At 37.3% G+C, this 114126-nt stretch overlaps 3 protein-coding genes across 9 annotated transcripts in view; 1 reads left to right on the top strand and 2 right to left on the bottom strand.

Moving 5' to 3' along the window:
- arhgap24 (Rho GTPase activating protein 24) overlaps positions 1 to 37097 on the bottom strand; it is a 122792-nt gene extending 85695 nt beyond the window's left edge. The window contains exons 1-3 of one of the 3 annotated variants that reach the window (XM_079584977.1): positions 36813 to 37096; positions 29704 to 29875; positions 3744 to 3952 (exon numbers count right to left, since the gene is read on the bottom strand). In XM_079584977.1, the coding sequence (XP_079441103.1) occupies positions 3744 to 3932 (189 nt within the window). In that variant the 5' untranslated portion in view covers positions 3933 to 3952; positions 29704 to 29875; positions 36813 to 37096. Of the gene's footprint in view, positions 1 to 3743; positions 3953 to 26129; positions 26541 to 29703; positions 29876 to 36812 lie in introns of those variants that run through there. The other 2 variants (XM_079584975.1, XM_079584976.1) reach the window with 2 other exon arrangements.
- A 5116-nt stretch (positions 37098 to 42213) lies between these two features.
- On the bottom strand, positions 42214 to 45878 carry esm1 (endothelial cell-specific molecule 1). The gene is made up of 4 exons (XM_079585949.1): positions 45715 to 45878; positions 44158 to 44777; positions 42682 to 42825; positions 42214 to 42558 (listed from the first exon to the last, which is right to left on the bottom strand). Exons 2-4 carry the CDS (start codon positions 44561 to 44563, stop codon positions 42476 to 42478), a joined length of 633 nt encoding a protein of 210 aa, XP_079442075.1. The 5' UTR covers positions 44564 to 44777; positions 45715 to 45878; the 3' UTR covers positions 42214 to 42475.
- A 2510-nt stretch (positions 45879 to 48388) lies between these two features.
- LOC306984621 (putative E3 ubiquitin-protein ligase HERC1) lies at positions 48389 to 113532 on the top strand. Of its 5 annotated transcripts, none has more exons than XM_079586130.1 (78): positions 48389 to 48710; positions 54723 to 55689; positions 56982 to 57077; positions 57236 to 57421; positions 58278 to 58589; positions 58883 to 58979; positions 59379 to 59522; positions 60576 to 60703; positions 60815 to 60959; positions 61773 to 61944; positions 62311 to 62445; positions 64000 to 64165; positions 65374 to 65499; positions 65714 to 65935; positions 66997 to 67149; positions 67351 to 67483; positions 67690 to 67881; positions 68073 to 68285; positions 68391 to 68564; positions 69149 to 69260; positions 69647 to 69773; positions 70553 to 70709; positions 72051 to 72348; positions 72435 to 72513; positions 72631 to 72679; positions 73750 to 73988; positions 74123 to 74320; positions 74550 to 74670; positions 75678 to 75918; positions 76229 to 76383; positions 78765 to 79024; positions 79106 to 79210; positions 79307 to 79474; positions 79553 to 79792; positions 80118 to 80201; positions 80361 to 80577; positions 81137 to 81446; positions 82098 to 82873; positions 83492 to 83693; positions 84799 to 84956; positions 85870 to 85953; positions 86870 to 87080; positions 87974 to 88101; positions 88401 to 88609; positions 89031 to 89299; positions 89382 to 89434; positions 89990 to 90187; positions 90299 to 90473; positions 91129 to 91387; positions 91582 to 91798; positions 92660 to 92922; positions 93569 to 93696; positions 93856 to 93980; positions 94763 to 94978; positions 95076 to 95203; positions 95961 to 96160; positions 96798 to 96912; positions 97075 to 97206; positions 97296 to 97397; positions 97502 to 97675; positions 99301 to 99606; positions 101327 to 101392; positions 102538 to 102663; positions 102749 to 102887; positions 102985 to 103166; positions 103248 to 103403; positions 103503 to 103625; positions 104108 to 104210; positions 104371 to 104540; positions 104636 to 104774; positions 105895 to 106061; positions 106325 to 106494; positions 107420 to 107585; positions 107666 to 107742; positions 109436 to 109688; positions 109788 to 109940; positions 111191 to 111496; positions 112011 to 113532. In XM_079586130.1, exons 2-78 carry the CDS (start codon positions 54757 to 54759, stop codon positions 112194 to 112196), a joined length of 14397 nt encoding a protein of 4798 aa, XP_079442256.1. In that variant the 5' UTR covers positions 48389 to 48710; positions 54723 to 54756; the 3' UTR covers positions 112197 to 113532. The 5 variants fall into 5 exon arrangements, with proteins under 5 accessions (XP_079442256.1, XP_079442255.1, XP_079442254.1 ...); XM_079586129.1 differs by having other exon boundaries at positions 48419 to 48710; positions 70553 to 70724; positions 81140 to 81446; XM_079586128.1 differs by having other exon boundaries at positions 48419 to 48710; positions 70553 to 70724; positions 82122 to 82873.
- The last annotated feature ends 594 nt before the right edge of the window (positions 113533 to 114126 follow it).

Genomic DNA, 114126 nt, shown 5'->3' with positions numbered 1-114126 from the left:
CAGAAGTTAGATGACTGCACTCTTTCAGCATCATAGGACATTGTGGTTTCTTCTTATGTTTTAAAGAGCGATCTTGGGAAACACTTTTTGCATTATAAGCATTTTCAAATAGAAGCATTTTCAAATATAAGCATTTTCAAAGCAATAAAATACAACCTATAATCCATGTCTTTTCGGAAATAATTGAAAACACATTTAAAGAGTAAAATGCATTACAAAACATAATAAAACCCATTAAAATTGGGTGTTGATCATCATGTGTTTAACCTTTAAATGTGAAAATGTCTAAGTAGGCATGATAGATGGAATGATGGACAGACAGACAAACAGACAGACAGACAGACAGACAGACAGACAGACAGACAGACAGACAGATAGACAGATAGACAGATAGACAGATAGACAGATAGACAGATAGACAGATAGATAGACAGATAGATAGATAGATAGATAGATAGATAGATAGATAGATAGATAGATAGATAGATAGATAGATAGATAGATAGACAGATAGATAGATAGATAGATAGATAGATAGATAGATAGATAGACAGACAGACAGACAGATAGACAGATAGATAGATAGATAGATAGATAGATAGATAGATAGATAGATAGATAGATAGATAAAAAGACAGACAGACAGATAGATAGATAGATAGATAGATAGATAGATAGATAGATAGATAGATAGATAGATAGATAGATAGATAGATAGATAGATAGATAGATAGATAAAAAGACAGACAGATAGATAGATAGATAGATAGACAGATAGATAGATAGATAAAAAGACAGACAGATAGATAGATAGATAGATAGATAGACAGATAGATAGATAGATAGATAGATAGATAGATAGATAGACAGACAGATAGACAGATAGATAGACAGATAGATAGATAGATAGATAGATAGATAGATAGATAGATAGATAGATAGATAGATAGATAGATAGATAGATAGATAGATAGATAGATAGATAGATAGATAGATAGATAGATAGATAGATAGATAGATAGATAGATAGATAGATAGATAGATAGATAGATAGATAGATAGATAGATAGATAGATAGATAGATAGATAGATAGATAAAAAGACAGACAGACAGATAGATAGATAGATAGATAGATAGATAGATAGATAGATAGATAGATAGATAGATAGATAGATAGATAGATAGATAGATAGATAGATAGATAGATAGATAGATAGATAGATAGATAAAAAGACAGACAGACAGATAGATAGATAGATAGATAGATAGATAGATAGATAGATAGATAGATAGATAGATAGATAGATAGATAGATAGATAGATAGATAGATAGATAGATAAAAAGACAGACAGACAGACAGATAGATAGACGGTCTGTTTCTTATTCGAGTGCAGAATAGCAGATCTTCTTCTCTCTGCCTCAAAACATGATCTGAATCTTCTGTCTGGAGTGGTGTCAGTGGTTTTTCCTGTCGCACCGTTGCCATAGAGACCTCTGAGACCAGCACACATATGTGGAACTATTTTGACTACCGTAGTTCTAGTTCTGCACATATGGAATAGTTCATGGCAATGATTAAACAATATGCAAAGAAAAGACAAACGCTGCTCTTTCATGGTTGAATGTCTGGTTATCGTGTCAACAACAGCCTGTCATAACAGTCACTGACTCATGTCTGCCTTTCCATTTACTCTTCAAATACTCAGCAGTGGCTCTGAGGGGGAAAGCAGATCAAAAGCACGAGTGTATCCTGAGTTCTGATGTTACCAGGTCATCAGAGGTCTTAGAAAGCAGTTTTGCACATAGTCCACCTGGGTTTGATTCATATTGTGGTGATTCGCATTAATGCACTTACTTTGTTGTGGCAAAGCATGTCTGAGCTCACATTGCTTTCTCGTTCATACACACAGACGTAAACACTGACACACACTTCACGCTCAGAAAGCACTAGTCTAGACACAGAGAGGGATTAACCCACAGAAAACTCATGAATAGCATTCAATCACTAATTTAACTAATTTGACAGAAATATTTGTACACTTGACCCACAAACCGCTTTGGGAACTTTGAAAGACGGCTTATTTACAATGAATTATCGTACAAATAGATTACAGACAAACAAGTTCACAAGTTCATTCACACAAAACACTGTTCACGGAAATTGTTCAAAAATATATTACAGAGGGATTTATTTATTATAATATTTATGATGTAATATTAGACAAATAAATGTCATAATGAAAATATTATAATAATAAAGGAAATATGATTAGAATAATTAGAATAGTAATACATAATTTATTTATTTATTTATTAAATTTACTACATAACATTATAAAGTTATACATTAAATATTATTATAAAATAAAAGTAAATATTATAAAATGTTTACTTTATGAAAGTATAAACTAAATATGATAAATGTAGAAGTAAATGTTATGATAATAAACTTTATACTAACAGTAAAGTGTTATTAATATTAAAGTGTATTAAAGTAAATGTTGCACTGCAAATATTACAATTATAAAGCAAATATGATGATTGTAACAAAGGTTATATAAGATGTTATTAATGCATATTAAATATTTTTTAGAAAATAAAATAAAATATTATAAAATGCTTACTTTAAACAATTACGTATAAATTATGATAAATCAAAATATTATGATAAATCTTTATGCCACAGAAAAATATTAATAATACCAAAGTATATTAAAGTAAATAGTTTGATGCACATAATTATAAAGTACATGATTACCATAATAAAGACCATAATAATAAATAAGTTATAGATATTATATTTGCTTCCTAATATTATAACATTACACAGAACATTATAGTAAACATTAGAAAAAATATGATGATAAATAAATAACTTACTGAATATTGACTTACTGCACTATTTGTACGAAAACATGGGCAAAAAAAATGTCATTGCGAGGTTTATTTTCAACAGAACTCCTCAAAGTAAAACCCGCCTTAGTATTTTGATTAAAGACTTTCTCATATTTGTGTAAATATTTGCCAGTGGATTCTAGAAGAGCTTCACAGCGTCGATCCTTTCTTAAGTATTTTAACAATGTCAAACATGCTGAAGAACTTCAAAGACTCTGGATTCTTTTAAAAGGCGTATTCAGTGTCCTTTGATAGCTTTGTCAACCAAACCCTGAATGAAGATGCTAGCGTGCCTACCCTTGAAATCCAATATCTGACTGCTCACGAAACCTGCGACAAGCTCCACCAGAGCATTAAACATCAAAATTAAAGCAGAACATGGGACTTCAAAGATAGAGAGGGGAGACGAACCTTAAAATGCAGACGTGGAGGTATAAATCTTTAATATTCCTGTGGGCAAAGAGCCTGTCTTCCTCTCTGTGGAGGCACGGGACGGGACGGTTTTAAGGGAGATTTATGGAACCTTCTCAAATTCCCGCCTGATTCCAGAGCAAACACTTTTGTCCACCTACTCAAGACCAGCTGCATGACCTCGAGGATAAAAATCTCCATTGTTGGACGAGGAACCGTGACAGGCCATCATTCAGGAGAGGTTGACGAGAGGTAAAAAGCAGGCCACTCTTTCCTCACCTCTCTTGTTTGGGCCTTGGCATGAGATTTGAACTTGGAGGATTGTCGTGATATTTGTGTGTGAAGGAACTGGCTGAAATGCGTGGAGTGTAAACAACGTAATCTGCACATCTGCGTGTGTTTCGCATGTAAAAGGCGTGAAAAGAATGTTCTCACCAAAGCCTTGGTCTCGTCCTCGTCCTTGTAGTAGTGCAGCTGGTCTCCTCGGAGGACGAACCAACGCGTGTGCCAGGTCTTCACGAAACCGCCTTGCTTCCGGAGCCAACCGCATCGCAGGACGTCCTGCCTGGCCGACCCGCGCCCGTGCTGAGGGCTGTTGCCCGCGCTGCCAGCCTGCTCTTCCATCAGCGATCCGGGAAAGCTCTCTGTACCCGGGACAGAAGGAGAGACGGTAATGTTTTAGCAGATGATGCAGATGAAAGGCACACGACTAACCTCTCAAGCGGGTGTTTTGGTATTAACACAGAGGAAGGGCGGTGTCGTTGCCCTGTGACACCATACTGCATACATGCGGCATTTGCATTTGTCAAGATAAGCAAATTCTCACAAAACATTAGTTTGGCTTCTAAGGTACAGTCGTGCTCGTTTATTGCGGCCAACAAACATTTGTTCAGATATAAGGGATATCAAAATTTCAGATATAAAAATGAAATGGTCTCTACTTCATAATAGTATAAAGTTACATGTATGTCTATATATATATATATATATATATATATATATATATATATATATATATATATATATATATATACTGTATATATATATTACAATATAGTAAAGTATTAAAACTAAAGCAAATATAATAAATTAAATATTATAATTATAAAAAGATATAATTAATATTATAAGAAAATATGATACTAATAAAAATTATTATAATAACCCATTGATATGCATTTATTAGCTATATTTACTTAATATAATATTTACTTCAGCATTTGGCAGACGCTTTTATCCAAAGCAACTTACAACATTATACATAGTAAATATTATTAAAAATTAAAGTGAATATTATATTATTCTCAACACAGCTGCATTTATTTGACAAAAAAAATACAGTAAAAATTTGTGGAATATTATTACAATTCAACTTTTACAACTTTCTATTTTAATATATTTTAAAACGTTACCTAATCATGTGATGGTAAAGCTGAATTCTCACCAGATATTACCGTGATAGATTGTTTTCAGAATTATTTGATGAATACAGGAGAAAGTTCAACATAAAAGCATTTATTTAAAACAGAAATCTTTTGTAACATAATAAATGTCATAAAAAAAAAACAATTTTATGCATCCTTGCAGAATAAAAGCAAAATAACAAAAGAAAATCTTACTGACTCCAAACTTTTGAATGTTAGTCAATGTGTGTGTGACAAACATTCCATGCATGTATATGTGTGTGTATATGTACAGGTGAAACTCGAAAAACTAGAATATCCTGTACAAGATCATTTATTTCAGTAATTCAACTTAAAAGGTGAAACTAATATATTATCTAGACCCATTACATGCAAAGTGAGATATTTCAAGCCTTTTTTTGTTATAATTTTGATGCTTATGGCTTACAGCTTAAGAAAACCATTTCACAATATCCTAATTTTGAATTTGGGGGTTTCATAATCTGTGAGCCATAATCATCAAAATTATAACAAATAAAGGCTTGAAATATCTCACTTCGCATGTAATGAGTCTATATAATATATTAGTTTCACCTTTTAAGTAGAATTACTGAAATAAATAAACTTTAGCACGATATTCAAATTTTTCGAGTTTCACGTATATATTATTTATTTTTCCCAAAATGTTCAAAATTTAAATTTTTCAGGTAGCGATGAATATAAATCAAAAGCTCAGCAAATGGTCACCAGAGAGGAAGTGACCTCCAGTGCATTTGAACTGTTCTCCTCCACCACTCACTCCCCTATCTCTCCCCTTTCTCTCTCACCTTGCCAAAAGAAAACTCATATGCTGGAATAAGACTGTGTTTTCATGAGTCTACGAGATCTCCAGACCTTCCACAACAACATTCTGCTCAAGAGATTAAAATCGGGGCCGCACACAGAGCCAGGAGACGCCGTCCAGGAACAAAGCATTAAAAATTCAACATCTAAACAGTTGCTGCTTTTGCTGGGAGCTGGAGTTATACGTGTGTATCTGTCCACCACAAGTGCGTCAGCAAAGAGAGACAAGACTGGGAATCACATATCTGCCAAACGGGGCAGTCGGCCAAACACCTGACGTTCATTTAACTGACTGTCTGACAGCCAGACATGAAGGCATGAAATCATAAAAGCTTGTTTTATCTGAGTGTTTATGATTTTAGATGAAATATTTCAGAGAAGGACGGGTGGAAGGTTCTGCCAAGCTAGAATCTTCATGCTAGTGCCCATCGAGACATCAAGATCATGTCACGCGTGTCAGTGTAGATTTGTTACTCACTGCCTCAGCACGTGTGTGTGATGTTTGCTGTTTGTGCGTGTGCTAGTGTGTGTGGGAAACCATTTCCTTTGAGTAAGTTTGTATTTTCTCCCATTCGAATCAAAGAGTGGCACTGGACTTTCAACTGAGGAGACATTCATCACATTAGGTTTTTTTCCCTCAGTACGACCTCATTCTTGTAGAGCAGAACAGAGTCTGTCTGCAGCTTTCAAATCTCTGTGGTGGTGTTGTTGTTGTTGTACCAGACACAAATTTTCCTGTCTTCCTAGAAAGCATGAGCGTCGTAGGTGCTCTTGACTATTCAAAACATTACGCAGTAAAACTGTGCTGAACAAGACAAACTATGCAACAAAAAAATACAGGATTGTCTAGAACTGGTATACAGTAAACATGATAAAATGTGTTAAAGTACACTGACAAAAAAATTCACACAGTATTTACATGTAGTTTGTAAGTTTTGTGTTTTTTAGAGTACCAAAACGTTAGCTTAGCAACATGCTAAAGTTAGAATCAAGTCTGTGTGTTACGTAGAAAATTAACATAAAAGTCTGTTTGTATAGGAGTGTGTGTGTGTGTGTGTGTGTGTGTGTGTGTGTGTGTGTGTGTGTGTGTGTGTGTGTGTGTGTGGTATATTATATAAACACACACTTTTATGTTAGATACGTTTATTCACGATTAATCGATTTGACATCACTTCCATTCATAACTTTGTTTTTGAAAAACAGTCTCTAATACTTAACAAGGCTGCAGTTATTTGATCAAAAGTAAAAACAGAAACATTGTTTACATTTTAATGCATTTAAATTATTCCTGTGATCGAAGCTGAATTTTCAGCATCATTACTCCAGTCTTCAGTGTCAAATGATCCTTCAGAAATCATTCTAATATGCTGATTTGCTGCTCAACATTATTATCAATGTTGTTATGCTGTTTAAAACATCTATGGATTTTGTAAAAATTTCAAAAGAGCAGCATAAAAAAAAAATAGAAATCATTTGTGAAATTATAAATGTCTTAACTCTTACTTTTGATCAATTTAATGCATCATTGTTAAATTAAAGCATTAATTTATTTCTTTAAAAAAAATACAAATCTTACTAACATTTGAACAGTAGCATAGTTAAGATTCAGATTCAGAATCAAGATGCTAACTATTGGAATCATAATTTTCACTATGAACCTTCAATTTTTAGAAGCCTAATCTTGTCCTTATCCTTCATTACCCTGAGAAGATTACTTCAGGATTTATTATCTGATTTTGAGGTGAACATGCCATATCTGCTGAAGAACCGCTACGCTTCATGCAGAGAAAAATAGATAACACATGCAGAGGAAAAAAGTGTAAAGAAGTAATCCTCTTGTTCGTGTCACATTTAGAGGTCAAGGCTTATTTTCTCTTGCGCTGGGCCTCATTAATGATTCAGACAGTGGCAGAGCCAGAACATGTTGAGCCCCAGACAGGCTTTTGAAATACCACCCCTGCATCTAATTTCCTCAAACAGCTTCGGAAATGAACTCAGATGATGGTGTTTCTCAATGCTGACGGCACCGGAGACCCAAAATAAGGTTCAAACGGGGACATGCACACACTGTTTCCCCTTTTTTCTGAAATGATGTAAGTATCAATTGCCAACAGAGCTGACCACATGTGTAAATTTTAACATTTTTTCACATCGGGCCAAAAAATGGCTTCTTTTAAAACAAACATGTTTACATAATGTATTGTAATTGATATATATGTGAGATTGTATTTGTAAATCTTGTGGAATGAATGAAGGGTGTGATCATTGTTGTGCTAAATGTATTATTAACATGTGTATTTAATTTCATTTACTTTTTGTTTTGTTTTTTTTGTTGTAAAACTGTTGACATCAGCCTGCCCAGGGACTACAGGTGAAAATTAGCACAAGTGCTACAACCTGGTAAAATGCATCTCTCCTTTTTAAGGTTAATGTATATTTTGCATTGTCCCTGTTTAAATAAAGTTAATAATAATAATAATATCAATACTTAAGAACTCAACAACTATAAGTAAGCAATTCATATGTTTTATCCCAGAAACCACTGCTCTGTTCATTCACTCTTAAAATTAAAGGTTACAAAAAGGGGGTTTCACAGCAAGAACATAGAAGGACTATTTTGGGTTGAACAAACAACAGTTCACTGAAAAGATAAAAAAATATATTCTTAGTGTGAAGAACTTATTAATAACATAAAGACCCTTTTGTCCAGTGGAAAGGACAGATGTTAAATATTCTTCATGGAACCATAGATGCCAATAAAACTTTTAAGTGCCCTTAAATTAGGCTTTTTTGAATATTACCTAAGAGTTATATTCATAGCTAGAGTAGAGCTATGTAACAATGTAATAAATTTGCATAATGTCCGCCTAAAGTCTCCATTGGCTGCCTGCGAACAATGTCTACTTTGACCGGCCCTTAAACACTAGTTGTAGGCCTGGAAGAGTCTGGTCCGTGTTGTGGACATGTAGAGAAATCCACTTTGCATCCACAGCACTTCAAAAGGATGAAGACTCGCGCTGGAATTGATACATAAAAACCGACACCATTGTTCGTATTACTGAGTATCAAGTACTGAGGAAGACTCCAGAGCTTAAATTCAGACATGGTAATGGCCGTTTCATGCATCACAACAGACGGGGCCATCTGACCAATCAGAGCAGAGAAGATCAATCACAACAGACTGTGCCATCTGACCAATCAGAGTAGAGTAGAACAATCACAACAGACTAGGCCATCTGACCAATCAGAGCAGAGTAGATCAATCACAACAGACTGGGCCATCTGACCAATCAGAGTAGAGTAGAGCAATCACAACAGACTGAGACATCTGACCAATCAGAGCAGAGTAGATCAATCACAACAGACTGGGCCATCTGACCAATCAGAGTAGAGTAGAACAATCATAACAGACTGGGCCATCTGACCAATCAGAGCAGAGTAGATCAATCACAACAGACTGGGCCATCTGACCAATCAGAGTAGAGTAGAACAATCATAACAGACTGGGCCATCTGACCAATCAGAGTAGAGTAGAGCAATCACAACAGACTGAGACATCTGACCAATCAGAGCAGAGTAGATCAATCACAACAGACTGGGCCATCTGACCAATCAGAGTAGAGTAGAGCAATCACAACAGACTGAGACATCTGACCAATCAGAGCAGAGTAGATCAATCACAACAGACTGGGCCATCTGACCAATCAGAGTAGAGTAGAACAATCATAACAGACTGGGCCATCTGACCAATCAGAGCAGAGTAGATTAATCACAACAGACTAGGCCATCTGACCAATCAGAGCAGAGTAGATCAATCACAACAGACTGGACCATCTGACCAATCAGAGCAGAGTAGATTAATCACAACAGACTAGGCCATCTGACCAATCAGAGCAGAGTAGATCAATCACAACAGACTGGGCCATCTGACCAATCAGAGCAGAGTAGATCAATCACAACAGACTGGGCCATCTGACCAATCAGAGCAGAGTAGATTAATCACAACAGACTAGGCCATCTGACCAATCAGAGTAGAGTAGATCAATCACAACAGACTGGGCCATCTGACCAATCAGAGTAGAGTAGGCTCGCAGAAAGGAGGGGTTTAGAGAGACTGAATCTTCAAACGAACCATTTTGCAATGTACAGAATGTGCAATGTATATTATGAGAAAATGCAAGTTTTTTTGACCTTGGAAGGATGCATGTAAACCTATTGTAGGAGATCTCCAAAACAACATTAGGAAACTTTAAAGGGGTGGTTGATTATGATTTCACTTTTCTAACTTAGTTATTAGTGTGTGATGTTGCTGTTTGAGTATAAACAACATCTGCAAAGTTACAACGCTCAAAGTTCAAAGCTAAGGAAGATATTTGCTTTTAAAGAAATAGTTTTTTAAGGACTACAACAAACGGCTGGTAGGGACGACACGACATTCCTCCAGGCTTAGTGAAATCACCAACGCGATTTATAGATTGTCATGCCAGAATATGCTAATCAACGACTAGAAGATAGTTAACTCAACATCAGCTACATAAATTCATCTACTAACCATTCACCTACTAACTCATTTGCATTTAAAGGGACAGACACAAAATGAGGCGTTTTTGCTCACCCTCAAAAATGGACAATTTTAACATGCTATATAAAAATATCTGTGGGGTATTTTGAGCTAAAACTTCACACACACACACACTCAGGGGACATCAAAGACTTATTTTACATCTTGTGAAAAGGGCATTATACCCCCCCTTTAAAATAGAATAAAAGTGTTTGACCAAAATTGGCATACATTTTACCGATAACAACTTTTTTGTACTCTCTCAGAAGTCAGATTCATTCTGAATTGGTTCATTGAGATGGTTCATGTACATGAACTGATTCAAATAATGATTCAAGTCACTCCACAGAATTTTAGGAATATTTAGTTAAATGCTGATGCGATGAGTTTTTTAGTTGTATTTTGTGTACATTTATCTTGTGGGAAAGTAGCTGGACTTTATAGTTATAATGCTGTATAGTGTTGTTTCCTGCAGTAAAAGTAATTTCACAGTGAGAAAAGCAGCACTGCCACGTTATCATCTCCACAGAGGTGGCGGTGTGTGTAAGTGTGTGGGTTACGATGAACTCCAGATGTGCTGCCTTAGCAGTCTGTTCGACTACCGTAGCGTGCTTAGCAAGTGCAGGGCTGCGGAGCGGAGAGAGACCCTGCTGATGGCTCTGATGTACTGCCATCACACACACTAAAGCTATGTTTGGAATCGCATACTGTCACACTACTCTTATTATTTCTGCAGCATTCAGTATGTAAATTGTGGGCAGTATGCAAATTTTCAATATGCATGGAATATCCAGATGACACTAAATTTGCCAAAGTACACAGCATACAGCTTGAGCACACATTGCATGGAATACTGTATGCCAGATTGTAATGTACAATTGACTTTACATTTCCAAAAGTGAACCCACAGCCACAATATTTTCTTGAATTATTATCTAATCTGACTGCCCAGAGTTTAGGTCAACAACATGAACTCAAAATTGACCCCATTTACTTCCATAATCTTTTTTTCATTTGTGTCTATTATTCCAAAAACAACACATGAACTTTAGTGATAGGACACATGAACTTTAGTGAACACGAACCGATAGTGGATTTTACCGATAACGATAAGTAGGTTGGCCCACACTGGCCGATAACAGGGATTCTGAATGAAAAACAAAACAAAAACATAAAACATAAAATAGTGCTGAACTTTATTACAAAAATTGAAAAACAATTCTGAACCATGAAAATGTACTGTACTTTTTAAATATAAAAAAATATTAATTTATTAATAATACCTTGATCATTATTTATGTTAGTTCATAGTGCATTAACTAAAGTTACAAGACACAACAGGGGTGGTATAATGCCCTTTTCACAAGATGTAAAATAAATCTCTGATGTCCCCAGAGTGTGTGTGTGAAGTTTTAGCACAAAATACCCCACGGATATTTTTATAAAGCATGTTAAAGTTGTCACTTTTTTGAGAGTTTGCAAAAATGCACCGTTTTGTGCCTGGCCCTTTAAATGCAAATGAGCTGCTGCAGAAGGCGGGGTTTCAAGAGCTCATGTGTGTTAGCAGCTGCGATTACCTCACGCAGACACACTAAAATGACAGTTCTGTTCTCTCTTAAATGTTAAAACGGAGTCAGACAATAGGAGGAATGGTATCAAACATGTTGTCTACTCCAGACCTCCACCAACTCCCAACAGTGGAGAGAATTTAATTGGAAGTGTTTTATGAGGTTTTTTTATCACTCCTTATCTAAAGAGAAAACAACTTGGGATACCTCAAGACTGTTGGAGGGACTGTGGTAGTACAGACGCAAACCACGCCCACATCTTCTGGACATGTCCTAAAATTCAACCATTTTGGACTGTCGTTAACAATACTTTACAGAAGGTGCTGGGGTACAATATCCCAAAGGAATGTAAAGTTATGTTTCTCGGAAACATCACAGAAAGTGTGCGGAAGGAGGACCTGTATTTATCCAAGATTTTATTATCCGCGGCCCAAAAGGGTATTACTAGATTTTGGCTCCAATCGAACATCCCAGATCTACAGCAATGGACAAGTTTAATTCAAAGCATTTTTATAATGGAAAAATTAACCTACACTATAAGGTTAAGAGAATCATCATTTAAGGAAAAATTGAGAAAATGGACCCATATTCTGGCCCTATATTGTTCTACCAAATACAACTGTATACTGTATGTTAATTTTGTGAGATTCTAATGATTGGGTTTCTGGGAAGCTTGTGCAAAAGATGGTATATAAGGTTTATATATAAGGTTTATTGAAAAGTGATTCCGATGTTTACAACTAGACTTTTTGTTTCAATTGTACTAGGTAACTCCTCCTTGGCCTCCTTTGATTTTGTTCAATGTATGTTTTTCTTTTTTCTTTTCCTTTTTTTGTTGTTGTTGTTGTCATAAAAGTGTTATCTGTCATAAAAATGAAAGTAAAAAAAAAAAAAAGATTTAAGTCAGACAAAGATGGAGAGATTTAAGAAGTGACAACATGTGAATGCAACAGGACGTCTCTGAATGGTTAGTTGATGTATTTATGTTGCTGATGTGGTCTGCTTATGTGATCTTCAAACAGAATATTCTGTCATGGTAATCTATAAATCGCTCGTATATGAACTGTGGTGAGATGCACACAGAGTGACTTTCTATTGCACGTGAAAAGACGGATGCTGAAGTTTGAGCTGACTCACAAATGTACTCGACTACAACAACTCTTCCTCTTCTCAACATGGCGTGTTCCCGGGGGCAGGGCTTATGTCCATTTTAGGGTTGCTGATGTCACTAACCCGGGAGGAATGTCGTGTAGTCCCTACCAGCCGTTTGTTGTAGTAGTCCTTTTCTTTAAAAGCAAATCTCTTCCTTTGCTTTGAACTTTGAGCATTGTAACTTTGCAGATGTTGTTTATGCTCAAACAGCAACATACACACTAACTAAAGTTAGAAAAGTGAAATCAAAATCAACCACCCCTTTAACAATGAACAATACTTTTACTCACCTTAGTTAATGTTACAAGTGGAATCTTATTGTAAAGTGTTGCCATTTTTTAGTGTTGTAGTACTCGAGACCGGTCTTTCTCGAGTGATGGTCTCGGTCTCGTCTCGGACTCGACCGCATTTGTACTTGGTCTTGTCACGGTCTCGGACATTGAGGACTCGGGATTTTTTTTCAAGACCAGTCGAGACCATAACTGTGGAAATATCACTAAATTGCCAGTATTTGTCTCATTTTTTTTTTAACATCCTTGCTTTTATTGGATGTAAAACGAAAAAAGGTAAGCTAACGTTATGTCTAAGTGATGTTAGCAAAGCTGGCTAGCTAACGTTAGCAATCCAAAGCAAATTTTTGTCCCGCCATAGTCTTATTTCATATGTGAGTAGGCTAATGTAGACGAACTGCTGCGCGTGTGACAGGGCGCAACTGAAGAACGAGCAGAGAGAGAGAGAGAGAGAGAGAGAGCCTCGGTCGCGCGCGCGGGCACTTTCTCTTCGGAGCCAGGCGAAAGTATAAACAAGGCTTCACCGTCTCCTAAGCGCTGTCTTGCTCTCTCTCCCTGGCACATATTAAGCAAGTTTCTGAGCATCTACATTTTACATAGACTTACTGTATTCATATTCAGCTTTACAAACCCCTGGGTGAATGTTTAGATGTTGCTGTATAGATTGACTTTAAAGTTAATGTTTTAAAGTAAGTAATAACTCAAAACAACCATTGAATATGTATCTTGGGCATTTTTGCACACTGTTTAAGATGCTGGATATAATTTACTGTTTTTATAGCTTTTGTGGTGTTGTGCAACTAATCATCTATGCGTTTATCCATTGCAGTGAGCTTAAATTTATGAAGAGTGTTTTGCCACTGCAGTTTGATAAGGTTTAGCATATGATGAAACTGCTCCCAATAAAAATCAATTTCGTACTTTTATAAATCACATGCAGTTAGGCCACTGACTTTCTGACCTCTTTGTATTAGATATCTTTTGTTGCTTTGATTACACATAAAAGCTATAAAAGACTCTTACTTACAATAGTTGTTCCTAAACATCAACATTTCACATAGAATTACTGTATTCATTACAATACACAGCTTTTCTGCATTTTAAATGTTGAATGTTTGGCTTTTTTTTTTTTTTTACACATTTAGCTAGGCTATAAGGTTACAAAAAAAAAAAAGGATTGTAGTGGTTTAAAAACAACATAACTTTATGTATTGTTTCGAAAAGGCGGAGAAAAGTGAAGACTTTAGTGATGAACAATGAATAATTGTTTTACATTCTGTACTAAATGATGGAAGTCACCCAGGAGTATTGAATAAAGATGGTTAAGTTTATTTCAGCTTTGAGTGTTTAATATCTAGGTGTTTTTATGGGAATGTGGATCTTTCAGATCAATTTGAGAAGCTCTTTTGATCATGTTTCACATTTTATTGTGTCATGTAGTGTGGGGCGCTGGTCTTGGTCTTGACTCGGTCTCGCCCTCCCTCGGTCTTGGTCTCGACTTGGTCTCAGCCCCTAAAAGTCTTGGTCTTGTCTCGGTCTCGATACACTCTGGTCTTGGTCTTGTCTTGGTCTCGGGTTAGGTGGTCTTGACTACAACACTACCATTTTTATATAAATCTACACAGCTTACAGACTCCCATAAACATCTACACAAAGGCCATAGCACTAAAATTGTAAGTATACTCTCTCACTTCTATTTTAGAACACTTGATTATCTATTCAAAATAGCAAAATATGTGTCACAGTGTCAATAAAAAAAGAACTGAAATCAAATGCGTTTCTAATTTGTTTACATGTGTCTGTCTCGGCATATCACTTGCTTTTTTCACTGCATAACTAAAGCAACCAGCTCGATATAAACTAATGCAAATAGGTGACAACAATCGTGACATTAAACACTTGGGTCAGACTTGTGTGTATTTTTTTCAGTTTTAACCGCTTGAGGTAGGCTACTAATGTTAGCGTCATATTGACAATACCATATGAGATTATGTGACAACAATGTCGCATACTACAGCTTGAAAAGTCATATCTTTGACAATGTGTACTGTTTCACATACTATTTTTTTAAGTATCCAGTCAGGATTTAATTCAGAAAATATCCTTACACAAATATATAAATAAACCAACTGTTTTAATTACCTGTCTCCAATACAATAGAGCCAGTCTACATAGATGCCATTAATGTTTAGAGATTTGACTGGTTTGAATGAGTCTATGAATACAGCGCAGCGGAGTAAAACACTGACAATATGCCAAGTCTAAGGCTCTGTGATATATTAGTGCTGTCTGCTGTCTGTGTGGGGCGTCACTGAAGTTTCCCATCTATAAACTCCTCTCTGAAGACCCAACAGCTGCGACAGGGACGCTGGGAATGCTAAAACCATCAAACACAGACTCTTACCACAATAATCAGAGACAAAAACTCTATTACATATTACAGAAACAACTTTTTATCTCTCTCTCAAATAAAAAAAACGGCCTGGATGCGTTGGAGATGCCGAATATAATTTATAAAATATTTGATTGTTGTTCTTATTAGTGATGCTTGGTGAATAACCACCTAACAAACATTTATAACACCCTAGCAACCGCAAAACAACATCTCGGCAACCACTCACAACACACTAGCCACTTTGCAGCGGGTTTAGCTTGTTTAAGCACCACTCACATTTTCCACAGAAAATGTAAAACATAGTTTTCGGTTTGCTTTGTACAAAAACAACATGAGGCTACATAACACATCCTCATGCGTTTAATCATGGAAACACACATATTAGAGAGGTGAATGAAATCTAATGTCTTTGCTAGTCGAGCGACACTCAATTTTCCTGTTTGCATAATTTCCTTTTGTACAATTTAGTAAAGCCCTGTTCTTTTCCTCAATTATCATGTCAAACAACTGATGAGGCTAATGGGATAACAAGATAATAGCGGAGGTGACAAGATGGGCGTTGAGTGGGGCGCTTGTCTACAGTATGAATGAGTGAGTGAGTGTGTGTGTGTGTTTGTGTGTACTTATGTGGGCAGATGATTGGACTTCTGATGACGGAGACAGACGTGTCCTCCCGCACAGCCTCTCTGTCTGGCATAAAGGAGTTTATTGATGAGCTTCATGAATTAAATATCCCCTGCAGTCTGCTAAATAGAAGTGCATTATTAATACTCATCTTTATCAGATCTCCAGTTTTTTTTCTAGTTTAAAAGTTCAGAAAGCAAAACAATGAGGAATGGATATGAATTAATAAAGGAATACATACTTACGCAAACATGCATGCATACATATTTGTATAACATACATATTTATCACATTACATATCAATGCAGACATGCCATTTTGGTCAAGTCAAGACATAATTTCATTAAGGATGAACGATATACCATAGTGGTTTTTATTTTATTTTATCATTATCAGCCAATAGACACAATATTGTCCAAACACTTTTTTTTCTTCTTTTTTTATAATCACTAATATTGGCTTATTGTGTATGACTATTTTTATATTTAGATGAGCCCTACAATCCTCTAGCACTGCACTTAAATGTCTAAAATATACATTTATTATATGTAAAACATGTATTTTATTGAAAAACATTGTTACATTTTGAAATGTTTAACACAGTTAATTATAATGTGATGCCTAAATTACCCTGTAGAATTTAAAACAACTGATTTTAGTTTTTAATGTTCTTATTCAAATGTGTATGTTTATCGGTTAATTATCGGTTAATTATCGGAGTGTCATATTGGAAAAATTGATATGTCATGCATACCTACATTTCAATAATAATATATTTCAAATCAGCAATACAATCTGACAACAATGATATCATGCTTTTTGGTTCTTTAGCTCAATATATGCTAAAGAAGAAAAAATAAATAATAATAATGTATAATGTTCTCCCTTACACTGACCTTATACAGCAGTCTACAGTTGTTTATTTTTTATTCACAATTCTGAAATCCTACACTGAATATCTCACACTCTTTGACCTTGGGACTGTGTATGTGTGTTTGTCTGAGTCTGGTGTGGGAATATGAGAACAATGTCCATTAACAGGAACATGCATGCAAGAAAATCTCCAGAGGGAACAAAATCCCATGTTTATGGAAAGGAGAAGATGGTTAGACACACAAGACTGCGGCTCTGACCGGGACACACTGATCTAAAACCTAATGAAAATTCATAGTTCGTTTAACAGTGTTATTTGTACTTCAGACTATATGGTAACCAAACAATACACCAACGGCTCCTCATTAACAAGATTACATTCATAAATATGGTTACTTTACAGCTAACTATGGTAATTTTGTTATGAAAAAACAGTAGAGTAAATACAAAAATCCCTCACTCCCTCGCTTCCTTAAATTATTATAATTATTGAGGGAATCTATAACATTTCCACCAAAATAGCATATTGTGAGTGATTTGCATGCAAAATGCAAATGCCTAACATGTAAATATTCAGAAATTTTCTCAAAACCTGCGTACCATCTGCAAGGTCCAAGATTATCATGTACAACCTCCAAGACCAAACTTCTGAAACCCCACAAGTCTTTTCTTATTTTTAACAGCCAACAATTTAAATTTAGCTTATTTTTTCAGAGACATTGACACTTTTTCATCTTAGTCTCTGAATTCTGCAAATGAAGAAAACCAACAGCTTCAAATAAAAGCCCCGGCTAAACCATGACTTACATTCACAATGACGTTCTATGACCAGGACATCTGTGTGTTTGCTAAGAAGCGTTCTCTGCAGAAACTGCAGCATGCCTGTGAAAGTGTAACATTAACATGCAGATCCAGTCATTCACTGCGGTGAATCCTCAGCCAGTGACTCCACACACTTTATTAATCGCTCCTGATCAATCTCAAAGAACAAATAAACATTTTAAGCCATCCATTTGGAACAAGTAAACAATGCACTCAGAGACCACTGGCTTTCATTACAATTAAATGGACAGAAAACGACATGTGTGTATGTCTGCCAACATCAATCAATGAAGAACACAAAGATCCCATGGGATGTTATGTTCCGATGTGGTATTATGTCTAATAGAGGATTTTAAATGCATGTCAATGTTTGGCTTGTGTTCCCTGGCACACGAATAAAGAAAACATCCCGTTTAGTTTTCTGTAACATACATCTCAATCAGATATAATGGATTACTTGACGAGACTTTTCGTGCGAGAACTTGGAAACTAAAGCAGACAGGACAAGTTTTCCCTGAGGATGTCAGGTAAATGTGTGTCTCGCAAACATGGATTTTGTGATTTCAGTCCCAATAACCTATTGTGTTATGGGCAAACTTGGGCATCCTGCGACAAATTTGATCCCGCCTGGACAAAAACCTCTTTATACTCTTCATTTATTTTAACCTCCTTTGAAACTAAAGGTCTTTTTTGTGTGTGCGTGAATCTTCTGACTACATGTTCATTGATATACTTTCCAACATGCTGAGTAAATAAGCAAGATGTGTCATTATTTATTTGTCCAGCAATAAATATTTCAACGAATTAATTTGCTCAGCGAGATCCTAAAAAACATCACCACCTGTAGAAGAAAAGTTCATCCTAATGTATATATGCGATGTATCATGCTTATGAATTGTGATCTGACACATTTTGGACTCATTTGAGATCTGGCTCTTGTAGCATCTGCTCACGCTTAGAACTCTTTTGCTTGCTAAGCATGTTTGCTCTGCACATGGGAATGTGACAGGGTTGAGCACACAGAGCAGGCCTCGGTGTTTGACACGGCTTTGTTTGGCCCTTTTATTACTGGGAACCACTTTCTCCAGCTCATGAGAGAGAGAAGAAAAGAAAGAGAGAGAGAGATCTGGCCACCTGGACTATAGTTTTAGGCATTATAAGCATATACTGGAAGACTATGAGATATCTGAACTATCTGAGATATCTGGCTAAATTCTAAGGCAGCATCTCGTGTATCTTATGCAGATTTCAGAATGCACTGCAATGAGAACTATGAAAATGTTTAGCCAAGATGGTTAATGGATGCAAAATGTATTAGTACAACGTAAAATATCAAATGTAGTTTAAATGGCAATCAACAATTATTTGTGTTGTATCATTTCACACACACACACACACACACACACAACCTTAACCGTCTTTCAATGATAAAAAAATAAATAAAAAATTATACTTTTATGCAACAAGAATGCCTTAAATTGTTCAATAATTTAAAAAAAGCCAAGTTTCAGCCTATATCGGCCTTGCCCTTGGCTATATATCGGTCATAGATTCCACAAAAACATTAACCAGCACAAATGTTTTCAAAATGGATTTTTATAACAAATGCATATTAAAGGGCATGCAAAATTCACTTTTACATGGTGTTTGAACATAAATGTGTGTTGGCAGTGTGTGTACACAACCACCCTATAATGATAAAAATCCAACCAGTGTTTTTTTTTTTAAATCCCCATAAATCATAAGTACTCTCTCAGAACGAGCTGTTCTCAGAATCAATGCAATGTGACGAAGAATTGCACAAGCCCCGCCCACGACTGTTGATTGACACTGCAGTTTGAGCATAGACCCGCCCTGAGTGAGCTGGACACAGTCCGCCATTGTTTTGCCGCTAGAGCAGCAGTAGAACGTCTCCGAAAGCGATTGAGGGGTTTTGTTTTTTGGATGTTAGAATAAACATAGCAGTCTTAATTTACTCTCGTTGTTACTCGAGGATTGATCAGTACAACTGCTCTCGTGATCCAGCTTACAGTCTCCGGAGCGACAGGACTAACGTTACTGATCACGGCAGAAATGAAAGTGAGAGCGAGCACTTTATGACAGCTCGAGCTCATCAAGTCGTTTTACAGATATAGAGTTTACCAGTTTATAAAGCACCCACTGAAAAGGTGTGTATATATTTGTTTACTGTTAGTTGTAACAAGTGTTTTGAGTTTATGGTTAAGACTTAATGCGCACTTCTTATACTGTGTTTATTCTTCCAGTGATTTTCTGCAGTAAAACTAACGCTTCATCTTTTGTGTGATGTACAATAAACTTAATTGAACTCATCAGTATATTTTGGTCATCATTCAGACAGGGTTAACTACAGCAGGCTTGTATTTATAGTGGAGCAGATGGCATATATAAGTTATAAACGTAATTAAAATAAACATGTTCTATCTCTATTCAGCATATATTCTCTAGCTCTGTGGGCATTATTGTCCGACTCGAACACTGTTACTGTGAGTTTCTGTTTTGATATTATCATCTTTCTGTGAGATGAGATTGTCCTGGCTCTGAGGCGAGCTGGTAGGCTCCGCCCTCATTCACTTTTAAAGGAGACACTAAAACGGAGTGTTTTTCTCAGCCCCCCAAAAATTAAAATTAAAACATGCTGTAAAAAAAATTCTGTGGGGTATTTTGAGCTGAAACTTCACATACACACTCTGGGGACATCGGAGACTTTCTTTACATCTTGTGAAAAGGGGAATAATAGGTGCCCTTTAAAATAATTTCTAAAGGATCTTGTGACACTGAGGACTGGGGTAATGATGCTGAAAATTCACATTTGGTATTACAGGAACAAAAAGGAAAAAAATAGAATCCAAAATATGATTTTAATTTGTAATAATATTTCACAATTTTACCAGTACATTACTATTTTTGATCAAATAAATGCAGCATAAGAGACTTTCAACAACGTCAAAAATATAGCAAGCCCAAATGTTTGAACAGTAGTGTATAAAAGGAAGTGTATTATAGATACTATCAACTAAAAAAACCACTAGCAACCTCGTACCCATTGGTCTTAGCGAAAAGTTCAGTGCATCTGCACCAGATTCATCAACTAGTGCTTTCATTTAAACAGCCATTGCTTGTGCTAAACCAGAACCACTGACAAAAAACCCCACAAAACATTGCTTATTAAAGGGGCGTTAAGATGGCCATTAATCTGCCATTTTCAGTTGCCCCAAAGGGCAGTAAATCCCTTGTGTGGTCATGCATTCTTTATATCAGCCAGATCTTTGTGTGTCTATAAGTGAGTGGTCTAAAACAGGCACGTCGTGGGCTTTATCTCAGCCATCTGTCCGTCTGTCTGCCTGTCTGTGCTTCAGTCTGACAGCTGCTGGTCACTTCTGTCTACTGCTCCTGACAGCTAATGCTGCCTGCTAATGCTGACGGCCACATTCAGCCCAATTGACCGTGAAACACAAAGCCCTGGTACCCAGACCAGAGAGCATTAGAGATATTGATGTCTGAAAAGACACACAGAAAGTAGAGAGGAGAAAGAATTATGCATTTTAGCCACGTTATGACCTTGCGTGTAAGGTTGCGTAACAAGATTTTAGCACAGAAAATAGAAGGAAAGACATTCAATGCATGTATCCTTTATGAATCAATCCCAGAATGCATTGCAATGGGCTCAGTGAAAAAAAAGCATTAATTCAGTGTTAAAAGACATAGAAAAAAACAGTGACATTTATTAAAAGATAATTTCTTTTGATATTATTAACTGACATAAGGATATCAGAATATAAGAATATGTGTCTGCTGAAGAATCCTCATATTTAGAGGGTTTCTGGCACTGATGGATAAGTGTGTTGATATGGAGAGAACCTGCCAAAACCACAGAGTGCTGCGAGATACGTCTTTCTGGAAGTGTGGTCAGGGTTTGACTGACACATGCATGTGGCATAGGAATCAAGTGAGTATGATGTCATAAGGGCATGCTGCTTCCTTTCACCTATTTTAGAAGATTTAGCAAAAGTAGGGTTCCACTTCCTGTTTCTATTTTAACTACATCTACATTTCAATAGTCATTTAAAGAGATTTTAGATTATGTTTTTTTTAATATGTCAGGAGTTGCACTACCATTCAAATGTGCAAGATCAGTTCGATTTTATTTTTAATTTTTTAAAGAAATTAGTGGTTTTATTCAGCAAGGGATCAAAAGTGACAGTAAAAACGTTTTATATTTATTACAAAAGATACACATTCCAAATAAATGCTGTTCTTTTGAACTTTCTTTTCACCGTAAAATCCTGGGAAAAATTATCTGTTTCCACAAAAATGAAAGTGGATGGAGACTGGAGCTGTTAAGCTCCAAAAAGGACACAAAACTATCATACAATGCAAGTACCGTCAGTATGGCTAATTCAACTAACAGTTGTAAGATACTTATATATTTTTTAAAGTATTTTAGGAACTGGTGGTCATTCTGCATAACTTTTGTGTTCCACAGAGTAGATTAAACATTCTAATGTTTTAATCGTTACATCGAGAACATGATGACAGAATTTTCAAGATTGGTGAACTTTAATGAGAAATTAAAAAAGGTCATATATAAATATCTTTCACATTGCCACAAGTCATGTTCTAAATAGCACAATGCCATATGGTTATTAAAATAAACTCCCCTAGAGGAATCCTTCTTACATCTGTGCAAAACCACACATCTAGGCATATGACTGTCTGAGTCATTTGGGGAAGTTTTAGCAGAAGTGGTTGGTAAGTCGATGGGTGTTGGCCTCGGAAGAAACCCACTGGCTTTTTTCATACAACAAGGGGAAAAAAGACTTGCTAAAAAAAGAAATTCTGGAAAACTATATTGTTACGAATCGTGATGATGATGATGATGATGATACTGCAGCCACTTTCAGATTGGGATGGGTTTGGCTTTGATTTTGGCGGTTCAATGGGACTGCCTCTTTTTTTGAGGTTCAGACGGTTTAGACAAGTTAGACCATATTCTTAGTCCCTAGACCTTTACTGCTTTCACAACTAGGTGAGAAACTTTAGTCAAACCTAGAACTTTGCAAACCACAATTCAAGACTTCAAACTATAAAGATATCATTCAACAAAATTCACAAGCTGTGTTGTTTTAGCATCTGATTCAGTAAAGAATTTATAGCAAAAGCACAGCATTGGCTCCTAAAGAGTCAGTTCACCCTAAAATGAAAATTCTGTCATTAATTATGACGTTCCAAACTCATAAGACTTTTTTCATCTTCGGAACACAAATCAAGATATTCTTAAAGGAATCTGAGAGATTTCAATCCCTCGATTGAAAGTCTATAAAAAGAAACATGGAGGTGGAGCTAGGGAAGAGGGAGGGTTCGGAAAGTGAGCTTCATAATGTTAACAGCAAACAATGCCAAGTATTTGAATGTTTGAGCAGAAAGCTCATTGGCCGCTGATGCAACAGCAACCAATCAGCTGTGCTATATAACGACATGATTGCTCTACCAATAAGTTAAAGACCTATTAGCCATCACCATTCAGAGTTTCATGCCAGAACTATGTAATTCTTTATATTTAAAAGCCGGTAACAAATATATTGGCCTATAAATTTAAATCCAAATTTGTGGGTAAACCAACCCTTTAAAAATGGCAGATGTGTGCTACATACAACACTATTCTCCATCATTTCATCACTAATCAATGAATTACTGCAGCCAGTATTGCTAGCAAATCTACACTAACATTTTTAAATAATATAGTTAGTGAATAAGTGAAAAAGCTCAAATATAGCTGCAAAAGTGACGCAATGAATTTGCCTGTCTGACTTTGAATGCTCCCAAACAGCAGATGAGATGGTTTACAGTCCGCGAGCTGCACGCAATGCCTGAACGAGACATAGACAGACAAGCCCGCATCACAAACAATCACAGCGTTGGGTCATGCAGGGTTTGGTGGGGAAAATGAAAGGAGATCACTCCTCTAAACAGCTACGGTTATGTCGCTCTCCCCTTACTGGCAAATAACGCTCTTCCATCAACGTTAAAGCACCATAATGTGTCGTAATAAGGTTAGAAGATTGGAAGAGGGTACCTCCAGCACAGTATGTTTTGTATGTCACCCATAGAAAAGAAAAATCACAAATGAGATGTCTTTAAAATCCATCTCAGTTTCATAACCAAATGAAATAATTAAGCACTCAGATCTGATCAGCATGACCCATTCGGTTTCTGAATTACTGTTGAACTGTGTGCTTCCTTCTCTTCCAGATATCATCATCTCCTACAGTGTCAGAGAGCTGACAGATTGTTGTTCATTCCTGCCTCTTCCTTTCATTAGTTTCTATCTGCATCTCCATCTACCTCTCCCCCTCTCCTCCACACCTCCTCTAACTCAACATGAGCCTCAAACTGACGCAAGCTGAATTTATTACTACACAAAATGAGAGATTATTCTCTGTCCATAAAAAAATAAATACGACAATTGAGAGCTCTTTAATATCTCAATTGTTGTAGATAGCAATGAGAATAAATGAAGAGTAGCCAACAGCTTAAAGAGTTAGTTAGCCCAAATATTCTGTCATTAATTACTCACGCTCATGTCGTTCCAAGACCTTCGTTCATCTTCAGAATACAAATGAATATATTTTTTATTAAACCCGAGAGTTTCTGACCCCGACTGCAATGTCATAACACTTCCAATGCCCAGAAAGGTAGCAAATACATAGTTTGAATAGTCCATGTGACTCCAGTGGTTCAACCTTAGGGTTATGAAGTGACGAGAATACTTTTTGTGCGCAAAAACAAAACAAAAATAACAACTTTATTCAACAATTTCTTCTCTTCTGTGTCAGTCTCTGATGCTGTGATGCGTGTGCTGCTGACGCAGGATCCGGCCAATACTGAGCCGGAGTTCTTACGTAGAACCCAGAAGCGCTGCAGTGTGTTTACTAGCTACGTGAACAGCGTCAGAGACTGACATGGAATAGAAGAAATTGTTGAATAAATTCGTTATGTTTTTCTGTGTACAAAAAGTATTCTTGTCGCTTCAAAATTAAGGTCGAACCACTAGTCACATGGACTATTTCAACAATGTATTTAATACCTTTCTGGGGTCTTGAAAGTTTCAATTGACCGTTCGCAAAGACCCGCCCCCCTTAGTAACTGTCGCTATGTCCGACAAGCCACGCCGCTCTTACGCCACACCATGTCAATTAGCCTACGTTGCAGTCTATGGGGGTCAGAAAGCGCTCGGATTTCATTAAATATCTTAATTTGTGTTCAAAAGATGAACAAATGCCTTACGGGATTGGAGGGTGAATGACAAAATTTTTATTTTTGGGTGAACTTACCCTTTAAATGCCCTTTTCTCCTGAGAAACCCCCCCCCCAATAATCTCATACGTGTCTCCTCTAGTTTTAGAAAATATATTTTCAATATATTCTTAGATTTGCCAAAGTCTGCATTCAAATCTTCCAAGCCAAAATTACCCACACTAATGCTTTTCACACTCCCCCCCCCCCCCCCTACTGTTACTGTACGTAAAGTCTATTTTTATTTCTCCTCAAGAATTTTAGGAGAAACGTCTGAGACAAGGAATGTAAAACGGAGAACTCTAACCCATGGATGCCCAACACAAGTGTTTCAGACAAAACTCAAATCTAAATGCAGGGAAAGGAGAACATCTGAGCTATTTTAACAATTCTTCCTAAAATTGTCAAATCATGCAGACAACAGCTGTAGAAATTTGAATATAGCTTTGTTAAACAATGATATATGGAACTTATTAAGGCTTGCATAAACATGGGTAGTTGACAAATAACATGCATTAACTTTTTTCACATCAAGATTGAAGATTAATATATAGGCTAGCATGTCATTCAAGCCTATACAAATGTAGTATTTCTTAAAAATACACATATTTCTTATGTCATATTTAAAAAATAACATAAATAAAATAAAATATTTGAAACTTTTTGAAACTTGTTTAGTTATAGACAAAATATAGGCTACAGGATGTCACACAGCAAGACGCTGTTGTCACTGATTGATATGTCAAGCCAACCAATATAAAGAGCAACACCTAGCCTATTACACATTGATTATAGTTAATTATGTGTTTCTGTGACTATGACAGAAATAAATATAGCTGCACATCATACTCTGGTGCTGGATGACCTCTACATACAGCTTAGCAAAACAATACACACGTCTCACGACAGCAAAATAGCCACATTCACACAGCCAACTTGTCATCAGCATTCAAATGATGCAAACAGACTATTATTACCTTAAGAACTGCTATCCAAAAAACGTCAGCAGAAATGAAGTGGATATTTTTCAAAACCAATCCAGTACGTGGATCCAGTGTGACCCAAGATTCAATCCCGAAGTGACTCTGTCCGATACAAGTGCATTACTGAGTCATACAGCCTGGTAAAAAGTCTGTAGCTGCATCCGTAAAATCAAAAAGCTCCATGGGGCAGCCGAGAACCGAAAACAGCAGAGCTGTCATAAACTTTTCCCCTCACTGATCACACACCACCTGCAATGGGGTCTCTTGGGGAAATCGACAGCCTCCCTTTGCTCTCAGTCAGGACGACCACGGGGGTCTTTGAGTTCAGCCCCTCAACATACAGTCACTACACATTACACGAGCCTTGCCGATACACAGACAGGAGGACTGCGACCTCAGAGCGAGAGAGAGCGTGAGCTTGTTTGAGGAAGTGTGAGAGGAGGAGAGATCCGAACACCTCACACACAAACTCCCTGTTCGGTTCAAATTGCACAGACTCACAGTGACAATCCCCCTCACTGCCCCTAAATGCGAGGCTGTCTTTCTTATACTAGTATTGTGTTTTCAATACGCTTTTTGTCTAAAAATGTCCGCACCTGCAGTAGCCTAAGCTACAGAGTCGTTCACAAGCGGCTCACGCAGGTGACTTATTTCCACATCGCTGGCAAACGATGGGATGGATTTGCAAGTTTAGTTAGCCTGTATTGATGTAAATATCCACTCATTCCAGTGATCTTTTTGTTTTCTGTGATCTGAGTTAAGCTATTTTTTTACATAGGCTAGGCTACTCTCCCTCAAATGACTCAGTGCGTAAGTTTCCAAATTATTCAAACGTGTTTCAGAGACCGCTTCCTTGAACCGTTTGACCGATTCAGTGAAAAGAACCGACTCAAAAGAGGGATTCATTCGCGCAGTTCTGATTCTAAATACGGGACATAAGACATGTTTTATCAAATGTCAACAGGGAACATGTTTCTCGTGTAAGTATACCAAACTCCCCCATCCCACAACGAATTTTACGGGGGTTTATGACTTTATTTGTGGATTTTTAGCATAGTGTTTATCTTTGTTTGTTTGTTTTGCAACACAAAATTATAGTCCAAAAAATACAGTGTTTCGGAGTGTCATAATAGTCCTCTGTCACATATAGCAGTCAATCACCTTACACAATGACCTCACTCTTAAAACTGACATTTTCAGAACAATTAAACAAAATTTGCCATCCAACTTATAGTAGGCTAGCCTAGGCTAATGTCTGTGATCTTATGAAAACCACCATTATAATAATTATTTTATTTAAAGCCATTATTTTAATCAAAGCAGTTTGTTGATTAAAAATCTGTAGTATCTTGGCTCAAGACTTTTATTTTGACTAAATCGGATCAAACCTGACTCTAAATTGTTTCGGTTCCCATAAAATCCATACAGTAGGCCTACAGTATTTCTGACTAAATGAAACCCTTTAGTATGCCAGCTTAACTGTGGCTTGATCTTTGTGTCGTAGTGACACTTCAAACAGATGTCTAACATCAGACAGCCTACTACATTCCTGAGCGTTGCTTTTTCATGACTGTCTTATCAAACCATCAAACACAATGTGGCAACAGGGTGGGGCTCCACAACCATTTAAAAACTAAAAAAAAAGACATTTGATAAGAAAATATAGGAGTAAGTGCCGCTGTAATCCAAGGTGGGAAAACAATGTTGCTGCAAATGAGAAAATGTCAATGCAAGGTTAAATCAATTGTCGTGTCAGAAAGAGGATTATCTTAAAATTAAACGTGCTGGCCAGATATTGTGTGGACAGACTGTGTGCATGTAAGATGGAGGTAACAGGAGACTGAAATTGAATGTTGGTTGATTCTCTTGTCTGATTCTTTTGATCAATTTTATGTACAATGCAGGCACATAAAAGTGAAAATCCTTCGATTCTACAAACAATTTTTTTCTCTCCAAAAAGCTGCTTCTGTTTAGAGAGGAGAGGAGGCTTTTATATTGTTTGAGATGGTTCTTAAATTGCAGTGTTTTCTCAGTGGTCCTGTCGACAAGATTGCTGCACAGTTTCAAGTGGATAGAGTCAGGCAGGAGGAGAGAGACGTGTGTGTGAGGTAGAGGGAGGATTGACGGCTGTTGCGGGCTTTATTACTGCGGGTGTGAGTTATTGAGTTTTCTTGTACAGCTTTGAAACTAATGGCTGGCACTGTAAAAGACAGTCTCTCAGCCCATCATTGCATACTGTACCATGAACATGAATATACATCTGAATCTGACTCCTTTGAATACTTCAATTGAATCTAAATTCTAATAACTGAATCTGGATCTAATGGGATGTGATTTTAGCCTGGTCCTACCAGACTCTCGTACATTTCATTTGCACAGGCTACTGTGATTGGGATCTTAATTTTAAATCTAGATCTAAATATAGTTTTGGATTTGGGTCTAGATTTAAATGTGGATTTGAATCTGAATTAAATCTGAAGCATTTAATATGTAATTTAATTACTTAACAGTTTTTAATGAATTTAATACTTTAATTGAATCTGATTTGTAATAAATTAATCTGGACCGAATGGGATCTCTTTTGGAACCTGAATCTGGATCTCAATCTTGACCTGAAATTGGATCTGAATCTGGATCTGAATATAGTTTTGGATCTGGGTATAGATTTAAATCTGGATTTGAATCTGAATTCAGATCTGAGTCTGGATCTGAACGTAGTTTTGGATCCAGGTATAGATTTGAATCTGAATTTGGATCTGAATCTAAACAGTTTTTGATCCGGGTCTAGAATAAAATGTGGATCTGAATTTGGATCTGGATATGAATATAGTTTTGGAACCGGGTCTAATGTGGATTTAAATCTGAATTTGGATCTGAATCTGGTTTAAAACATCGTTTTGGATCCGGGTCTAAATTTAAAAGTGGATTCGAATTTGGTTTCAGATCTGAATCTGAACATAGTTTTGGATCGGGTCTGGATTTAAATGTGGATTTGAACCTGAATTTGGATCTCAAAATGGATCTGAACATATTTGTGCATCTGGCTTTGGGTATGAATTTAGGTCTATAGATTTGAATGTGGATTTGTACCTGAATTTGGATCTTAATCTGAATCAAATCTGACTCATACTAAGCATTTGATAATAAATAAAACCTGGTACAGTCTGTAATGATGCACAGTTCCTATTATTTTTTTTATTTTATTTTTTTTACACACTAACATAAGACTATAGATTGCTCTGCTGTTTTAACAGAAAAAAACAGCATATTAAAGACTTAGGCATCTGGAAAACCTTATTTATTCAGTCAGTAAAAAGTAGCAAGTAAAAATAAAATCCTTAACTTGTGGTTGCAATTATCACTCTGACCTGCTTTTATGGCCCATTACGTATGAACATCTAACCCTTTAAAATCTAACTTAAAAGTATTTTTGGAGCTGTTATTCTGGGCAGATGCCTCAGATTTTAATGCAATATGATACTGTGCAAACTCACACCACTGATTTAAGCTACACTGGCTTTAGTGTATAAAAAACTCTATCATGATTAGAACAATTAAAAACATTAACCTTTTTCTGTATCCCGATGGAAATCCGCCTCGCTTCATTGGCACAGTGTGCCGTCCACTCAATAGGTTGCAGATCTCTGTGTCATAATTAATCATGGTGGTTATGTTGGGCAGCCATGCTGGATGAAGTGCAGAAGTCACCCACCGTGCAACAGCTGCTGATATTCTATTTCCTACAATGCACAAGGAGAGACAGAGGTCACAGCGCTTACTGGGATCATCAAACGGTTGCCGTGGTGACGACCACTGGAAAGTCTGATTCATCACGGAAGGTTTGAATTTTTTAACTTTTGAGGCACAAAGATTCATTATTTATTGAACACCATTTGTACTCATTAGACCCATGGCTATATTAACTTTGACATGGAGCCTTTGGGATGCCCTCTAGTGTTATTACGAATATGCTTATATAATGTGCAAACAATAAGTTGAACTTTCTTACTCTGTTAAGTAATACAACTGGAAAGTTTGGTGTATGCAAGTCAAGTGACACTGAAGCGGGGATTTCTGACTCCTTGAAAGATATGTACTGTTATTGAAATCTGCAGACCCAAATAGATTAAGTGTAACAAAACAAGGTGATTTCTTTCCACTAGTCTTCTTTCCATGTTATGGAAGCCAAAAAATGTGTCTCTTAACAGCAAATAATGGACTAAAATAACTTTTCTGATTTTATTTTCCTTCATACAGTATCAATTGGCCATATAAATGCACCCGCATGGTTCAGACCTGCAGAGGCTTCACCAGGCTCATTTCTTGTGTCCAGAACAGTTGGCCAGGTTCACAGTTTGTGGACGGATGGGGGAGAGCATGCAAACACATGGCATGTTTGTTCAGGGCATGCGTCTTTGTAATTGGACGCTAAAATAATAGATGCTTTCCTGCTACCAGTCAGGCATAAAAGACCAACAGCTGGGCTGGTATAAGACCTTTAGCAGCGCTGTGTGCCAATAAACTAAGAGCCGGGAGTGTGTGTATGTGTATATATATATATATATATATATATATATATATATACACACATTTTTACTTATATTAATACTTATTATAATACTTATATATAATATTATATATATATATATATATTATATATATATATATATTATTTTTTTTTACTCCCCACAATATGGTAGACAATTTGTGGGGGTCTAGAGCTAAATTAAAATGTACTTTGATTTTACTTTGAAATGTGAACAGTATTCAACATACCAGCAAATAAATAGATCATTACATAAAATTATGTTTTGTTGTAAAACTTGTCTTAATATTTGGTGCCTTTTATTCAAATTCAATTTCATTTAGCATAATCATTTATTAATTGATTTCTTTAATTCAAAATTTTTGCCCGCCCAGACACATACTTTTACAGAGAAAATCCCCAGGTCAGAGGTCATGATGTCCAACTCTGTGTGTGTGATGTTTCCCTGGACATATCTTGAAAAACAGTTTTTCCTTTTAGAATGATAAACACGAGACCTTGTTGACCTTTTGATGTACAACCATAAGCATCTGTTCCACCAGCTGTAAACATCACAAATCGTGTCACTATTCCCATGTGCGAATGTTTTCCTGCGTGTGCGTGTCTGTCCGAAGATTCGTCCTCCGTTTCTCACAAACTCTGAGCCCCAGGGCAGTAACCTTACTGTCTTTGCGATGGGACATTCACAGTGTTGAAGTCAGGTCAGGTCAGAGGTCAAAGCAGACCCTTATAAATTGTGCCGGGGAACAGTAGGGAAAATACTGCTGAGAACGGAACTCGTGAGAGATGTTTGTCTGCGAGATGAACCTCCATGTTTACCCAAGCTGGGAGTAGAGAGGAATCTGCTTGTGTGGTGATAGTTTCTGTGTGTTGACACATTCCACAGTTTCTGAGCTCTCTCATGTCCTGACACATGAAATAGAGACTCCATCTCTGCTGGGCTTTTGAATACTAATGTTTCATAAAAGCCAAAATAGAATTGTTTTATTCATTTAACAAAGAAAGAAAGAAGGTCCCAATATAGAACCTTGAGGGACTCCAGAGGGACACCTCAACAACAGCAAAGGATATCTAAGGCCCCATCCACACTACTGCGTTTTCGTTTAGAAACGGAGACCTTTTGCTACGTTTGCACCTCCCGTCCAGACTACAACGGCAAAAACGAAGACCTAAAACGGAGAAGTTTAGAAACGCAGCCGACCCCGTTATGCGTTTTGAATCTCCGGAGGGCGTCTGTAGTGAAGACGGTCAAAACGGAGGACTTTAGAAACGATGACGCAGAGGCTCACGCTCGGCTCTATGGGTGTCATCAGTCATGGCGTATCCTTCCCTGATTCGTCAGCCACCCATCACATGACCCGTCCCCGGGAAGAAAACATACAAAAACAGCCTGGACTACGTAACGTTAGTGACTGCAACATGGATAACGAATTACAAGCGTTACTGACTTTGATGTCTTTGTTAGCAGCTGTTGTGCAAGTAAATTCTGCATTTTACAATGCTATAACTGCCACCAGCGTTTTAGCTGCGTATTAGAATTGATCTCCGTCCACATTAAAACGACTGAAAACGTGGATCACGTGACCATTCACCAACACTGGGCATGCGCGTGTAGGCGCATGCCCAGTGTTGGTGAATGGTCACGTGATCCACGTTTTCAGTCGTTTTAATGTGGACGGAGATCAATTCTAATACGCAGCTAAAACGCTGGTGTGGACGGAGATCGTATTCGTTTTAATTCTCCGTTTCTAAACTAAAACGCAGTAGTGTGGATGAGGCCTAAGAACTCGGATATGAATCTGGTTCTGATTTAGATCTAGGTGTGGTTCTGTATCTGGTTTTGGATCTGAATTTAGTTCTGAATTAAATCCAGCAGAATAACTTTTCAAAAAAATGGGCTAAAGACATGATGCTAGGGGTGATCTGGGTGGTTGCCAAGGAGTTTGCAGTTGCTAAGTTGTTCTGAAGGACTTTTGGCCTGTTTTTATGCTGTTGCAAAGGCATTATGGGTGTTTTGATTTCTAGCCCAAGTCAAAAGAGTCTCATGCTGAGTCTCTATTATATTCTTTAATAAAGTCACCTTTTAGCATCTTTTTATATCTCTGACAAACCGGAAGTCAGTCAGTTCCAATAGAGATACGGGAGATGCATGGAGAATTTTCAAATCTGCTTTAAGCTTCAGATGCATTTTAACTTTTGCAGCTAAGAACGTATGCGTATGCCAGTTGGGAATAATTTAATCAAAATTATGAGATTAGTCAAGAACAAAGTCAAAATATTTGCCACTAAATGTCAGAGATATAGAAAGGAGGGTTGTAATTCATTCAAAAATGAAAAATCTGTCATTTAACCTCAAGTTGTTCCAAACCTGTATGAATTTCTTTCTTCTGCTGAACACAAAAGAAGGTATTTTCAAGAATGTGTATGTCGGTAACCAAACAGTTGTTCGACTCCATTGAATACTTGTTGTTTTTTTCTCCATACTATGGAAATCAATGAGGCCCATCAACTATTTGGTTACCCATATTCCTCAAAATATATTATTTTGTGTTCAACAGATTTGGAACTACTTGAGGGTGATTAAATAATGACAAAATGTTCATTTTTTGTTGAACTATACCTTTAAGTCTGTTGGATTTTTCCCCATTTATTGAGTTGAGGCGAGTGGCCAGTTTCTGACACTTATTTCCACCTGACTACAAGTGTGAAAATTGGGCTTGAGTTGGCATAAAAGGCTCTAACATCAAAGAGTAGAGTTAATTTTCAATGAATAATGCAACTAATGAGGATTTACAGAGGTTTTGGGGTGTCTTAAGAAAGTATCAGAGTTAGGTCCGCTGACAGATCAGGCATGCTAGAACAAGCATGGGACTTGAGTATCAAAGCCGAGGGGTTTGCTCGCGCTGACAGGTGCTGTCAGGGGTCATCACCTTCTGTTGGTTTTATGACCATCTTATTTTGAGTATTTTTTAAAGTGTTTCAGAAAACAATCTAGCTTAGTAGTGCATTTGGTTTTTCGACAAAATTTTTTTTTTTTAAGTCTGCATCTTCCATCTGGGAAATGGAATTATAAAATGAGACAGGTGACAAGACAACTTCAAAATTAAGGAAGTCAAACAAATACGTAACATCCTAAATTGTCCAATGACTTCACATGCATACAACAAGCAAAAGCAGGGCTGCAATATTCATTCAACCAAAAATATCGAATTTATAAAATTAACTTTACCCCCATTTTCTTTACTTCTCTCTCCAGCACACACACAAATATTAATCAACAATATATTATGCAAGGTCATGTTGGGTGCCCTGCTATTTGTCAGAACTCTATAGGGAAAAAGTTATAGTGAAGAATGAGATTATAAAGAATATTTCTTGGACATTAGTGCCCTCCAGTGGCCAGAATGTCTCTGTATGCATTATGCACTGTACACTATACTGTTCAAAAGTTTGAGCTCAGGATTTTTATTGTTAAATTAATCAAACCTGACAGTAAAGGCATTAGTGATGTTACAAAATATTTATTTTTCAATTTTTGTTACCTTTCTATTCATCAAAGGACCATTACAATTGTATCAAGGTTTTCACAAAAAATATTAAGCAGCACAAATAAGATTATTTGAGTCAATAATAGGCTATATTTAATAAATATAATGATTTCTGAAGGATCATGTGACACTGAAGACTGGAGTAATGACGCTGAAAATCAGCTTTGCATCACAGGAATAAATTACAATTTAAAATATATGAAAATAAAAAAAAACTATTAATTTAAATTGTAATAATATTTCACAATATTACTGTTTTTCTATATTTTGATCAAATAAATGCTGAGCATAAGAAACCACTTTCAAAAATATTTAAAAACGTTACAGACATTTTGCATCCTCGTGTATGAACACCTCATTACATGGTTGTGTGAGAGGGAAGATAAAACACGTTTTTTAATAGATTATAGTTTACAATTGAGTTACTGTAATTTCCTCAGTGTTTATAATGTCAACTCACTGGTTGCTTGTTTTGACACGGCTGGTATTTCCACTGCTAAAAAAACTGAGTGTTTAATTGTTTGTTTTAATTTTTTTCTGAACTACCTCACTGTTTATATTAAGGCCAATGGACTTTATTTGTCCTGCAACTGTTCTCCATTTCTTATATGTTTTCACTGTATTTTTTATCACCATTTGCCTTCATTAGTTCTTTTTATTTGGCCAATGATTTTCTTTAAAAATAAAAAGTGCATTTATCTCTGAAAATTGTAATTAATTTCCTCAGACATAATGAGCTGTTTGTGTGTTTCATCATGTTTGTGAAATGATTGTTTTCTTTCCGGACAGATAACAGTCAGTGATGAGAACAACAGCACCGCTCGCACGCTCACACACAGGGGAAAACACTGACATCTACATTATGTGATGTGTTGATCTGCCCAAACAGTGATAAGAAGCCCGGGTCTCTAATAAAAACAAAGAACTATGTGATGAATAGCCTTACATTGAAAACATCAATATTTGCATCTTTTATGTGATGGAATGTCAGAAAGAAAAGGTGTACGACCATCATATAGACGGATTACTAAACGACACGAGCAGGTTAAAATAACCCAGAATATTTATCACTGAAAAACAGATGTGGTACATTCTCTTGAATAACATTATATTCAGATATGGGTGGGATCTTAAAATAAAACAATTCAGTTTGACAGAAACAAATTACAGTTTTGAATTATATGTAATTTATGATATGTACAATTTTTTTTCTACAAAAATTATTGTTAGGCTATTTTTAATAGAATTGCCTAATATTATTGTGTTATCATTAATAACATAGTATTGCTAAAGGTAATCTGCCATCTACTTGATTTATTCTGTAAAGAATCTATCACTTAAGATAATTTAACTTATTTAACTTATAAAAATGTACACTATCGTTCAGAAATTTGTTTTTTGAAAGAAATGAATACTTTTATTCAGCAAGGACACAAGTAGGTCAGTATAGTAAGAGTAAAGACATATTTATATTACAATTTTTTACACAAAATGCTGTTCTTTTGAACTTTCAATTAATCAAAGAATCCTGAATAAAACAGTTTCCACAAAAATATTAAGCAGCGCAACTGTTATCAGCATTGATAATAATAAGAAATTATTCTTGGGCATCAGATCAGCATATTAGAATGATTTCTGAAGGATCATGTGACACTGAAAACTGAAGTAATGATGCTGAAAATTCAGCTTTGCGTCACAGGAATAAATTACATTTTAAAACATATTAAAATAGAAAACTATTTTTTGAAAACTGTAATAATATTTTTAACAAACTCAAGGATAATATTGCCATTTTTAATGTATTTTTTGTCAAATAAATGCGGCCTTAGTGAGCAAAAGAGACTTCTTTCAAAAACATTAAAAACTCTCTTATCCCAAAACTCTAAACAGTAGCCTAATAGTGTAAATCCATTTGACACTAAAGGAAAATTATCTACTGTAATACGATGAAATATGTATATGAAAAACTGGTATTTGATTAAAATGCACAAACAACAATTGAAGGGGCATCACTGTAAAAAAAAAAAAAAAACTTTCATCCAGATAGTGTAGTTACAAAAACTACCAGCAGAGGGCTAGCAGAGCCAAACCTTGAGCCATCAGTTATGGTCATAAATCATAACAGATCGCAGAGATTGTGGCAAATTGTTTATTTCACACACACTGTCAACCTAAACACATCCACAAACAGTGTAAACTTGTGTTAAGTCGTGACCGGTTTGTGTGCAGAAATGTCGGCTTCAAAGCCACTTCGAGACATTATTTCACGACTCTGTAGGCCTGAGGAATTCCAAACATCTAATCAATTTCTCGTCTGCGTATTTATTCCTAAATTTAGACATCCGATTCATTGTTGTTGAAGTGGACGACCCAGACGTCGCTTCATTTCTGTCAAGGTTGTGACCTAACAGTTATTCGGGTTACCGTTATGCACTTCGCCCAGGCTAATAAACAACCTGTTGCCGTCGAAATATCAACACGGAGGTTGGCGTAAATCAGGGGTATTTACGAGGTGCTTTGTACACCTTTGTTTCTGAAGGGCGATGTTGACGTGTTAGGAGTCAGATAAAGGGTATTTCTCACCAACTCCTTCCTGTTTTTCCGAACAAGGCCTTTGTTTGGCCGCGGGACTCCTGCTCCTCAGTTCTCAGGGGAATGATGAACAGCTACATTCGTGCCTGAGTGAAGCATAGCAGATCTGTGTTATCAGAGACCTCTCTCTCTCTCTCTCTCTCTCTCTCTCTCTCTCTCTCTTGTTGTCTGTATCTCCGTCAGCATTTCGTGTCTTGACCGGGTCATGGTCACACATTTTCCTAATGGAAAAAAAAACCTAGCGCCTACTGAGTATCAGTGATGTCGGTTTATCTGGAAAAACTCCACAGTTCTCCTTCTTTTCACTTGCATTTCCGGGTTTTTTTTTTTTTTTCATGTTTTTGAAAAAAGTCTCTTATGCTAACCAAGGCTGCATTTATTTAATCAAAAATACAGTAAAAAAAAGAAAAGAAAAATATAATGAAATATTATTACAATTTAAAAGAAATGTTTTCTTTTTTAATGTAGGCTATTGTAAAAAAATATTTTATTCCTGTGAAGCAAAGCCGATTTTTTTAGCATCATTACTCAAGTCTTCAGCAGTGTCACATGATCTTTCAGAAACATGTATTATTGTTATCAATGTTTTTGCTGCTTAATATCTTTGTGGAGATTGTGATACACTACAATTAAAAAGATTGGGGTAGGTATGAATGAAAATTGAGTAGGCTATATATAAATATTTAACAGATTAATCAAAAGTGGCAGGAGAGTAACATTTATAATGCTACAAAAGATTTATATTTCAAATAATTCATTTGTTATTCCTGATCATTCAAACAATATGTACTGTATGTTTATATATTAGATGTTGTTTCTATGTGAGATTCATATCCACTGCCGTTCAAAAGATTGAGGTGAGATCAAAAGTGACATTTATAATGTTACAAAATATTACTATTTAATATAAATGTGGTTATTTAACTTTCTATTCATCAAATAACTTGTTAAAAAACAATTCTAAAAATATCAGGCTGCAAAAACTGACAATATTAATAATTGAAAATAATTGAGAAGCAAACTAGCATATTAGAATGATTTCTGAAGGATCATGTGACACTGAAGGCTGGAGTAATGATGCTGAAAATCAGCTTTGCATCACAGGAATAAATCACATTTTTAAAAACATTTTTAAATATTTCACAATATTACTGTTTTTTACTGTATGTTCGATCAAGAAAATGCGTTAAAAAACCTTGCTGACTCTAAAGGTTTGAATGGTTAACAGGTATACATTTTGTTGAAATGTACTGCAGTAAATTATGTTTTATCATAATATTGTATTGTGTGTGTAAAAGTGCTAAAGGATGTTCACTGTCTAACATGCAGAGAATTGAGTTTTAGATTGAGGTAGATTTTATCATAGCCTACATTCTGATTCATCTTTGTTAGATCTGCTCTAAATCTTGACTGTTAAAGTAGCTAAAGAGCAAATATTTATTTAATATTGTGTGTGTGTGTGTGTGTGTGTGTGTGTGTGTGTGTGTGTGTGTGTGTGTGTGTGTGTGTGTGTGTGTGTGTGTGTGTGTGTGTGTGTGTGTGTGTGTGTGTGTGTGTGTGTGTGTGTGTGTGTGTGTGTGTGTGTGTGTGTGTGTCAAAGGCAGTGCCATGAAGTCAAAGGTGTCTCATACTCAAGCTCATTGTGGCTTATAGAGGAAAGAATCGTTGCGCCTGTTGAGGAAACAATGCATGAAAAGAAGGAAAATCCTCAAGAAACGGGACTCTAAAAATAAGCTTTGGCAGGAAGGTGAGCTTTTTGCCCATTAAAAGCCCTAGGTGGAAATGACTTGATGGCATATGCGGTATTATATCATTCATGTATGACCCAAATGACAGTGAATGTACACATTTCAGGCTGAGCTATATGGGAGGGATGTGTTCATGTTTATGAGTTATATTTACACTGAGGCACTTTTTGTCATGTTTTTAGTCTTTTAAGTAACAAAACTAGGTTTTGATTTCATTCAGATATTTTGTGAACCTGCTGCGGTGACGGAAGCGTAACATTCCTCTTTTCCCGTCCTGTCCTGTGGTGACGTGTGTCAGCTGACAAATTCCAGCCGTTTTTGAATCCTGTCCCAGAGGCAGACACAACAACAACAGGAAGTAAGGCCATTTTCACAGGTGTCAGGAAACACAGGAAATAAACAAGTGGGATGCTGGGAAACAGCCTCATATGAGAACTCTGCGAGGTGAGGGATCTGACGGTTATTAATAGTCAGCGGTGGGTATTTTCAGAGCATCTGCTGTAGTTCTGTTCAGGATGAGGACGAGTTTTCATACAGAAACCTCTGTAAAGGAGGTTAGAGCATCTGGATGAACTTTAAATACGGTCTCTAAATTTTTTAAGGGTTTATAATTGGTTTTGTAATATGTTTAATTGTAAGCCGAAAGGGGGCAGGGGTGAAGTCTAATTAAAAATTGAAATACAATCTAATACAATTGATTGTATTTAATTGATTTAATTACAAAAAAAATAAAAAAAATTCCCTCGGCAGTGGTTTTGAATGTTGGTTTTAAGACACAAAAATGTTTTACTTTTTCTGTTTAAAGTTTACTAAAAATTTATTTAATTCTATTAATTTAAGACGGTTTTTTTTAACGACACTTCAAATATATAAGATAAAGGTAGAATTCTCAAATCAGTGTTGTCAAGCATTTACAGTGTGTATATACACTGAAGGATTTGGAGAAAAACATGTATTTCATGGTGTGATTTCCCCCACTTTTAATTCTTTTACTTCAATGAAAGGTTAGATTTTTTGGCAATTTTTTTGAATGTAAGATCAAAAGGATAAACAATGCAGATTGATTTTTTACAGCCAGTTTTGATCCTATTTACCAGGGGTGCCATTAATTCTGACCATGACTGTATATATATATATATATATATATATATATATATATATATATATATATATATATATATATAAATATATACAGTGGGGGAATAATTATTTGATCCCCTGCTTCACCCACTTACAAAGAGATGAAGGGTCTATATTTTTTGTGGTAGGTTTATTTTAACGGATAGAGACAGAATATCAATACACATTATATAAAGGTTATAAATTGATTTGCATTTCAGTGAGTGAAATAAGTATTTAATCCACAAGCAAAACATGCCTTAGTACTTGGTGGAGAAACCTTTGTTGGCAAGCACACTTAGCACAGAGGTAAGACGTTTGTAGTTAGTAGTCACCAGGTTTGCACACATCTCAGGAGGGAGTTTGGTCCACTCCTCTTTACAGATCCTCTCAAAATCCTTAAGGTTTCTTGGGTGTCGCTTGGCAACTCAAAGTTTCGGCTCCCTCCACGGATTTTCTAGGATTAGGTCTGGAGACTGGCTAGGCCACTCCGAGACCTTAATGTGCTTCTTTTTGAGCCACTACTTTGTTGTGGCGGTATGTTTTGGGTCATTGTCATGCTGGAAGACCCATCCACGACCCATTCTGGCTGAGGGAAGGAGGTTCTCGTCCAAGATTTGACGGTACATGGCCCCGTCCATCAGCCCCTCAACACGGTGAAGTCGTCCTGTACCCTTAGCAGAGAAACGTCCCCAGAACATGATGTTTCCACCTTCTTCATGTTCTTGGGGTCATAGTCAGCGTTTTTATTCCTCCAAACACGGCGAATTGAGTTGATGCCAAAGAGCTCGATTTTGGTCTCATCTGACCACAGCACTTCCTCCCGAGCCTTCTCTGAATCATTAGATGTTCAGTGGCAAACTTCAGACGGGCTTCTACATGTGCCGCCTTGAACAGGGGGACATTACGGGCGCTTCAGGATTTCAATCCAATTTTGGTAGTGTTACCAATGGTTTGCTTGGTGACTGTGGTCCCAACTGCCTTGAGATCCTTAACAAGCTCCTCCCGTGTAGTTCTGGGCTGATCCCTCACCTTTCTCATGATCATCCGTACCTCATGAGTCCAGATCTCGCATGGTGCTACAGACAGAGGGCGATTGATTTTTCATTTTGTATTTCTTCTATTTCTGAATAATCACACCAACAAAAGTCTCCTCCTCACCAAGCTTCTTCCTGATGGACTTGTAGCCCATTCCAGCCTTGTGTTGTGCAAGTCTATAATCTGGTCCCTGGCTCTTTGGTATTGCCCATGGTAGTGGAGAGGTTGGAATGGAAGATACGGATTCTGTGAACAGGTGTCCACTGACAGCAGGACATTAGGAGTACTTTCTTAAAGTGACAGGACTAATCTGTGGTCCACATGCGCACCAATCTGTAGGAGGCAGAATTCTTGCTGGATGGTTGGAGATCAAATACTTATTTCACTCGATCAAATGCTAATCAATTTACAACCTTTATATAATTTTTTATTTCTGGTTGATATTCTGTCACTATCCGTTAAAATAAACCTACCATGAAAACTATAGACCCTTCATTTCTTTGTAAGTCGAATTTACAAAATCTGCAGGGGATCAAATCATTATTTACCCCACTATATTCTGGGTGTATGTGTATGTGTGCATGTGTATATATGTACGTCACACATATTTCAGCTTATGAAAACCCCAAATTCAAAATTAGAATATTGTGAAAAGGTTTTCATAGCTGTAAGCCATAATCATCAAAATTATAACAAATAAAGGCTTGAAATATCTCACTTTGCATGTAATGAGTCTATAACATATTAGTTTCTCCTTTTAAGTTGAATTACTGAAATAAATGAACTTTTGCACAATATTACAATTTTTCGAGTTTCACCTATATATAATATGTGTGTGAGTGAGTGTGTATGTGTGTGTGTGTAGCCTATGTACATGTATGTGTGTATATAAACATTATTTATCATTGTGGATTTTTTCTCACACTTTTTAAATATTCTAAAAAGAGATTCCACTTTAAAAACTTGACAAAAAAGAAAAGAAAGAAATAGCTAAATAAACCAAAGATCATTTTTCTCAGAATGACACGGTTTTAATTTAAATCTCATAAAGCAGAAATAATTCATATTGTCTCTTTCAATGGGGGTTTAAAGCAAAGATTTACAGATAATCATTTACAAACATATTAGAAGGATATACAGTCCATAAATTATAACAATCTCATTGGCCTTAATATTCCACATTAAAAACATCCTTGTTTTACATTACAGAGACCATGAGGTCAAATATGTGATGGAATATTGAAGTCATAACTGATGCTAATGCGGATCAGTCTTGGAACTGAGCGTGATATACTCTTAGAATGTGTTTGTCATTAAATATGATTATATAAACACTGCTGCATGTTTAATTGTAATACATTCATAATGTTAAAGTGTTTGTGTGTGTTCATTCAGTTCAATCATTTTAACATCTCATCTGAGTGTTTCAGCATAATGAGTTGCCAAGGGAACGTGTGTGTGTGTGTGTGTGTGTGTGTGTGTGTGTGTGTGTGTGTGTGTGTGTGTGTGTGTGTGTGTGTGTGTGTGTGTGTGTGTGTGTGTGTGTGTGTGTGTGTGTGTGTGTGTGACTTGAATTCATGGTGACATGCTTTGGAATAAATACATAACTGGCATACACATCTGTAAAATATACAGAATAAAACATATCGTTTCCTTTGACCCTTTTAAACATATTAAAATATATCCGTTTGCTCCTTGAATATATTATGCTACATGTACACTAACTAAACTGAAGAGTGTGAGTTTCTGTCAGCGAGGGGGGAGAAAATTGCGAGCGGAGGACCGATTGCTGCTGGTTTCAGTGTTCGTGTCACCCGAGCCCAGTTCATTACCTGTCATATGATTAAAAAAAGATTTAATACAAATTCCACACAATTTCACATCATATCAAAGGTGATTTAAAAAAAAATTATTATTAAAATGAATTACTCTGTGCACTTAGACAATAAACTCACCTTCATTTGAATGAGATTTCAGCATGGCCATTTTAGCCAAGAATTTAAAGGACAGGCAAGCGCCCGTTTCTCTGTCACACAGTCCGCCTGCTTTACAGTTGCATGCTTTCCGACATTCCATACCGTACGTCCCATACGTGCATTCTAATAAGAGGGGAAAAAGACATGTTACAGATCATTTAGCCATTACAGAATCTGGAGGTAAATATTTGCCATGACTTTTCCACCTGTCATTGGCAAATACTCTCTTTTTGAAGATCATTGCTGATCCAGTATTTGTGTATAAAGTGTAAAAGGGTCAGAAAGGCTCACTTACATCTAACACTCGTGGTAAGACTCAATTAAAGGGCTGAGTGTGAGGAGTTGGTGTGGAGGGAGTGTGTTCCACTAATACAAAGTGTTCATTCACCAAACTCACGTTGTTCTTACGTAATACATTAAGTGATCATTTGAGGGGCCCTAGAAGGACTCCACAGAAAAGACACGCTGGGGTGAGTTTTCTTTAGTATGCTGAACTGTTCTTTAACCTGTAACCTGACCACACACAATCCTTCAGCTAACCATGAGGCTTTTGGTCAATATTTGAATATTCTATAGAAAAAAGAAAAAAAATCTGCATTGAGGAGGTGAGATGAAGCTGTGTGACACATCAAAAATAAATTCTAAAATTGTGAGGTAAACAGACATTATATATTATATATTATAAAGATGTTGTAATAATAAATAATTTTTTCCCCCTTGCATACGCGTAGTTTCTTGTTTTGAAATTCCTTCATGATTCTTCTTTTTTTTTTAAAGCCTTCATGAAAACTATATTGACCATAGGAGACACAATATTAATGATTTGATTTATATACGTTTATATAATTTCAAATTTCAAATTGCTTTATTGGCATGACTGTAAATAATACAATATTGCCAAACCGTGGAATACATAGAATAATAATAAAAACATCAAAATAATAGAAGGAAAATTTATAACATAACTTAAATTTAAATAAACAATGTATCATTAGAACATCTGTAAACATAATAATTTATTATATATATATATATATATATATATATATATATATATATATATATATATATATATATATATATATATATTAATATTTATAAATATGTTTTACAATTATTTAGCAAAAAAAATTATCTATCTCATGTAAATTGATTTAGAGTAGGCTACTAGATAGATAGATAGATAGATAGATAGATAGATAGATAGATAGATAGATAGATAGATAGATAGATAGATAGAAAAGTAATAATTCAATGTTTTTCTGTCTTCATGTCACCTTAATTTATGTCATTTTTAAGCGTTCTCTTGCTCTGAAAGTTGCATTAGATTTTAACTTCAGTTGTTAATACTGAAAACATAACTGATTACAAAATCATTGAATACTTTAAATAAGTGAATTCCCCCCATGCACAATCCCATCTGCCTAAACAGGTGCACACAGCAGCAGACTGTACCTTTACAGATGCCATATTCATCTCCATAATCATCCTCGTCCTTGTAGAAGTCACAGAAGAGTCCCGGTCCGCACTTGACGCCGTGCATCCCGGACACGGTGCGGTAGCAGTGCTCTCCCCGTCCCGCAGCACAGACCTGACAGCACCCGCAGTCGTCCAGCACCGTGCGCCGGCAGCGCTGCGTCGAGCCGCACTGCGCGGGGGAGCATCTGTCCGGGCAGTGAACGGCGTATTTACCCCCGGGACCCCACGCGGCAGCTCCTCCAAACACCATCAACAGGAACACTGGGATCGCGTACAAACGCATGACTTGAGGTGATAGCGAAGCCCACGCTGGATGCTGTGCACTAGGGAGGAGCTGTCCTCTTCTTAGATGGGACAGTGAATGAAACAGCTCGGGCTGCATGCCTGTCAGCTTTAAACAAGTTTGTTTTGCACATAGTATGCCCTCGTCAATTTCCTCAATCCGGTGTTGTTGTCTATTTGCCAGCCCCCCCTTCCCTGTTTTAGAAATCCGGCGTGGAAGTGGAATTAGAGCCGTGCTGCCATCCAGGAATTGATGTCATCACTGAAGTCTGGAGTTGTTTGTTTGAAGGTTTTTAAAGATGACCCCCGTGACCCTGACGTGAACGTGCATGACAAGATGTTTTCGGTTATTGCAGCATTAAAAATTGTCCTTAGTTAATTATGTCACAAAAAGCTTAAACTCCTAAACCCAACATGAACATGAAATATTGAATGCAATTATTCTAATAAATATCAAGCTATTATGTGCTCAGGTAAATGACCCAGTGAGTCTACCACAAAACAACCACCTAGATTATTAATCTAATTTTATAACATAGAATGACATGAGGAGTGTCTTTGTGGAGATTGTGTGTGAGATACATTCAATATAATATATCAAAGTTTCAATTTGCATTCTTTCAGTAGCCTATGATCTGAACTGTTTAAAGAAGGGGACCATCAAAATATTATTTCATAAATTGACTCATTTTAGCGGACAGTTTTTTAATTTTTTTATCCATAAAATAATCTGGTTATTTTTCTTTTCTCTGCTATTTTTTCTTAAAGAAAACAGTAAGCCTTTTTCAATAATATTTATTTCAATAATTTATAGTAAAATTCCATCAAATTGAATTGAACAATCCTTACATTGTATTAAGAATTTTAAATGAGTAAGAAAAACAAGCTTCATAAAACATTTTGAATAAATCTTAATGGAACAAGGAAATTTAACAAATTAAAATATGTTTAAATTTAAGTTCTTTTTTTTAAGTTCTAAATTTAAGATTTTTTTACAAAATTAATTATTATATTCTAGTTTTTTTAACTTATTTAGAATTTTTTATTATAATATGAATAATATGTAATGAATATTCAACTCAATTAGAATTGTACTATTAATTAAAATGCGTAAATTAAAAAAAATGGCTTTTTTAATATCATTTATGATGCTTTTCATAAATTTTTTTAATAGAAAATGTGTTGTTTTACTAAGCATAAAATAGCTTTCCGTTGAATATGAATGAGACATTTATAAACCTGTAGGCCTACCTTGAAAGTCAAAGTCTTTGAATTCTCTTTTCTTCAATCTGCGTCCAACTTTAGTCTTCATAATGTTTGCATAGGAAAGGAACACAAGAAGCTCATGCAGCAGCGCTGCGGTGAAGGGTATCCGTCACTAGATGGCGCTGTTTCATTAAATAATGGCAGGAGATCTACGGTAGGTAGAGGGAAGGAAATTAACTAATTCAACTTCAGTGTATTCCTCACGCAAAGTAATTTGTGGCTTCAGAAGATAATAGAGCGCAGTCGTATGGATAACTTTTATGATACTTATTGTGCTTTTTTCATTCAACCAGCAACCAACCACATCCTGACTCTACACTCCAGTCCAGTAGATGGCGGAAATGCACCATTGGTTTGTCAGACGCCAGAAGTTCCAGAGCAAGTATTTCTTGTGCATGCATTGTAAACATAGACTGTAAAAAGACAATTTATTTTTTATGTAGTTTTATATTTTTAGTCATTGCCATCAACGTGTAGCTTTATATGATGGCGTGCGCTGCTATAAATTGTACAAATCGCCACTCACAAAGATGTAGTGTACATTTTTTTTCGGTAAGTAAGTGAATGATTTGACTTTTATTTATGATTTCTCTTTGCCAATATGTAATAATACTACTAATAACAACAATAATAGTAAAGTTATGCGCGGAGAACCTTGTCAGAAATCATCGGCATTCTGGTTGAGTTTGATTCAGCAAGCTTCAATTTATATAAAAACGTTTCCCGCTGGATGACGTTCTTAGCAAGTTAGTAACAAGTAAACCGATTCTTTGTTAAAACAGAATTATTATTTTTTAAACCAGCAGTACATCTTATATTTAATCACATTTTCAACAGATAGCGTTATTATGGGGCATTCAGCGATGCTTCTTTTGAATCGAATCTTTGAATCTTTCAGTGAATCGGTTGATCTAGTCGGAATAAGGCTCTCTGTATATATCTACTGTCTTCTTCCACTTGTCTATTTATCTTTATCTCTCCTTCAGTTTCCCTTTAGGTGATAAGAGCAGGCTGCAGCAGTGGCTGGTGAACATCAGGCGGCACAAGTGGAAGCCAACTCCTTCTTCTCGCCTATGTTCTGTCCACTTTGAAGATAACTGTTTCTTTACAAGCAATATGGGCAAAGTGCGCCTTACTACAGCTGCTGTTCCCACCATCTTTTCCTTCCCTAAACACTTGCAGAAGAAGCCAGCACACACCAGACAAAGGCTTGAGAGGCGTGGGGATGTTGTATTGAGAAACGCCGAAGCTGTGGAGGAGATTGTGAGGGTTATTGTGGATGAAAGCAATGGGGCATCAGAGATTCATCCCGGTGGACGATGCAACATTTCATATAGCCATTTGCCCTGCCATCCTTCTGTGCCATCAGTCACAGTTTGTCATTCCAAGGATCACACCTACATGGCCGAATCGCCAGGGACGCTGCAGAACAGTTTCAACTTGGCCAATGCCAAGCTTACAAACTACAGGAAACGGTTGAAACGGCAGAGCGCCTGGATTAGAAGGTTGGAGAAGAAAGTGACTTCTCTGTCCTCCATCGTTTCAGAGTTAAGACAAGAGAGAAGACTTTAAATTGTAATAAAAACTCTTTTTGAAAAAATGCTGTGGTCTCAAGTGTGCATTTGTTGTAGGTTTACGATGGGCTTGTAAAGCTCCAAATGACACAGTAAGTATTTAAGAATGGGTCCATATGACTCCATTTCCATTTCCAAGCCTTCTCAAGCAATGATTGAAATTGAAGTCAGAACTGTTCTGATTTGTTTATTATCTTTCCATAAACATAAAATGATCGATTAAAATAGTGTGTAAAGTATGGAAAAAGTATTTTGTTCCCTTCACGTCACTATTCCCGTCTTAACAGCCTTGAGAGTCTGGATTGTGGACTCCAACTCCAAAAGAAATTAAAGTTCAGTAAATTGAATGATAGCATATTTCCAATAAAATAAAATAATTGAATACAATTAAATACATTGTTATTGTAGTGTTATTTATATACGATTTGTATTCATATTTTGAATTAGCGTTTTAATTTTAGTATTTTTTTGTCAATTTATTATGTGATTTTGTCATTTTTATTTTCAAGTCTTAAGTTTTTCATCATATCACAGTATCATACTTTCATCACAGTATGCCTTTCAAAAGTTTGAAAACATTACTATTATTTAATGTTTTTGAAAGGAGTCTCTTATGCTCATCAAGCCTGCATTTATTTGATAAAAAAAAATCATAAAAACAGTATTATTACCGTATGTTATTACAATTTAAAGTAGTGGTTTTCTATTGTTTTATTGTATTTTAAAATGTTATTTATTCCTGTGATGCAAAGTGGATTCATCAGCCATTACTCCAGTGTCACATGATCCTTCAGAAATCATTGTTATATGATTTATTAATACAAATGTTATGTTGGAAACAGTTGTGCTGCTTATTTTTTTGGTACCTTCACTGATTAATTGATGAATAAAAAGTAAAAAAAGAACAGCGATTTAATTTCAGCGTTATTTCAATAAACAAAATTGTATAACAGTTTCATTTAACCCTGATACAGTAATGGTAAACAATATCGCAAAAACAAAATCTAGACATAACGGACCCTTATGATATAAACGTCATGACGTCACGACACTACGTTGTATGCGTAAAATCCTCCGCTGTACGCGCATTCCCGAAACCGAACGCCGCTATTTTTCATGGCAACAGCTTGCGGAGCGGCAACCTACCCTACTATAAACACCCTCCAGCGCGAGATTAACCGGCATTTCGTCCTCGCATTGCGTAACTTCTCTTTGCCGGGTGGCGTTTAGTTATATTTAATTCAAAAGTGTGTATTTGTGAAAGTAAATACAGGATATGATTGATAATAAAGCGGAGGATTCACGTCCTTTCTGATAGACAGCAGGTTTAAAGAGCCTTGCGGGGGGCAGGCAGTGGGTTCTGCTGGGCGTGAATGACAGAAGGGAGAGAGAAGATCGAATCGTTTGGTAAGCGTTATTTACACTGGCTTTTTTATATTTCATTCGACAGTATCTGATAATTGTTTTTCGTATCTGTAATAAATGTGGTTTAACGTTAGCTCTTTAAACAGTTGAGCTCGTCATATGTCAGCTATTTTTGTATCTATCACTGTTGTTTTTAGTCTCAGCTGATGCAACAATGTACGTTAAGTCTTGTCCAAGTGACAGTTCATACATGTTGTTGTGGTAACTGATCTAATTGTGTTCACATTTTGCATAATGTGTTGTATTTGATGATCAAAAATCAGGGTTTAGATGGATAGTGCATTGTTTGAAAGAACATAACTGATGCATTCTGGTCCACCATGCTTAAGAAATAGCAGATTCTTTGGGGTGGTGTGGTGTTGGGGTCATAGATTGTTGGTTGAAACCACTGTCGTAAAATACCAGGATGTATTCCTTTAGATGCCTGAATGCTAGTGTCCATACCTGGATTTTAACTAGCTTAACAAAGCAAGCCTCCCTTGGTTAAGCAGCCTTATTAGAAAGACAACAGTGGTTAACCAGCTTAACAGTATAGTTAAACTGGTCCACCAGCTAGACAAGCACCAAACTATGAAATGCATGCTGGTCCAATTTGGTCTTTACAGCACAGGTGAACCGTGAACCGTCTCCATTGTTCCTTTGAGCAATGCATTTAAAGGGACAGTTCACCCAAAAACGAAAATACGGTCATAATTTACTCACCCTAACCCTAATGTTTTCCTGTCCTATGTGGAATGCAAACAAAAAAATATTTTGCAGAATTTTGTCAACGCCTATCTTTTCCATACAATGAAAGTGAATGGACATGAGGGCTGCCGAGCTCCAAAATGACATAAAGCACCTTGAAATATCATATAATTAATTCATGTGAATATTAATTCAACTCGCCAGTGAAGTAAAAAATAACTGTTTTTTGCGTGTCATTTAAGTCAATTAATTTAAATGTACGCAGTGCAAAAGATATTTCGGAGCCAGAATGGAAATTTTTAGTAAACAACTTTAATAATTTTGATCTGTTCCCAAACAAAACTATCATATGGTTGTAGAAAACTTGGAATATAATGCAGAAGTCATATGGATTCATTTTATGGTGCTTTTTTGTAATTTTTGGAGCTACAGCTCCAGTCCCAATTTACTTTATTGTATTTATTTAAATATGCAAAATATGTACGTTTGCTTTTCACAGAAAAAAATAATTCATGTTGGTTTGGAACGACGTGACCGTGTGTAAATGATGGCAGAACTTGCAGTTTCTGTTCCCATAAGAAGTGTACTGACAATCACTTTGGCTAAAATTAATAATAATCTTTGAAACATAATAATAATTATGCTAGTACTAATAAATACTAATCGGTTAGTTTCTCAATTCTGTGAGAGGAGAACGTCACCGTACTGCATGTTGCATGATAGTATTGTGCGTGTCGTAATCAGCATCTTTATTGTTTACGTCTGCAAACAAGTCGATCCAAATCTCATAACAGGCGCCTCTGATATTATTATTTTTTATGTGTTCAGGAGACTCGTGGCTCTCAGCACAATCCCCAAAGCTCAGCTTTTTGAGTTCACAGTTGTGCGTATACCATCTTCTCTTCTTGTCCTATATTTTGATGCCCTCTGTGTGAAATGTGATCACACCGGGCAGAAGTTTTAGTTGTCGCAGTTGCCCTGGATTAGTCAGGTGTTCAGACTATCAGCCCCCCCAGACCATTTTGACTGGCTGAATTGAATTCACTCTCTCACTCAACAGAAGGTCAGCAGTGATAGGCACTTGGCAGTGGAAACTCTTGGCATGGGCAGCTTTATGTTTGTCTGACAGATTCAAGCTCAGTCCTTGACCTCTGTGGCTGGGAATGACCCTGGTTTCATGCGCTTTTTGTTTCCGGTTAACACTCTTTGTGCGTGGTCATCATTTGACTGAGCTTATTTGCATCTGGGTTTCCAAGAAATACTTGAAAACATTTCATGAATTATTTCCATTAAGTCAAATGAGACACCAGATTGATATTTTTTTATTATACACATTTTTAGTGGGTCATTCCTGTTATGCAGCATTCTTTTGAACACTGTAACATTAAAAAAAAGAGTATACGCTTATCTTTTAAAGGGATAGTTCACCCAAATATGAAAATTCTGTCATCATTTACTCGCCAAACCTGTATGAAGTTATTTCTTCTGTTGAACACAGAAGAAGATATTTTGAAGAATGTCCATAACCAAACAGTTGATGGTTCCCTCTGACTTCCGTAGCATTTTATATATATTTTTTTTCATATGGAGGTTGATGGGCCCATCAACCAGTTTTGGTTACCTATTGATTGGTTACCAGGCCGGCATTCTTCAAAATATCTGTTTTTGTGTTTAGCAGAAGAAGTAAACTCATACAGGTTTGAAACAATTTGAGGTAAATTTGAGTAAATGAGACAAAATTTAAATTTTTGGATGAACTATCCTTTTAAGACAATATTTCTATAAAAAGGTGTCACAGAGTTTAATATTTAGGCTCTTGTCAAATGTGATTATTTACACAAAGACAAAGATGGTAAAATTAGTGAGGGATTGAAAGTTGGCTTGCATGAGGGTGTCGATGTTAATATTTAATTTAGACATTAATAATTAATGTGGATATTTTTTAACCATCTTTTTTTTTTATTTTTATAATACCATAATGATTTCTGTAATTTTATCAAACATGATTTCATTTTTTTAAGTTACACAAAAAAAAGTAACACATAAATAAAATCCATTGCTGGTGCATAGTAATGTTTAGGCCTAAGCTGTTGTTTTCCCATTAAAATGATGTCACTACCTGGAAGATAATGTTATTAAGGAGCTGGCTTTTAGTTAAAGGGATTTTACAAAGGACTAACAGGATGGACAGTGATATTGAGGACACAGAAAAGCCTGTAGATTGATCGCCAATTAAAACGATATTCCCAAAGAAAGATCAGTAGATATTTTTCTTTTTCTCAAACCAAAGTAATTAAAAATGATTGCTAATACACTACCATACAAAAGTTTAGGGTCAGAAAGATTTCTATGTCCAATATTCTGTTCTTATGAACTTTCTATTCATAAACAAATCCTGAACATGATGCATCACATTTCCAAATTAATTTTTTATTCATTTTAATTTGAACAAATTTAAATTTGTTTTTAACATTGATAATAATAATAAATGTTTCTTGAGCAGAACATCAGCATGTTAGAATGATTTTTTAAATGTCATGTGACACTGAAGACTAGAGTAATGATGCTGAAAATTCAGCTTTGCATTGGAATAAATACATTTTTAAAATACATTAAATAGAAAACGGGTATTTTAAATTGTAATAATATTTCACATTATTACTGTTTTACTGTATTTTTCATCAAATAAATGCATTGGTGAGCACAAGAGACTTCTTTCAAAAGCATTTGAAAAAAAACTAACCAATATTATTTTCATATTTAAAAATTGTCAGTTTACTATCCAACACATGTAGACATGTGGACATGAATCTGAACTTCGTCGAAGGAATGACCCAACAGTTATTTTGTCCTCCATTTTATTTAGGAAAGCACACCCATGAGCTATCAGATCAACACTGGTTTAAAACTGCATGTTCTCTGCCTCTATTTTTAAACATGATCTAAAATTACTATTTGGGTGCATAACTACCTCTTTCTCATTATTAATAGTAACGTGTAACCTAAGATTGTCTATATTTACACCCATAGCATTGTGCTCACGCCAATGTCAGTGGTAAACACCTCAGAGTATATGCTCAGCGTCTCTTTACGTAGTCCTCCACATTAAGGACTTGTTGTTGTCATGATTTTTGCAGGATTAGTCAGAGTTCCTGGGGAATGTGACACTCGGTCCCACACCATCTCCCACATAACTGTGAAGCAGCTTTGAGAAGCATCCTTTTTATTTTTATACATAGTGAAACTGTAGAGGTTGCCAGGTGATACATTCTGGTCTGTAAGACCGTGGGCAGACGTGGAAGTGCTGGTCATGTTGCTCATGGACACTAACCAACGGGCAGTGGTGGTAACTTGCTCAAAGTGACAAGAAGGTCACTGGGTTCATTGACGTGAGAGTTTTCAAGCAGAGATGGAGGCAGGCGTCCAGCTTGCTCAATTCCCAGGCTCAATTCCTTCATTCAGGTTTTTAGACCTGGATTTTCATTTTAAATCTGAGTCATACTTCCGTCCAAGTATTAATCATGTCAGTCAATACTGACTGAACAGCTACTGTGGTTTCATATTCATATGATCATGTTTTCCGAGAAAAAAAATATCATGAGTACGTCTCTCATCCTAACCGCCAAAGTTTCCTCATTTCCTCTTTTTATTCTCAAAAACGCAAGTAATCCCTCTTCACAGCTTTGGTAAAGTTGTGCAAGTTAATATAGTGTGTGGTAAGTAAAAGATAATGTATAGTCAGGGTGCCGTTCAAAAGTATGGGGTCAGTGAGATTTAAACATTTTTTTTTTTAAAGTCGGCATGAAATCAAAATTGACCTTATTTACTTTGTTAGCGGATATTACTAGTCTTGTGGTGAACAATTAATCCGTTCAAGTTAATACACAGAAAAAAAATTGTTTGCCGTGGTAATCTTTAATCAAAGTCTGAAAAGTTACTTCCGGTCTGGAATGGTTCTTTTTTCTGATGACGTCGGTTTGACGGCTTGGGTTGCTTAAACGCTTAACCACTCCCCTCAAACCGTTACTCTGCTATGGGCGAGAGATGGAGAGGAGGAGCGCTAAAGTAAAACCCTGCCCTCTGTTCAATATTCCGTTTCACTCGGAAACACTTGAGAAAAGTCGTTTGCAACTTCTGGTTCACGTGGACTTTAAAAGAAGTCTCACATGGTCGCTCACCAAGCTTGAATTTATATGCTTGTGTAATACAACGTGATTTATTTGAACGTTTTTGTACAATTCTCACATAAAATTAAAAGGATAGGAATAAAAAGTGAATGCTGGAATAAAAAAAATGCCTCCATCTTAACTGGAGTTTACAGGTATAGGTTGAGCTAATACATCACATAATTTATTTATTTTTTTCACAGTTTTTAAGTGGGTACATTCATTGTTATCTTCAAATGAATGCTAACTGTCTCTTAGGTTGGAAAGAGACCCAGAGAGGAGAAACGTCACCTCTCATTAGGTTATTCGTTGGCTAGTTACAGACGCTGGAGTCTGTAATCAGTTTTACACATTAGGGTGAAGTCTAAAACTTCTGATTATTGAGTCACAAATATGGTGGGGTCAGTGATTTGCTAATTAATCTGTAATGCATGACTGTTGTCTTCGGCAAGTAAACTGATGTGTTCCTCATGTTATATGAAACCGTGCCTCAGGAATATGACCTTGATTCCCTTCTACATATGTTCTCTCGTACATATCTTACATCCCGACAGGAAAACAAGTGCAGTCTGTCAATAAATTTCCTTCAGAGAGGCTCTAGAGGAAAGACATGTACGTCTTTTTTTGGGGGGAAAGCGGTTTGTAGTCTGTTTCTGACAAGGATATAACAACATGTTCTAGATTGTGGGAGGCCAAATATAATAATTTAGTAATCAACCATTGTAATAAACATATGTATTGGTTGGCTAATAATCTGAATATTATGGGTGAGAGATGCCCCCCAAATGCCTACAGTGGTAGGTTATGTCCTGGTTTCCATTATGAATGGAATTGCTAGTTCAGACAAAAACTCTGATTACCGTAGATTATTTATTTACATTTATTAATTTGATTATTTATTAGAATTTAATAAAATCTATTAGGTCCTAGAATTTATTTAAATTACATTTATTGTTTACATTAAAATCCTGTTGAAATGTGAACAGGAATTGTTGAACGGAATCAAAATGCATGTGTCTTATCGAATCCCCGGTTCTTGGAAATTTGGATCCGGTTCTCGATACACAATCCTAATTAAAATTCTTTGTTGTACACTATTTTTAAATGTCTCTTACTTTTGTTCTTTCTTTCTCTTTTCCAGCTATGTGCCTCTTGTGTGTGAATAATGTACAGTGATGGTGCCTTCTCAGACACACGTGATGCTCAAGTGGCAGGAGCACCTGAACAGCTCCTGGGCAGCGGAGGACAGCGTTCAGACAGCCACACGGCACGGAGCGGCTGCTCTCTATGCAAAACTGCTCTACAACAAGGAGGTTGTGGGCTTGGCCCAGCCGGTGCAGGATCTAATGGGTCCACGCTTGCCTGACTTCCAGTACGAATCCAGTGCTGAGGAGGAGAAGGAGGAATATCTATCCACGCTGCTACACAGTCAACGATGCCTGGCCCACCGCATGCTGGCAAGGACCCCCTTTGCCCTATCCCTGCACCACAGGCTGGTGATCCTCCAGAGGGTATTCTACGCCCTCCATAGCAAGTATCATGACCGGTTCCGAGCGCCGCTCCCCCCACAGCCCTCATCCTCCAGTGCAGAAGGGGGCACTCTGGAGTCAGTGTCTGAGCCGTGGCCAACAGGCAGTTCCCGTTCAAAGTCGGGCACGGACGTTCTTATCGAAATGGGTGTCCGGACTGGGTTAAGTCTCCTTTTTGCTCTACTGAGGCAGAGTTGGCAACGGGGGCGTCTTGAGAACCCGCCAGATGTCGCTTTGTGCAATGAGGTATTGGCCACTGCGTCTTCAGTCCTGGCCGCCCTGCCTCCTCTTTCCTTGGCCAACGAGAACAAGATCCCGACAGTGGGGCTCGACTGTCTTGCGCAAGTTGGAGACTTCCTGAAGAAGACGGCTGTCAGCGGGTCCGGGGCGGATCGGGCGGGTCGCAGGCTAGCCCTGGAGCTCCTTCTCTCGCTAGCCTTACAACGAGGGTCCTTGCGCTTCCTTCTGGAGTGGGTGGAGGTGGCGTTGGCCGCCTCTGCTTCTTCCACCACCTCTGAAACAGTTGGAGTGGGCTACGAGCTGATCCATCAAACACTGCAACAAATGCGCCAGCACACGGTGTGTTCCCTACACCATGCGGTTGACCTAGCGGTCATGCTAATAGCATAAGTGAAGTAATATACAGTAATACTAATGGGTAATGGGCACTAGTATAGAAAGCCTCTTTTGCACGCAGAGAGAGTATAGAGTTACGGAACTGAGGCTAGGCTAACACCTTCCTCCATTTGTTCATCCCTCCCTCGGCACTAAAACAAAATCATTGTTGCTAATTGTTACTGTATTTTTAATACATTAGCACCATAGAGTAGTATACCATTATTCTGTATTCTTCTCATGGAGGGCAGGAATGGCTCAAACGTTTTTCCTTGCTCTAAATAAGATTGTGGCTTTCATTTGACCGGGAGCTCTTGGCCGACTTCCCAGCACTGAAAGCTGCACGAGCCACACCAGACCTGCCATGCTTTTATTTATTCATGTCTTAATTAATGGGAAATATGTCTACTTCAAGGCTTTTGTGCTTGAAGTTCAGCAGAACTTGTTCCCCATATTGAAGCAACTGTTTGTTTATAGATTCCCCTACTCCAGAGTACAAAGTTGATTTGTTCTGTGAAAATCTAGCTGGTTAAGCACATTGGTGGCAGTATCGAGACTTGAGACAATCTTCGTAATCTTCAGTCAAAATATAATGAACCAATTTTCTTTTCATGATAATGTCACCTAGGTTGCTTGTCCACTGGATTACATTAACCAAATAGCCAATCAATTATTTAGATGTTGCGTTTTAGCAAACCTTAGCATTTAGGCCACTTTTTACCTCAGAAGTCCTACTCTACATGTTGTTTTATCAATTCATATTTTATTTGAATCAATTACAGAAGTGGGTTGCTAGAAGTGGAACATGGGTTGCTAATTCGGTTTCATCTTGCCTTCAAATCCTTTAATTGATCATCTGAATGGAAAATTTGAAAACATAAATACATGCTGTTAATTTGATCTTCCTGTGAAGTGACAGACTTCTCTTTGGTGATATATGTTGTACTTCCAAACGCTTTAACCACCCGTTTCTTGCTATCGACTGCAAGCTCGCATTCAGCCTCCATTCATTCAATAGCCAATTGATAGAAGTCCTCGCCCATTTTTATTTCACTCTGATGCATGTCATAATATGGAAGAAAATATCTGTCACTACTTCCATTTCATTGTGACTTCAAGCAATAATGCAGCATTTTATTTTGTCAGAGTTAAAAAAAAGAGATGTATGTTATCAGGGTTTTTTTTGGTTCTACAGTACCTTTTATTTTTTGAAAGATCCACTGTAGCATTTAATTTGTTGTTTGTTGTTTTTACAGGCTTTTCGTGGTGAATCCGTCAATACTCAGGTGCTGAAGAAAGATGCGGACGGACTCTGCAGCCTCTCGCATGTTGCTCTTTGCCTTTTTGAAGAGGTGTGTTTGTGCGAATAAATCTATAAGTGTTCACAGACTGCAATATAGGCCGTTTATATTAGGGTGTTAAGATCTCGCATGCCAAGTTGGAGAGACTTTGGCCTCTATGAGTCTTTATTCTCATGAATAAATCTTTAATCTGTGTGTGTGTGTTGTAGATCTGTACCCTGGCCTCTAACTGCTTGTGCTCATGTAACACGGGCTCTTCCTCTTCCTCCGGGTCGGAGAACGACGCCGTCATGGTGTACGTGTGGGGTAGCAACAGCAGCCATCAGCTCGCCGAGGGAACGCTGGAGAAGATTTTACAGCCCAAACTGGCTCAGGGCTTCAGCGATGCACAAATGGTGTGTGTGGGTTTATGTTACTCAAGTGTGATGAAAAGCCAAATAACTGGAAGCTGTCATGAAGCTAACATTAGTTCCCAACAGAGACAGCATGAGAAGGAAAAGAAAGACCACTCGAAGAAACATTTGATGAGAGAGATCCTATACAAAAGAGCTTTTAATTAAAAGAGCCAATTATTTTGTTGGTAAAGGCACTGTCTGGGCTCATTTATATTAGATTGACAGTTTTGCAGTCTAATATGAGCTTTATAAGCATTTTTGTCAGATTTTATGGATGGCAGATGTGTCTTATAAACAGTTTACCAAGCTAACATTTGAATAGCATATTAAACTGTTCAAGTAGATAGGAACTGAGCACTTTGGTTCCTCTTTTCAGTATGACAGAAAAAAGTTAGACGGTGTAAATGACAAAATATTAGTTGCACGACAAGAAATGCATAATTTACTGTCTGAATTCTTTTTTATATTTATTTATTTTTACGTTTTTAATTACAGCTTTTAGAGGCAACATGAAGTGATTTTTTTTTTTTTTTTTTTTACAGTATATGTTTATAATGCAGTTAGGCTTATTTACTATTAGAAATAATAGCAAACCATCTGTACCGATAGTTTCCTCTCTAACAGAATATGTGTTGTGGAAAGTTTTGTTATCTAATCTGGAGTAGCATCCAGGCCCAACAGTCTCTGCTTTTTAATACAGACATGTCTTTTCATTATTATTGAGGAATACAATTTAGAAAACAGCAGCCGCATCTTAATAAACTGTGCCTTTTCACTAATCCAGTTTAGGCATCCTCGATCACAGTTGATTGAATTCACTCCGCTCTAAATGGTGCTCTTCTTTTTCCACCTGCAGATTGAGGCTGGCCAGTACTGCACATTCTCTGTATCTGCTGATGGTGCAGTGAAGGCTTGTGGGAAGGGTAGTTATGGCCGTCTGGGATTGGGAGACTCTAATAACCAGTCTATGCCTAAGAAGCTGGTCCTGGAACCGCCTCGCACCATGAGGAAGGTGTCATCGTCCAAGGGATCAGACGGACACACGCTGGCCGTCACGGCAGAGGGAGAGGTGTTCAGCTGGGGAGACGGAGATTACGGCAAACTGGGCCACGGGAACAGCGCCACGCAGAAATACCCTAAGATTATACAGGGCCCTCTTTTAGGGAAGGTGAGAGGAAATAATGTTTTCTACATGCAGAATGTAGCTTTTTTTCCAATCGTGTCTTATCCAGAGTATTTGCCTGGGCTCTTTAGACTTGGGTGAGTAAGCAACTCCCCGAATACTCTGGTAATTACTTATAATTCCATAGCTACCACATGACCTGAAACTGCATATAAATGCCTAAACATCCCAGAACACCCTGGCAACCACTAATATTTATTCAGAAAATGTAAGAAACTAGTTTGTGTGTTATCATTGCATTTGTGAAAGTGTGCGTGTTTCCTGTATGTGTATTGCAGGTGGTGGTGTGTGTGTCTGCTGGATACAGACACAGTGCTGCGGTGACTAATGACGGAGAGCTGTACACCTGGGGGGAAGGCGACTTCGGTCGACTCGGTACATCACTCTCCTCTTACAGGCCCTCGACATCACCACACACACACACACACACACACACACACACACACACACACACACACACACACACACACACACACACACACACACACACACACACACACACACACACACACACACACACACACACACACAGACAGACAGAGACCTGAGGATATGTTCTCAGATGTAGTGTTGTCAGTGAAATACAATTCACTATTGATCTCTGTGAGGTGGTTTTAATGGTTCGAAAGACTGCTGTGCACAGAGGTTGTTGTTTTTTTAAATCCACAGACAAATAATTTGTCAGGCAGTCGACAAGACTGAGTCAGGCTGTTGTGTCAGAAGTTCTGCTTGTTTGTGTCTGTCTTATTTTTACTCTGTTTGCCTGTCATGTAGGTCACAGCGACAGTCACAGTCGTAACGTGCCCACTCTGGTCAAGGACATCAGTGGGGTCGGGCAAGTGGCCTGTGGCAGCTCCCACACCATCGCTGTGGCTCAAGATGGCCGAATCGTCTGGTCTTTTGGAGGAGGGGACAATGGTAATTTTTCATATCCACCTTATTTTGCAATGTGTTTTTCTTTTCTGTGAATGTGCGAGACTTCTGATTAGGTTTATAAATATAAGTACATTAAAGTAATATAAGAAATGCCAGTTTGCAATATCAAGCAGCATAATGAGCTGTTTTGTACAGCTAAAATAACTGGAAGCAAATGACAGTGAAAGCCATACACATTTAAGTTATAAATAAGGTGGATGAAGTGGCCATATCATATGCGTATGTAGCATTTAAACATTGCACATTTTGCACCAAAATCAGTCATAATTTAATTTCTCATGAACATTTTCTGTCATCTCGCTGAAGTGAATTCATAGAGACATTACCACCAGACAAATGTAAGATAGTCATCCTTTAGCAAAGAGCCCTTTTAAAGGCTATTAGTAACGTGTACAGACTCTCTTAGTAAGTCAATTTACTATTTGGTGATTGAAAATCCTCAAATCTTCATGAAGACTGAAGTAATTTTATTTTAATAAAATCTTAACATATATAGATACAAATTTATTCAAAATATTAATTATTTAATTATCGAGTTAATTTAGTAGTCCATCCATCCATCCATTATCAATTGGTCTCTTATTTCAAAATTCACCCAAGTCACCCATCTGTGATAATAGATTTTTGTGTCTTTTTCCCCCACATGAATTGAACAATTTGAATGGCATGCAAAGAGGGAATATTTGACTCAAGTTTTATTTGCCACAACAATTTTAACAGCTATACACAGTTTACAGCAGTTGTTCAGGTAACATTATGCATCAAAATCAATGTGCACATACACATTCTTCTGTCTTCTGCTCTCCAGAGTGAGTAGGACATAGTGACGCTCACTTTTCGTAAGTAGAGCAAGAAAAATTCTGCAGTACAGCACTATCAGACATAATATCCACAGACAAGCTTAAACATGTTTGAAATAAAGGCGAAATATAGAGACAGTTGTTGATGCAAGTACTGGCACAACCTCTAAATTTGACACACCTTAAATTACTGTTTTGCATGTCAGAGGGAATTCTTTCTGTGTTTGTGTTACAGGTAAACTGGGACATGGGGACACAAACCGTGTATACAGGCCTAAAGTGATAGAAGCCCTGCATGGCTTTATTATCAGAAAAGTGTGTGCTGGGAGCCAGTCATCACTGGCTTTGACATCTGCTGGCCAGGTATATACAGCCTCTCATTTATCCCACAGACTTGAACTGAGTAAACATGTACCGTTATATCCACCCTTATAAATGCTTGTGTCTCTATGCTCTCGTGTGTGTGCGATGCAGGTGTTTGCGTGGGGCTGCGGCTCGTGTCTCGGCTGCGGCTCGTCTGAGACCACCTCACTCAGACCTCGGTTGATAGAGGAACTCAGCATCACTAAAGTCATCGACATTTCCTGCGGAGACAGCCACTGTCTCGCTCTGTCTCACGGTGAGAGAGATGGAGAAACAAATGAAACAAAAAATAGGATTAAATAAGATAAAAAAACCTGAAATATGTCATTTCTGCTCCACTAGGCAAATTTAGCTGTCTGCAATATTATTAGACAACTTTTTTTCCAAACTAAGTCTACAGAGTTGTATGTGTTGTTAACAGTATTTATAATTAAATTAAATTAATTAATGAGTAATTTTATACTATTATATTTATAAATATTTTGAATGAACTCTACTATATATACAGTATATATACAGTATGCAGTATATATATTTTTATTATTTAAATTTTAGTTTTTTTACTAATTTTTTATGTGCCTTTGTCATTTTTATTATATTTTTAGCTATTTCTATATAGCTTTAACTTATTTTCATTTTAGTTTAGAAATTTTAGTACATCAATTTAAACTTATTTCTGTTAGTTGCAAAGGCTACATTTTGTTTAATAAAAAAATAAAGAAATATAGAAATAAAAATAGAAAGCTATTTTTAATAGTTGACAATTACAATACTCATTTTTTTCCAAACCTTCGATTTCTTTCTTTTGTGGGACACAAAAAGAGGGTTTTGAAGAGCCGTACTAGTCACCGGTACTCTTTTTCAATATAAACACAATGAATGGCAAATAATGCTTTCAAGCCTCAAAACGGACTGGAATAGTCCATACAACTTATGCACTACATTCCAAATCTTTTGAAACCAAATCTAAGTTGTTATTCACTTGAATGAAATTCTCAGGTTCATGCCACATTCATTTTATTTCTTCACGAAAATGCTTATGCAATTTTATTGTTTTTTTTTGTTACAGAAAATGAAGTGTTTGCTTGGGGCAACAATGCCATGGGCCAGTGTGGGCAGGGCCACACCTCAACGCCAGTCACCAAACCCAAGAAGGTGATTGGTCTAGAAGGGGTTTCCATACAGCAGATCACTGCAGGCACGTCCCACAGCCTGGCCTGGACAGCAGTTCCTACAGACAGGTGAGGAGAGACACAAAGACCTTTTTCAGTTATTGTGAGGAGTGATATGAAGGGGCTTCCACAATGCATGTACAGTATTTCATTATTTATGTCCCTCGTTGTCTGTGGATAATGGAAATAAAAAGCCCTCACTTCCTCATCTAAACTCAAACCAAAAGCAGTTTGTCCTGAACTGAGTTTGAGCCCACAGGAAACGACAACGTTCTCATATCCGTCTAACAAATCAAAACCCGTATCGCTCCATCTGGAGTGAGTTTCACCACTAATGTATTAATGCAATCGCATTTCCATTTTCCATTATTCAAATATGTTCACTTAACATGGCATGACTGAATGTGAATTATCTGTGTCTTGTGTGTGTGGCAGGCAGCTGGTGGCTTGGCACAGGCCATTTTGTGTGGATCTTGAGGAGAGCACATTTACGTACCTGCGCAGTTTCCTGGAGCGTTACTGTGATAGTATCAGTGGAGACACACCTCCTGCACCTTTCCCCTCTAAGAGGTAAATACACACACTTGGACCAGCACCAAACCACCTAGGTTACAAATGATGTCCTGTGAATTGTGATTTGAACCACTAACGATTGAACAGTATAATGTATATAGAGGCACGGAATGTCAGATATTGCTGTTTTAGAAACATAAAATGTGCAACAACTCTTGTAGATGCGTAGATAGGTTGGTGGATAGATGGATAGAAACATGGTGTGAAATTATAACCAGCTACCATCCAGGGGTCTTTGTGCACAGTGGCGGGCGACCTGAGACACCTGTCATTTGACGAGAAACGCTTGGAAGCAACACACATGCTTAAATTCACAATGGATTTATATGTGGAAAATAAACAACAAAAAGAAAGCAGGCATTAATACTTTTTTATTTTTTATTAATCAGTTTATTTTAGTTTTAACATTAACTGTAAAATCTTTAATTAATTGATTTTACTTTTTAAATTATTTACTTTTTTATATTTTTAGTTTGTTGAATTTTTATATTTTAATTTAATGTTTAAAAGTGCATTTTATACTACTTTATAAAATGAATGAAGATATATGGATATATGGATCAGTGTTATTTTAGTATCATTGAGATACTATTAGAGTTTTTATTAATATTTTAATTAGATTTAATGTTTATTTTTCTTTCATTTTAATTTCAGTTTTGTTTTGTTGTATTTTTGTCAGTTTTTGTTTTTTTGGTACAAATGACTTTTTTATATATATACATTTTATTTCAGTTAACGTTTATTTTATTTCAAGTAATGAATTTATTTTAATGGTTTTAGTTTCAGTTTCAGTTACAATAATAACCCTGATATGGATGGATATTTAAAGCATGCCAATCTGATGCATGGACATTTGCAATGTCAGATGTCAGTAGTCTACAGCTGTAGACTGCAAGCTTTAAGATTACATAAGAGCTGTCATACAGATTATATAATATCGCTGATATTTCCCTGCAGAGGCCACAAGATGATAAGTGATTTATGTTGACCTTGAGGTCAGAACATTTATTTCTGCAGCAGTATCTATAAAGAAAGAGAGAGAGAGTGTGTCAAATGTCTTAACGATCCCATTATGTGGAAGCTCCCAGAATACCCTAACACTTTATATGCTGCTTTAGGCATCTTTATTTTTTTTTTAGTGGCGCTTGCAAAGGTAAGCATCATGGTTACTATTGCTCATTCTGATTTATATGAACGCTTTAACTCTAGCCTCTTAGTTTCTGCATGTATTTTGGATTTTTCCCTTGGGTCACTACATAGCAACCTCCAAAAACAACTGCATAGCAATGCCTTAGCATCCACCTAACACACCTTAGCATTGTGGCAGAAAGAAATCTGGTTTATCTGTGTCAACGTCAGCTGCTAAAAGACATTCATATAACAGGAATGTGACACACACACAGCCACAGGGGTAACTGGCACAAGCCCATAACCATCTTCATACCCACAGGGATGGGGTCAGAGCAGCATATGGCCTGGCACTCGGTAAAGGTCACTTTAGACTTCTCATCTTTAAACTTGTTACTCTCTCCCTCTCGGTTTCTTTCCCAGGGAACATCACCAGTTTGTGTTGTTGTGTATGAAACTGTTGTCCATCCACCTGTCGCTGGCCCACGCGGGGGGAACAGGGGCCACAGTGCTTGGTGCTCAGGGTCGGCCCCTCAGGAACCTGCTCTTCAGACTCATTGACTCTAATGTACCAGACTCCATACAACAGGTCTGCCATCAAACACTGAGCTTTATTTGCATACATTTATATTTTTAATTCACGTACATTCATGTAATCCATTTGATGAAGACTACTGTTCAAAGGTTTGGGATTTTTAAAGAAATTAACACTTTTATTCAGCAAGGAAACATTGAACTGATCAAAAGTGACTGTAAAGACATTTATAAATTCCAATTTCAAATAATTGCAGTTTCTTTGACTTTGACCTTTATATTCATCAATATATCATATATATCATACAGTATATATATCATATATATATATATATCAATACATCAAAGAATCCCACATTCAGATATGCCATCACAGAAATATTATTATATTAATATGTATTTTAAAATGGGAAAGAGTTCTTTTAAATTGTAATAATATTTCACAATATTACTTTTGCTGTATTTTTAATCATACAATTGCAGCGTTAGTGAGCAAAAGAGAATTTAAATAGAGAATTAAAACATTAAAAAATATACCGGCCCCAAACTTTTGAACAGTATTTGTACGTTAAATTCATATTACATGAAAATAGTAAAGCTCACAGAAAGTGCTCTTTGGAAAATGATACTTGGCAAGGCATATGTTAGTTGTCAGTAGCAATTTTTTCATCAAAGAATGTGAATAAAGAGCATTTCCATACCTTGCGATCAAGAGAACTAAACTTTATCTTCTGTGGAAATTGGTGTTAAAATACTAATAGAAATGTAAGTTGTAGTCATTGTAAAATCTACTCTGACTCTTTTACTACCCATATTGAATTATATATTTTCAAATTATTATACTTTTAAACAAACTTATCTACTTCAAGTCAACTTCATTTTTTATGTGGATTATATTAAAATCTGGTTGTTTTCATCTAGCATTTTTTAAATGCAAAATCTCAATACATATTTTATGTTCATGAAAACACACTCCCAGCAGTACAAGCTATATTGTCTGGCTTACACAGCAGTAAACAACTCCAGCCAATCAGAATGCTCACATATGCTGCTGGAGTTGTGCCCACATGTTAAAAACACTAAGATGATGGAATCGGTGGCTCTGTTTTCTCTTCGAGGGAGTTTGCAGGGGACACGACTTTTCACAACCTTCATAAGTTCAGTGTAACCGCTTCGACTGAGTCATCTGTCAGGATGCCAGTATATGAGTCATTCCCTTCACCATGGTAATTAATTGTTGTTTGTGTGTGTGTGTGTGTTTAGGCTGTAATGAGCACGCTGTCCATCGGAGCATCTCTGTTGCTGCCTCCCCTCAGGGAGAGAACGGAGCTGCTGCACTCTCTGTTACCTCAGGGCCCGGAGAGCTGGGAAAGCCTGTCTAAAGGACAGGTACTCATACACAAACACTGTCAAAGTTTCGTCTGTTACGCGCATATATCCACATTTGCTGAGAAAAGCCCTCAAATGAATATAACTCAAGTTAAAACGATGTCTCTCAACCCCTGCCGTTCCATTGCGCCCCAGTTGTTTTTACCGTATCATGTAAGTATTGTAGTAAATGTTTGCTAATTATTCAGTGATATTACGGTTTCCCGTTCTACAGCGCCTACAGCTGGATATGGTGCTGAACAGCCTGCAGGAACAGAGTCATGTGGCGTCCCTGCTGGGATACAGCTCGCCTGGGGAGCTTAGTGCAGGTCTGGCACTGCCGCCCACCCCTGACCGCCCCACAGGAAGTGTTAGCTCAAGTTCAGAAGCTCCAGACCACCTTCACCTGGCCGAGGTCCTCCTGAAGACCTTGCTGCTCAGCATTGGGTTCTATACGGTCAGTCCAGGTTGACAGACACTAAAGATTATTTCTATTTCCAAGCCTTGGTTTAATTTGAATTTAATTTAAAGAATAAACCAAAAAAAAAAGCATTAAGTAAGCATACTCATTTGTGACACTCCCTCTTTATTTTTAAAGATATTTTGGAAATGGACTTCATGATTTTAAGTTTTTCCTGTACTGGTTTAGGAGAGGAAATATGCTTTCAAAACTGACATTCGTCCCATACATTAGAACAATTTGACTTTTGGAAAACCACATTTTTTTTTTATCCTATAATTTTGCTGATTAGCATCATTTAATATATATAAATAATAATGAATATAGATAAAAATATAATTGATAATATATTTAATATAATAATTTATAATATATACTACTGTTCAAAAGTTTGGATTCAGTAGGATTTTAAAATAAATGATTTTGAAAGAAGTCGCTCACCAAGACTGCATTTTTTTGAGATTTTTTTTTTAAATACAGTGAAAACAGTAATATTGTGAAATATTATTATCATTTAAAATGACTGTTTTCTATTTTGATATATTTAAATATGTACCGGTAGTATTCATGTGATTCAAAGCTGAATTTTCATCATCATTACTCCAGTCTTCAGTGTCACATGATCCTTCAGAAATCATTCTAACATGCTAATTTAGTGCTCAAGATTTTTTTTTTTTTCCTAATTATCAATGTTGAAAATGCTACTTAATATTATTGTGGAAACGGTGATATGATTTTTAGGATTCTTTGATGAAATGAAAGTTCAAAAGAACATTTATTGGAAATATATTTTTTTTGGGACATTATAAATGGTTTCACTGTCAATTTTGATCGATTTAATGCATCCTAGCTGAATAAAACTTTTGAGCAGTAGTGTATAATAATAATAATTTTATTTGATTCATTTACACTCCTCTCTGGCTGCCTTCAACACCTGTGTAGTAAATGGACAATCAACTCAGGTGTTTTGGGATAAATATGAAATTAGGGAAACTTTTAGCAATCAAAACACAATTCATGACATGTTCTTCTTTCCATTAACTCTGTTGTACACACAGGAGCGTGCGTTTGGTGAACTGGAGAAGAACAGTGATAAACAGCGGTCCAGTCAGTCCCAGAAACAGACTGAGGCTCCATCACACTTCCACCACCTGCTGTCAGCCCTTCACAGACACCTGCTGGCCCACTGCTACATCCACACAGGCACTGAGGTACAACACCACCTTTACTGTTAAAACCTGATCCATATGATGATACCTCCCTCCCTTAGGCTGCCAGTTCCAGTGGTTACGGATTGTAGTTTTAAGAAATAAAATTCCGTTGTGTCAGACTGTTTAGTCAAAGATGCTTTATTCAGCCTGCATAATAAGTGTTTAAAGAACATGTTTTTGTTTTGCTTGTGTGTTGTGTAGGATGACAGCAGCGTAGTGCTGCTACATAAGCACCTGTGCCTGCTGCTGCCATACGCAGCCGAGACCTTCAGGAGATCCACCATTCTGCTAGAGGAGAGCACACTGGACAAACACGTCATCAAGAAACTACACAGTAAGAACACACATTACATGCCATCCATTTGTCCATCTAACCATCCATCCATTAGGGGTGTAACGGAACACAAAAATTACGGTTCGGTACGGTATGTTTTTCGGTAACGGCAGGGGGGAAAACCAAACCATGTTTTTATTTAACAGGGGTTTACTGTGCAAAGCATCCATCCATCCAGTATTGAGTTGTTTGTCTTTTTCTCTCAGCTGTGCTGTTTGGTTCAGTGGCGGGCAGTCTGCTGTGTCAGGTGATGTACTCTCTGCTCCTGCTGCCATTGGCTGTTGTCAAACCCCTCCTCCCTCACCTGCTCACTCTGCTTGAACATCTCAACGAGCTCAACTGTTACTTGCCCAACACTTCACACCTGGAGAACATGGAGCTGGAAGGAACCTCACATGGTAAGTCAAATTTCTGTCATCCTCTGTAAACATTTCAGATACCTTAATGGATTGCTTGGGATTCAAAAAGAACGTATTCAATAACAAATGTCAGATCATCATAGTGATACACTGAGAAGAAATTTACTGAGAAGAAATTTACTGAGACGCTCACATTACTGCTAATTACACACCCTTCCTTCCTGTTACAGAAGCATCAGAAACCTCTGAGCCAGTTCTGCCACCAGAATCCGATGACTGGGCGTGGCTTCTTGACCTGGAGAGGTCTGTAGCGCTTGCCATTGGCCGTTGCCTGGGAGGTATGTTGCAGGGCCAGCCCCCTTCCATCCAGGAGAAGACGGCAGAGTTCTGGCTGTGTAACCCACTCTTGAGAAACGGGCTGGAGATTGACTTTGAGCAGCTGGGTAATGACCTACTACCAGGGGGCAGCAGCCCTTGTTTGTATTGTAAGGCATAGACACATGCATAAATATAGATAAATAAATAAATACTCCTCTATGTTTCTGTAGACTGGGCAATGGGTTGGCTGACTGAGGCCGTGTTCGTGGGTTGTGGGGATGTGAGAATAGCTGAGTTGTGCCTGTCAGAAGAGAACACAACGCTAGTGGAACTCGCCCTCGGCTCCCCGCGAGAACCAGCCAGCGCCCTCTGGAGGAAAATGAAGGAGTTTGCAGCGAATCGAGGTAAGAGAGGCAGGATTTTTTAAGGTTGATAGAATATGAAAAGAAGGTAAAAAATATTGCAAGATATTAATTTACTGCCTTTTTTAAGTTTCTGCACCACTTGTGCAGATTTGCAGCATTATGGATGGATTATCTCGGCAAAGGAGAAGTGCTAACTAACACAGATTTAGACAGATTTGTGAACAATATTTGAGAGAAATAGGCCTTTTGTGTACATAGAAAAAGTCTTAGATCTTTGAGTTCAGCTCGTGAAAAATGGGGGCAAAAACAAAAGTGTTGCGTTTATAATTTTGTTCAGTGTATATATTATAAATGTAATTAATTAAATATTTAAATGTTTTTTATTTTTATTAAACATTTATAGTATTTTATTATTGAGCAGAAAGACACTGTAAAGTAATAGGAGAGAAACAAACCTCACATAGCTATGTAGGAAATCTATTTAGAACATTGCAGTCATTTACAAAAAAATGACTGCAGAATGCTGCAATTGACCAATAAGAGTCAGTAATTTCAGATTACAATAAGCTCTGTCATCATGTGCATGTTCACAAATGGACCTTGACGTGTGTGTTTTTCTATAGACTGGGACAGTAGTGGATCAGTGGGAGACTCTCTGTTAGAGATGGCTTGTCGCTGTAGTTTGGCCGCTCTGCTCAAACACGCTGGCCTTCATGAAGCCTACTGGCAGGATAAGTGAGTGAGATCCACACCTCAGCCTCTATCTCTCTCTTTACATAGATCTCTTTTTTTACACCTTTACCTCCCCACGTCTCACTTATGCTATAGTGTAATGAACTCTGTAATAAGATGACCCAGATTTAATGAATATATGCTCTATTTAAAGAATGGCTCTATATGTGAATATTAAAGTGTCAGTCCCTGTCTCTCTCTGTGCTGTGTGAAATCTCACATGATAAATGCCTTAGCCATAATGACTCATTTGTGAGAGTGAGAGTTTGGTAAATATGAATTGACAGTCATGAATCCAGATAAACCTTCCTCAGTGTTTGGACAGCAGCAGGGATGAACCAATAATTTAAACAGTCCATTAATGTGTGTGTGTGTGTGTTTGACTGCAGATATGAGCCTTGTGAGGTGCTGACTGAAATATATCAAGTGGTGTATAAAATCCGCAGCACTCTGCTGTCCTATAAAGAGAGCATAGGAAACACAAGCAGCGTCCAAACAACAACTACCACCAAACAGGTAAAACACATTAAAAAACAATCACATTTCATTTATATATAATAGGGTTTAAATGTCCCAGGTTTAAATGTCAACTCATTAACATAAGTTATGAAATATCACATGATTAATGTCACAAATTATGTTTAATTATTGACTTAGAAATAGTGCAAACTTATAAATATTTCTTCTTCATTTTTTTGTTATAACATGTCTTTGTTTTATATACATATCCTATTTATTTATATCTTAAATCCCAGACATCCCTTTTTTAAGTAAATTATTTTATTAGCAAGGACACATTAAATTGATTACAATTATCAGTAAAGTTGAACTTTTTCAACATTGATAATAATAAATGTTTCTTGAGGAGCAAATCACCATATTAGAATGATTTCTGAAGGATCATGTAACTGAAGACTGTTGTAATGATGCTCAATATTCACCTTTTCATGACAGGAAAAAAATTGCATTTCAAAATATATTAAAATAGAAAACTTATTTGAAATGGTAATAATATTTCAGAATATTACAGTTTTAACATATTTTAATCAAATAAATGCAGTCTTGGTTGAGCATAAGTGATTTCTTTCAAAAACATTAAAAAAAACTTTTGAACATTAGTGTATATATTTGTCTTTTATATTTATATTTAATGAACTTATTCTTTAGGAAAAACAATTGTCATAAACTTGTAATGTAATAATTTTCCCTACCTCTAAAACAAATTCATGAAACCAGGAACAAAATAACATTAACTAATATGATCACTGTTCCTCCTTGTGTTTGGTCCTTTCCAGGCTTCATTGGGCTCCCAGAGCCCCAGTGAGGAGAGGCAGGAGGCAGGGAGCTCAGGAGAGCAGACGGGAAGAGACACCGATCCCAGCAGCCAGACGCCCCATGCAGCTGAACACAACCAGGAAGATCCTCTAGAGGAGGAGACGCCCAGCATCAGCAGTATGTACCTGCCGGGTAAACTCGCTGCTTTCTGTGCTCTTCCCTCTGTGCTTCTGTTCGTCCATATAACAAATCTTTGTCTCAGAAAAAGGCATGTTCTACAATCTCAGTGTTGTGGTGCACTCTAATAATAATATATAGGTTTTTCTTTTTTTCTTTTTTATACAAGTGAAGAGTAAGTATTGACTATAATGACTAGGGGGAGTTTGCTCAGTTATTCACATCTTGAGACCTATTTTCTTTTGTTTCTTTCATTTTATATTTAACATTTTAAGGTTGTGTTGTCATTACACTGAAACAAATTGTCACAGTATTTACTTTGAAACACTTTTCAATAATTGCTAGTAAACTTGCAAACAAACAGCAAGTAACACATTGAATTATAGGGATAGTTCACCCAAAAATGAAAATTTGCTGCTCATTTACTCGCCCCCAGGCCATCCAAGATGTAGGTGTCTTTTTTTTCCTCAGTAGAAATGTGAATAAGATTTTTAGCTAAAACCATGGTCCTTGGTGATTCATATCATGCAAGTCAATTGTCACTTTGAGAGTAAAAAATAAAAATACAGGCTAAACAAAATGAACTCTTTCCCCACCATTGACGGAAATTCCGGTATATACTGTACGTTTATTTACGGTAGGGGGGGCAAGATGACACGTCTTCTGAAAGAGTACTGAATCTCCTGATCAAAACACATGTGATGAAGAAGCAGAAACAAGCAATATCACATGTACTGTAATCTTATGCATATGTGAAATAACGCGATCATCAACATTAAACAGCATATAAATCAAAACTGCCTAATGTTACTGAATGAAATGTCAATCCAGGATGAGTTACACGACTGTGAAGCTTTGGGGGTGTTGATGGACTCGATCTGCTACATCTATGTTTTGATAATCATTCTGAATCCGATCTGGATGTAGCTTTTGACAAAAACTATTTTTTTCTCAGCTTTTTGCTCAAAATGTTGCTTTTTTTATGAAACTTACCCACATTCAAGTGTTGATAAAAAAAGAAGAATGCATTAAGCTAGAAAAGCAGAGGGTCTGTTCTTTCTTTTGATATATTTCATGTTCAGATATTTATACAACAAAATATGGCCGGGTAAACAGTTAATACCCATGGCTCCTGACGAAACACTGAGTTCTTATGAATCCAAACTATCGGCATGTGCAAGAAACTGAACATAATTGACAGCATTATTACCTGTTATCCAAAGCCTATAATTTTTTACAGTGTAGATGTGTCATGTTTGTGATTGATATGTGGCATTATTTGCACTAAAATACTTTGGTGTTGTATTGTGTAATTGCAAACTGTTTGCATGTTCCCTGCAGAGGTGCTGCAGTGTTTCCTGGCCACCCGTGAGGCCATGCAGCTCCAACAGAATGAGACTGTGTACGAGTCGTCTGGCACTAGCACGTTACCCAGCAGCACTGAGAGCCCAGGAACGCCAGACCGGGAGCCTCCCCAGCGGCCCTGGGACCACCACAGCACCAGTGACCAAGGCCTGTCCTTCCCGGCGGCGTGCCACTTGCTGGTCTCCCGATGCCTCTTCCTTCTGCTGGGGGTCCGGGCTGCTTGGCAGGAGGAGATTGTGTCGTCACAGACGCCCACTGAGAGCAGTTTGGCAAGGTCTGCGTTTGAGTACAATTACAGAACATTTGCTTGCACATACGGGTGGGATAAATTTACTGTGAAACATATCTCTCACTCCACAGATCTCCACCCTACTATGAGGCGTTAGGAACCAAGATGGAGTTACAGTCCTCCTCTGAGAGAAGATTCAGTGAGAGAGAGGTATTTATGCATCCCATGTTTCCCCCTAGTTTAATATTGATGAATTGATATCTTGTTTGGGTCTTTTTGTTTGTTTGTTTTTTTTCATCTGTGGTCTGTTTCGTCTCTCTTTTAAAGATACTAGATCAGTCTAAAAGCTCCTCAGGGTCATTCAAGAATAAAATGGGTGAGTGTATATAGTAGCATATTAAGTATGCATCTGATCTCACATGTCTGATCTCACACATATTGGATCTGTTGCAGATTTGATTTTTAATATGTCTGATCTCCCGTTTTTATGTGTTTCTAATTTCTTGTATTATATCATGTCTCATCCAACATATCTGATCTCTCACATATCTGATCTTGCATGTATGATTTCACATGTCTGATATTTTACATCTTGCATATCTGATCTCACACACAATGCATTTGTTTCTTCTGTCCGATATCACGTTAGATTTTTGACATCTGATCTCAGGGGTCTGATCTCACTTTTCTAATTTCTCTCATTTCTAATTTATATCTAATATAACTGATCTCACATGTATGATTTCTCACATCTGTCCCTTACATATTTTACATATCTGATCTCACACACAGTGCATTTGTTGCATGCGTGATCTTTTACCTATCTAAAATAACTCATCTCACCGGTCTTCTCTCATTTCTAATTCCTCACGTGTCTCATCTCATATATTTTCCTATTTCTAATTCCTCACATCTGATCTCACATATCTTACATGTCTGATTTCACATAATTGATCTCTTAAATGCCTGATCTTTCATATCTGATTTGTCAAATGTAATATTTTCACCTGTCTAATCTTAACTCTAATTTTTCAATATATCATGTGTTTCATCTCACATAAATAATCTCTCATTTCTGTTTTCTCATGTCTGATCTCACATATCTTACATCTTACATGTCTGATCTGAGTCATTTTACTCATAGTCCACATAATTGATCTCTTAAAAGAATAATCTCTCATATCTGATTTCTCCCATTTTAATTTTCACCTGTCTGATCTCTCCCTCCCGCTTGCCTGATCTCACGTTTCTTCTGATTTCTGAAGAATTTAGAAGAATGTCAACAATCTGATCTCACACATCTAATCTGATTTTACATGTTCAATCTCTCACATGTCTGACATCTCTCTCTCTCTCTCTCTCTCTCCTTTCATATATACTGGAGTCATACATTTGAGTTATCTTAAATATCACATCTCTGAGCTAATCAGCCCTGTTCCTTGCTAGGGCTTCCGCTCTGTTCTTTGGGCATCATGAAAGATGCCTGGGAACGACTGCGGCAGTGCATCAGTCCCACTACCATGCTGTGCCCGGGCGGAGGTGGCACTACCATCCTGGGCCAGGTCTTCCATTTCCTGTGTGGGAGCCTCCTCCGGACCTCTTCTCTGATGGACAAAGATGGAGGTACACAGGCGGACCCCAAAGCCATCACTGTAGCCATGGCACAGCAACACCAAAGAGCTCAGGTGGGAAAGCCATGGCTGATCATTTTTATGTTCAATAGCTGGCTAAAGTTCAGAAGAAATAAGTGTATTAACAGTTATGTAATATTCTCACACAGTAATGTAGACCTACAGTTGTTTTCATACCCTCCGTCCAGGTGCGTTTGGAGGCCTTGTGTCAGATTTCCTCCTTCCTGTCAGAGATGGAAGAAAAGAGTGTCAGCTCGCTAGCGCCCCCACGTTTCCCAGGCCTCCTGCAGTCAGTGCAGCTGCAGTTCCTCTCTGGCTGCTTTGGCCTGGGAGCCCCGATCACCGGCAGTCTAGTGGCTTCTAACAACAAGATTCACCATTATACTGTAAGACATGCTGTTAATGACATCAGCCTGAATACACATTCATTTTTAGATCATGCTTATTTTTAATTTTGAGTGCAAGAAATATTAATTACCATTTATAGAGGTGATAATTAGTTTGAATCAAAACAAAAATAATTGTGTGACCTGACTGACTACATTTTTTTTAAATCGTATTAAAATATGATTGCAGCAGGTGTCTAGATGACTTTGTTTGTGTTTTTGTGTGTAGGCTGGGACTCAGTCGGCTCCTATCAGTGTTCAGAGGGAGTTACAGTCTGCAGCTCACATGCTCTATCAGCAGCTGGTGCGTGTGCTCAGACAGAAGGTGGCGCTAGAGAGAGAGCAAGCAGGTGGGTAATGCTTCTTAAGGCCCCCAAAATACTCACGCAAAGTTCTTTTTCGTTCTCCGGTTAGGGGTAAAACGAAGTTCGAAATATGTGAGCAGATATATATCGGCACTGTTATCAAACATCCGACACCGCCCACACTGCTGAATTTTTTTAATAAAACATAAGAAAAGCATCTGATCATAGTAATGTGGATATGTTTGCATGAGCTCTGCAATTCGGCACTCTTGTAAAATCCTGCCACATTTATTTATATAGCAGTTTATACAATAGATTGCTTAAAAACAAGCAGCTTTACTCCAAACGAAGTTTGTTTCGGCCTGATTTTGTTCTAAATGACGTCACATCAGTTCATTATTCAAGCGAAATTAGAATATCGGGGCCTTTATTCACGCATGCAGAATTTATCGGAAAAGAAGAAGAAGAAAAAAACATTTTTTTTTTGTATCGTTTCATAGATTTTTATATATATATATATAAATACTTCATTTTTAAAATTACTTTTCAAAGTAGCAATATAAATAAATAGTATAAAAATAATGTAAATAATATTGGTTACATTTAAGCTAAATGCTTTTTATTTGCAATTTTACTTAATTTAGTTTTACTTAATTGTATTTGTTTTATATTTAATTATTGTTATTTGTGAGTAGATCATATACAAACAGTGTAAATAATATTAACTCAATTTAAATGAACTATCTTGTACTTTACAGTGTACCTTGATGATATTCATACAAATTATAAATAATAAACTAAAAATAATAGTATAGTATTAGTGATTACTAATAGTAATTTAGTTTTTATTTTCTTATTTAAAATATTTAAACTGTTTCGTTTTTATTGTTATCACTGCCCATTAATTCAACACTGGGCAATGACATTCATTTGTGAAATTTCTTTGTGGTTAAAATTGAGCTTGACTGGATTTTGTAGTTTGCCACAGTATTACTCTAGTAATACACCAGTTTAATTAAGTAGTGATTTAACATATATTTGTCTCATTTCAGGCTCTTATCAGCACCTGCTGTTAGCTACAGTCTTTGCTCTGAACTTTCACTATCAGCCGGTGGATCTTGTAGTGATTATTAAATGTGGTGTGCTGGAGATCTTGTCCACACTGACTGACAACACCTGTGTGCTGGTGAACCAACGCTGGCTGGCCGCCTCCATGTCCGGTCACATGCAGCTCGGTGGGGCGGTGAAGCTGGCCGCTGCCAGACTCCTGCAGATATTCGCCATAGCGGCCAGGTGAGATTATAAACTAGATAATTAAATACAAAACGAGAAAACGCCTCCCATAATATGCCCTCACACTTTGAAAACTGCTGCCTTAGATAATCACGTTCAAAGCATTCTTCATGTTAACATCATAATATTGCTTTTATGCAACAGTTTTGCATAGTATAGAAAGTAGTATTTCAAAACAGAATTTCATCTAAATGTCTTAGTATCAGCAAACATTACTTCTGCATTAATGAGTGGCCACATGCTTCAGCACATGGCTACAGATAATCCAGGTTGTACAGTTGCAGTTAACGTGTGTGTGTGTGTTTTCTAGTTCCTGTGAAGAGACCTTGCCGTTGGACGTGTCCCAGGCTCTCATGGATGTAATGAGCCAGCAGCTTCAGGGATTGTTACATGCAGTCCACCAGCAGGAGGTGCTAGAGAGTGACTCTACAGAACACATCCAAGAAGAAACATCCAAACGAGATAGTGAGTCATTATTACAACACAAGATTACGTCTTCTTTAATGTAGTATTACTGTAGTCGTTACTGTTTCAACAGACTTGTTTATTCATATAACATTTATTTTATATATTTATAAATATATATACTCTGGCGAATTTGTAATGTTTTTAAAAGATGTCTCTTCTGCTCAACAAGGCTGCATTTATTTGATCCTAAAACCTGTAATATTGTGAAATATTGTTAAATTTTAAAATATATTAAAACAGAAAACAGTTATTTTAAATTATAACAATATTTCACAATAGTACAGGTTTTAGGATCAAATAAATGCAGCCTTGTTGAGCAGTATTTTGTTCCTGTGAGGCTGTGAGATTTTCAGCATCATTACTCCAGTCGTCCGTGTCACGATTTAATTTAATTTAATTTATTTATTATACAGGAAAGTTAAAAGTAACAGTTAAGTCACCGTCAAACGGGCCTGGCTCAGTTTAAGCAACTGGTTTACAGCAGGTTCCTGTTCTGCAGCAACATAAAACAATGAACAAACTCAATACATTTTTTACGAGACATAAGTATACACTGAACAAAGTACAGACCAATACAGCAGTAACATACATAAAGACAAATCTATAAACAAATGAATGTGTGCAAGTATGACTATCCAGGAGAAATAGTTCATATGACTTTTTAAAATGTGTGATGGATGATAATGGTCGTATGTGATAGGGAATGTCATTCCAAATTTTGGTGTAAGTATAGAAAAAGGATTTCTTACCATAGTTATTCTTGTATGAGGGGATTGGAATGAGTTCCTGTGAGACTGACCTAGTGAGACGTTGTGGTCTCATCCTGTGTTTTAGAAAAAGATCTGTAAGTGCTGGTGAAGTGCTATTTTGAATCTGAAAATAAACTGTAATGGCTTGGCTGTTTATATAATTCTGGAAAGTCAAAGCTTTTGTATGAGTTAGGGCATTGCAATGATGAGACCATCTTGGGAGGTTGCTATGAATCTTGAGTGCTCTGTAGTATAGTCGTGCTATTGGTTCAGTAATGTCCTTTGTAGTGAGAGACCAGATTGGCAAACAGTAAGACATTGTTGAGAACACAATAGCATGTAGGTAAATTTCAGAGATTGAGGAAGAGAGATACGACCTTATCTTATTATAAACATAGAGTTTCTGATTAAGCTTTTTTGTTAATTTGAGAATATGTTCTTGGTATGTGAGATGCGAGTCCAGTAAAACACCAAGATAATTATAGTTCTTTGTGACAACAAGATTTTGGTTTGCAAATGTAATATGATTGATAAAGGAAAAACTTTTTCTGGGTGAGTGAAAATACATGCATTCACTTTTTTTTACATTAATGGTCAGATGGTTCTTTTTCAACCAGTCATGTAAGAGATCAAGATCAGATGATAATTTCGAGTTTATGACATTTGGATGTGGATCCGAAAGAAAAATAACAGTATCATCCGCATATAATAAACATTTTGAATGTCTGCAGACACGTGAGAAATCATTAATATATAAAAAGAAAAAGTAGGGGTCCAAGAATGCTGCCTTGGGGAACGCCCATATTAAAGCCTAAAGGCTGCGACAGGACATGATTAAAATTGACTGTCTGCGATCTGTTTGTCAGATATGAGGAAAGCATTTCAATCACTGACGGAGACAGTTCGAATGAGTGAAGTTTGTTCAGCAAGATCTGATGGTTTACAGTTTCAAAAGCTTTGCGAAAGTCAATAAAAATAACTCTCACGATCCTTCAGAAATCATTCTAATATGCTGATTTGCTGCTCAAGAAACATTTCTGATTATTATTAATGTTGAAAACAGTTGAGTAACAGCATTTATCTGAAATAGAAAGCTTTTGCTACATTATAAATGTATTTACTGTCACCTTTGATCAATTTAATGCATCTTTGCTGAATAAAAGTATAATTTTCTTTAAAAAGAAGAAAGAATCTTAGATTGAAGAATCCTCAGATAAAAATGCTGTTCTTTTGAACTTTCTTTTTATCATAGAATCCTGAAAAAAAAAAATCACAACTATTTTCAACACTGATAATAATAAGAAATGTTCTTTAAGCACCAAATCAGCATATTAGAAAGATTTCTGAAGGATCATGTGACACTGAAGACTGGAGAAATAATGCTGAACATTCAACTTCGCATCACATGAATACATTTTAAAATATATTAAAGTAGAACATTTAGTATTTAAATGATAATGTTATTTCACAATATGACTGTTTTTACTGTATTTTTAAACAAGCAAATAAAGCTTTGATGAGCATAAGAGACTTGCTTCAAACATTTTTTTAAAAAATCTTTCAAAATCCAAACTTTTAATGGTATGTATGTATTGTATTGTATTATAAATAAACTTTGTTTCATTTTAGGTGCAGATATAGTTCGCAGCAGCAGGGTTGTGGAGTCCCAGCTCTCTGACTTTCTAGTCTTCCTAAGGCGCATTTTGTCACTAAGGGTCGCCAAAAGAGTCTCAGCGTTTGTCAAGTGGATCGATCCATTGATGACAATTATCTCATACAAATGCAACTCAGGAAATCCACATCTCCACAACCTGCGGACGAAGCTGCTGGCCTTCCATATACTAGAAGCTCTTCTACCGGCCTGTTCAGACCCTGTCGTCATGAAACAGGTGAGAAAGGAAGTGCTTTTTTATTATTAGTGCTGTTCACTTGACACTGGATGATTTACCATGTCATTTGTTTCGTTTCAGATTGTGGATCAGTTATTTAGTCTTTTGTCCAAGTACATGTGGGAGGAACCTGTGGCCCTGAGAAAAAAAATTGAAAAAGAAAGAACTTCTGAGAATATAAATAGGGTATTTAATCTCTATGTGTCCATCGCACACATTTTACACACTTGAATTTGTTCATTGATTTTTAGATCATTTTATATGTGCTTATGTGTCTTCCAGGACAGCGGAAGTGAAGATGAATGTATTCCTATTGGTGATTTCTCTTTTGACCCACATAAACTGATCTGTTGTTCTCTGGAGAGTGGGAATGTACTGTCTCATGGATCGGGGGGGAAAGGGTACGGTTTGGCCACCACTGCCATCACATCTGGATGCTTCATCTGGAAGGTACCAATGCAAAATACAGTCACTGGTGTTCTTTACAGGGTCCATGTTCTAATGTGTTTTTTTGTCTCCATATCTTAGTTTTTTATCACTAAGGAGAACAGGGGAAATGAAGGGACGTGTATCGGAGTGTCCCGATGGCCCATCCGGGACTACAACCATCGCACCACCACAGACATGTGGCTGTACCGGGCCTACAGCGGTAGCCTGTATCATGGAGGAGAACTGGGCCGAGCCCTGCCCTCCTTCACCCAGGGCGACACAATAACCTGCATCCTAGACATGGAGGCTAGAACTATCTCCTTCGCCAAAAACAACAGGGTCAGTGCGTGTTTATGAGATAAGAACACTTTCTCACTTAGCTCAACGATGTAAGGTAATATTCGCAATAGCATATGGATTATAATTGCCATCAAACAAAGTGTTGCTTGATTTAGAAGCTACAGTAGTTGCACTTAAAGATGACATGAAATAAAATTTATATTGATTCAAAAGTCAAAAATACTTTAGTTTTTCAATTGCAAATTGTAATTTTTTGTAGGTTTTTGACAAATTTGAATGAATATTATAGGTTAAGCTGTATTACTACAGAAAATAATTGTGCATGCATAAATAAAATAATAATATATATACTTTAACTGTGTAGGAGCCCAAGCTGGCGTTTGAAGGAGTGGATGCCACAGAACTCTACCCCTGTGTTCTGTTCTACAGCAGTAACCCAGGAGAAAAGGTCAGTCTCTTAAACATATACACTAAAGGGCCCATTTTAAGCAATTCATACCGGAAAAGAAACACAATCCATAATTAGCTTGCTAAAAATAAATAAGCAAATCTCTACAAAAAAAACTCTAAACTTACAAAAGCCTCTTGTTCCTCCACTGGCCTTTAGGTGGCACTGTGTGACCTGCAGATGCGTGGCATGCCTAGCGATCTTTTACCAGGAGAGCCACTGTGCAGCCCGCGGGCCACGGTTCTGCTGGAGTCCACGATTCAGCTGCTAAGACGACTGTACGTGAACGATGACTGGGTTCAACATATCAACCAGCACATGCTGAACAAACTACAGCTCATCAACCCTCTCATGAGGGAGGGACATGGCAAGACAGGTCAGTTAACTGCTTAAACACTTAATTCCTGGGAATTCTAGTTGGGATTATTGCAAATGATAATTTTGGAAATGTTTAAACCATGTTTGTTAGCTTTACTATGCTGTATCAAGCCTGTAATATATCAATTCTAGAAATAAACTAGATATTTCAAATACAAAATGTATATACAATGTATTCAAATGTATACAAAATATATTAATATACATTTAAAATTGATTTTTCTGGGCCTAAAATGTGGATTACGTTTCTTGTTTGCAGAAGCGTATATAATCTTTCATTTTTTCTTTTATCTATCTATCTATCTATCTATCTATCTATCTATCTATCTATCTATCTATCTATCTATCTATCTATCTATCTATCTATCTATCTATCTATCTATCTATCGGAGTAATCTAAACAAATGTTTAATTTGTACACTAATTATGTAATTGTAAAACAATAGGTGCAGGTAAACGGTAATATATCCTGTTATAAGACAGAGGATGATTTAAAACAATGAAGAACAGAGGTCTCATTTAAAGGTGAATATATTCTGAATTCTGTCCTCTGCCAGCAGGTCATGCCAGTAATGAGTCTGAAGAGAAATGTGGGGTGAACCGAGAGAGGGGCTCTGCTTGGGTAGATGTCGGGATGTCGACAGACCACCTCTCTGGCCCGGCGGGGCTCTCTGACGCCCAGCTCAGCATGTTGTGCACTGAGGTCTGGCCTGTCATGGCCCTCATCGGAGGGGTGGACAGCGGTCTCCGTGCTGGGGGGACCTGCCTGCACAAACCCAGCGGTCGACGGGCCACCCTGCTCGGGGTCTTGAAAGACGGAAGCCCCCTGGCTAAGCTTCAGTGGGAGGAGACCGATTTTACTGTGAGGTAAGCACACATATACAGCTTACAGACATGCAAATAATTTTTTCCTTTGCCCTATTTTTAATTCAGTTGGCAGTGAAAATGCTCTGTGTAAATCTAGTTTCAAGCTGGGCTCTGGGGGTATTTGGGGGTCTGCAAAACATTTTAAGAGAAACAAGACTATGATATTACTATTTACGTGTTACCGTAACTGAAGATATCAAGTATCTTATTCTTAACAACACAATATATTTTCAACACCTTTACCAAGTTATTTTGTTAAAATTATTTTGCTTTTTTATTTTATTTATTTTAAGAAAGAGGTCCCTCATATTTTGGAGTTCTTGGCATCAAAATGTTTTAAAACCCTTGTTTTAGAGTAAAATATAATGTTCTCCAGCACTGTCATTGGCTTCTGTGTTCAGATGCCATTGTAATTTATGTATATTTTGTATGTTATATCTGTCCTGTTCTTTTTGCTAGTTGCATGCTTTTTTTTTTCCTTTTCGATTTCTTCACTTCCCTTTTCTTGTATTGTCTTTTGTCCTCTTCATTTTTTTCTAATCATGGTATCCTTTCCTTTCCACTCTTTTATTTCTGTCTTGCCCCCTTCGTCTCACTCCTCTCCTCATCTTCATACTGCTTGTGACCTGCTGTGGTCCCACTAACCCAAAGCTTCCTGAATTCTTGGTCACCTAGCGACACGCCTCTTTCCTCCCTGGAGCCGTGTGACATCCCCCAGCTGGACGTGTCCCGCTGCCGTGGCCTCAAAGCATCTGTGTTGTTCGACCTCATCCTGATGACCGGCATCTTGGATGAGCAGGAGCTTCCTTCCGGATCATCCGCATTGCCAAGGAACCGAATCAGCTCAGAGGGCGGCCCGCGTAATGAGCTGGAGAGACGTTTGGATGAGGACATCGCTCGTATTATGATGGATGAAGAGGGAATGAGCTGTCCTGTGGATGAGGGCGAAAATAACGCAGAGGAGAGGAGAGAGGAGAACCAAGATGACACGTTCAGAAACCTCACACAGTCGAACGAGGACCGTGCTGGCGCCCCCTGTCCACCAATACTCGCACTCCAACCCAGGGTGGACTTCTTTGCTTTGGAACTTCGTGCAGTCCGCATTTCCTACCTCCTCTTGGGGGCGCTAAAATCTCTGGCTGTCATTCTGAGCTGCGGGAAGTTCACGGATCTTCTCCTGGTTCCCAAATCAGATGCAGGGGTCAGCGCAACGAGCCCTGACCCAGCGAGGACCTCTGCCGGTGGGGAGGAGAACGCCGAAACGCGCTCTGTGCTGCAGTTTGTGGTGCGGAGCATGGTGAAGTGGGCCGTCAGACCCTGTCCCATTAAGCAGGCCATGGCTTTATCCGACCTCGAGAGGGCTCAGATCATCATCTTTAAAGGAGCATTGAACAGACTGCATGAGGATGGAAGCAAGGAACACAAAGGTTTGTTGCTTTTGCATGAACACGTGAACAAGATGAAATGCCAGATGTGCTTTAGTCAGTTGTTTACCACCTTTACTGTTCAAAAATAACAATAAGCCTGGTTAACTTAACTTGGTATAGTGTATATATATATATACATATATATATATATATATATATATATATGTATGTGTGTGTATGTATGTATGTATGTATGTATACATATATATATATATATATTTTAAAAAAAAAATATATATATATATGTATGTGTGTATATATATATAAAAAAAAAATATATATATATATATATATATATATACACACTCTCTCTCACACACACACACACACACATATACTGTGTGTATATATATATATATATATATATATATATACAATTAATATTGTATCTGCTGTTTGTTTATTTATTTAGGTTTTCATTATTTATTAATATAATGTAATATAATTTAATTTATTACTATTATTAATAGTAGCAGTAGTTGTAGTATTTAATTTAGCTTAGAAAAGTAAAACTCTGTAACAATAGCTGATGATGATGATAATGATAATAATTATAACATATATTTTTAATTTCTTTTGTTTTCTTGTGTATTAATTAATTTGTGTTTGTGTACATAGATTCAGGGGGTCACTCTTCCTCTCAGCCAGTGTCCAAATCCTCCAGTTCAGTCTCGCTTTACAGCAACGGCTCTGAGGGCACCGCCATCTTCGGGCAGTCAGCTTCACCCTCCACCAATGACCTCACAGCCTCCCTCCTCACTGCCCTGCAGGCCGACGGCCTGGACAACTTTAACCCTTTCCTGCCCATCAACCTGCTCCAGTGAGTTTCTCTTTGATCCTGTTGCAATTTATTCTCTACATGATCTCATTGCAGTGAGCTCTCAAATGTGAAGTGAACAATATCTGCACCATTAGTGTCACCATATTATGTAATAAAAGAGAATAGAAAATATTAAGCAATAATATAATATATTCCACAAAACGTAGACCATCAGCAGATTCCACCACTTCTCAGACCGACAAGTGCAAAGTTAAAGGATTAGTTCACTTTTAAAATTAATTTTAATTCTGTCATCATATACTCACCCTTAAGTTGTTTCAAACCTGTATGAATTTCTTTCCTCTGCTGAACACAAAGGAAGATATTTAGAAGAATGTCAGTAACCAGACAGTTTTTGGTTCCCATTGACACGTTTGGTTACTGACATTCTTCTAAATATCTTCCTTTGTGTTCAGCAGAGGAAAGAAATTCATACAGGTTTGAAACAACTTAAGGGTGAGTATATGATGACAGAATTTTCACTTTAAAAGTGAACTAATCCTTTAACATGTTTAATCAGTGAAAACAAGCTCCAACAGTCAAAACCCGATGAACGTGTCTGTCGCTGTCAGCTGGTGCAGTTTGAGTTGGCCTTAAAGGAACCTATGAATTAGTGAAATAATTATGAAGTACTATGAAGTAATGCCAGTTTAATGATGACATCTCTTGTAACATCTCCTTAACGGCGATTGTTCTCGCACTTAAAATGTGTACAGTTTGTAATTACTCTGCCATTCACTGTCAGTTTGAAGACAGAACCAAAGGGACATGAAAAGAGTTTCAGTCTAACACACACTGTAAACTCTCTGACGTGTCTGGATGTTCTCACTCCAGATCGCTGTCGTCTGAGACACTCACACAGGTTACTGAGAGTGTGAATGAGAATACAGGTAAGTGTGTGAGTGTAAAGCTGTGGCTGTGTGCGTTATAACCCCACAAACACATGCTCCTCTCTTAACCTCAAGTGCCTGAGCATGGCTTAATGGCACAAGGGTGATTTAACACCACAATATAACACGCGCTCAACTGAATGTTTGTTCTAGAGCTGGTGCTAGCGGTTCTCCTGTGTCTGTGTGTGCATGTGTGTGTGGCTGGGCTCCTCTAGGCGGATGGTGCTGGCCCGTTTTCCCACATTGGCAGGTCTTGTCCACAGTCCGGTTCTGCCCCCCGGGCTCAGCCTGACGAGCTCAGCGTCCTGTGAGGGCTTCACTGAGCAGCAGACCAGCTTCCTGGAGCCCTGTGGTCAGACCAGGACCCCCGTGGGTAAGACTGACAGCGCAGGTTTCATAACGTCCAGACAAACTCTTGGAATATAAGGGGCTAGTAAAAGTGGATGTCTAGCGTATGGTGTCCATGGACATGGTTTATCTGGTCAGCAGATGATGTTCCTGTGATTATTTAATTGTTTTTTTTTAACAAACTAACATCAAGATTGGTTTATGTAGCACTGGAATTTGAGAAGTTTCCTTTAACTTAACCCTGACGGCCCATGCATGTTTTACTCTTGAGTCTTGCTTAGTTTACTCACTTTTGTTTACTCACTGATTGCAGGAAATGTGTTTGGCTTTTTTGTGCATTTTCACACCCAGTTAAATGGCACCTTGAATGCATTACAAGACCAATTGCTTCTATACATATATTTATATTTTTTATGAACTTTTTTATGAAATTATTGTTATTCTAATAAAGTAAATCAATATATTTGTAATAATTAATATGATATATTACAAAATATTTGTATATGATACTTAATATATTTAATTATATTATCAGCATTACCTGAGTGAAAAGTAAATGGAAAAATAAATAAACAAAACTTAAAATAAAAGAAGGCATTTAAAAATAAATGTAAATCACAAATTTGATTAGTGACTAAGAAAAATTATCTTAGGCATTTTTTACTTCAAATATAATATCTATAAAATAAAATAAAAATAAAACCATAAAAAATAAAATATTTAATGTAATATATAAAATGGTAAAAATAAATGAATAATTTAATAATAATTTAATTTGTAGTCCAAGTCCCTAGCCTGCTTTTAGCACATATACTTTATTTTTTAAATGGCGATATTTTATAAATAATTAATGAATCATATTTTCCTGATTGGATCAGTCAGCCCAGTCGAGACATATTCTGATTCATCACTTATTTATTTTTATTTCTGTCCTTCAGAACAGCCCCAAATGTTTGTCCCAGTTCGCTTGCTTGAAATGGGCTTCTCAATGAGACACATCTACAGGGCCATGGAGGCAGCAGGTACCAACAAGTGCTTGCAACATCTAGACTCATTCTTACCTGTTTGAGAAGGAGACAATCATGTTATTAGATTACTGTTAAAGTCCTCTTATACTGTTACAATAGTCAGTTTTTTTTTATTTTCAAAGCAATGCAGTTATTCAGAAATAGAAATATTGGATAACTATGTTGAGTTTTGTACTGCATTTGATTGTTTTTGTTACTAAATAATTATTTACTGGTGATTCACTCATTACACTTCCCCTGTGAGATCCTGCTTCAATTCACCCCTCACTGTTCTTCCCCACTGGAACACTCAGCTGAATCACGGGAAATATTAGTGGAGCACCGCATGGAGTCTTATTAAGTGTTACAAATGTTCGCAATTTAACTAAATTCTTCATAATGTTTTGCATATTTTTTGCATACTACTTATTGCTATCAAAATCAAAAGTGCGTGTGTGCGTGTGTGCGTGTGCGTGCGTGTGTGCGTGTAGACACACACTTGTATGCATGCATGTGTATGCATGTGTGTGTATGTACTGTATGCTTTGTATAATTTTTATTGCATACTTACATTTTCTTGAGCAGGACAGATTTACAAAAATAAAATGTGTATATATATATATATATATATATATATTTTTTATTTATTTTTTTTTTATTTATTTTTTGCAAAGCCAACTTTAAAAATTAGTCAGTTCCAAAAAGAATTAAAGTAACTACTTTTTTCTTTTTTTACATTTTGGCTGCTTTTTATTCACTATCTGGTTTAACAAGTCAGTTTCCATTGTTTTTGTTTTTAAATGAAATTAAATAATTCTCAGACATAATTGGGCTAATTTCAAGCTTTTCATGAGAAATCATAAATTCAGTCAAGTGTGTCCAAACTTTTGTTTGGGGTATTCTCCCTGACCCTTTTTGTGACATGTCGTAGGGGTCACTGGAGAGGTGGACTCGCGCACCATCGAGGTGCTGGCCAGCTGGATGCTGGAACACCCCATCACAGAGGAGCAGCAGGCGGGAGAGGGCTCGTCTGTAGGGCGAGTGGCGCCTGATACACCCTCATCTGAAGGGCCTGAGACGGTCCTGTGCCCCGAGTCTCCAGCTCCTCTGACCCTACAGGAGAGCAGAGAACCCAACGAGAGGTGAATTCACACATCCAGGCACAACACAAAGTGACAAGCAATAAATCACATCTCTTGCATATTAATCTGAGTCCTAATCAACCGCAACTGATAGTAAGATATTTTGATGGCCACTTGGTTTCAGTAGCTATGTTTCCATCCACCTATTTTTATGCAAAAAAAGTGGGATATTGCATAAAAAACACTATGGAAAAGCTGCACATACATTCTAGAAATGTGCATAAAAAAGGGATAGTTCACCCAAAAATGATAATTTACTCACCCTCAAGTTGTTTCAAACCTGTATGAGTTTCTTTCTTCTGTTGAACACAAAAGAAGATATTTTAAAGAATGTTGGTAGCCAGACAGTTAACGACACCCATTGACTTCCACAGTTGGGGGAATAACATGGGGCACAACTGTTTTTAACATCGATAATAATAATAGTTTCTTGAGCTTCAAATCAGTATATTAGAATGATATCTGAAGGATCATGTGACACTGAAGACTGGAGTAATAATGCTGAAAATTCTGCTCTGATCTCAGGATTAAGTTGCATTTTACAATACATTCAATTAGAAAACAGTTATTTTAAATTGTAAAAAACATTTCACAATTTTGCCTTTTTTTCTTTTCTTTTTCTGTATTTTTGATTAAACAAATTGACTGTTGACCAGAAGAGACTTCTTTCTAAAACATAAAAAAATCTTTTGAACGGTAGTGTATCTATAGGTTTTTGGAGTAGCGTAGTACTCTTACTATTTCTAGTATGCAGTATCTATAGTTGCACAGTATGCTCATTTTCTGTTTGAAAGATCACAATGACCTAAATTTCCTAAAAAAAAGGGTACACAACAGAGCACACTGTATAGCATATTGTATTTATTCACTGTGTATTGTGATGTGTTTTCCAGTCTGTTAGCAGGTTTGGACCTGGTGGAGAGAGAGAACTTCTTAGATGTTCACCTCACGAGGAACAGACCTCCTCCCGCACGGAGACAGCGGTCTGGAGTGGGTCAGAGAACATCCTTCAGGAGAGCAGGTCAGATTTCACACTAATGCACACTACCGTTCAGAAGTTTGGGGTCAGCATGTTTTTTTTTAAAGAAATTAATAATTTTATTCATCTAGGATGCATCAAATTGATCAAAATTGTCTGTAAAGACATTTATGATGTTACAAAAAAGTCATTTAAGAAACATAAAAAATCTTACAGAATACCGACCTTAAACTTTGAAACGGTAGTGCACATGGATATGTGGATGTGAACGGATTACCCAGAGTGTACCGTACATTAAAGACACATTTCAGTGACTCTGTCCCCTATCTTGTCTGTTTCAGACTCCCCGTCTCCCAGTCCTGTCCCATCGCTGTACAGACAGGACGTGGGAGTGGCAGAGTGGCCGGAGCGGGCTGAAACGCACCCGTTTGCTGCTGAAGAAGACTCAGAGCTGGGCTATATGGATGATCCGTACCACGAAGAGCCCTATGAGGAGCTGCTCACCCCAGAGTTCATCACCTCTGAGAGGGACACGCTGTGGATGGTAGAGGTGCTGGAGACTGACTATCTATTGTTCTGTCTATCATACTATCATTCATTCTACCGTTCAATATATCATTCTATCGTTTATCATTCTATCTATTGTTCTATTGTTTATTACTCTATCATGTATCATTCTATTTATCATTCTATCCATCTATCTATCTATTAGATATAATATATTGTTTTCTATTCTGTAATTTTTCATTTATCACTTTATCGTTCTGTGTATCATTTATCGGTCTGTTCTTTCATCGTTCTATCTTTCGTGTATTATTTCATCGTTCTATCTCTCGTGTATTATTTCTGTTGTTTGTTTTGTTCTGTCTGTCTATTGTTCTGTTAAATATTCTGTGATTATTATTTGTCCGTGTATGAATGTATTTTTCATTTCTCCCTCACTGTACCAACATGCGCCTGTTTTGTCTCAGGGAAGAGAAGAGCACCCAGATCCCCATGAGATGGTGGAGTGTGAGCTGTGTAACACTCTCACCCTGCAGTTCAACAACCATATGAAGCGTCACCATCCAGGTTGCGGTCAGAGCGCCGGTCGCCGTGGTTACCGCAGCAATGGTGCCTACGTGGACGGCTGGTTCGGAGGCGAATGTGGATCAGGAAGCCCATACTACCTCCTGTGCAGTGCATGCAGGGAAAAGTATCTGGCTTCCAATCTGGGCGTTATGAACTCCAAACAGGATAGGTGAAGAATAGGAAATTATGAGCATATTTTTAGGCATTTACCTTTTTTTATATATATCAACCTAGATTCTTTTTTTCTTCAGGGCAAGAGGTTTGGCGTCTGATCTGATTGGTCAGTTGGATGGTACATCAGAAGGTATGTGTCCAGTTATTTTTCTGTTAAAACAAACTTGTGCTGTTTGTTAAGGCAAAACACTACAGGCGAAATATCAGTTTATTTTATTGACGGTATATATGACTTGTATACTAAAGGTTTTCACAGAGGGGTTTATTCATAAATAGTTTGTCTGGCTTTATACAACGTTTTATTCCTTGAAACATAGTAAATGTTTTTTGTTTTTTTTGCCTGTTGACAGTATTTTCAGATATATGGAGCGATAAAAAGAGATCTACAAAATCCCCAATGGGGATATATCAACAAAATAAAACAATAATTTTGAACCTGGCTTTATTCAATGTTCAGATTTCTGTTCTGGAAATTTATGCAAAGTAGTGCATATTTAATTAGATAATGCCTGATTTGCATTTTTAAACATACCATTTTAGAAAACTGGTAATGCAAAAAAGGTTAACAATTCTTAATTTAATGTGGAATTATGGTGATATCTAGTAGGTAATTGTTTAAACTACTATATTCACCAGAGGTGTCTTGCCTTGGATTCATGTGTAATGATTTTAATGTGTGTGTTAGATGAGTGGGATCCAGGTAACCAGGAAGACTCCGACTCGGACCGGCTTACAGGTTTGGAGGACTTTGGGATTCTTCTGAGACCTTTGGGTCTGAGTGAGAAGAAGCCCGTGCCCGACCCCATCCCCTTCATGGAACACGACCCTCTTGGAGCTCTGGTCAGTGGCTTGGGCTGTGGTGACAACAACCTGCTTTACAAAGGTAATATTCTCATATTCAACAACTATGTTTACAGTTGTCCGATACATATTGCATGTAAGAGCTTCCCAATATCACAGTGAAATGAATCACATTGTTGTTTATTGTGTGTAGGTGTTGTTAGCACTGAGCTGAAGAGCTCCTCGGTTCCTCTGAGTCTAGGGGAGCAGGCAGCATCCCTTCGGGAACCCCAGGAGAGACTGTTGGCTCTGAGGAGAGTCACCTCCACCGCTCAGATCCTGCTAGCCTACAGTATGGTGATGAGAGCTCTCTCACAGACCTACTCAAGGTAAAAACCCTCGCACACCTCCGCCTGACTGCCCTGCAGAACATCATCTGCTCTGTGAACTCCTTCACAGCGAGTCTGACATGTCATACTGTGATTGATCCATCAATGTCTGACTGACCTGAGCCTTACAGAATTCCATCATTCACCCATCAACATCACACTCGTCATTCAAAAATGTTTTACCCTTCCCTAGGTCCTTCAATTTAATTTGACCAATTTGTTCATTCTTTCAAATACTAATACAGGTATATAACTCTGTTATTTTTAACACTGTTTACTTCATTTAAATTCATTCTCACAATCATAAACCCCTTCAGACATATCCAGAATCTTCTTACTGTGATGATCCATCAGATTCTGACTGATTTTTCCAAGATGTTTAATGGTAAATAATCCCCTTCCTTACAATAAACCACATGCTCTAATTTAGATCTGCCTCCCTCCAGTCAACATCATATGGATAGAACCAAGTCCCTGTCCTTAATTTTTTTTCTGTAATCTGTTTTTCAGATGTACATAACAATACGAAACACTGTTGATACTTCCGTTACATCGCAACATAGTCTGTTTTTTATATATATGTGTATGTTATTGTACATTACGATGTACATTATGAACTGCCTCTTAAAGCTCTCTCTGTCCCTGTGTGTTACAGTAGTTCAGTGTGTAATCAGTCCAGTGGTCTGGAAGCTCTGGGTCTGGCTGACATCCGTATCCTGGTGCGACTGATGTGTCTGGCAGCAGGGGGGCGTGTCCAGACTGTCCACACAGGCGTGGACCAGCATGGGATGGGGCGTGGCTCTGTGAACGATCGCACAGGCTCCGCCTTTCTTTCGTTCCTCAGCTCAGCTATCGGCAGTTTAGTGTCCCACAGTCCTGCTGCCTACAGAGAGTTAGTGGACATCTGCACTCAGGTACATACATCTCTCGCTCTCTCTCGCCCTCCCTCTCTCTCTCTCTCTCACTCTCCATCCTCCTCCCGACTCCTCTGCTAATGTTTCTCACCTCATTATCCTTGCTACGCTCTTCATCATTCTCTCCTTGAGCTCATTTAATCATCCTGTCTTCCTCTAATCATGCTGTCTCACCTGCATGTCCTTCCTCTCAGGATCTCATGGCAGCAGCTACAGGGATGAACATCAGTGCCATCACCGATCCGCAGCAGAGAATGAGGCAAAGCTCCGCCCTGAAGGGAGCGATGCAGGAGCCGAGAGAACTGACTCCGCCCACCTTCCTGGTCACACAGAGTCTGGTGTCCCTCCTGACTGAGAAAGGTGTCCGATTCCGTTACAAGTTGGAAAGAAGCGAATCCACTGAATCAAAGGGTAAAAAGTTTACTATTATACGGTTATAATTATTTTTTGATATTATATTTTATAATTGTATTATATATATGTATGTATATATATATATATATATATATATATATATATATATATATATATATATATATATATATAATTATTATTTTTTCATGTTTCATCAATGTTTAGTTTACCAGGAACCAGGAATTGTCAGCCAAACCCCTTGGACCTAAAATTATTAATTGAACAATTTACATTTTAAGTTAATATTTCAATAATTTGACAACACATTTGCATATTTATGGTCCTTTGATAGTTGTTAAATAGTAACACAACATTTATTTTAATAAATTAATAAAATATGTCTTTGTTTAATATGTGATGTAATTTGATTATTTTACCGTTTTTATTTTATTTTATTAAACATTTTTATTATTTTTTTAGTTTTTATTTAGTTTTTACTTTCGATAAGTCCCACTGTCATGGAAAATCCTGCAAGGACATTTGTATTATTTAATTAATTATTTGTTTTTTTTGGGGGGGGTTTTCAATTAGCTTTTCATAAGTCTCGCTGTCAGGGAATTCCTGTATCAGGGTTGTATTGTTCTATAGTGGATTTAAATATTTTATCTCTAAAATGTGTAATTGGTTAGAAAGTGTTCCTTTAGAATGCAGTAACTACAAAAAAAATATTAATTAATTAATAACTAACTAACCAGTGATCATGAATGACTGGAAAAGTCATGGACAGTGGTTTTGGGAACCCTGCTGGTTTTAAGTGACTAGTGACTTCTAGTGACTCACTTATCTATATCAACTTCAAATGCCAATAAAAGATTTGGTATTAATTTATCCTAATTAACGGCACATATCATTGGACAGAAGGTGGAACCCCTCCACCCTCAGGTCCGCCTCTCTCTCAAGCAGGGGTGCGGGTCGGACCGCTGGAGCTGACTAATGCGCTCGCCGCCTGTGCCCTGTCGGCCAGGCTGACCAGCAGACACCGCCAATGGGCGGCACAACAGCTGGTCCAGGCCCTGGCGGTTTTTGAGAAAGACAACACCGCCAGACCCCAGACATACAGTGACATGGCCGGAGATCTGCGCAAGTGCCCCGTAAAGAAGCTGGAAGGACATCAGAACAGGGTAAAGAGGACATAGATACACTTAAAAAAACATGCTAAATGTCTCGCAAATTAATTCATTGGTACAAAACTGCTAATAGACACAATCAGAAACTCAGTTTGATGCTTAACCGGCTTAAGCTTTGCATTAAAATTGAAATAGATTTAAATAAAAATAATATGTTTTACATATATATATATATATATATATATATATATATATATATATATATATATATATATATATATATATATACATATACAGCTTTTTTTCCAAATTAGCATTGTACTTTATGTATTTAAACTATATATTTGGGGTCAATAAGATTTTTGTAAAATAATATAATACTTTTATTCAGCAAGGATGCATTAAATTGATCAAAAGTGACAGTAAATACTTGTAAATAACGTAAGTAACAGTAAATGATGTTACAATGTTACAAAAGATTTCTATTTCATATTAAAACCATCTTTTGAACTTTCTATTTTTCAAGTCCTGAAAACATTGTATCACGCTACAATGTTTTCAACATTGATAATTTATCTGTCTCTCTGTCTGAGCTTTTGTTATATATTCTAAAATTAAACGGAGCTATTCTTACTGTGAACTTTGTCCAGCGCATCACAGAATGTCTTGACTTGTTTGTAATTGGCTGTTGTGTTTGTAGGTGAGCAGCTGCAGCTGGAATACAGAACAAGGTCTGTTGGCCACCGGCTCACACGACGGAACGGTTCGACTGTGGGCCATAACACCAAACACAACAGAGCTGCAGCACACACACACCTGCACTGTCAGGTGAGACTCCTTGCTTTTCGTCTCTTTGATTAGGATTAGGATAGGGAGAAATCCAAATGTTTCATAGGCCTGATGGGAAATGAATTTTTCTGTAGAATGAGATGGGAAAGGATGCTTTGGGCTCTGACAGCTCTGTGTTTGTGTGTGTCTTCTCTGCAGTGAGGATGCTCAGAGCTCAGATGGTTCGATGGGATCTCATCTGCTGTCCGCTGTCTTGTGGAGCGCAGGGGGAACTCTACTGGCTGCGTTCCAGAACAAACTCATCAACATCTGGACCATCAACGGTCAGACCAGCATTACACTGTCACATATCCACACACACAGTTACAGCTCTTCTGCTGCCAAGTCTTGTGTACTCGAACATGTATAATGTACTTTATAGTTGATTGTAAGAGTACCGCCAGCACTCTTCTGAAAACGCCTTGCCTTGCTCTTTCTTTTCAGTTGAGATACGGAATATCCGTGGAACTGTTACTTGTGTCTGATTTCGCAATTCGTTTGTTTCTGAATATAAAAATGTCAACACAATGTGACAAACCTGCTCTAGCTCTAGTTTCGGATGAAGAGATGTGCTTGTTGTTGTCATCGTTTGTTATCGTTGTACTAGCAGAATGTGGTGGTTGGTCGGTGTGGTATTTGTCTTAAAATCTATATAAAAATATTTTTTAAAAACACAATTACTAAAACTAACTGAAATATAAAAACTGAAACTGGAAATATATATATAGCAGCTAAATATTATTATACATCTTATATTTATTTTTATTTTATTTCAACTTTATTTCAATTGCTGTAAAATTTTAATATCAACAAAAAAAAATTTGGGTCATTTTTGCCAAAAATGCTTACGTTGTTGTGCAGTTGTATGGTGTTCTATGCAATGTTTTTCAAGAATTGTATCATCTTTTAGTGGTGCTTGTCTTGACTAATAATTTTATAGTCTAACATTCCCAATCCAGCCAAATCCTGATGGATAGAAAAGTGTATATACGTGCATCTGAAAATGTCCTGGACATATTGGATTTAGTACAAGCACCTTTATTTGTGTTTGTCTTGTTTCCTGTAGGTACTCAGGCACACATAGAGGCTCAGTCGTCCTGGGTCACGGCGCTCTCGTGGGTTCAGACCTCCTCTCCGTTCCTCAGTCAGGAAGCCTGTAGTCAGGTCAGCCCTCCTGAGAGTCTGCTAGTGGGGCGGCTGGACGGCTCCCTCTGCTGGCTGGAGGTCACAGAGGACTTGAGGGTGGAGAGAACAGAGCTCACTCACTGCCACAGAAAAGAAGGTTGGTGGCAAAAAAAAGTGCTAAAGATCTCTCTGTTTTAATGTGCTTGATGAAATTCTTTTGCGAATGAACTTTGTGTGTTTTTCCTCCTGTTCAGCACCTCAGTGTCTGGCCTGGTACAGTGTTGATAAACCCTTTGCTGTGGGCTATCCTGATGGCAAAATTCTCCTCGCAACAGCAGAGAGCTATGAAACCGACCCACCCATTCTGCTAACAGCATTTCCTGTGAGTAAGAAGTCATCAAAACACTTACACGCTGCATGCGAGATTGCATATTTTCTGAGTAGGTACCATACTCACCAGCTCATTTTAATGATTCAGGTGAACCGAAGTTTGTAAGCATTTATACATCACTAGACTGTAAGTGATAAGGGACATGTGGATTTAGAAAATGTAGTTTTTTATATATATTTTGTATTGATCTGATTAGTGTAACATTAAAGGAATAAAAAAAACCTCTCATTTATATAATTTAATCAATAATGGTGATTAATGGTTGCTTTTAAATATTTACACTAAAATTAACTAAAAGTTTGGTGTCAATGTGATTTATGTAATGATGCTGAAAATTTTGCTTTGCATCACAGGAATAAATTGCATTAAAAAATGTTTTAATTTTTTTTAAATATTCACAATATAACTGTTTTTACTGTATTTTCGATCATATAAATGCAGCCTTGATGAACATAAGAGAGCTTTCAAAAACATTACAGATTCATTATTTAATTACAAAAATAAATGTTATTCTTAAATAAAGTGCTACATGGGGACAAGAAAATGTTTACATTATGACCCATTGTTATATATATATATATATATATATATATATAAAATAAACTGATTTAATTAAATAAAATGTCTTAACTACACATCCTAGACAGTTTGGGATTTTGTGTGAAACTCAACCCATTCTTTTACTCAAATAAACCCATATATTTTGAGAGTGATGCTTTTATAATTTTTTTGTTTATTTTTTTTACAGGAGAGTGTGAGTGCACTCAGGTGGGACCCTACAGGACATCTGCTTCTGTCTGTTGGCCGCTCTGAGGTGGTGAAGATCTGGGGTCGTGCCAGCGGCGCGTGGGTCACCCTCCACTCTCTGTTCCACACGGGCACCGTCAACACGGCCGAGTGGTGCTCTCTGCCCGGGAGAGGGGCGGAGCCTCGTCTTATGATGGCAGTGTAAGTGTGGCATATGTTTAATAATCATTAAAGCAAACATGTATGTTCAGAACTAGTGCACATTAACATATTCCCAACTATTTCAATATTTAGCAACTTGTTGGTAGTGTTACTACTCATTTCACGTGTGAAAAAGTGAGCCAATACTAACAGAATCCATTTACATATATAATTACGGTAAGCAAGAGGAGATGTGGTTGAGGCAGAAGGCAGAAAGTCCTGCATACGCCAATAGATAAGAAATTCTGTCGTTTTCACTTGAAGATCCAATTATGACATGTTGATTAAACATTACAAATTAAAATTTGCATAGACAAAATAGATAGATAGGGTGTATTTTCATTACTTGCCGACTTTAAGGTCTTAGAGGGGGGTGAAATGGATGAAACCTTGACTAACATTTTGCATAAGTGGCTCTAAAAGGTGCTACAAAAGTGTATAATATGGCTCTTTTATTATTTCGTCACACCGTTTACTTCCGAGACACCTCAGAGGAGCTTTTGAGAGCTTTAAACCAGTACTTCACAAAGTATTTTTAGGATATATAGACATTTAGCTGTCATGTTGGTACTCAAGGATGCACAGGTGTATAATCCGTCACCCAAGTGTTTTGATTTTCCTTTCTTCATTTCCTCAGTGGATGTCAAAATGGCCTCCTGTATGTGTGGACTCTTCCTCAAGGGGGCACTAATGTCTCAGTGCCCAATTTCCTCACCCCATCTACCAGCCAAGACAAGAGCAGTGCCATCAAGGTCAGAATTATATATTGATCTTTTTTGGGGGGAGATAATTAGCTTGGGGTAAATTAAGCTTTCTTATTTATTAACCTTACCTTTAAATTCACTTTCGCTCTGTTAGATTAAATGTGTCACTAAATTAGATGTTTTTTTTTTTTGGGTGTGTGTGTGTTTCAGCGAGGTAATGCTAAATGTGTGTTCCGACTGAGTGGACACATTACCGCGGTAAAGACGCTGTCATTTTGCCCCAGTGGGCTTGCTCTGGTGTCTGGAGGAATCGGAGGGGTGCTCAACATCTGGTCTCTCAGGGTGAGTCAAACGCTTCTTTTTAGCGTTTCTTTTATTAGCTTTACAAAACTCCTTTTTTTGATTGTAAACACTCCTCCCATCTGTTCTAGGATGGTTCAGTCCTGCAGACTGTGGTTACAGGAATGGGCTCTGTAGTTTGTACCACCTGGATACAACACATAGGGGTGACTGCTTGTTCTGGAAGGTCAAAGGTACTAAATACTTCCTGAAAATGTGTTTAATTTAATAAATATTTAATTTAAAAAGGGTTTAAGTAATGCTTAATGCATGTACATCTCTGTTTCTCCAATCTCAGGATGTTTTGCTAATTCGCTGTACCCCAGACTGGATCTCTCAGAATCACATTCTGGCCTCCTGCCGTTCTGTTCTACGCAGTCAGGGCATTCTGGGATTGAATCGTGCTCCCTGCATGGCTGTCTTTCTTGAGCGCCTTCCCACACTGCTTCAGGAGCAGTACAGCTATGAGAAGGTACATACACTTTCTCATCAAAACTGAAAATTCAAAATTCACTTTATGTATTGTCCTTTTAATGAGCTATATTTTGCTCTCTTCATGTTATGGCCGATAACTATGAAGGTAAAAGAGTAGCAAAACTCGAGAGCATGTAGATGTGAATTTGAACTTGTACAATAAATATTTGTGCTTGTACGCTAAAATTTACACTCACAGAACTAACTTGTGCACTTGCAACTCAGTGGTGGCGAGAGAGAAAGTTGGGGGAGGGGGCAAAGGAGTGGTTTTATTGGTTGGCGCCTAGCCAATGAAATGGGACTTATTTTGTACGCAATGATGTCACAAAACCCGCATCCTCCTCGGAGACGTTCTGAACGGGGCTTAATGCATTAGACAGTGATATTAAAATAAATACTGTACATGATATTATCAAACTCAGTAAACACCATACTAATAATGCATACTATGTACAGAAAAGCAGATGAGCCCAGAATATGAACGCAACACGTTTAATTACATGTTAAGCGTTTCCCTCCCATAGAAAACCAAGAAAAAGCTTAATGAGGCTTAATGACACCACTCCGTTATACATTATTAATAAAACACAGGCAGTAGGTTTGGTTTGTACTCTCTCTTTATATCTGTTTGTATATCTTTTTGTGAACTGGCACTGCGTTACATTTGTTTTTGTCCATTAAATGAATTATGTTTCCTTTGTGTTAAAATTATTATGACACAGCAACACTAAACTCCTAGAACACTGTAGAAATGACAAAACAGTATTGCATACATTAGAATAACTGACACATATTTGCCTTAATTCTGACCCAGTCTGAATCTGAGTTTCTGCTGTTCTGCTGGCACATTGACTCTTTGCCCAGTTCTGCTGCAGATTTTCACTTAACAGTCTCTATTAACAGCTGATTATGTCCTCGGTTAAACTGCAGTCCTGTGAGAGAGACCAGAGGCACTCCGTTCACACTGCAGCTTCTGCTCTGATAAATGAACTGCAGCGCTCTGGGTCAACGGCACCTCAGAACCACCTATTTTATTTCATTGGAGCTTTTTAAACAGCCCAAGTAAATTCTATATTAAAATGTTCCTGTTTATGTCAGTAAAGTTATTGAGATGCCATAGTTGAATGAAGATCACACATCAGATATTCTTAGACAGCTCTGTAAAAACCATCAAATAAACTTTCAATGAAGCTTTTTAGCTTGTACATTTTCAGTCAAACATTAGGAATGTTAATATTATATTATTTCAACATTGATAATTGTAAGAACCATTATTAATAATGGGGCTCCAATAATAATTGAGCACAAAATCAGCATATTAGAATGATTTCTAAAGGTGGCACTGAAGACTGGAGATATGATGCTGAAATTCAGCTTTGCTATAAGAGGAATCAATTATATTTTAACATATATTAAAAATAAAAACTTAATATTTCACAATTCTATTATATTTTTGATCAAATAAATGCAGCCTTGGTGAGCATAAGAGACTTCTTTCAAAAACATAAACTTAATTATTCAAAATTTTTAACAGGTAGTATGGTAATGAATTACAAAGTTATTCTCTGTGCATTTTAAGCATTATATCACATCATATCCCTTCATGTGTCTCTTGCTCCTCAGAGTCATGTGATGGCGGGTGATCAGTTGACCCACAGTGCCTTTCTTCAGAGTCTGGCCACACTGGCAATGGGTCTGTTCTTGGATCAGTTACTGTGCCGTCAGCCCAGACCTCCTCATCACAGCGGGACGGGGCCTGATCGGGACGGGGCCCCTGGATCCTTCTGCCCCTCAGAGTGGAACTGGCTTTCCACATATTCAACCACAGTGAAGAGCGCAGAGGCGTTTGCTCGCGGCACGCCCTTCCCAGAAGCCTTCATCGCACCCGAGTTCCATCATTCTGGAGCCACAGAGTTCACCAAACCTCTGGTAAGAAGCTAAGGAAGCTGAAGTTAATCCTTGTCAAATCTGTAAGTTATCTGTAAATTCTTATTCTGAATCACTACAGTACTCCTGTAATAAGTGTTTATATTTGGACTATGTTCTTCTGCAAGACGCATGCAGTTTTTATTTATTAACCGCTAGAGTGTCAAAAGTTACAGGATTTCCTCTAATATGATTGGCTGTTTTTGCTGCTTAGTTTAAAATAAAACGTCTGCATGGAGTTGATAGGGACTTTTGGTTTGTTATACTGTTTTTTTAGTGAAAGGCCCATAAATCTTTACTTGCATAAATCAACAAGAGCTTTTGTATATTTGAATATTTTATAATAAACCTCTAATATAGGCAAGGAAGATGTATTTTTATAGCACATTTCTGTTACAGACTGCTCTGACACACAGGGTTGAGGATCCAAATGCAGCTTTGAGGATAATTCAGAATAATAATCCAAAATGCAGGCAAGGGTCTGAACCACTGGGCAAAACAATCCAGACAATCAAAGGGCAGAAAACACTGGGCAAACAGGGAAAATCCAAGAAACCAGGCACGGGAATCAAAACCATAGATACGGGAAACCAAAGACAATGCTCAGAATTGCAGCCTAACATTAGACAAGACTTAGCAATGAGTGACTGAGGGTACGGTTACAAAACAATGATGTGCTAAAAAACGGAAACGTTTTTTTTCTCTTTTGTACAAATGACAACTTTATCAAAACGATTCCTGTTCTCACAGATCTGCGACTTTACGCTGTATTTTGCTGCCAGACAAGTAGTTGGCGATGTCACTTTGTAAAGTAAGACTACGTGCCTGTGCACATACACATTATTTTACTAGAGTGCACTCGAGCCGAACGCACATGCCTATAGATACAAATTTCAGCATTTATAATTTTTTGTCCGATTTTCATTCTAAGGATGTTAATCTTGATAATACTGTATTATTACTTTGACTTCTGGGTAAATTTCCTCTTCAGAAAGCCAGAAACATTCACTGTAATCCCAATTATATAATGTTCTCCTCTGATATAAAGTCCCGTTTTACTTCCTTTAAGAAATTGTCAAAACAAAGGCATCGAAAACATATCATCCTTGTGTCTGTTGTAAGGAACCTTTAATTTTTAATAGCCATGTGCATGTCACCGTTTGCACAGATTCACATTTTTGTAGTTTACACGAAGATGATAAAGGTATCGTTTTCAAAAACTTGCACTTTGAAACCTGTTTTCATGCCACCAAAATGCCATTGTCTTGTAAATGTTAGCCAACCGTTTTTAGTTGAAAACGGTGCCGTGTAAACGACCCAGAGTTAACAAAGTTTATATATATATATATATATATATATATATATATATATATAGTACAAGAGTATTTTATAGGCCTATGTATAAAGTACAAGAGTCTGTATTTGAAGGCATTGAATGAACTTATGAAAGTGAATCAAAAGCTATAAAATAAAATAAATGTTTATATATATATATATATATTCACTTTTATTTTATAGCTTTCATAAGTTCATTCAATGCCTTCAAATACAGACTCTTGTACTTTTGTACATATTTCCAAATTCAAATAACTTTTTTTCTTGGTATTAAATCTTGTAATGTCATTGTTTCAACAGAGCTCAGAAAATCCTGTTTTCCATAATATGCCTCTTAAAGGTTATTTTGATATGAGAATTTATCCAGTTTCTTTTGTTCTCTTTATAGGACAACAGTAAATGGAGTTTCATGATGGATGAACAACTCATGTCCTGGGCGACCAGCAGACCTGAAGTAAGTCTGTGTGTTCCTGAACGTGTGTGAGGTTTAGCAGATATGTGAAAGTGTGCAATAAGGCAACCGGATCTTCCTTGATCTTCCTCATTCGTCTCTGTCAGTGTAGTCTTTGTGTCCAGCATTGTTCTTTCAGGCATTCTTTTATCGCTCTTCACATTTTTTTATTCATTCATCTTTTATAAATTACCTCACACATACTCTACCAGCTAGCTGCACACACAACCTGGCTGTCTGTACATAAAACTCTTTTCGTCCTCATATAAAGCATATCTCTGTGCAATTTTAATCTTTACTGCTTGCTGAATTGGATATTTAATGGACATGGCCTTATTTCGCTTCAGTACATTGAGATTGCATTAAAGACAAATGCTTTTGTAATTTGTTGTGTATAAAGGAAATAATGTTGTTATTTTAATGTGCCCCAATTAGGTTTTTGCAGATATTACCTTTCATTTTTTTAGTGTGTAATATCTGTTTGTGAACGTAAAAGGTCTGCAAAGTTTCAAAGTGCACAACAAAGTTATGGTAACACTTCAGTTTAGGGTCCAATTCTCACTATTAACTTGTTGCTTATTAGCATGCATAATACTACGATATTGGCTGTTTATTATTACTTATAATGCACATATTAATGCCTTATTCTGCATGATCATATTCTACATCTCTTAATCCTACCCAAAACCTACCTTACTAACTATTAATAAGCAGTAATTAAGCGTTTGAGGCAAAATAGTTGATAGTTAATAGTTAGTTAATAGTGAGAATTGGACCCTAAACTAAAGTGTGATTTTTCTCCCAAAAGAAATAACCATTTCTGAACTGCCTTAAACGAGTCATCAGTAGTTCCAGTCTTTCTTCCTGCACAAACCTACATGGGTTCGGAACAAATTAGCATAATACCAGCCTATGGTCTTCATTGGCTGCTCGTGAACCGCATCAATCGTGTCGTCGAAATGTAGAGAAGATGTTTTTTTTCTGCGGTGAAACCGACTCCATCGTTATAGTTCGTATCACTGTGTATCAAGTGCTGACCTTGGATGCGTGTAAACCTATTGTAAGAGACCTCCAAAACAAAATTATGAACCTTAAAAATAGCATAATCTTATTTGAATCTAATAAAATTGTGTTTATGTGTTTTACAGGACTGGCAGCAGGGTGGTAAAAGTGAGGTGTACCTGTGGGGTAACGGACGTCACGGGCAGCTGGCGGATGCTGGAACCAGTGCATCTGTGCCCAGCCTTGCACCTTCCCTCTCTCAGACTCAACAGGTAGAGTGCCAACACAAAATGCATGCAAAACTACCACAACACATGGTTATCCTCTCCATTTATGTCTGATGTGTGTTTCTCTTAGGTGGTGTGCGGTCAGAACTGCACATTCCTGGTTCAGGCTAATGGTTCAGTTCTGGCTGTAGGGGAGGGCAGTTATGGGCGACTCGGACAGGGTAACTCAGACGACCTCTACACCCCAACTATCATCTCAGCTTTACAAGGTAATACAAATAACTTGAATTCAATGTAATGTCCTTGTGCAGGAAATATATATATTGCATGTATTGCATGGAATATGATTTTCTTTTTCTCTAATAGGTTATGTAGTGACACAGCTAGTGACATCATACGGGTCAGATGGACACTCACTGGCTCTCACCGAGACTGGAGAGGTGTTCAGCTGGGGAGATGGGGATTATGGGAAACTCGGCCACGGGAACAGCGAACGGCAAAGGCGACCCAAACAGATCGAGTCTCTGCAGGGAGAGGAAGTTGTGCAGGTATAGGAAATCACTGTCCAAGATAATGGCCATAACCATCACATGATCAACTTTCATTTGAACAACCTTTCCCCTTCTCAGCTGGCCTGTGGGTTCAAACACTCAGCTGTCGTCACAGCAGACGGAAAACTCTTCACCTTCGGCAGTGGAGATTCTGGACGCTTGGGTCAAAGGTCAACTTCGAACAAGATGATCCCGGAGAGGGTTACGGCATTAGATGGATGCCACATTGGACAGGTGCTACTTTGCCTTGTTTTGACTTTCATGCTACTGTGTGCGTATATGACCTTTGACCAATGCGTGATGAGTGTAGATGACCTTTCCTCTCATGTTTAGGTGTCATGTGGTATCAATCATACTTTGGTCCTCTCATCAGACGGCCTGACCGTTTGGGCCTTTGGAGATGGTGATTATGGTAAACTGGGTATCGGGCCATGCACAGTGAAGTGCTACCCACAGGTACTGTAGTACTGATCTTCTCACTGGCTGACCATCAGCTAAAATACTGTTCAAAAATTTGGGTTTGGTAAGATATTTTTGAAAGAAATCTCTTATGCTCACCAAAGCTGCATTTATTTGATCAAAAATACAGTGAAAACAGTAACTTTGTGAAATATTTTTACCATTTAAAATAACTTTTCCATTTTATTATATATTTTTAATGTAATATATTATGTGATGGCAAAGCTGAATTTTCAGCATCATTACTCCAGTCTTCAGTGTCACATGATCCTTCTGATATGCTGATTTGATGCTCAAGATACATTATGATTAAAGTGACCATAAGGGCATTTATCATTCAACATTGATAAAGTATCCTTACCAAATAAAAGTATTGAAATCTTAAAAGAAAGTACTACTGACCCCAAACTTTCAAACAGAAGTGTACTGTATGGGTTTTGACCATTGGCGGATTGACCTGCGTTTCTATTGGTTGGCAGAAAGTGGAGGCTCTTTGCAATAAAGGCATCAAAAAGGTTGGATGTGGAACGCATTTCTCAGTGGTTCTGGCAAAAGATGGGCACGTCTACACATTTGGCCAAGGTAGTCCCTCAAGGAATCTTCATCCAAATGTGTTTGTGTGTAAATGTGGCATCGTTTAAATTTTTTTAATGAAATGTCTAAACGTAAAGCTGACTGTGTGTTTTTCAAAAGCACCTTTGTGATGTTAAGACAGCCCTGATGTGTGTGTATGTTTTCACAGAGCGTCTGATAGGTCTACCGGACATCATGCTAAAGAATCACAACCGGCCACAGATTATTCCTGCTTTGGAGGGAGTGTTTATTGAGGACATTGCTGTGGGCTGCGAGCACATTCTTGCTTTATCCAACACTGGAGATGTGTACGCATGGGGCTGCAACTGTGAGGCCCAGGTAAAGTCCGCTCAAATACTGCACTGACCCTTTACCATCATGTGTGATTGGGTGAATATTTAGTTGAGCTTATGTCTTCTATGTGTACATTGCAGCTGGGTCTGGGCCATTCCAATCCTGTCAAAGAGCCCGCTCTAGTTACTGTTCTACAGGGCAAGAACATCAGGCAGATCTCTGCTGGACGCTGTCATACCTCGGCCTGGACCACACCGGCTCTGTCAACCAGAGCATCAGGTACACACCACAGGCTTGGAAACAAATCCTTGTGAGCTGGGTTGGAACCTCATAAGTAAACTTTTTGGAACGCTCCTCATGGGAAGACATTCACTCATATGCAACACACAACTAGCACCTTTTTAAAATGAAAATAATTGGTTTTCAGGCCCGAAAACATCATGCAAATCAACAAAATCCAGTTTCAATATACTGTATACAATAAACAGTAAATATACAAATGTTTTGGGTCAATCATTTTATGTATATTCCATCCATCCATCCAATATATATACTTATTTTGTATGGCATCCTTTGGCCTTGATAACAGCTTGCATTGTTTCTGGCATTGTTTTTATGTACAGTACTTTTCCACAGTCTCTGTTGTTATTGACTTCCAAGTGGTTTCTAGTTGTTCCCACATACTTTTGCTGAAACTTTTGTGCGATATATCTTTGAATCCACTAAATCCCAAATTTGTTCACTTTGAGTTAAGTGACTGAAGACTGAAGAGCTTACACATACTGGTGGATTAACCATTACAGAAACATAAACAAATATTTTGGTTATCACCAATACTGTTAGTTTAGGGCAGCTGTGGCACAAACCTAAACATTGGTCGGTGGTTTAATATATTTGTTAAGCACTGCTGAAAAATGCTGTTCTGAAAAACTTTTCATCAAAGTATCTTTAAAAAAATATTATCACAAATAATTTCACATTTTCCTCAAAAAAAAGTTTTTTTCTTAAGCACCAAATCAGCACATTCGAATGATTTCTGAAGGATCATGTGACTCTGAAGTCTAGATTTTAACATATTTTCAAATAGAAAACAGTGATTTTAAATAGTCAATTTACTCAAATCATAAACTTTAAAAATCTTACTGACCTAAAACTTTATAGATATGCTTGCCTCTGACATATTAAATTGACTAGAACTGTTTTTTTGTTTTTTGTTTTTTTTATCTCTACAAATGTATGGAAATCTTTTTTCTGCTGAATCCTGGCATAATTCGGCATTATCTCCATAGTTTCTGACCTTATCAGTGAACCGTACTGTTCTAGGATCAGTTCCTCAGCAGTTGGATGTGAGATTTGTTTTTGCATCTCATGTCAACAACTCTGACTCTGTATTTTGCAGGTTGTTCAGGGATTCAGCTGGGTTTGCCTCAGTCCGTGCCCCCGCAGTATAACGCCCTTAAAGACTGCAGCTCTGAAGTGCTAAACACCCGTCTCAGAGTTCTGTACCACTTCTCTGATCTCATGTACAAGTCCTGGAGGCTTCTGAACCTCGACCCTCACTGTCAGGTACACATAATCAATAATAAAACATAAACACACTCACACATTCATATTAATCACAGCAGTGCCTGCTGTTTCACTGGAAAGAAACTGTACTCTGACTTCCTGCCAAGAACCTTTCATCATTTTCTAAGCTCAGCTGAATTTGTGTCCAGTGTGAAAGTGTTGTTACGATTCCTGTTTTTTACCTCCAGACTAATAGGTCTCTGTCGCTCGATATCCGAGCAAGGGTTTTGTCTGACCATGGTAACTCTCTGGCTGGTTTCCAGGTGAATGCTTCTCGCTACAGCTCAGGTACCGCTGCCATCGTACAAGGCCAACTCCGAGGCCTCCTGTCTCCGAAAGTCAACACTCTTCCTCTCGTTCGCACTATCGGCAGAACCATGACACAAGGAAAGACCTACGGCCCACAGATCACAGTCAAACGGATCTCCACCAGGTGCAGGAATAATTTAAACCGAAATTGTGAAAAACCTGGATATACTTTTAAAAGTGTAATTTTAGACCTGGAAATGTCTTGTAAATTTAAATCTTAGAGCTCCATGGATTTTTTTTATTTTTCTAGTTTTTTAGTTTTTCCAAGTTCAGAAATATTGTTTCGGATAGAAATTAGAAAATTTAATAATATCCTTAATTTTTTATCCATTAAATCACAAAAACATGAAACCATGAGGCCACAATATTATTGTGGACAATAGGAGGCCTTGGAGTCAAAAGTTTGAGAACCACTAGATTAGAGAAACACAGGAAGTGTAGAGAATAGTGTTGTCAAAAGTACCGACTTTGGTACCAATCACAGACATAGATGTTGAGCGCATGAACACAATGACCAATCACAGACATAGATGTTGAGCGCATGAACACAATGACCAATCACAGACATAGATGTTGAGCGCATGAACACAATGACCAATCACAGACATAGATGTTGAGCGCATGAACACAATGACCAATCACAGACATAGATTTTGAGTGCATGAACACAATGACCAATCAGAGACATACATGTTGGGCGCTTGAACGCAATGGCCAATCACAGACATAGATGTTGGGCGCTTGAACGCAATGGCCAATCACAGACATAGATGTTGGGCGCTTGAACGCAATGGCCAATCAGAAACATAATGCTGAGCGCGTGAACGCAATGGTCAACCAGAGGTGTTAAAGAATCCGTTTAACAGCGCTCAAAATGCTAGAGGGAAATGCTAGTATCTATTTTTAGTATTTAGTATAGTATTTTAAAATTTCAGTATCCAATTGGTACCAAAGTCGGTACTTTTGACAACACTATTAGAGAATGCATAGACGGATAGTTGATAATGTTCATGTTTTTAGCTAAAGATTTGTTTTTGCCAAATTCACAGGGGGCGCTCTAGCAAGCCCATTTTCGTGCAGATCGCCAAGCAGGTGGTGAACCTGAACCCTACTGAGCTGCGTCTGCCCTCCAGAGCATGGAAGGTGAAGTTGGTTGGAGAGGGGGCGGATGACGCCGGGGGCGTGTTTGATGACACCATCACTGAGATGTGCCAGGTAACTCCAACTCCAACATCCAGCCAGGGGGTCGCATTTTACTCTATTCATGCATTCAAAACCGAATTCTCTTTTCCCAGGAGTTGCAGTCTGGTGTGGTCGACCTTCTTATTCACACTCCTAACAGCACTGCAGATGTTGGTAGTAACACGGACCGGTACGTTGTAGACACTGAGATGTGTAAGCAGAATGTAATGGAGTGCTGCAGTGATGATGGGTTTGTAGACCGAATCAGAAGTTCGCATCACCCTGATTCCCTCGACAAAAACCCAATTGTTTTTTTTCCATTGGCTTTTGGACTAATTTAGAAAATAAGCTCTGTGACCGACAAAAGTTAATGATTCTTACATGTTTTGTTAATTTCGATAATCTTCACAAATGTACGCAACTAGCCTGAATACAATCGACAGAAGTAAAAAGTTAAGCTAAAGGGCACCTATTATGACGTTTAAAATGTTCCTAATGTTGTTTAGGGAGTCCCCAACAACAGTTTTACATGCATGCAATGACAAAAAACACTTTTGTTGTCGTATAATATGCATTTATTTTTACCTGATTTGCTCACCGACTCCCAAATGAATCGTTCAACGACTCATTTTTCAAACCCCTCCTTTGCGCGACGCTAATCTGCGTTGATTGGTCAGATGACCCAGCAGTGTTTACAGAGATAATACTTATTGTTTAACACGGAGTACAATGATGCTTTTATCAATTAAATTGTGTTATAATAATTATTATAGTCCATTGCTTTGTAGTTTGTAGTAAAAAACTAAAAATAAGATAAAGCATGTAATGTTATGTTAGCGAGCATAGCCCAGAGTTCATATTGTAAAAGCACAACCAGTCTTTGTTTGCGTTAGCCCGATGCATAAACATAACGTTTTTACAAAAATAAAAAAAATAAAATGTAGTTACGGTACTACGAGGTATTACTCTATTCTTTAAGACAACTCCGAAAACAACGACAAACACTACACATATCTCAATTCAATTGTCATTGAAGACCTAGAAGCTAAACGGTGCTTACACAACAAACAAAATAATTATTAAGCATGCTACATAAAACATAAAAGCAAAAAATTATTAATAACACTTACAGGTTGTGATATACGGAGGAGGAAGCTGATGCAAATACACTTGGAACTGAACCTTCCTTCAATATCAGCCAGCTCGCGAATCCAAGTTTGATTGCATTTAAGTTGGTAAAGCAATCGTCTTGAAAATGGCGCGAGCAAAGCACAAGGCTCGGACTATACTTCTGTGGTATAGTTGTATATATGAATTGTAGCCACTTAGTCTTCAAATGCTCCTCCTTGGGCAGATGAAAAAAGTTTGCTTTTGAGTCGCACTTCAGAACACAGCGTCTCCTCGCCATGATATTTTCCCTGGCCTTGGAGCGCAATAAGTGGGCGTGTCGTATTCAAATAACTTGACAAGTTGACGTCATCTAGTCAGAGAAAAAGCTTCGGTCTTCTAACGATTCATAAAAATGACTCAGAGTCGACTCTTACTTTTGAAAGACAATAACTTTATATACGGTGCACTTTCATATTTCAAACTTTGCAGGATGTTTTTGTTCACTTAGATCTATGTTACACACTACATGAAAGGTACATTTCAAAATTCCATAATAGGTGCCCTTTAAGCTATAAACAAACTACACCACGGTCAAATAACTTAAACATAACCACCATTAAAGAGATATAAAAAAGCCCAGGATGCTGAAACCGGTAGTGCTAAAATGCTAACTTGTTTCTGGGTTTTGGCTTCCAAAAATACGTCATCCCTGCAGCACTGTATTGGGGGGGGGAAAGAGACTGTTTTTCTGCTAACCTCCATTGTCTGGACAGGTTCTTGCTGAGCCCAGCAGCAGTCTCAGATGATCACATGGTGCAGTTTCGCTTCTTGGGGATCCTAATGGCGGTGGCCATTCGAACCAAAAAGCCCTTGGATCTGCACCTGGCGCCGTGGGTGTGGAAACAAATGTGCTGCATTCCTCTGGGAGCCGGCGACCTGGAGGAGGTGGACCTGCTCACGTACCGCTCACTTCAGGGCATCTTACACCTGGACAACAGCGCGATCAATGAAGAGAACTTCACAGTGGTGAGCCATACAGTCCTCCTGAGAGACTAGTAGAGATCACCCATTCAGACATCAAACGCTTCACTTGCTCACTGTCTGGTCTTTTTTGTGGATTTCTAGATGATCCCTCTGGACTCGTTTGTGGCTCACAGTGCTGATGGCACATTGGTTCCAGTGATTCCTGGTGGGCATAACTTCCCCCTGACATTCTCCAACAGGAACGATTATGTGGAGAGAGCCCTGCACTACAGACTTCATGAGATGGACAGACAGGTATCTGCCTCTCTTTTGGACACTTTGGAATTACAGAATGGGATTATATTCACTAAATTCTCAATTAAAGCCACAATTCATCCAAAAATGGAAATTCTGCCGTTATTGTTCCAAACCCATATGGGGTTTTTTTTCTCTCTCCATGAAACACCATAGGAAGTTTTAGAAGAATTGTACTGCATGATTTGCATACTGCCATATTGAGACGCCCCATGATGATAATTAAATCATTTGTTAAATCATAAGTTTGAAAAAGTGACATGATTAAAATAATCAGATAATCGTATGTTGGGAATTATCTAGGTCTGAACTATTTGTGTGTGTGGGGTGGGGGGGGTGGGGGGGGGGGGGGTATATGTGATTTTTCTGATAAAAATGAAAAATGTGTGAAAAAGTTTTAAATGTTATTATTTTAAAGGTTTGTAGGGCTGGACAATTTGGCCCAAAAAAAACAACATATTGTAATATTTAAATCAATATAACTGAAAATGATGATAATAATAATAATAATAATAATGTGATTTTATTATGATCTGTTATTATTATTTTTTTAAACTATTAGAAATATATTACTATTGTAATACTATTTCACTGTAAAATACAATCTAGTAATTGATAAAAAATAATAACAAACTCATATAAATTAATACTTAATATAATCAACATTAATTAATTATTAATAATACATATTAGTATTTCCATTTTACAGTTGTTATTTTATGTCTTCATTCAAATGTTAAACCATCAAGCTTTTATTTTGGCATAAAACTGCAGGGTGCCATTAAACGCTTCTCATTACAAATATTATGAAATAATATAATATGACATTGTATTAGTCAGAATGCACAATAGCTTTGCAATGGTTGTCAATGGAGGAACTTTATTAGTCCTTTCATAATGGTGTAGTATTTTTATGTACAAAAGTGTGCATACACCTGTGAATCATCAGTATTTTAGTCTGTTTTCCCGGAAATGTCTACATTTTCAGTGCACTTTTCTGCTCAAAGGGAATTTGTCAACATTTGGAGCATATTAGCATATAGATGATCTCCAAGCTAACAGACATGAACCAAAAGCCAAACAACTCAAAGATTGACTCTCTCTATTGTAGAGGTAAATGAAAACAACTAATGCCACATCAAGCAGTGTTAGTGGCTCTGCAGTGTACAATAATGCCAGTAAACTGATCTTGCATGCCAACAGAACATAAGCAGTGTTAACGCAGCATGTGTGCATCTGTGTTTATGTAGGTGGCAGCAGTGAGGGAGGGCATGTCCTCCATCATCCCAGTCCCGTTGCTCTCCCTGCTCACGGCTCGGCAGCTGGAACAGCTGGTTTGTGGCCTGCCCGAGGTCTCTGTGGAGATGCTGAAGAAGGTGGTACGATACCGTGATGTTACCGACAGCCACCAACTCATTGGCTGGCTGTGGCAGAGCCTCGAGGAATTCACCAATGAGGAGAGAGTCCTGTTCCTGCGCTTTGTGTCCGGACGCTCCAGACTGCCGTCCAATCCGGCAGACATCACACAGAAGTTTCAGATCATCAAAGTTGATCGGGTAAGGCCACAACAAATGTTTTCAAATATTTCAATATTTTATTAATATATATATAGATATATTTATATATTTATTTATGTAAAATTTGGGGTCAGTAAAATTTGTAAATGTTTTTGAAATAAGTGTATGCATGTATTTATTCGATAAAATTATGATTTTTAACTACTTGAATATAATTTAAAATAAAATGTATTCCTGTGAAAACTGGAGTAATGATGCTGACAATTCAGCTTTACCATCAGGGTCACATGATCCTTCTGAAATCGAAATCTAATTTGCTGATTTTTATAAAGATTATTTGATGAATAGAAATAATAAAAAAACGGCATTTATTTGAATTAAATTCAGTCAGTAGATTTGGTAACTAAAAGAGAAGTTATCGGCCTATGATTACTCAGCCTGGCTGATTAAAGGTGTCTGGAAGGCATTGTCAGCACACTGTAGTATGTACTTCCCATGCCTAATAGCAGTACGTGCATTGTGTCTTTACTTTCTCTTTATGTTCTCTCAACAGCCAATGAACGGCCTTCCTACGGCCCAGACGTGCTTCTTTCAGCTCCGCCTTCCTCCCTACACAAGCCAGGCCATATTAGCTGAGCGCCTGCGCTATTCCATTCACAACTGCCCCTCCATAGACATGGACAACTACATGCTGTCCCGCAACACCGACCCAGCAGACGGCTCTGACACGGAGTACTGATGCGGTGCTCGCAAAAACAGACGCCGTCACGCTACAAAGCACAAAAACAACACAATAACAATCTTATAAATGTCTCCGGCTGCACTTCTTCCTCATACATGCAATACAATTCTCAGTCATAAAGCCTCACGTACGTACTCTCTGCAGTACCCAGAATGCACTGCAGACGCCAGTTCTTCCACCTGGTCAAAGGGAGGATATTTAAGCAATTCATTTGTCTATATCGTTGTCAATATCATTCGTGTCTCTGAATGTTGCTTCCTAAAAACGAATTTCTAAAAAATATTACGACACAATTACAAGCTCTTGTGCCTAGATTGGTCGCGAGGTTTCTCTTGGCGCTAGCGACAGAAACTGGGGTGGGTTTGTCGGTGAGCACTTGGCAGCTAGCTTCCCGTCCCAGTTTATGCCAAAGGCTTTTAAACTACTGTACTGTACTGTACTATACGCGATACCTTCTGACTCAGTGGAGGAGGGAAACGAGCCTCAGAGCAAACGTCGTCGGGGCGTTTGTATGGAGCTAGCTTGTATCTTAAATGAATGTATACTTGCAAATGCCATGCACGTGTGCACTCAACTTTTATTTGCCAAATACTGTACTGATGCTGTACATTATATAGGGTTTAATGAATTTTAGCCTTCTTTTGCAACTGTGAAACAGCGTGTGGAGACGTTTGGTGACTTTTGTGTACGTCTGTGCATTCTCACAGAGCAAGAGTTCTGGTTTGTTACGCTATGCTGATTGATCATCAGTGTTATTATGTGTTTCGGGGCTTCTATGCCTCAGTGCTGGATGTAAAACATATTTTGACTGTTTTTACTCATGTGGTGAACATGCGTTTGACAGAGGGGAGTCCCTCCTACTTCTGTATGCGGTGGTTTACAGTATTGCTAAATTATTGTTTGTTTTTTTCCCTCAAGAAAAATATTTATCTGAGTGAGCTTTTTGTGTTGGAAGAGAGAAGAATGAGGACTAATGCGGCTGTTGCGCTGTTTTGCACTTTAGACCTGTATGCATTACCTAACGCTTTAGCATTAGAGGAAAATCTTATTCACTACAATATTTACAGATTCCAGACTCCTTTATCTAGATATTCTCTCACCCTGAGCCACTACTGATATAAATATCCAGAACTAACTTGAACAACGAAAGATTTCTTTAAGGCTGTTTCATTAGGCTACGATATGGTGGCATTTTAAGATGCTTAAATTTTAGATTAAGCCATAAAACGAGAATGATTAAAACAAAAGTCTACTTAAACTGTATGATATATTCTGACGATGGCCTCTCAGATGGAAAATGCACTGTACTGTAAATTAAATTTTGTGTACAGACTTTTGTGTCAGCTTGGTAAGTCATTTAAATTTGATTGTAAATGTGTTTCTTTCTGATTATGCACAGGCTAGTTTTTGTTTATGTGTGCCATGATTTTCTGTTTATATTCCAGATATTCTAGTGCAATCAGAGTCTCTCCTTTCCAAAGACAAGACAAAGGGAAAAAACCTTGCAGTTCCTCTCTGAAGAAGTCTACTCATCCAAAGGATTGGAAGTTGCATGCTATACATATACAGTATGTAATATACACACAGAAAAGATGTGTTTGAAACACAACTCAAGTTCAAAAACAAATGGGTTGAGCTGTGTTGTCTGATTCACTAACTATTTTGATCATGCAGTGTAGACCAATTTTGTTTCTTGAAACATGATTCTTATGAATCATATTTATATTAAGGAATAGACTACCATTCAAAAGTTTGGAGTCAATTGTTTTGAATGAAATTAATATTTTTAGTATATTCTTGAATATTTGGTTGTATCTGTAGTATTGAATACTATTAGTACCGTTCAAAAGTCTGGGGTCAGTAACATTAAAAAGAAATTAATACTTTTATCCAGCAAGGACACATACATTTGTTCTTTCAAATATTT

The sequence above is a fragment of the Phoxinus phoxinus genome (assembly GCF_949152265.1).
Source record: "Phoxinus phoxinus genome assembly, chromosome: 17".
Taxonomy (NCBI): Eukaryota; Metazoa; Chordata; class Actinopteri; order Cypriniformes; family Leuciscidae; genus Phoxinus; species Phoxinus phoxinus.
Note: the sequence above shows the minus strand (reverse complement) of the source record. Positions and strands in the feature narration are given on the sequence as shown.

Excerpts from the sequence above, each read along its gene's own strand:
- LOC306984621 (XM_079586126.1), top strand. The coding sequence starts at position 54,757 with ATGGTGCCTTCTCAGACACACGTGATGCTCAAGTGGCAGGAGCACCTG. Across the intron at positions 80,202-80,360 it reads GCAGTAACCCAGGAGAAAAG|GTGGCACTGTGTGACCTGCA; the intron begins GTCAGTCTCTTA and ends ACTGGCCTTTAG. Across the intron at positions 102,664-102,748 it reads CCCTCTCTCAGACTCAACAG|GTGGTGTGCGGTCAGAACTG; the intron begins GTAGAGTGCCAA and ends TGTTTCTCTTAG.
- esm1 (XM_079585949.1), bottom strand. The coding sequence starts at position 44,563 with ATGCAGCCCGAGCTGTTTCATTCACTGTCCCATCTAAGAAGAGGACAG. Across the intron at positions 42,826-44,157 it reads TGAATATGGCATCTGTAAAG|AATGCACGTATGGGACGTAC; the intron begins GTACAGTCTGCT and ends CCCTCTTATTAG. Across the intron at positions 42,559-42,681 it reads GAAATCTCATTCAAATGAAG|GTAATGAACTGGGCTCGGGT; the intron begins GTGAGTTTATTG and ends ATCATATGACAG.